At 54.0% G+C, this 139,301-nt stretch overlaps 4 protein-coding genes and 1 pseudogene across 5 annotated transcripts; 3 read left to right on the forward strand and 2 right to left on the reverse strand.

Moving 5' to 3' along the window:
* Window positions 1-3,143: 3,143 nt before the first annotated feature.
* TXNRD2 (thioredoxin reductase 2) lies at window positions 3,144-41,247 on the forward strand. Its single transcript, XM_016204360.2, has 17 exons — window positions 3,144-3,255; window positions 4,794-4,850; window positions 5,190-5,334; window positions 5,955-6,029; window positions 7,730-7,808; window positions 8,114-8,176; window positions 11,778-11,848; window positions 19,493-19,512; window positions 20,316-20,407; window positions 22,444-22,618; window positions 32,919-33,055; window positions 34,969-35,064; window positions 35,546-35,638; window positions 37,262-37,333; window positions 37,504-37,601; window positions 39,729-39,937; window positions 40,946-41,247. Exons 3-16 carry the CDS (start codon window positions 5,249-5,251, stop codon window positions 39,856-39,858), a joined length of 1,287 nt encoding a protein of 428 aa, XP_016059846.2. The 5' UTR covers window positions 3,144-3,255; window positions 4,794-4,850; window positions 5,190-5,248; the 3' UTR covers window positions 39,859-39,937; window positions 40,946-41,247.
* A 9,336-nt stretch (window positions 41,248-50,583) lies between these two features.
* On the forward strand, window positions 50,584-56,713 carry RTL10 (retrotransposon Gag like 10). The gene is given in 5 exon segments (XM_087828721.1): window positions 50,584-50,674; window positions 53,030-53,296; window positions 53,298-53,628; window positions 53,631-54,077; window positions 54,080-56,713. Coding segments are annotated over 4 exon segments (1,209 nt in total). The 5' UTR covers window positions 50,584-50,674; window positions 53,030-53,062; the 3' UTR covers window positions 54,277-56,713.
* On the forward strand, window positions 50,597-106,230 carry GNB1L (G protein subunit beta 1 like). The gene is made up of 7 exons (XM_016204359.2): window positions 50,597-50,674; window positions 76,338-76,483; window positions 76,977-77,102; window positions 80,827-80,989; window positions 85,280-85,378; window positions 89,736-89,951; window positions 104,998-106,230. Exons 2-7 carry the CDS (start codon window positions 76,359-76,361, stop codon window positions 105,247-105,249), a joined length of 981 nt encoding a protein of 326 aa, XP_016059845.1. The 5' UTR covers window positions 50,597-50,674; window positions 76,338-76,358; the 3' UTR covers window positions 105,250-106,230.
* On the reverse strand, window positions 98,559-99,422 carry LOC107530564 (KATNB1-like protein 1 pseudogene; annotated as a pseudogene).
* Window positions 106,231-120,005: 13,775 nt separating the features above from the next.
* TBX1 (T-box transcription factor 1) lies at window positions 120,006-127,739 on the reverse strand. 2 transcript variants are annotated; one of them, XM_087828705.1, is made up of 8 exons: window positions 127,135-127,739; window positions 125,525-125,900; window positions 123,451-123,552; window positions 122,439-122,610; window positions 121,768-121,923; window positions 121,074-121,141; window positions 120,888-120,988; window positions 120,006-120,546 (listed from the first exon to the last, which is right to left on the reverse strand). In XM_087828705.1, the coding sequence occupies exons 1-8, from the start codon at window positions 127,316-127,318 to the stop codon at window positions 120,071-120,073; spliced, it is 1,635 nt and encodes a 544-aa protein (XP_087684831.1). In that variant the 5' UTR covers window positions 127,319-127,739; the 3' UTR covers window positions 120,006-120,070. The 2 variants fall into 2 exon arrangements, with proteins under 2 accessions (XP_087684831.1, XP_087684833.1); XM_087828707.1 differs by lacking the exon at window positions 127,135-127,739 and having other exon boundaries at window positions 120,007-120,546; window positions 125,525-125,997.
* Between the last annotated feature and the right edge of the window lie 11,562 nt (window positions 127,740-139,301).

Consider the following 139,301-nt stretch of genomic DNA (forward strand, 5'->3'; position numbering starts at 1 on the left):
TCCCGCGGCGGTGTCCCCGCGTGCAGCCGCGTCAGCGGGGCCCCGGAGCCCTCCAGCTTCCAGCCACCCCGAGACCCCTTTCCAGCGGGAAGCAGCTGGGTGACCATTCCTTGTGCTCGCTCCCCCACCCCCAGCCCGGTAGTAACTAGAGTCCCGAGGACGAGCGCGGCTCACGTCCTGAGGTTGCCGGGGGCCGTGCCCTGCACACCCATCGCCCCCCTCCACCTCCGGCCACCCCGTCCCCAAGGCCCTAGTGGCCTTACACCAAGTCCTCAGGACAACACATTCGGGGGTCAGTGAGGAACCCCAGGGCGCCGACAGCTGAGCACCGCTGCCCGCCGCGCTCTGCAGGTGCCCTGGCGCGCAGGAGAGGACACAGGGCTCATCCTCCTAGTGCCACGGGGGACACTGACCAAACCGGGCGCGACTCGCATAGCCGCAGGCGCGGGAGCGCCATCGGTCCGGCGGGGCGGCCCTCCGAGGGTTGGAGCGAGTGTTGGGGGCCTGAGCAAGGACAGGCGGGGGCAGTGGGAAGAGGAGAGGTCCGGCCCCTGGCCAGCGGAGGACCGGAGACCAGGGCAGATCTCTGTAGGGTGCCGCCTTGGCAAACCCAGCGGAGCCCAGGATAAGATCTGTGAACAGGAGTTGCCGTGTCCAGGGTCGTCAGGCCTGGGTAACCCCTTGGCCATGGGGCCGAGTCTTTAGTTTTCAGTTGGGCAGGAGGCGATGCCCCCAGGATTCTGCCTCCCAGGGCTGTGGCGAAGAGCAGACACGGCCAACCCCCAACAAGGACACCCGATGGGATTTTAAACCACCTTCATCTCAGCCTTGCAGCTTCCTCTCTGAGAGCAGAAAGATGCTGCCCGCTCTGTCCCAAGCTTGGGGGGGGGGGGGGGGGCTGATGCGGCCCCTGAACAGGAACCAGCACGACAGTGCTGCCGGTGTCACCCGTCCCCTAACACTTGCTGCCAGGGTCTCCCCAAGGTAGCCGGCATACGCTTGGGCCACTTCCTCTCCCAGCGTGCTGTTCGCTCAGCCTTGCCACAGTTGCTGGGCTCCTGTGCCAGGCACTGTGTTCAAACAGGAGCAGAAAAAGAAAGGACAGTGGGCTAAGAACACAAAGGCCAGACAGACCTTTCTGGGCTAGCCCTGCCTGCCTGCCCGGCCTGGCTGAGGTGGGGAAGGCGAGGCTGTGAGGTGCCTCCAGGTAACCCTGTGGAGTAGCTCCCACCTCGCCCATCCTGGGGTCCTTCAGTGTCCTCTCTCCCCAGCAGGCAACCTAAGCCTTCCCACGAGTTTAAAGGCAGATTTCCTACACTTACAGAAAGCTCCACTGCTGGCTCTTCCAAGTGGTTATCAGTCCCAGAGGGCCCCTGGGTGTGCACAGTGAGTGGGGAGAGCAAACCGCTAAAGATAAGCCCATAATCTACATGACCAGCTGCTCTCCTGCCCTCTGCCTGGTAGCTGGTTGGGTGGGGAGGGAGGCACTGGGCTGGGCTTAGGGGCAGGGAGACTCAGTAGGCTACTCTTGCCTGCTGTGGCGGCAAGAAGGACAGGCTCCTGCAATGGAAGGTAGGGGTGTTCTCCTGGGCAAAGCCTCCGCCGGTTGCTCCCGCAGGCAGCCGGAGAGATCGGGCCCTGCCCAGCAGGCTTGTGCTCCTCATCTGGCGTGGCCGTAGCTTTTCTCAAACAGCAGTTGGTTCTTGGTTCTCTGGGCTCATATCGAAGCCATCAGAGTAACTGACAGCAGTTTAAGGCCTCTTCGGGGTCTTTGAGTTGAATTTGGAATTGGGTCCACTTTGGACTGGCTGCTTGAACTGAGTTATGGCTCCATTAGGTCTGTAAGTACATGTACATGCATCTCAGGTGCCCTTGGATGACTCCTGCGGGAGGGAACCTGGATGAGCCCTGCTGTGTGGTGGGCACAGCTGAGTGTCCTCATGGGCAAGCTGCCTACATGGACTGAGTGCCTGGACACAGCTCTGGGTGGCTGCTCCCCAGGCTTCCTCAACTGCAACCCAGGGCCTCCTCTAGGCTTGAGCTCCAGTGTCCCTGTAGGAGCATAGGCCCCGAACCCCAGCCTGTGGGCTGTCTACTGAGCCGAGGTCCCTGAGGGGCATGGGACTCTGGGCATTTTCTCCACAGCCAGGAAGGTTGAGGTAGCTGCAAAAACAACTGCACTGTTCTCACTGACAGGCCCAGACTCTGATGCTGGTGTGGGGATGGCTCGTTGGCCTTGAATGGCAGACCCAGGACCCTTGACTTTGCCTGAGAACAGCGGCCAACTCCAGACACCCTGGCAGTAGTCTGCGCCCTCCCTTCCGCTCCGTGGACTGATAATTTTCTATTATTTCTTCCTTCCTCCACAGGAAGCAGGCCTGTGTCTGCGCTGGGTATCCCCAACTGGGGCCCTGGGTTAGAGCTCTCCCAGGCTGGCCATACCTAAGGGCACACCTGCCCTCTCTTCCTCCATGTCTTCTTTTCGGCTGTCTCTTGACTGCCTTGCAGAAGAGACACAGATGATGCTTTCTGCAGGGCAGCAAAGATTTGAGCAGACCTCTGTGCCAGTTGCGAGAGTGGAGAATGCAGGCTGCCTACTTCTGAGGCGACATCACAGTGAGCCCCAAAGGCGTTTCAGGGAGGAACTCAGGGCCCCACAGCTCTTACTGTTGTTCAGAGTAGGTTCCCTCTAGAGTCCGTGTGTACCAGGCACTCGGAGAGGCCTGGCTGTGCTACCAGATGCAGGAACAGCTCTTAATTGTCCCTCACTTATAACAAGGTAACCTTCACAACAGAAAGACAGGTGGGTGCAAGAAAAACCTTTGCATCCTGTCTGGCTCAGAACCTTGGGTGACTTTGGAATTCAGAACAGTCCTGCCAGTTAAATTTCCTTCTTGAATGGTGGTGGTGGGAGTTGCAAACACAATTGCACATCTCCCTATCTCTCCTGGCACAGTGTAGTCTCGAGACTTGTGCAGATGCTAGCCCAGTTGCTGCCTTCTGCTCCATGTGTATGCACCACATCCCAGCCGTCACAGGGTGGGGTCTTTCATCCAATGAAACAGATCCTTTGCCAGTTTTAACCGGATGGGGCTGCTTGTCCTTTGGAAATTGTGTGTCACCTTCTGGGATTGGTGCCCCAGGCTTGTCCTACCCTTCCTTCTTACGGTTTATCCCTTACCCCAGCAGGGCGGCAGCAGTACGATCTCCTGGTGATCGGTGGGGGATCCGGCGGGCTGGCCTGTGCCAAGGAAGGTACGTGTCCTGTGTCCCGCTAGTGTCACCAAGTTTTCAGGGTCCCCTGGAATGGGTGTTGTCCTCAGGGCTGGGTGGGGATGTGCCCTGAGAGGCCATGAGCAGAATGCATTGTCTCCGCAACTGGCCTCCAGGGCCTTATCACCCTGCCAGGATCACCCCTGCAGTCTTGTCACTGTGCCCTGCTCCCCACTGCACCCCAGTTGTCTGTGCAGCACACATCAGTCAGGTTGGAACCCCAAGTCTGAGCCTGCCATCCTTGGTGCCAGCCCCAGGCCTCATAGGATCTCCCTCCACCCATGGGATATGTCTTCCACCACCCACGGCCTCCCTCAGACCATCCGTGCCTCCTGCCTCTTTGCTGTTTTGCAAATGCTTCCCTAGGTCCCTCTGGCCCTGTGCCTCGCCCTGGCGGTTGCCCTGCCTTCCCTGCTCTTCACCTGCCCCGTTAGCTGTGGCCCTCATTCACCTCCCTTCAGTCTTTGTTGCTGAGCTGGCTCTACTCAGAATTGTCCCCCTCCTGCACGTCCAGTTCCCATCACTGGCTCCGCTGTCCTTGTTCTTAGCCACGCCCGGCTAGGCTTTGCCTTCATTTTTTAAAGATACTTTCTCTGAGTATAGAATTTGAGGTAGACAGTTTTTTTCCTTTAGTACTCTAAAGATGTTGTCTCCTGTCTTCTCCCTTGTATTGTTTCTGATGAGAAATCTCCCTCCATCTTTATCTTTGTTGCTCTGTAGTGTGTCTTTTTTCTCTGTGTGTTTTTTTTTTTTTTTAGGATTTTTTTTCCTTTTCATTGGTTTGGAGCAATGTAATAATGGTATGCCTTGGTGTAGCTGTTAATTGTTTTTCTGCTAGAATTCATTGAACTTCTTGGATCTGTGGATTTATAGCTTTCATCAAACTGTGAGAATTTTTTTTATATAGGTTTTTTAAAGAATTAAATTTATTGGGGTGACATTGGTTAAAAAGATCATATAGGTTTCAAACGTACATTTCTGTATATTGCATTGCATGCCCATCGAGCCGTGAGACTTTTTAACCATTACTTCTTCAGAGCTTTGGTGTCTTCACTCTGAGAGCGAGGTAGCAAAGGCCCCCCTGGGGTCCCTGATGGGAGTAGACTGAGGCAGTGGATGGAGGCCCCCTGTGGTGTCTGGTGGGATGGAGAGGAGGAAGCAAGTCCACTGGGAGGGCCTGGCAAATCTGGGGCCTCTCCTGGGGAGTGGCACTCTTTCGATGCCTCCTAGCAGGCTTGAGGTGGGTGCTGGGCTCAGGTGGGCACTGGGCTTGTGCTGAGTGTCTAGGCCTGGAACCAGGTAGGGTAGGAGGCAAGGGAGAGCTGGTCCCAGAAGATTGTTTCCACCTGTGGACAGCACAGCTGGGTGGCAGCAGGCAGGGGGAGACACAGGTGCAGAGCTGGCGGGTGCCACTCGCCCTGGTCCTTTCCCACCCTCTTCTGGATCACATAGGCCCCTGGGATCCCCAGCCCCAAAGAAGCTCCCCGGTTGTGCCCACCTGCCCTCTCTTGTCATTCTAGCCGCTCAGCTGGGAAAGAAGGTGGCCGTGGTTGACTACGTGGAGCCTTCCCCACGAGGTAGGCAGCCCCTAACTGGAGCCGTGTGTCCTGGGGAAGAGGGTAGGGGAGGGCAGTTCATGGTACAGAGGGCAGCTGAGCCCAGAACCAGTCACCCCTGCCTTCCAGAGTCTCCAGAGAGTGTCCTGTTTCTCCTGTGAGCTGCCATTACTTTAAAGTTCCTTGCTCTTAAAAATGACTCTGAACACAATTATACAGAGCAGATTAGTAGGGCTGGGTCACCCAGGCCATGTTTGAGTTACAAACCACAACCTAAAGGAATTCTAAACTGTAGAAGAACAGGAAAGCCTTTGGAGTCTCCTGAATATAAATCTAAATGTGCTTTTCTCAACATACCAGGCACCAGGTGGGGCCTTGGTGGCACCTGTGTGAATGTCGGTTGCATCCCCAAGAAGCTGATGCACCACGCAGCGCTGCTGAGGGGCATGATCCGAGATGCCCCCCACTATGGCTGGGAGGTGCCCCAGCAGATCCCACATGACTGGTGAGGAACCTGGCTGTTCCCTGTGCTTTTCTTCTACCCATGGAGGAGGCAGAGGCTTATTCATCTGTTAACCCTTGGGGGAGCGTGCTGTCCCAAGGGGGCTTCTCACCTGGGGCAGCCCTGGGCCTCAGACATTTGGCAATGTCTAGAGACATTTTTGGTTATCACCACAGGGGTGGGGGAGGTGTGTGCTGCTACATCTACTGGGTGGCACCCTGGGATGCTGCTAAAGGTCCTACAGTGCTCAGGACACTCCCACAGAGGACAACCTGACCCTAAGGCCAGTGGCTTGGGGTGGGAGCCTTTTTAGTTTAGCAGCGGTGGGTGGTCCACTCAGAGCCATGCACAGGCAGGCCCCTTCGTGGTTCTCAGGTGACCTGGACGCAGGGCTGCTGCTGTGTCCTGACCACTGTGGACCAAAGCCCTGTTTCCTATGAGTCCAAAAGTCCACAGCCCCAAACCTGGGACTGGTGATGGCCATGGGGAGGGATACCATGTTTTACCATTTTTAGAAATACCTTTCAATTCTTGATGTTTCTGTTAACACACTATTTGCATCTAGCAGTCTGTTTGGGACTCCACAGATGCCACTCAAAACTTTCTGTTTTGTGCAATAACAGGAGGAAAATGGCAGAGGCTGTTCAAAACTACGTGAAGTCCCTGAACTGGGGGCACCGGGTCCAGCTGCAGGAAAGGTACTGAAGCTTCACCCCATCCCCTGGCCTCCTCTGGGTCATTTCAGACCTTGACAAGCCCTTACTCATGGGAGGCTCAGCAGCAATAAGATGAGAAGTCCCTGCTCATAGGGTGGAAGGTGCAGATAAGCAGCTGACAGGCACTTGCCCTGGGCATGGAGGCTACTCTGCGGGGTGGCACCAACAGAGCCCAAAGCAACAATGGGTGAGGGGGATGTGAGTGGAATGACCAGAGCGGGGCCATATCAGGGAGCAGATGTGCTTAGGGCTGAGAGCACGTGGGCCAGACATGGGGGTGTGGCATGGACCATCCAACTGGATGGTCTCTTCCTCGGATGGTCTCTCCTGCGAGGGTGGACCACCTATGTGTAAGGAGCCAAGTGAGCCCAGCCTAGCTGGTGCAAACAACTGCGAACCCCACTCCTCACCTCTCACCTCCCAGCCCCACACCTCACACCCTCTATACTGTGAACGTCACACTTTGTTGCACACTCTGGCCCCCTGGGCATGGTGAAGGGGCCCGGCGTTGTGTGCTAGAGCAAATGTCTGACACGATCACTCTCGCCTGAGACCACCAGGCCCCGTTAGCCCTTTGGGATCCCCAGCCCAGATGCTGACACTTCCTCCCTCTGAAGCCTCCTTCTGTCCTTAGGGGAGAGGTGCCTGAAACTGTACTTGGGTCATGGAGGATACAGTGCTCCCTCAGAGGTCTGGTGGCCCTCACTGGAGCATCCCTAGCTTGGTCCAGAGGGATCTTCCTGGGCTGTGCAGTAGGCAGCTGTTTTGTGCCCTCTAACCTAAGAAAGCTGAGCCAAGATGCTGCTACCCTGGCTTTCCCAGTGGTCCCCCAGGGAGTCAAGCCACATCGTGTCATTTCTTCTCCGAGTGGGACTCCAGTGGAGTTTTCTGGAGACACCAGGCTCTGCCATTTGTTCTGTCTGACCTCAGATGGGCACCAAACAGGCCAGACACTGGGCTGGCTCTAGAGCCATCCACAGAGGGGGGCTGGTGTGGAATTGTGTGTCTGTGTCCTGCAGCTGTTAATGGGTTGTGGAGTGAGTGAGGATTCCTGTAGGAGCTTCAGGTGGGACATGGAGGCACAGGGCTTGGCACTGGGGGGAATGCAAGGGCAAGGTGGCAGTGAGGGCTTACCAAAGCATCGCCTTTGTGATTAGAAAGGGTGAGTTGCTTCTGCACACACTGCTCCCCACCACCCTTGTGCTCTCATCACACCCATTCTCCTGGCCTCACTGTCCCCTAAAAGTTGGGAGTGATGCCTATCTTCTGGGCACCCTCTCTGCCAGCAGGAAATTGGTGGCTGGGATGTTTTGGGGTAACTGGGTGCACATGGGGACCTCTTCCTGGTGGAATGTGCCTAAGCGACAAAGACTGATCCCAGGGGAGGCCCGGACACTTCTGTCATGACACACCAGGGCTGTGCTTGGGCTCTAAGGACTGCGCTGACCTGGCTTCCATCCCTGCCTGGCAACTGTGGCCACCAGGTCCCAGGGAATCCCCTGGGGAGATGGCAAGCTGCCCCTCCTCTGCTCACCTCTTCCCCACCTGAACTGTGGGTGGAGGATGGTGAACTGTGGGCCCGCGCTCACATTTTACCAGCCTGCACAGTGCTCCCTGTTTCATCCCATAGGCAATGCTGAATTTGTATGGGAAATATTGGAAAATTCTATTTATTTTTGCAGAAAAGTCACGTACTTTAATATGAAGGCCAGCTTTGTTAATGAGCACGTGGTTCGCGGTGTCACAAAAGGTGGGAAAGAGGTGAGTCCTGACCCATCCTCGGACCTTGGTGCTCTTCTCAGTAGCAAGTGCTGCTGAGTTGAGGAGACAGATTCCTCTGAGGCTGCTTGTAATTCTTTATGAGGGATGAAACGGATCATGGACGAGTCACATGCCAGCTGCATGGGCGACGGGCGACAGGGTGGGTGATGAGCTGCTGACCACAGGGTCAGAGGTTTTAATTAGAATCGTGGGTCTCTGCCCTGGGGTACCTGCTGGCATCAAGTCCTCTGCGTCGGTGACCACAGTGTACCTGTTTGACTCTGGCTTTCTTGGTTTCTTCTCAGACTCTACTTTCGGCTGAGCACATTGTCATCGCTACTGGAGGGCGACCAAGGTACCCCATGCACGTGAGTGTCCTCAGAACACAGCCTTCCCCTGCTCCCTGGCCACGTTCATGGTCTCTGGGCTTACGTGACACACTGTTGGCTACACTCATGCTTCCTGCACCAGCAGCATTCCCCTCTCTCCCCATCTCTCTTCCTCTTCTTTAAAAAAAAAATGTTATGTGCTCACTATTGTTACTTTCTATTTCTCAATTCTCTTTCGAATCCCCTCGGCTGGATTGGGTCCCCGGGGCCCCCGCACCGCTGAGCCCTAAGGGCCGTTCTCAACCCTCTCTTCAGCGGGCTCCTGTTACACCACAGAGCTGCTCTCCTTTTATCTCAGCGCCACTCATCCTGTCCCCTTTGTTGATCCCTCCTTTCCTCTTCAGCCTCAAAACATTGGAACATCCAGGACTTAAGCCTTTTGCTTCCTCCTGCAAACCCCAATCTTTTTTTTTAATTGACATAAAATTCACATGCCATAAAATACACCCTTTTGAAGGGTACAGTTCAATGGGTGTTTCACAGAGTTGTGCAGACATCACCACCACTTAATTCAGGACATTTCCAGCACCCCAGCATGCGTCCCTGTACCCCTTAGAGTCGCTCTCCACTCCCTGCTTCCCCAGCGCCTGGCTGCCGCTGGTCTGCTTTCGGTCTCTGTGGACTTACCTGTTCTGGACATTTCACAGAAATAGAATCACACACGATGTGGCCTTTGTGCACTTAGCATGTCTTCAGGGTTTGTTCATGGTGTAGCACGTATCAGAACTTCATTTCTTTTATGACTGAATAATATTGCATTGTATGTGTGTGCCACGTTTTGTTCATACCCTTGTCCGTTGATGGGCATTTGGGTTGTTTACACTTTTAGCTCTTAAAAATAATGCTGCTGTGAAAACCTGTGTAGGAGTTTTTCTGGGGACTTAAGTTTTCACTTCTCTTGAGTATATAGTATACCTAGGATGGAGTTGCTGGGTCAAATATTAACTCTGTGTTTAACCTCCTGAGGAACTTCCAGACTGTTTCCCAAAGCAGCTGCACCATTTTATATCATACTCCTACCAGCGTGTACAAAAGTCATACTTTGTTTCTTTGCCTGTTTCATCATTTTTTGTTGACAACAGAACTTTTCAAATTAAATAATGTGTTAACTCTGGAAATCAGTCTCTCTCCGCAGTAGGATTTTGTTTATTGCCGTTGGGTGACTTTTCTGAACTGATTTTGTAAAGTCTTTGTTCTTTGTTGTGTGAGGCCTCTGAATCCTCTGCTCACTTAGCATAGTGGTCAGCTAATGACTGGACAGAGGCTTCTTTATACACCTGGAACCAAGGAATCTCCCCTCCTTGCTGAGGGCCCGGTGGGCGTTGTGAGGCAAACCTTCAGCCCTGAGCCAGGCAGGAGAGGCTCTGCCTTAGCTCTCACTTCCTGCCAGTGCAGAGCCCGAGCTCAGCCAGAGGGGAGAGCTCGGTGCCAGTTCAGGCCTTTCCCGGGTGCGTGCACAGCCCGGTGCCTACGCCTGGCTGTCCAGATCCCAGGAACATGTTGGAGGTTTTCAGAGCCCCTGTGGACATCTCATTCCTCAGCTTTTCCTTTTCCGCTTTTGGTTAGTGTGTTGTTTGCGTCAACTGTTATCCATCACTTCAGGCAGCCGTGATGTTCAGTCATTGGGCAAATCCTCCCCAGGGACAGGCTTTCAGCACTGGGCGAGTTCAGACGAGGTCAGAGGAAGACAAGCCTATCGAGAGGGGTCTTTCAGGAAACCACCAGCAAGGTCAACCAATGACTGCTCTTTGGGAAGGAGCTTTGAACAGGCTCCAGCTCCGTTCTGCTCTCTCCTGACTGTCATTTTTCAAGGCTGCCACTGAGCTGGGGGATGGGACCTAGAGTAAGTTAAAACTCCACGAAACCTACCATTCATACCAGGTTTCAGCCATTTCTCTTGTTTTAATGTTCCCTGTGTTGCCACAAGCCTTCAGTTAATTTCCAGAGCTGTGAAAAAGTTGAGTCCAATAGTTTTTGCTAGCTCTTTTGCTGTTTCTATGGAGGGGTGAACTTTGGGAGGTCCTCAGTCCACACCATTTTTGCTGAAGTCACCTCTTGGCCCAGTCTCACCCGTGGGGGCTTCCCTGTCCTCTCCCACCCCCCATGAGGAAGGTGGAGCTGAGGAAACGTCCCCAGGTGGGGGGATGGGAAGCAGGAGAGTACAGGGGGTGTTGGCTGAGGCTACATCCTCAAAGGTCTCCCAGAGTCCCCAGGAAATGGGCGTTGCAAGCCCTGAGTCTCCGCATGGGCCGCAGCAAAGTGCACAGGCCCACAGGGCCCACAGACCTGGAAGCCACTCCTGCCTCCTAGTTAGGCCCAAGTGGAGCACAGATGGAAGAACAGGACTGATTCTGTTTCTTCTCAGATGCCTAAACCCCGAGCCTCCAGTTTCTGTTTCGCACTTTTCTCTGACGAGGAAAAAGCATACCTCCCACCAGTCCTCAGAGACCACTGGGCCTTCCTTCTGCTGCCAGGCCAGCAAGAGCAGCCTCCAGAGGGGACCGGGCAGCTTGTGCACGGGGATGGCCCTTGGGCAGGCTGCATGGCTTTGTAGGATGACAGGGCGCTGTTGTCCAAGATAGCTATAGCAGCGAGGGGCAAAGTGGGTGACTATCAGTGACCCTCACCTAGTCTAAAGCTCCTGAAGGCCACAGTCAGCTCCCAGGAGCCAGGCAGCGATCTCAGCTCTTTTGAGGCACTGGGCAGAACCTCATACATACCCATGCCAGGGTGTCCATACTGGCCTGGCTCCACTCTGCCGGACCTGGGCTGGGCAGCTGCTGATGTCTCCGTTCACCGCGAGGGAGATGAGGCAGGAGCTGCCAGTCCTAGTGCTGACTCTTCTCTCTGACACTTCACCCAGGATGACCCTACTGCCCACCTCCCTGGGTGCCTGCCAAGACTTGCTTGTGTTTCAGTCCCTTTGATTTTCAGACCTTTTGGTTTTCCTTCAGCAAACCCAAGAAATCCCTGACTTTATTTTTTTTGCCAATTGGAATCATAAACTGTTTGAAATCCATTTCCTCTCCACCAGTACATCTTACTCTCACCGGCCTCTGAGAGAGCACTCGCCCTGATGTCCCCACCTGCTTGACAGCCCCTCACCAGGCCCCGCTGGGACACGGGATGATCTGTATAATTCCTGGGCATGGGCCCACCTGTGCTTCCCCTTGAGGGTGTCTGGTTGCATCCAGCCTTCAGCCTGGTGCCCTTGGAGATGGCTTGCCCTCCCACCCCCTGCTAGATCCCCTCCGCCATAGCTCTGGGTCTGGATGAAGGTTGGGGTCCTGGAGAGCAGAGAAGAAGGAGCTGCTGGCTGTGCCCTGGCACCCTGGTCACCGTGCATAGCCAAGGAGAGCTCGGTGCTGTTATGCCGGCCAGATGGCACACAGAGTTAGACATAGACAGGCCCCCTGTCCCTAGAGGCCACAACCTGAAGAAAAGTCTGTGGAGCAGGGAAGTGTACCCACAAGTGGGCTGGGGTGGTTCTGGTTGTGTTGTTTCTATAAAATGGGCATCCCCTTTGAGGAAGTGTTCAGGCCCAGTGACACGTCTCACATTGGTCCTCTTTTCTGGATAGATTGAAGGCGCCATGGAACACGGAATTACAAGTGATGACATCTTCTGGCTGAAGGAGTCCCCTGGGAAAACGTAAGACCTGATACGTGCCTGAGTGGGGGTCCCCTTTGTTCATCTTCATAAACGTCGGGGCTGTGTAGGATACTGTGTGGTCCTCTCTCCGAGTGCATTCTTTCCCATCTACCTGAGAGGAGAGAAAGCCCATTATTTGTGTCCCTGAGAGGGGTTGTTGACTCATCCTGTGACTATCTTAGAACTGATGGCACATGTGTCACAAAGTGAATCGCACATTTTTTGTCTAGGGCAATGATTTTCAAACAGGGTTCCCTGGATCCTCAGGGTTCTAGTGGGTCCTGTCAGAGACATCAGAGAGAGGGTTATTCAAGGAGGCAGAGAGGTTCAGGTCATCAGGAAAAGCTGTCACCTCCTCTGGCCTCAGTCAAACTTTCTTGCTTTCACCTGGTTTGCACCTTGGACATCCCAGAGATCTAGCAAGGAAGGTTCCAGAGGCCTCAGAAGCCAGACAGCTCCTGCCTGTGGGTTTTGGAGGGGACTTCATGCTCACAGGGACCAGAAAGACCACCAGAGGGCAGCAGAGGTTTAGTTGTGAGCAGCACTGGGCTGCCTTGGGACCTGCGTACAGAAAATACCGATGGAAAAGTGTGTCCAGAGGTGGACAGGCATGTGTGCACAAGTATACATGTGGGCAGTGTGTATGTGTCTGTTGTGTGCATGGAGAGTGTGTGCATGTCACACACTCTGCTCACTGTTATCATTTCCTGTTCATGAAGCAGTTTTGTTCAGGGCTGAGGCTGGATTCCCTTGAATAGATATATTGTAGTTTATTTTATCTTTCCACCATTCACAAGAATCTCAATAGTTTCTCTTTTTCATTGTTATAAAATGTTGCAATGGAAACCTTTGGTGTTTTTCACTGTTATAAATATTACAATGGAAACCCTTGATGTGCATACGTATACCTGTCAGGGTGTTTTCTCAAGTAGAAACCCCAGGTTCAGGGCAGGTGCCCTTCACACCTTCACACTTCCGCTAACATGCTCCCTCCTGGCGGGCTGCACCCTGTTACATGTGCATTTCTGCCTCCTGTCCCCCTTCTACTCACAATAAGGCATAAAATGGAAAGGATCCTTTCTTGCCCCCTCAGGTGAGCGCCATTTGCTTCTGCCCAAGGCATGTCTGGGTCCTTCCCAGCATCTGCGCTCAAGCTCATGCAGGTTTGTGTCCCTCTGTCCATCACCTCCCCCCAGCCTCCTAGACTGTGGTTTGTCTTTTGACTTGGAGATAGTTTTTCATGCAGAAGTTTTTAATATTTATGTTGTCACAGTTACCATTTTTTTCTCTTTATGCATAATTTCTGGGTTTCTGTTCTTCTGTCTTTGACTATCCAGTAGGTTTTATTTGTGTTTGCTGTTATTAGTTATCTTTTTATATATTTATTGGCCGTTTAAAATTGAGTGTCTGTATGTGAGTTTATGTGTGAGTGTGTGTGCGCGCGCACGTGCAAATTGTCAGCTTAGTCCTTGGCCTGCTTTCTTTCTGGTTTTTCTTTTTCTTCTCTTATCTCTTATCTTCCAGCTGGTTTGCATATTAGGACTGTGATCCCATGTCGTTTATGTTGCAGACTTTCTCAGCTTGTCATGTCTTTTAACTTGTGCAATGTACAAATGTTTTTTTTAATGTAACTTAGATCTCTTTTTACACTTAATGGGTTTTAGATTTATTGCATGTTCTGGAAGACCTGCCCCACCCCCAAGATTATTTTTAAAAAAAGCTCCAGTGTTTTCCTTTAGGGTTTCCACCCTTCAGATTTGCCTTTGTGTCCTGGGGTGTTTGCAATTCATCTGTGGTGTGGTGAGGTCGAGGCCAAGCTGCTGCAGTCCAGCGACACTGACTGCTCAGCCCCTCAACCAGTCTGAAAGCTCCATCCTGAAGTTGAGTCCCTGTCCTGCTCTGGCTCTCAACTCCGGTTTTCTGTGCCACTGGCGGGAGTGCCTGGCATTGTCTTCAGACAGGGCTAGGGAGGGAGGCCTGGCTGCAGTGGGTACTGGTGGCACTCAGCGAGGTGGCCCTGGCTTGCGCTGCTCCTCTGTGGCTGTGTGCTGGAGGCTGTGGCCCATTCCGCCAGGAAGACACAGCCCCAGATACTTTGGTCAGGAAAGAAACTGTAGTGTTTATTTTCTTCAGAAAAAAAAAAATTAGGAGATTTTTTTTTAAACAAGCTCTTTCGTTTAGAAGGAATCTAGGTATGTTATTGTTTAAGAAAAAAAGTGTTTGCAATGTATCAGTCACCCGTTTCGTTCTGAGCATGATTTATGTGAGGAAATGGTTTTTTTAAAAAATTAAGCTGGAGATATATCCCTGTACGATGCTTCTGTGAAAATGCAGCTTTTGTCCGGTGCTGTTAATGCAAGTTGTAACAGTGTGATATGGGAGTCAGTGTTTACATGTTACATTCCTCCGTGCAGTCAAAATAAGCCCGCAGGGTCTACAGTAGCATTTCTGTATTTTATCAGCTTGGGCTGGGGCTGAGGGGGAGGCCTCTGCTCACACTTGGAGGGGCTGTTTCTGCCAGATTTATTTGCCTTATAAATATTCCCCGTGTTTATTTTAACTCGCCTTTAAAATGGAGCTGAAATTAATATGGACCTGAGGGCTGCCCCCTGGCCCCAAGTGCCTCCTGTCAACCGGGCGGGACGTTTCTACTTGGCCCCATCAAGGAGGCCAGGCTGGTGGCCAAGGGTGCCCAGTGTGCCTGGTCTCCTACAGCGGGTGCTGTGTCCCAGCTCCCCCAAGGCCTGTTGGTAGCTTCAGGTGGGCACACCCAGTCCCAGGTTTCTCATGGGTTCTGCAGCATATACAGGCCTCTCCCTCTTCCTCTCTCCCCGTGATGGGGCCCGGGCAGCAGCTGGGACCTTCTTCCAGGGAGTGTCTTCATTGAGCACAATAACCAGTAGCTTCAGATCTGGCAAGTGGAGCCCACAGTGGGGCCTGCGGCTTCTGCCTCCTGAGTTTGCTCCACGCCACCTTCGCTATTCTTTGGACCCCACAGTGGCATCCTGGCCTCCTGGGCATGTGAGGAGACCCCTTTCCTTCCTTGCTGGTGTCCAGGTCTGAGGAGCCCAGGGCTAGACAGATGGCGGGGTGGGGGGTGGGGTGGCCAAGCCTGAGCCCAGTCGGTGGAAAGCAGAATCAACACCCTCACTACGCAGCTGGGTACCTGCCTTGGGACCCCTGGAGGTGACGCGGTATGTGTAGAGGACTCCTGATGTGCTGCGCGAGTTCCCGAATTTGTGACCAGGACCTTCTGAGGCCAGGCGGGGCCCGGGCCAGCACGTGCGGGGCCAAGGCAGGACTACACAGTTGGCGTCTTCAGCTTTGCCACCTGAACGCCGGCTTCGAGTCCAGCCTGTTTGCCTTTTCCATCAGTCTGTTTATTTTTCTGTGGAAACCCAGGGCAAGTTGCAGACGAGTGGGTGATTCTGGAGCAAGGACAGGGTCCTCTGGGCTGGCAGGAGTTCCTTGGTAAGGAAGGGGCAGGGGAATAATGGCCCCTTTGGGAAGCTGTCTGCCACCATGGAGGAAATGGGGGCCCAGAGGGGGTGTACAGCCCTACATAAGGGGGCTCAGAGGTGGCACTCAAGCCCTGCACCACCCAGCCTTTCAGCTAGGCAGCCCCCGGGCAGGTGGAGCAAGTGTGGAAGGGGAGAAAGGCGGCCCACTCCCCACAGCTCCTGAAAGGAGGCAGACACTGGTGTTTCTAGATCCAAGTGCCCCAGAGGCAGCCTGGCTCCACCTCAATCCCACAGCCCCGTGATGTTTGCTTGCTCACGTGGAGGGCCACCTCCCCTTTGAGGCCTGCTGGCCCCAGGCAGCCTGGTAGGGCTTGGGCCCAGCCACCCAACCCTCTGGTTTGTGTCTGCTGCAACTGTTCAGGTGCCTTAAGGGTGGGGAATCAAGGTCACTGGACTCTAGACTCCCTTGGCTCCCTGGCCCAGGGGGCTGACTCCCGGACTTGAGGTCAGCTCTCTGCAGACCTGGGCTCTGAGCTAGAGCTCTGGGCTGACTTCAGTGTCAGAACTTTCTCTGATGGCAAAGAGGACCTGAATGAGACTGGAGACACCTAGGGGCGGCTCTTCTCACACGTTGGACCTACCAGGCAACAGAGTTGCCATGTCCAGATAAGAACCAGGCCGCTTTTGTCCCCACTGCCCACTCGGGCGGCCTCGGTCTCCTTGAGGGTCTGCAGAGTGAGGAGCTGGCTGACCTGCCCTGCAGCTGCCCCGCCTGCTTGCCAGCCGGGACCGTGCACTGTCCTGCGGCTGCTCCACAGCCTGCCCTCTCTGTCCGTGGGCCCCAGGGAGAGCGAAGCCGGGAGCGGTTTGTAACTTGGGCTGATCTTGTGCTGCCTGCCGGAGGTGGTCGTGGAAGGAGCTTTGTTTGATTCTTGTTGAGTCCAGGAGCTGATTGGGTACTGGAATCATTTTGCTCCCTTCCCGCAAGCAAGAGAGAGAATGTAAGTTTTACTTTTTGAAGAACCACAGCCGTCAATTTAGGAAAAGTCACTGCTGCTTAATTTTTTCATTTTCTGCCTAACTTCCATATTCATTTAGTGTGACATCCTTATGTCCAGCAAAAGGGAGCTTAGCCAACAGCCTGGACCTGGCTACCATTTTGTAAAGCACCGCTGACCATCTCCCGGAGCGTGTCCCTGGGACTAAGACGTGTAGGGCTGAGGAAGACACCTCCTTGAGGTGGCACCCGTTATGGGGCCAGAATGTAGAGGCTCTGTCCTGGTCGAAGTGGGCCTAGCAACAGGCTCTGAGGGTAGGATGGGGCTGGCCCACACAGGGGAGGAGGCCTTGGGTCCCCACCCCCTGCACTGCCTCCCTGGGGCCCGTTTGGCATTTCCTGCGCTGGCAGGACTGCCAAGGGGCCAGGTGCCTGCCATGAGGCCCTCACTTTGTGGGTATTCCCCTTGGGGAGCAGATCAGGGGCCTTCAAACTCGAGAGGCAGGTGGAGAGCTCTTTAAGCCAGGGCTTCATGGGTTTGAATTAAGGCTTTTGTTTCTGTTTCCTTCCCCCATTCAGATTTTGAACAAGAAAGCCTGCCCTGTGATTAGGCTAATCCTACTGTAGTTATACATTCGTGTAAAATGTTTGCAGACCGAAAAGCACGGAGTAGAACTGCCCAGAACACATGGAAAACTGAATCGGGCTCCAAGTGCAGGCGGTGACTTCTGGCGTGGGCTGATCCCTAGCCTTGGCCTCCCACTGCAGTGATAGGCAAGTTTCCAGCCCTCAGAATCCCAAACAAACTCGTCCTCTGACTTCTGCTGGTAGCACTGCTGTCCTCCTGTGGCTGGCCAGGGCCTGAGTCGGTCACTGTGACTTGGCACCAGTCCCAGCCCATCATTCCCAGGCCCCCATCCAGGCTGAGGGTCTCCTCAGTGGCCAGTGGAAGCAGATCTGCAGTTTCACACTTACCAATAAAATCAAAATGGTGCCCCTGCCTTCTGGCACTCTCCCCACTCACGACCTGGAGGCACTGGTGTCTGTCTCCACTTTTCCTGCAGCATGTTCTTACTATAGTCCATCTACCATTAGTACCTGCCGGGATTAAAGCTGACATTGGGCTTATCCATCCTTACATCACCTCCTCTTGTTCAAAGGCTGAAGGAGTTCTCTGGCTCAGCTCTTGGATCCTTCGTTCTTCAAAGAATGATCATTATTTGATAAATTTGGGGCCGGGCTGGAGTGAAAACCAAGACGGTTGGTTGATAATCCTGCCTCATGAAGGCAAGAAGAGGCCCAGAGTTGCCCTCGATATACCTGGGATGCCTGCTTTTGTTTGTGAGATTTCAGCTGCACACATTTCTTAAGGACACCCCCTTAGGAGAGGCCTGGCTGGTGCCTCCCTCCTCCCAAACATACCCTCTGTCAGCGACTCAAAGCTGGTGGCCTGGGGTTGGGGCACCCATGACTTTGAGATGGGAGTGGGAGGCCCAGGGCACTGAGGAGTCTCTGTGGTAGGAGCTGGGGATTCGGCATTTGCCTGCCCTATCTCCCCATCCAGCTCCCTGTCTGCATAGTGCAGGGGGGTGGGGAGGTGTGTGGGGGCTGCAGAAACAATGTTCTTGCCCAAATGGCGGCGTTACATACAGCAATGTGGCATGAGGGCCTGGAGCTGTTCTGTAGGCCATGGGCTGTGGACAGTCCACTCCGCAGGATGGCCCACTTTTACAGAGACAGGAAGGCTCGTAGACAAGCAGGGACAGGCTGGTTGGAGGACAGAGGTGTTGCCCTGGTGCCTGCACAGCACGCCTCGCCAGGAGGCGGTCAGCCCGCACCGTTGCTGCCCCCGGAATCGGAGCAAAGGGCATTCGCTGTGTGTTCAGCATTGATGCTCTAACCCAACTTTGTTCCTGCATTTGGGGCGGGATAGTCAAAGTAGCTAAAATGTGTTTGTATCATAATCTCATATCTTAAAGAAAGGCTTATACCTTTCACCATATACATCAAGTCCAAAAAAAGGTAGGTTTTATAATTTTGAAAATGTACCTATGCATAGACATATATGTGATACAGGTGCATGAGTCACCCTTGGCTTCCTCATGTACTGAGCATGCTGCGGTCAACCCAGGCGTGACTCCATGGCTCTGTCCCCAGCTCCTGAGAGGAAGCCATGCACCAGTTGCTTCTCACAGGGCACCTGCGGGAGTGTTCCATGGGATACGCCACTTCTTGAAATGGAATTATATCATTAGTACCTGCCGGGATTAGAGCTGACATTGGGCTTATCCATCCTTACATCACCTCCTCTTGTTCAAAGGCTGAAGGAGTGATCTGACAAGCCCACCCACACATCGCCTCCCAGGCTGGGAGTTTTCATTCTGCGTTCGGTTCCGTGCATATATGCATGTGTGTGCATGCGTGCAAGTGTGTATGTGTGTGCATGCAGAGCGAGGAGCTGAATTACAGGAGAGGCTTTATACTACTGTGGCAGATATTTTAAATGATTCTGCTGGGTCCCAGTGTCCTGTGTCTGCCCCTCCTCCCAGGTACCCTCTTCCTTGCTCAGAGGAGCTGGCTTTCCAGGCCCTGGGCCTGTGTGTGTAGGGGCTGGACAGGCAGGTGTCAGCACTTCCAGCCTGGCCTTTCATGGTCCAAGAGTGTTCTGCCCATAGGTGATGCTTTCTAGGAGCCCCCACCCCACCGTCTGTTGCCCTCCCCATTCTGAAAAGCATCTTTGTCCCCACCCTGGCTGCAGGTCCAGAGAGACCCCAAGGCAGAACTGACCTTAGGACAGAAGGAAAACCCTTCTGCTTCCTCTTAACAGCTTTTCCCAACATGTCTGTGGAACCCATGTCAGCCCCATTTCCAGGGCCTTTCATAGGACATGTGCTGTTTTGTCACTGGCCACTCACATCCTTCACCACCAGGCAATTTTCTGATTCAATGACACTGTTTGTCATGTTGTATTTCACAGCTGCAGCCTCTGGGAAGTAGGTTTTGTACCTTGGGACAAACTATTTGAACAGTCAGCCCCAGCTGACTCATCAGCAGTGACACATCAGCTGACTGAAGGGCCCTGTCCCCACGGCAGAGCCCCCACTGGGAACAGCTGCTTGTGTGTGATGGTGGGCCACATGTGAGACTCACTGCTGTTCTTTTTCTCTGTGTTCATTCCTCTAACAGGTTGGTGGTTGGAGCAAGCTGTATCCTTTGATAGCATGCAGGTGACAAAGGTCCTTGCCTATAGTCTGGAGAGTGGACACTCAGTGCCCAGAGCCCCTCCCCTGCTGCTCTCCCTCTGTCCGGGAGTACACCCTGCTGCCTGGAAACAGGCACTTACAGGGCCACTCAGACTGGATGACCTGCACTCAGGGGACAATTTTAGGCTGACCTTTGAGGCTAGGGCTTCCTGGAGGCTTTTCCTGAGCCGCACACGGAGGCAGCTCAGACAGCTGGGCCAGCTGGACACAGCCGTGAGGCAGGTGACCCTCCCTTGAGAGCAGCCCCACTCACTCAGGCCGGTGCCTTTAGAGGGAGCAGTAGACCCGGAGAGGGTCAGGAGAGGAGCTGCGGGAGGACCTGGGGTCAGGAGGGGGGACATTCAAGGAAAGATGAAAGTGCTGGGACTGCTAGCAGAGAGCATGGGCCAGAAGCTGCTGCCATGTCTTTCACGGAGGGAGTGCTTCCTTTCCATCACCACTTGGACCCCACACAGTGGGCCTGATCCTAGACGGAGGCTGAGATGAAACTCCAGGGAGTCTGGACAGATGCCCCATGGAGGCAGAAGCTACCTGGCCCATGGGTGCTGGAAGGAGCCCCTGCCTCGTCCCGGACGTGCGTTTGAGAGCTAGGGTTAGGGGGTTCTCTGCGGCTGGTGGTGGGAGCCTCCTTTGGGCTAGCTGGGGACTGGTGGGAAGTGGGCTGTTGGCGTAGGGCCCTGGGGATCTTGCCACTTGGCACGATGTCCTGATCAGCTAGTTAGCGTTCCTTAGCTTGCCTCTGGCAGATGTGGCCCTGGAGTGTGCTGGCTTCCTCACTGGGCTTGGGCTGCACACCACTGTCATGATGCGCAGCATCCCTCTGCGGGGCTTCGACCAGGTAACGCCTGTGGGCCCGGCCCCCACCCTGTGACTCTGCTCTCCCCGGTCTGTGGCACCTTTCCTCCACAAGCTGCCCCAGCCCGGGCAGGTGCAGGTGTGGGCTGGGAGCGTCTCTGTCGTTAGAAACTGGTCCTTGAGTTGAATGAGGAGGTTGTTCATAAAACATAAAACACCTGCCGGAGGGTGGAAGCACGGCTGCCACGGGGAGCGCGTGGCGGCTCCGGGCACCCAGGCCAGCCTCTCAGACCTCAGTCATTCCACCAGTAAGTGGCAGGTGCATGTCAGCAGAAGTGCTTCCCCACCTCCTTGCGGAGCTCCTCTGGGGACCGGTGGGAGTGCCGCCTCAGCAAGGGTAGCACCAGGCAAAGAAGCAGGTGGCAGACGGACAAGGCCCTGGGTGGCCACCTCGAAAGACGGCAGCTCCTGGCCGTAGTGCTAGCCACCTGCCGTAGACTGGAAGATGTAACCTGCGAGCCAGGATGAGCACTTGGGTCCCCAGTGGGTGGGCCGCCCACCCTGAGTACTGGAGCATCGGGGTAGCCTCTGAGGCCCCATCACGCCACGTGCCCTGTGCAGGGGCGGCGCCCGCCCAGCGCACGGTGAGCCTGTTGTGGTCCGCTCCTGACTGCTGTGTGGCAGGAGCCCAGAGGGCCACCTCACCAAGTCTGCACTGTGCGCGTTGTCCTCATACCCGTCTGGGATGCAGACACCCATGCTGACGGCAGACACACCCATGTGACCAGTATTGAGTTTTTTTAACTAAAAATTCTCCAAGGAAAGGTCACCTGTTAAAATCCAAGTCTGGAATTCTTGTTAAGATGTCAAACCCTCCATGCCCCCCAAAAGAAGATAGATGCCGCCCATCACACAGTCCCTCTGGCCTTCAGTCCATCCTCTGCTCCTGGGCCTGCCCCTCCCTGCCCAGGTGACACAGAGACTTACCCCTCCGTGCTGTGCCCGCCGTGTGCTGTTTGCCCTTCAGCTCTCACACTCGTCTGTCGTGTCACTCAGCAGCAGAGGCCCTGAGTGCCTGCCCTGGGGACACAGCATCCAGGACAGGCCTCTGAGCCCCAAGGCCAGGTGACCAAGGCCGTGTCTCAGGAAGAGGGATGTGCAGACCCGGTGGCCAGCCTAGGGACAGTGGACTGGCCCTGTCGCTCGAGGGCCCAGCAATTCCCCTTCAGACTGTGACAGGGATGTCCAGGCCTCTCTGGAGTCCAGAGGGATCTAGGAGGGACAGGCAGCCTACCTACCTGTTCCTGTGACCGGGTGACAACCCCAGACAGGCAGGGCTTCTCCTGGTGTACCGGTCCCTTCTGAGCAGACGACAGAGGATTTAAACAGTAACTTTTTCTCCTGAAAAAAGACACTGTGGCTGACTGTGTCTTTGCGACAAGCCCCACAATGGCTCCAGGTCCGCCATCTGCTGCCTGGGAGTGCAAAGTCTCCTGGGCTAGGAGGAAGGAGCCATGTCTACAGATGACCCACCCCACAGCAACACCCACTACTCCTGCGTTTCTAGTTGGGGGACAGAGGTGCCCACCTACTGTCCCAGCTCCCCAGTGGCAGAGTTGCCGACCATACTCATTGGGGGTGGGGTGGGGAGCTGAGCACCATTTAATGGTTCAGGCAGAGCAGAGCCCCCAGGAGAAAGGGGTGCTTCTCTGTCATTACTTTTGGTGAAGACAGGTAATTAGCATCTGAAGAAGAGCTCAAAAGTCAAGTGCATCCTAACTGAAGGGCTCAGGGTTCTCAGATTTGGAGCTGGGGGGTGGGGTAATAAGGTGCCAGATGCTCTCCTGGCTCTTCTCTCAGCTCCACAGAGAACAGGGGAGACCCAGAGGTGGGGGCGGTCTGCATGGGGCCATGTAGAAGAAGGGGAGCACTGAACCCTCTTCTTTGAACAGTCCCCTTTTGCCCCCACCTCGGGGCCTTTTCAAGGAGGCAGGCGGCCAGGTCCTCTCTTCCCAGTAATCAGTAGCGACATTTTCATTGCCACCTGGTTCTCACAGCATGTCCTCTTGTGCTTCGCAGCAAATGTCATCCTTGGTCACGGACTACATGGCTTCTCATGGAACCCAGTTTCTGAGGGGCTGCACCCCCTTGAGAGTGAGGAGGCTCCTGGACAATCAGCTTCAGGTCACCTGGAAGGACCTCGCCTCTGGCAAGGAGGACATGGACACTTTCAACACCGTCCTGTGGGCCATAGGTAAGGGTGTGCAGGCCATACATGCACATGCATGAGTGCGCACACGTGGAGAGCGGTGGCACCACTTCCCATTCCCTGCCTCCAGGGGCTCCCCTCATCCTGTTGGCTCTTAGGTGGGTTGGCCACTATACAGTGCACCTCTCGGGTCATTATGAAGACTTGTGGGATTGCTTCTGGTACTTCCCAGTGGGTGCTTTGAGCTCTGCAGGCCATCACATGCTAGGAGGGGTCATTTTACTAGCCTTTCCAGAAGTCACACTGCAGATTTCCAGAGACAGCATCCAGTGGTAGGGCAGAGACTTCAGGCCTTTTCCAGCCAGGTGTGGGCTGTGTTCTCACCCTCCAGTCCTCTGAGAGGCCTGGGAACAGCTTTTGGAGGAGGCGGAGGCTGGGCAAGTGTGGCTGTGCAGAACTAGCCCATTACCCAATTTGCAGGACACACTGCCTTCCAGGCTGGGCCCCCCTGAGGAAAAGGGTGGAGAGTGTGGATGTCGGGGTGGCGGGGGGGAGATCCTTGGCAGGGCCTGGACCTGGGCTGGGCTGAGGGAGGGGGCTTTGAGGAAAGGCCCGGAGCTGGATGGGAGAACAGGGCTCCCAGACATGGTGCCATCAGGAGCCTGATTTCTGCTGGGACACATCTGCTGTGGCTTCCAGGGTTAGAGTGTTGTCTTCCTAATCACCCGTCAACTTGCATGTTTAAAGTTGGAGCAACTGAGGTGTCTCTCGTTCATGATATTTTCAGTTTGAGGGGTTTTCTCTTCCTGGTCAGTTGTCCCTCTTCTGTGAGCCTAGGCTCAGAATCCATGTGGCTAACAGAATTGTCATGGGGCTCCGTGTCCGTGAAGCGCATGGTTACCGAGCACGCAGAGGGGCTGTCACTCAGATGGGCTGTCCTGTCAGTGTTTGCCAAGACCTGGTCGCTAGGTTCTGGTGCTCCCTGAGGTGGGGCTCCTGGGAGGAGCAGGGCTGCATCACAGAGCAATGCATTTCTGAAAAGCCTATTTCCCCTGAGTTGCTCAGAATGATTGGAAATCACAAGGTGAACTGAACTCCAGAAGAGTCAGAGCTTTTCACTTCTGTCTGGTCAACACAAGCAGATTTGAAGAAGGGAAAAGATCTAAAAAGCCCCGGAGTGAATTTATGAATTTAGTGCCTCTTCGTTAAAATTCAATAAGTCACCAAAGGAATATTCTTGATCAAATTGTAAAAGTAAATTTTAAGTAGGTTTGCTCTGATAAACACTGAAAAATTGTGTAACTGTTCAGACTCAGAAATGTAAATTGACATTTAATATCTTAAACTCTGTTCTAAACCGGGAGGTGGCATGTTTCTCCCTCCCATTTTCACCCCAGCACTACTCCTTCACCTTCTGCTGTCTCCCTGTGCCCCCCATATCCCTGGTCTCCACCTTTGCACCAAGGTGCAAGCCTGCACCCAGAGCTACCTGCTGGGGCCATGCTGATGGCAGCAGCTCAGAGGGCAAGGGGCTGTGCCCTCGGCAAGCTTCAGGGCCCCCTAGCTCCCAGACAGGGCCTGGTGGCTGGCAAGCCAGGCCCCCCAACACGCATGCCTGCCCTCCCCCACCAGGAGGCCATTTTATTTTTTGTATTTTCAAAAAGAGCATCCCCAGACAGTCTGCCCGGTGTGATTGATGCTGGGGGTGTAAGCTTTTCACAGCCCTTGGCCTTTGACCTTGCTTCCCCAGGCGGCGCTGCGGTGGCGGCGGTTTCTGGCACGCCTTCTGGGGCTGCACGGGCATGTGCTGACTGTGCTGCTCGCTCCCGGGCCAGGTTTTGTAAACATCAGGAGTCACTTCCCAGTTTAACAACTGGGAATGTTTTCTGATGGTTTACCCTGTAAGCCTTTAACCAGGCACTATTTCTACTTGCAATAAAGGATGATCCAATCCAGGAGGTTAAAATAAAATGCCCTGGGGGCCACACGGCTGGGGCCACACGGCTGGGGCAACAGAGCTCTCAGACCGGACATCCCGCCCAGCCGTGAGGTGGGCTTTCACATCAGCTAAAAACAGAAGAGGGAAGGACGCCCCTCGTGCCCATCCACACACGCTGAGGGCTGCAAGGAGCTCCCGTGGGGCTGAGCACTGGCCTAGCCCAGATGTCCGTGTGCCTGATGCCTGGCCACAGCCGGTGAGGACAGTGGACGTAGGGATGGCAAAGTCAGCCTGCAGTCTGGAAGCCAAGGAGGACTCTGAGCCTCTTCCTCCGAGCAGCCTTGATCTCCACGTGGTGGATTAAACACATTAGCAGTTAAAGCAGTTAATTGCTGTGCAGGGGGCCCTCTCATTGTTTGTCTCTGAATCACCCACCCACACCAGGTGTCTCAGATAATAGACTGGGAACTCGCAGCGAGGAGGATTTCCTGTCTGCAGATGTGCCGATTACAGTGCTGAGTGAAGACAGTCAGCCTGCGCTGCCGGCTCGAATTCGCCCTGCACAGTTAACCAGTTGTGGCCTGAATCCCTGGCTGTCTGGGGGAGTAGGAGCAGGACGAGTGTCAGGAGTGGACATTTCCGAGCATAAATGCTTCTAGGCTGGTGGTCGGCTTTAGTTTAGCTTAGATTTTGTTTTAAAGTGCGGACAAAAGGCGTTTGGATAGCAGCCTGGAAAATCAAGAGCTGAAACCCCCCTGCCCCCAACATCTCCAGCCTCTCGGGAAGGTTCTCTGTCCCCAACTCGAGGGAAAGATGAAGGCTTTGGCGCATTTATCCCTGGGCTATGGGCGTTCTGGCCACTGTTGGAACAGCCCAGATGGCTATGTTCCCAGCGTCCATAGTGCTGGGAGGGCTGTTCCCGACTTGTCTCAGGAGCACCCAGGTCTCCTGGGTGAGACCTGGGGGAATCAGCCAGTGAAGCCGTTTCTTTTTCTCAGGCTTTATCTCAGCAGAAGAGCTGTTGTCGTCCCCCTATGTGTACCACCCATGGTTAGGTCACTTCTGAGCCCCTAAGATGATATAAAAGGAGCCAGCAGGCCTTGGCTCTCAGGCACTGGAGGCCCAGCATTCTAGCTTCCATCCAACCACCATACTGAGGCCCCCACCACGAGCCACTCTGAGTATAGCCCACCCACACAGAATGTGTGCTTGGATCACGGCCAGAGACACAGGTGGTGCCTGGGGAGCCCATGATGGGGGCCCACCACACCCAGGGAGGGGAGCACGTCTGTCCAGGATGGACTGCAGCCTGGGCTCCTCTCTGCCCCAAGGACTTCGTGTTCTGGTGTACATGCTAGCCATCCTTGCTCAACTGTGTTTATCTGCTGGTTCTCCCACACCACAGTCACGGCTCACGAAAGTCGCTGAGGAATGTCCCCCACCTGAGCTGTGCCAGGCAGCGGGAGAGGGGGCAGGAGGCAAACAAAAACTGATCCACAAGTCTGGGGATTCCTAGGTGGGAGTCCTTTGAGTCCAGCGAAAAGGAAGAGGCAATCCAGGGCCCTGGCTCCTCCTAAAGGCCACAGATGTTGGGAAGGAGCTTGTGGGCTGACCGTGGATGCGACCTGGTTGGGAGAAACCCTCGTCCAAGACCTGTTCTCCGGGACCGCATCTTGCTGTGGCTATAGGAAAGCATATGTGTGGTTGTCTTCTTCTTGGTGGGGATTCTGCGTGGCCTTGCTGTGACAGGTCACATACAGAAGACTGCTTTGTGAGAGATACCTCCATTCACCCAGTGCTCACCCCTTCCCTTCTCTCAAGGTGGAGCAGCTGGCCTTGAAGAATGCACTACCCTAATATTCTAATGCCTTTTTATGTTAGTGCAAAGGAAAAGTTTGTAATTACTGACATCAAAAGAGACTCAGATCTGCTTGTGCCTGTGGTTTGTTTTTGGAGGAAAAGAAGACATTTAAGGAGCTCATGCCTATAGGCACCTTTCACAGGCCCAGGGAAGTGGCCACAACCTTCCTTACCACACCTGTGGACCCTAGGCAGTGCACCACTGCTCCCGAGGTCGCACCATTGACTCAGTGACCTTCACTTCCCTCAGCTCCAGCTTGCAGTCGGTCTAACCCATGGCAGAAGCCGGGGAGGGGCAGCGGGAAAACAGCACCCTGTGCTCCCAGTCTGGCCTCATGCCCTCTGCTTGGGGTGACCCACACAGCCAGGGATGGAGAGCTGTGCCAGGCCTGCAAGCCAGCTCCTTCTTGTTTCCAGGGTCGCTTCACTCCCCACAGCCATCAGACCCAGCCGGCCTGCCTCAGTGCTCACAGAGATCAAGTCAGGTCTTTTTACCAAGTCAAATCCAGGATTTATGGTTAGAACTCAGTAGAAACCAATTAGGAAAAAAGAAAAACATCTCTTTGTGAAAGCTCTTCTAGAGATAAATGGGCACTGTGTGTACATATTAATGTACACTGTCTAAATTCTGCAAGTATCACTCGGAGCAGCCAACCAGTGGGAAAATTATATCTATAATTGTTAAAACTAATTGCTACCTTCCATGGAGCACGTACCTTCCTGGGGGTCCCATGCATCAGGCTATAGCTGAGCCTGAGCTGGAGATTCCATTGAGTCCAGGGGCTGACTATAGGGCTAATGGGACTTCTTTTATACGATGGCGGTGCTTTCACACAGGTATAAACAGGAAAGATCCATGTGCGCCCCAAGGGTTAGGCTTACCCCACTTGTCCAAGGAGCCTTCTAGGTGAGAGATTCCCTCATGATGGCCTAGGAGGGCCTGATGGGTGCTGATGGCCACAGCAAGCAGCCCACCTCAGATCACACTAAGGTCTAGGGTCTCACTCATTCATTCAACAGATGTTGAACCCTGCCTGGGACATTGAGACCAGCAGGATAGCTGCTCTCCTCTGTCCCCAGCTGGCTTGCAGCTGTAGAGAGTGCCTGGGATTCACTGAGAAGGAGCCATATGAGAAAATAAAAGAAACCCTTTTCTGTTATTACCGTTTTCCCTTAAGTCTCAGGGATGACAAGACGCATATAATACATTTTTGAAAAGTAAGTCTCTGAGAATCCAGCTATAGCTTCCAAAGGAGTAAGTACCCTTTTGTGCCTGGTCCAAGGTGCTGCACAGGTCTGGCCTGGTGGGAGTGGCCAGCTCTGGGGGGGTCCACATGCCCCTCGGGAGGGTCGCCCGGGGGCCCCTCCATGAGCCTGTGTGTGAAGTTGCTGCTGGGCTCTCGCCCACACCGCCCTGTCCAGCCTCCTGGACTCCCAGCACTGAGCTTCCAGCTGCTTCCTTTAAATCCTGGCTGCGGATGTCTGATCACAGCCCTCATTCACCCTGTCATACTCCTGCTGGCACTTAAATCTTACCTCGTTACACGGATTGCCCTTCACTCGTCAGAACATGTGCTCCAGACAGGCGTGAAATTGGGGGGAATGCCCGTCCTCCCATAATGGATGAAAGAGGCACGTGAACCTGCTTGTGCCCGGTTATCTGCATCCCTGTGCCCGGCAGAGCAGGTAGTAATTGACCATTGGCTGCCGTCTGGGGATTTTCAGACTTCAGCCTTCTCCAGCTGGCTGCGTAAATGTGGTGGCCAATGAGAAGCAGCAGCGGGTGGGGCCATCAGAGGAGGACTGGCCTGGTCCCATTGTGCCAAGAACACCTGGGCTGAATACGGATTCTGCCACCACTTCAGGGCCCTGGAGTGTCCTGAGTGGTGGGCGCTGGGAAGGAGGGACTCTGGCCAACAGACAAGGCTGGGCCTGGTGAGGAAGGCAGCTCCAAGGGCAGAGAGAGAGGTGTGTGGGCCCATTCACACATTTATGCAGATGGTTGCAGCCTTTGACGAGGAAGGGAGAACATCTGTTTGTACCTAGAATTTTAATGTTCTGTTGTTTGCTGTAACAGTGGCAGAGTGTCATACGTGTATTCTCTAAGAAGCTCTTACAGGGCAAGAAAGTTATGAAAATGTCTATAAATGAAAGAGAAAAGACAGGAACTGACAAATCACAAGAGGAAACAGAGTTAATCAATGCATAGCCCAAAAATAATTTTACTAGTAAAGATCAGCCCTGAGAGAGCGCTGAGCCCCCACCCCCTTTGGGAAGGAGCAGAGCCTAAGAAGGAGCTATGGGGACTGCCCTCTGCCCTGCTCTGCGCACAGGAAGCCCCAAGGAAGTAAACTGACTTGTGAACAAACCGCCATCTCCATCCCGGTGGTGTCCAGGGAGCAGAGACTTGGGAGCCTCCAGAAGTCCCACCAGAGGAGCCATTCAGTGACACTAGGTGGACCCAAACCGGGTGCCAAGAGTAGGCCAAAGGGGGAGAGATTCTGCAGGGCTTGGAGTGGGCGACCTGCCGTACTGGGGCAAGGAAGGTGCTGTGTGTGACACGCAGGGTGACCGGATGGGTGTACAATGGGGCCTCCCCTCCCCCAAATTGGCTTAGGAGTAGTACCTTTATTTATTTTTTTAATCCTTACCCAAGGACATGCTTACTGATTTTAGAGAGAGGTGAAGAGAGAGAGAGAAGCAGGGAGACAAACGTCGATGTGAGAGAGGAACATGGATCAGCCGCCCTTCTGTGTGCGCCCTGACCGGGCAGGGCCTGCAGCCTAGGTTATGTTGCCCTGACCGGAACCCGCAGCCTTTCAGAGCCACCCGGCCAGGGCAGGACCTTTTTCTTTTGCATAAGATAAGAGGAAAATGGCCAAGGAGATGACTTGGTACACTTGCCTGCATCTTGCTTTGTGCCATTTATGTACGGCCTGGGCCTGGGCCAGGCATTGTCCATGTGGCAGAGCTGCCCTGCTTATGTGGCCAGCCACTGGGCTCCACCACACCCATTCTCCCCCCTCCTCTGGGTCCCCGGGGGTCCTAAAAATTCTGGCTTCAAAATGGACTATAGAGGCCACCTAATTCATGCACTTGTTACTGTCTTATGTTACTACTTTTAAACTTATCTATACAGTAGTCCCCCCTTATGTGTGGTTGCACCTTCCGCTGTTTCAGTTACCCACTAACTGCGGTCCGAAAATATTAAGCAGGAAATCCCAGAAACAAGCACTGCCTACGCTTTAAAATGTGTGCTGTTCTGAGTAGAGGGATGAAATCTTGCATGATCCCACTCCATCTGGCCCCGGGATGCAAATCATCCCTTTGTCCAGCATCTCCACACTGTAGCTGCTCCCACCTTTTTGTCACTTACTAGCCATCTCAGTTATCAGATCAACTGCCGAGGAATCACAGTGCTTGTTTCCAAGTTACTCCTATTTTACTTAATAGTGGCTGCACAGCACAAGAGTAGTAATGCTGGCAAAGAAAAGCCATTAAATGAAAAGGTATATATATGTGACAGTGATTTTCAACCGACATGCCACAAGAATTTTTAAAACATGCAATACCTGACCATTTAGTCAGTGGCCCTTACCTCTTATCCCTTAGATTGTCAAATAAAAAAATGACAACAGCCAACACAACAATGGCCGTCTGGATCAAAATCATATCTATTTTTTTGGTCAGATTGGCAAAAAATATATTTTTTGGTATGTCACAGAATTTTAGTAATTAGTTTATATATGCCATGAGATGGAAAAGGTTGAAGGTCGCTGCTGTATAAGAAAAAATAAAGTACATACAGGGTTCAGTACGATCCACGGTTTCAAGCATCCACTGGGGGGCTCGGAATGTAGCACCTCCGTGGATAAGGGGTGAATACTGTATTTTCTTCAGGACCTCAGGTGTGGTTTGGCCGGCACCTGCAAGGTGTGTAGTTCCCATGGTTCCCAGGAGGTGCAAGAGGAAACGCTCTTGGCCTCCTGACTGGCCAGGCAGGAGCGCAGGAGAGGGTTCGGGTACAGCATGGTCGGCATCAGGGCAGGTTGGTCTGGGGCACCAGCTTCCCTCAGACACTCCAGCCCCGGCCCGGAGCAATCAGCAGGACGTGGTGGGCCTGGTGAGCTGCTGCGTGCTGTGTTCCCAGAATTGGGGGTCTGGGGAGGAACCAGAGGGCTGAGCCCTGAGCCCTCTGCCTGCAGGGACCCTCAGCCCACCCAGCAGACCCCCTCCAGTCCTGCCCACAGCACTCAGCTCCTTCCTCACTGAGGCATGACATATTCCAGCCCCTTTCCAAATCCATGAAGCCTCCTGGGTGCCCCCTGGGTCCAAAAGACCAATCTCCCTTACTCAGGAGTCGGGCCTGGGCCCCCAGGCCATCTTGTCCAGGGCGGGACACTGACTAGGGTGGCATGTCCCACTCTGCATTTTCACAGGTCTCCATTCATACGACTCTAGTGCTGTCGGAAGGCGGGAACCTTGGAGCCTCTTGTGGCCTATGTCTGGTCTGATTGGCGATGGGTGCCAGCCTGCCCGGCACCCGATTCCTGTGGCTAAGCAGAGTGAAGAGGCTGGAGCCGGCTCCCCACGAACTTGAGAAGCATGGCTTAGCCGAGTCTCTGTTTTGACTTCCCGCTCTAAGGAGAGCAGCTGGAGACTAGGTTTCCCTTTCACACAACTTGGTCTTCCAGATGTTCAGATTGGCACCACCCGCTCTTGTGTGTCTGAACCGCTGTGAGTTGTGGGAACTGTGCCTTAGAAATCATTAATTTTTGTCGTTAGGGGATCACCCTGAGCCTCTGGGGGCCATGAGGCTGCCTGCTCCTCTCCTAGGGTCTGGCAGGAAGAGCTGCCTTTTTCACTTTCCGGCTCAGTGAGGCCACCTCTACTAGATTAGGGAGAAAGGGATTGTGCTGGCAGCTCGGCTGGGGTGATGCCCAAGGCTGCAGCATGTGGAGCCTGGCAGGGAGCAGCTGCGCCCACACCCCCGGCACCACTGTCCCCTGTCCCTCCTGGCCTTTGTACCCAAGAGCAAGATCAGCTGAGCTGACCGCACCAAGGGTGGGTGTGGTGTGCTCTGCCCCTCAGCCCAGGTCTTCTCTCAACTTTGGGGGTCTCAAAGCTGGGGTTCTTTGCTGGGCAGGTCATGGCACACAAAAGAGGGGGAACTGAGGGCCTGCAGCATGGGGCTGCCGCAAGAACTGGCCTCTAGCCGCACAGAGGGTGTTGTGGGGCCTGTGCTGAGACCCTGAGCAGCTCGTGAATTCTCTCTGCTTGCCCTGGGTTGGCTCCCCTCCCTGTGGCACCTGAGGATGCACAACCACAGCCTGTCCACTGAGTCTGGTGGCAGGAGAGAAGCACAAACCCACCATGAAGTGCTGTCCTGCCCCCAGTACGAGCCTTCAGGAGGAGCATGGGGAGCCCTGGAGTCACAGAGAGAGTGGAAGCGAGGGAACCCCATCCCAGGAAGGGCCACATGGGGACTCACAAGGATGTCAGCTCACCTGAGGCCCATAAGTGGGCTCTACGGAGACAAGACACCCTCAGTGGAAAATACATGCATAGGACAGCTTCTGTGAGGGGCCTGGGTGTGTATAGTCCATCTCTTCCCCTTGGGGTGCAATGTCTTTTAACAAGTGCATGGCCCTGTCACATCATGTCTGTGGCTGCTCTGCCATGTCACAAGGCACCTAGGCCTGGAGTGGCTATGCCAGGATCCTGGCCCCTTCACTGGGGAGAAGTTTAGTAATCACAGTCTCAATGGATGCACATCACTCTCAGGTCATCACTTCTTCTAGACCTTTCTATGATCAGAACCAGGAACTTTATATATAGATATAGATGATATAGATATAGACATAGAGATATAGATATATATGTAGGTATATAGATAGATGTAGGTCTATATATAAAGAAATGAATTTCCGATTCAAATTTAACATTACGAGGTTTTTAATGGTTTTGTTTGACACGTAAGATCTGTTTGTAGCTTTATTGTTAGGACATAACTTCTGAGGATATTCAGTTAAAATGTTGGTTCTTATAGCTCTTCAACAAATTATTTTTCATTGCTCTGTTAACAACTTCATACACGATCGGGCACCTTTGTTTCAGGTTATTTACAGGTCATAGGGACTTTTACCCATTTTTTATTTGATTTTATTTTTTAATGTGTAAACCATATACATGATTAAGGAAACAAAATTTTATCATAGGATGTGTTTAGATTGTCCTATTCCCGTCTCTGCCCCCCCCCCCCATTTTCTCCCTTTCTGAGGCTCACTGTTTCTGTTAGTCCCGCCTCATCCTTTCATTGATTCTTTGTGCAAATGTAGGGGTGTGTGTGTGTGTGTGTATAGGTGTGTGCTTATAGGTGTGTGCTTGACACCGTGGAGGCCAGGAGTCCCTCAACAGTTTTTGTGTTTGATGTTTTACCAGTTCTAAAGTGGATATTCTGAGAAGTGCTTCAAGTAAACTAAGAGATCCTGGGAAAAACTGCTGAAGAAAAACTGCAGTAAATAAACCACTCTTTATTTCCTTCAGGTCGAGTTCCAGAAACCAGAAGTCTGAACTTGGAGAAAGCAGGAGTAAACACCAACCCTGAGAGTCAGAAGATCCTGGTTGATGCCCGGGAAGCCACCTCCGTCCCCCACATCTATGCCATCGGAGACACAGCAGAGGTATGGCTGGTGTCCGATGTCTGACCCCCAACCCTGGCCAGGCCTTGGGGACACACATGGCTGACAGAAGCTCTGGGACAAGTCCCAGGTGCTGTTAGACTTGAGTTCTGGGAAGAATTGGGCGTCACCCTCTGGTCCCTCCAATGCTCTTCCTTGCTGTGGAAGGCAGGTGGGGAAGGCTTGAAAATGGCTTCGGGCACAGTTAGTAGATTCCTGTCGTGAACGTCCCCTGCATCAGCTCTGAGGGAATGGCAGCTGTCCACTGTAGTGCCAGTCTGAACTCCCTGCAGGTGGGCAGAGGTGCAGGGCCCTAGAAATGCTGCCTCTGGACACAGACTTGGGGCCATGTTGGCCCCAGAGCACTAGATCTGACCTCCTTGCCTCAGTTTATGCTCTGATCTCTGGACAGGTCAGTACTCTCCCTGGGGAGCCAGTATCTTAAGGTGAGCAGCTCCCTGGGTGGGGCATCCTAGAGCTGAGAGGGCACAGGTGGCAGTTGTCACTAATGCCATGGGACCATCCTTCCTTCAGCATCACCTTCCAGCCTCTGCTGTGGTCGTGCTATTTGGGGGGCTTTGGGAGAGCTTGGACACATGGAGGCAGGCCAGGGCAAGGGTACGTGCAAGGGTACATGCAAAGGGCCTGCCCTTTGTCCCTGAAGGGCCAGTCTTCCCATCTGGCATGGGTCTTTGAAGACAGCACAGCTGGGGCGTGCTGTCAGAGCTCTGGTCAGTTCTCCTCCGGGTCATCTTTGACTATCTAGTCAGCCTGTTGCTGTGGACGGAAGTGAGTGGCTTTACATGTCAAGTGTCTCGTGGACCTGGCCTTCATAGCTGGGCAGCGCCCTTGCTCAGTGTGGTCTCCAGTGGCCTGGACATGGCATTCTCTGGTGGTGGCCATCCTGTGAGCTGTGCCCTAGGATAGCATCATGGTCTTGGGAGAGAGCCCAATTTGAATGAGATGTGCTCTCTCCACACCCCAGGAGCTGAGTGAGTTGGAGTTCCATCAGCTGCAGGGCTCATGGTAACTGCAGAAACCATAATATTTTAAACCATGTGGCCAGGAACATACGGCACACACAAAAGCATTATTTATTCAAACATTAAATTTGCTTACTTGGAAAGGTCATTCTGAGCAGCCACAAGAGTGAACGCCCCAATGGTCCGGGTATGGGGAGCCATTGTTTAGTGCAATATTGTGCGCGTGCGCCTGGAGGTTTCCACACCTAGCCTGGCTTGATGGAATGCACGGCCTGCTCTCCTGAGTTATCTCTGTGGATCTCCATTCATTTCTGGAATGTCAAACAACATCTGCATTTCCTGCTGCTGCAGAGGTGATTGGCAGCCTGTCCCAGGCCTACCCGTGCAGGAACGCTGGGGGTTGTGCCCCCCAGGAGGACACACACTGGGACAGAGGGGGCCCCAGCAGAGTGGCATTTTGATTTGGGATTTGTAATGGGCTGTGATGAGCTGTGTGTCAGGAGCACGCAGAATGCTTCCAGGGCCCGGTTTAGCCTGCATCCTGGATAATGTAAGTGGTTGAACGGCAGCAGGATCTCTTTTGAGCTTTGTCGTGGGGTCAGCTCTCCAAGGTCACTGACACGAGGAAGGGGTTCAGATAGAAACCATGGGGAGTGTGGGTACTGTGGTGGACTCATTGCTCACTGCTCTGCTGGGGAAGGGAGTCATCACCACAGGCGTCCCCCAGAGCAGGACAGAGGGAGTGAAGAGAGAACCACACGCTCGCCCAGGGCTCTGGCACTGCTGCCTCACTGCAGAGACCCAGCAGCAAACAGCGTGTGGGGATTTCTGAAAGGGAGAAACCTCACTAGGAAGGTGGTGGGTGATGGGGAGACTGCACAGACTCCCTTAGAAGGCATGCCAAACTAAGCCCGCACTCCTGTTTCCTGTCAGGGGCGCCCGGAGCTGACGCCCACAGCAATCATGGCAGGGAAGCTTCTGGCCCAGCGGCTCTGCGGCCAGTCCTCACACCTGATGGACTATGACAATGTGAGTGCTCACTGCTTGTCACAAGGTTGGGGAAGGCTGCGGCTGGCCCTGGGGTGTGGGGGTATGTGTGCCTCTTTGTATGTGGGGGTGCACATATGCGCATATCTGTGTGTGTGCGCATCTAGGTGTGTTGTGTGTGCACGCACATCTGTACATGCGTGCAGGTGTGCGTGCATATGTCTGTGCATTTTTGTGCATGTCTGTACATATGTGCATGCATATGGATGTATGTGTACACATCCGCATGTGCATGTGTGTGGGTACATCAGCGTGTGTGCATGTTTGTGCACGTGTATGTCTGTGTGGGTGCATACATACATGTGTGTGAGGTTTAGCTCTGTGGGTAGGGCCCAGGAATAAGTGAGTGAGTCTACCCACTGTCTTGAGGCCTGCCAGCCAGCATATTTGGGGACTTGGCCCAAGTGAGAATCTTCAGCCTTGAGTCCCCGGGGGTGTGCCTGACTCAGAGCCTGCTTTCCAGGTCCCCACGACTGTCTTCACCCCGCTAGAATATGGCTGTGTGGGGCTGTCAGAGGAGGAGGCTGTGGCACGCCATGGAGAGGAGCATGTGGAGGTAAATCAGGGCCCTGAAGAGAAGGGGCTGCCACAACATGACACCTAAATGGCACACATGCCCCCTGACACCCACTTCTTGACAAAGGCCCAGCAGGCAAACAGGAGTGCTAGCTTCCCTGTGTCCCAGGTCCTGCACCTTGGCAGGGCAGGAACAGCATGGGGCATGGGGACCCGGAACAATGGCTGTGATGCTGTGATGTGGCTGGAAGGGACATGTGAGAGGGTGGACTCAGAAACCAGGCAGCCTTTGGGGTGTGGCCCACCTCACAGGGCACATGTCTCCCTAGACCTGGAAAGGCTCCTCTTGCTCTGACTCTGCTCCCCTTGTCCCCTATTCCCCTGCCCCAACCTGGCCCCGCCCCCAGGTACCTCAGCTCCCTGTGACTCCCCACCTCCCCTATGCTTCCTGCAGTCTGCGACCCCTCACTCCACCCAGCCCCATGCCAGCGTCTGCCTCTGCTCCTCTTCTGAGATCCTCCCAGTCCCCGCAGGTCCCCTGGCAGCCCAGACTTGGGCTCTCATCCCAGAGGTAGGGTGTTTTCCCAGACAAGGTTGATTCTGGGGTCTGCACTGGCAGGCCAGCTGTGGCCTGGGGGTGGCCATAGACCATGCCCCTGGCAGCCTGGCAGGATGTGGGGAGGCCTTGGATGCTGGATGCCTTCAGCATGGCTTCTTCTTACTGCTGCAGCAGCCTGATTAGAAACCAGACCCCATGTGGCCACCACAGCAGGGCTTGGTACCCTTTGGGAATGAGTCACTGGACTCCAGGGCCTGCCCCTTGCCCCAGCGCCCCAGTCCCCTCCATCAGCGGGCTGGGCCTGACGGGCCAGCCTTCCCTCAGCACTTTATTTGCTATTTTTGTTTGATTCATCACAAGTACACTGGGACATATGTTCATGGCATTTTATAATGTTGTTTTATGTTTCACAATGTTGAATGGCCAAATACCCTTTGTTTGTTTTTTTTACAATTCTGTCTTAGTTAGAACAATATTCTCTGAAGCTCCATTAATTAATAATGGCTGTGCAACACATGTGAGGGCCCTGCTCATTTTTTACCCAGCCGCAGCCCTGAACACGCTGTCGGTCCCTTCTCGGGTGCTGAAAGCCTTTGTCCGACAGCTCCGGTGTGGGCTGGGGGCCGCCCTGCGCCTGCCCCCTCCTCCCTGCTCAAGTGAGAGCCCACCAAGCACCAGGGTGCCTGAGGGAGGCCAGATGGCCACCCGCTAACCCACTCCTGTCTCCCACTGCCTCAGTCAGCTCGGCCACTCTGCAGCGTCCACCGGATCTGCACTCCATGTCCTGTGCTGAGCCTTGGGCTCAGTGACCAGTCACAGTGGGTAGCACTAACCCAGCTCCTGCTCTGCTGCTCTGGTTCATGGGGTCTCGGCCTAGACAGGGGAGGTTCTGTCTTGCAGGGTGGCTCTGGCCGTGGCTGCCTGTACATGGGAGAGAGGGGTGCTCTTCAAGGCCAGCCAAGCCATGTCCTGGCCCCAGACCACAACCAAGTGGGAGATTCCGGGTCTCTGCTGTGTTCAAACAGCCAGTCAGAGCTGGAAAATGCTCAGGGGGCTTGATTGGCTGCAGCCCCTGACTCCAGGAATCGCTATCTTGTCGCCCAGGTTTATCACGCCTATTATAAACCACTGGAGTTCACAGTGGCTGAACGGGATGCATCCCAGTGTTACCTAAAGGTGAGTGTCCTCATGGGCCTGGATTGGGGCATGCCAGGGGCTGAGAGGGAAAGAGTGGGTCCCAGGGGGTGGGGGACACCCACATGGCGACACATGCCCCGGGGGGTGGGCCACATGCAGCCCCAGGGTCCCACCTCGAGCTAGGTGGCAGCAGACAATGTGGCTTTCAGATGGTGTGCCTGCGGGAGTCCCCGCAGCTGGTGCTGGGCCTGCACTTCCTCGGCCCCAACGCAGGTGAAGTTACTCAAGGATTCGCTCTGGGGATCAAGTAAGTCCCAAGGAATGTCGGCCGTTACGCGATGCTCAGACTCGTGTCCCTCTGAATGTTGGCAGCACTACAGTGGAACGTCCGCTGCGTTGACGTTGCTTTCATGTAGTGTTGCCTGTGTTTTCAGCAGACTGTCTCCTCAGATGGGGCAGGTTCAGCCAGACAAGAGGCAGCTTTCTTCTCGAGCCAAACCCTGTTAAGCCAGCCACACCGAGTGTCTCTCTATGGCCAGGCCCCCTGGGGGGCAAGGGGAGAGCCTCATGTCCCTGGGTGGCCCTGGGGGGGGGGTGTCACTCTTTGGGTCTTTTCTACTCAGAATGAGCAGGGTTGGGGCCCTTGTTCATGGAGCCCAGCACCAGGCAGTCATGAACAAGGTCTCAGCCTCAAGTGTACTGTGAGATCCAGCACCCCCAGGCAGGCATTGGTCTTCTGGAGCCCCAGCCGTTACCTGGGTCTTGGGCACAGGCTGTGCATTGTGGGGCCCAGGGCTGCCTGGAACCTTTGCTGATGGAGGCTCTGGGTGTAAGTGGGTTGTCCAGGGCAGTGAGGAGGTTGGGCAGCTGGGTGTGGGGCTGTCAGAGGCCAGAGGGTGGGGTGAAGCAGACGGGAGGGGCTTAACTCATAGAGGAGGATGGGTGTGCCTCCTGGATCCCCGCATGTGCTTGGGGTGTGTGGAGGTGGGAGGTCTGAGGACAGGGCAGGTTCAAGGAGCAGGGTCGATACCTAGGAAGGCTGGTGATGGAGGGGCTGCAAAGGCTGAGGGTCTAGTCCAGATGTCTTGGGGCACCAAAGCCTCCCACATGGGCTTCATGGGCCTTCATGTGGGGCGCCCTGTCACAGGGCAGCGAGCCTCAGGCCCCACCATTACCCTCCTAGCCCTTCACACAACGTCCAGGTGATCACTGGGTTGTGGGGTCAGGTTCTCCCTGGAGGGGATGGGGAGCTGGGCCTTGGAGGAGAGGAGAGTAGGCAGGGCTGGGTCCAGGGCTGGACTAACATCCTTGGAACATGTGTCTGTGGTCCTTAATCACGGGATTCATGTTGCCCCCCATTCTGTCCGAGTGACCATTGGAAGGAAGCCCATGAGCCCGGTACAAGGCTCTGCTGAGTCTTGTCAGAGCCCATTATGGGGAGGGCAGTCAGGAGAACAGCTTAGGGTGACCCCTGGGACCTGGCCCACTGACCTGTGTGTGAGTGCTGGCAGGCCCAGCTGTCTGTGGCTCCAGCCTAGGAGATCTCTGTGGCAGTTGGGACAGGGAGAGCCATGGCTCTCCCACAAAGCCATCTCCTCCATCCATACTCTGGCATGCTGATACTTTTGCCAGGACTGTCACTCAGCTGGAAAAATTTCTGGAGAGACTCTTTAAAATGCGGCAGCCTTTTTAAGTAATGCAACTGCAAAAGGCTGATTTCTTTAATATGCAAGGAAATGCTGAAGGTTTGAGCAAGTCAGTGGAGTGATGAGAGTGAAGTTTCAGTCGGGAAGGCCTTCTGTCCACATTTGAAATGAACACACTAGTTCATGGTGGGACTCCTCCCACCAAGTAGGTATTCCAGCACGCCTGCACACACTTAAGAAGAGCTGTGTGATGGGAGCGCCCACACCGCAACATGCCAAGGAGTGAACAGTGCATGGGGAGTGGTTGTTGCTGAGCATGGAGGAGGCACATGTGTGACAAGTGCCGGGTGCCAAGCAGAAGAGCGGGCTGGGAGGGGAAGCTGGGCAGGTGCAGGCTGTGGTAATAAAAAGTAGGCTCAGGCAGGGTGAGCAAGTGAGCCCCACAGAAGGACCAGCTGGAGCCACAGCCCACGTAGAGCTGTGTCTGGTTTGCTGGGAGCAGCAGGAAGCCAGGCTGGAGCAAGAGAGGAGCGGTTAGGTGGGAGGCGAGCTTGAGGTGGGGCTGCTTGACCACTGCAGGCATTTTCTTGGAGACAGATGGGGTGGTCCAACAGGTATTGGCAGGTGTTTTTGGCTGCTGGTTAGAGGAAAGAGGGTAGGGGTCAGGGTTGGGAGGTGGTAAGAAGGCCGAGACTTCCTTGGCACGCCTGTGTGCCACCTTCCCAGGGACAGGGTAACATGAACATGTCCCCCTACACTGCCTCATTCCCCCCTCCCCCTGCGTGTAGGTGTGGGGCCTCCTATGCGCAGGTGATGCAGACGGTGGGCATTCACCCCACTTGTGCCGAGGAGGTGACCAAACTGCGTATCTCTAAGAGATCGAGCCTGGATCCCACTGTGACTGGCTGCTGAGGTTAAGCCGCCATCCCTGCCAAGCCCAGGGCGCACAGCACACCTGCTGCCCCCACAGCCAGGCTCCTCGGAGCTTCGGACCCAGGTACGTGTGAGGCAGTCTCCGTGTAAGGACAGAGCAGTGACGGGAGGAGGGAGGGGGCCACTGTGAACTGCTCTCCAGGTGTGTGGCAGGCTGTACCGGCTGCGCCGCCTCACAGGGGAGCCCTGGGCCCAGGCCATAGTAGCCAAAGAAACAGGGTTGGAAAAGGAGACCACTGACGGCCTGACCCTTTCCAGGGTTCCCCCAGACCCTGGCTTGGCTGCCGCTGTTCCCACATGCAGGAAGTGCCTTTAGGCCGGGTGCACACCCATCTCAGGTGGCCTGTCCTAGGTGGGATGCTGGGCGTGGAAAGTGTCCCCCAGGCTGAGCTCAGAGGGTGGCTGGGGGGAGGAGTGGGCCTCCCTCTCCTGTTTTGCTCCGTGTGGAGCTGCGCCAGCTCATTTCCCTCTCGCCCAGAAGGTGGAGACGCTGCCCTGTGCACAGCTGGCTCCGTTAGCGCTCCGCAAAGCCAGGCTGGGCTGGCGGCGGCCGGAAGCCTCTGGCTACGTTGTTGATCCCAACCTTCTTCTGAGGAGGAAGACATTAGCGAGACCCTCCCTGCCCCCTGCCAAAGGGCTGCCTGTGGTCAGGGCCTTTCATCTCTCAGTCCGAGCATCCTCCAGCCTAAGCGGGAAGGGCCGAGCAGTGGCCAAGGGTCCCATGGGCAGTAGGCTCAGAGCCTCTCCTGGGCACTCTGGGCACCTGCTCCACTATGGTCCCCCGGCCAGGGCTGCTTTGATACAGACAAACACAGGGCATCCTGAGGAAACTCTTATCTGGGTGTCACACCGACAAGAGCTATTTTGTTAAGAGCCTGCCATAAATTTTTATCATCGCCAAGTACTTTCCACAGTACAGTGCTCCCGCTGACTCATCCACCTGGGGAGAGCACTCTGCAGGGCTTGTTTCTCATCTGCCCTGAGAGGGTCCCTGTGTATGGGCACGAGAGACACGGCCAGGCATATGCAGGGGCGGTGTGGCCACCTCATGCTGACCCCCCATCTTTGGCAGGACACTGGAAGCCAAACCCAGGCGACCCTCACCTCTGCCTGGAGAGCCCCAGCCTGGAGAGCTCCTGAGGTAGCTGGCGTGGGCGGCGTGTCTGGATGGACTGCCTGTGTGCCCTGCAGGGATGGCTCCTGGGGGATGTCAGCCCCCACACCTGCACTGTCCACCCCTCCTGCCTGGGCCAGCCCTGTTAGGCCCCCGATGCCAGATGATGACGACCTGCGCAGAAACCCACCCTGTGGGCTGCCCACGTCCGAGACCCCCTGGTGTTTCTGGAGTGCAAATAAAGAGGGTGTTTTCCTGAAGTGTGCCTGTGCTGTCCCTGATATGCCCCCAGGATGGCCTGACCACCCAGCCTGTGACCTCCCCATCACCTGCCTCCAAGTCATTCTGTGATGGGAGCTGGGTAGAATCTCTGCATTCCCAGCATCAGTGCCTCGGAAGATTCCCGACCCTTCTTCCCCACACAGATCTCAGGGAATCCCTCCAGGGACCCTCTGTGCACCTCACAGGTGTTCTGAGCTCTCTGCAGGTGCTCAGGAGGGGCAGGAAACCTCTGGCTTTGTTCTAGAACATCCTGCCAGCAGTGTGACCCAGCAACAGGAGTGGGCAGGGGTGTTAGAGGTTTTCTGTCCCCTGAATGTCAGGCACCTCATTACGTTTTCATGGTGGCCTCCAAGTCAGCTTGTCTGCTGTGTTCAGGCTAATCCTGCACATTGAGGCTTGATGGTGCCTGTCAGTCACCCCAGAGAGATATGCTGACAGCGCCGGGCAAGGCCTGGCATTGTGCTGGGGCTTTAGTGGCGGTTAATCTCATGTCTTTCCTAAGAAAACATCACTTAGTCTGCCGGCCCGGGAGCCTTGGATGGGACCCTGCTTGTCAGCAAACAAAGGAATGTCTTTGCACCTTAATGGGCCTACGGGAGCCTCAGACTCTGTGTGAAGCGTGTGCAGGAGCTCTCAGACGCCCAATTAAGATGCCAAGTGCTGGGCTGGGCCGGGCCCTCTCGACAAGTGCAGCACGAGATCAGCCGTGTCCCATTTAACGCACGGCTGGCGGCGCGCCCCATCCTGGATCCTGCTCACGGCCTCCTCTCCATTGGGAGGAGGTATGCCCCGGCTTGGAGGCAAAGGCGAGGCCTGCAGGGGTCAGCTAACACTTGGGCTGCCAGGGGAGCAGGAGAGCCCCTCCTAGGCAGGGGCTTTCAGACTCCTAGAGCTGGATCTGCCTCTGCCTTGGGGCAAATGAGGAAGCCGAAATGGCCTTGTTGCTTTTTGTGATGATGGAAATGATACTGCCTGAGTGGGAGCCCTCAGTGCACACTGGGCACCTCTCTAGGGTGAGGGTCAGGGTCACCCATCACAGGCAGCCAGAGTGCTGTCCACATGTGCCCGCTCCTACAACCCCCCAGTGGTTTCTCTGCATGCCCCTTTCTGCAGTACAGACCTTGCCCCAGCACCTGCAGTGTGTGTAATGCCCACTTTCTGTGCTGTGTCTGGCCTGTGCCATCACCTAGGAGAGAACAAAGCATTCATGGTTCTGGGCACTGCCAGCCTCACCGTCGAGTCCTGCAGGTGCTCAGGACAGCTCTTGGGACATGCTGCCTGTGTGGGCCTGCAGCTCCACAGCACCCATCCCAGAGCCCCTGGCCCGCTGGCTCCCCAGCATGGGGGCTCACACCTTCCCGGCAGAGGGTGGGCAGGGGCCTGCCCAGCTCATGAGCAGTGGCTGTTCCAATTGAAAGCCTGCTACAAAGGGCCTGGCCTCGGCCACTGCCACCACCCAAGCCACGTTTGAGCCACATGCTGTCAGTATGCAATTGCCGGCCAAGGTGCCCACATGTACCCATTGTTCTGTGGGGCCTGGGGACCAGATTCCGGGGTCCCAGTTGGTCAGGGTGTTCCGACAGCTGCTTCACTCAGGTCAGGGCCCACTCTGCACATGGGTCTCAAGTCTAAATAAGAGCGTGGGTGGCAGGACAGCACTGAGCCACAGGGTCATCTGTCTTGCAGGCTGCCTGGCTCCAGGCTCACTGCATGGCCTGAGGCCCCTCTCTAGGCCAACCCCTACCCTGTCCCCTCCTTCCAGGGATTGAGGGAGGGGCTAGAGCGTCACAGGCCAGGTGCTCTCCACCTGGCCTGAGGGCCGCCTTCCCGCCGCCTTTGCATGTTTTTATGGTGCAATGAAAATATGATTTTAATTCCTCAGATTGTTTGGTGTAACCTACAATTACCCTCGGCGACGTCCTGCACACTTCTGCTCATGGCTCAGATTGCACAACGACATGGGAGGGAGAGGGGCTGCTGCTCAGGGGCCAAGCCACCCCCTTCGGGCCTCACCCTTAGCCCTGAAGCTGGGCAAGTCACCCACTAGCTGGCCACCACTCCTCTTCCTTTTCTAGCCCACTGAGATGCTGTCCCCTAAGGTCCCAAGGCCCCTAGGGAGGCAGGCACGCAGAGGGGGGGAAACAAGCAGTTATTGAGGGCTGGTTGGAGGACGAAACTGGTGCGGCAAGGGGAGGTGGGCCTTGGCTGAGGCGGGGATCTAGGACTGTTGGCAGGGGGCAGAAGTGAGCATCAGCTCACAGGAGGTGGCCAAGATGCCCAGGCTGCAGTCCCCCTCCAAACCCTCTGCAGGCTGTTGGTGTCTTCCCAGCATCTCACAACCCTGACAAGACTCCCAGCCTTTCTGGCAGTAGCAGGGAACACCCGCCCCCACGCATGCTTCAGCCATGCTTTAACACGGCGGGGGAGGCTTGGCTGAGAGAGTGACCACCTTGCTGAGCCAGAGGTCCTGGCAGGCAGAGTTGCCTCCTGAGAAACAGGTTGGCATCAGGCGGTGCCTGTGGCTTCAGGTTAGGGCTTGCCCCTGAGGACCCTGGGGTGGTTTGTCCCGCAGTGTCTGAGCCACACACCTCACTCGCCTCGCCCAGGCAGCAGCTTGGAGGCACAGGCAGTGCCCTGGGCCCCAGCCCACTCCCCAGCCTGACGAAGGCCTGAGCCCCTCACCTACCACTCCACTCTGGGTGCAGAGCTGCCAGGAGCTGCTGCCGTGCGAGTGACCCAGGACCCTGCAAGAGGGGTGCCCTGAGTCAGCCAGACAGGGCATGTGCCATCTTGAGAGACCCATGACTTCCAGACCACATCACTGAGCCCTCCAGGCCCTATTCAAGCTCCAGGTGCTCGGGACACCCAGTGAGGGGGCTGATTGCATGGCCTCAGTGCCCTGTGCTCACATCACTCCCTGGAAGTGCACACATTGGTGTCTGGCTCTTACATGTACATCAGGGTCCAGGCCAGGGCTCTCTGGGGTGGGCCACCAGGAGCCACTCCTGCCTCCCCGAGTTGTTCACAGCCAGCGGGCTGAGCCTCCCAGGTTTCCTCTGGAAGCCACTTCCCCTCCCTTCCCACCCCAGGGACCCCCACCAGGCAGAGGCAGAGCTGAGTGACTTCAGGAGCGATGCCCTAGGGAGGGGGCAGGGTAGACAGGGGTTTGGGCCCATTTTACAGATGCTGCTTCTTGCCCACATGCACGTGACCATGGGATGGCCGGGGCCCCAGCCTTCAGACCCGGGTGTAACGTCTGCGGGACAGGACAGTCCCATGCACTCCTCTGCAGACCTGCTCTGCCCTGTGCCCACTCCTCCCCCATCTGCCGCCCCAGCTTCCAGCAGTCTCTCGGGTTTCTGGTCCTGCCACTGAGGGCTCCAGGAGTCCTGCACATCCTGGTCTCCCGCCAAGCACCTGTGCCAGCAAGGGCAGCGAAGAGGTCACCAAGTGGGCCCCATGGGGCCCAGAAAAGCATCTTAGAGCTGAGCTCACCTAATCCCAGCCCCAACATGCTATGGTACTCGGGTTTCCCTAATCCCGAAACCCAAACCAGGGCCCAGCAGCCTTCCCAGCGCCATCTGAGCGGGCAGCAAGAAGACCCCCTCCCGTGTGCCTGTTGTGTTTAGAGCTGACCCCCACCAGGACAGGACAGGGAATTGGGCACCCACAGACCCAACCCTGACGAGCCCAGGTGAGCTCAGAAAACAGCTGAGCCCTCGGCTGCCTGGCTGGTCCAGGCAGGAAATTCAAAGCCATTGGCAACAACAGAACTGCCAGGCAAGACAGGCCCACCTCAAGCCTGCTGAGGTCCTGGCCTCTAGGGTTTCATGGGACAGTGATCTGGCCATGAAATTAAGCTTTTTTCCCCCTAATAAAATCGGGATCTTTTTGGCTTATAACTGATGATCAAATAACACCAAATGCTTGGGAATAAAGTGGAACCATAAAGAAGAGACCGTGTGACCTTGTTATGTAACAGCTGGGCATCAGGAGCCAGCTGGGCCCAGCTCCCTGCCCTGACCACTGACCACTGACCCAGCCAAGGCTTCCAGGGGACTGGGCACCGGGCATATGTATGTGAGCACTCCAGCACGGGGCACCCCAGGCTCCCTCTCTATAGTTGTATTAGCAAGGAACACAGGCCATGTGCAGTGAGAACAGTTAATGGCACCTAGTGGCCTTTATCATCTTTGAAGAATTTTTATACCCATAATTTCCCCAGAGCAGACGTAATTAGCTCCTGAACTGCCAGGGTCAAGATAGAATCACAGAAAGTCCATGCTGTAGGAGAAGGCAAAACTGCAATAGATCCACCCTAACAAATATAAAACCAAGCCTACAAAAATGCAAAAAGAAAGGCCTGCTAAAAGAGAGTCAGTGCACTTTAGAAGAAAACAGAATCCAAAGCCTCTACAAGTGCCATTCACAATGTCCAGAGTGCAATAAAAATTACTAGACATGTGAGGAACATGAAAATGTAATTCCTAACCAAGAAAAAAAAAGCACTTAATAGAAACCAGCCCCAGATGATGCAGATGTTGGAATTAAAGTTTAAAACAGCTATTATAAATATGTTTAAGTGCTCAAAGGAAAAAGTGGCCATCTGAATAAACAGAAGGAATTTAAGCCGAGAAATGGAAACTAAAAGAGAACCAAGTGAAAATCCTCGAGTCAAAGAATACAACAAATGAAAAGGTAACTGGATGGCCCTGGCCGGTGTGGCTCAATGGTTAGAGCATTGGTCCGTGCACCAAAGGGTCATGGGTTCAATTCCCAGTCAAAGGCGTGTACTTGGTTTGCAGGTTTAAGCCCTGGCCCCAGTCGGGGCATGTGAGGGAGGCAACCCATCGATGTGTCCCTCTCACCTGGATGTTTCTCTCCCTCTCTCTTCCTCTCTCTCCCTCCCTCCCTTCCACTCTCTCTAAATCAGTGGAAGAAATATCCTCAGGTGAGGATTTACAACAACAAAAACACACACAAAGATGTTACAGGAAAAGACAATAACAAACCAATATCCCTTAAGTACGTAGATCAAGGTCCTTAACAAAATGTGAGTGCTGGAACCTAGCAATACATGCAAAGAATTCATTATGGCCTGGTGGGGTTTATCCCAGGAATGCAAGCGATTTTACATTCAACATTCAATCCTTGTAATTTGTCACATTAACAGAATGAAAAAAAAATTGTGATCATAGCAAAGATGGAGTAAAAGCATTTGACCAAATTCAACACCCATTTATGAAAAAACAAAACTTCTGCAAACTAGGACTCAAAGGAAACTCCCTCAACCTAATAAAAAGGCATCTATGAAAAACATTGACAGTTAACACCAGACTTAATAGTGAAAGATCAAAGACTTACTTGTACACTAAAAATTACAGAACATCACTGAAAGAAATTAAAGAAGTCTTAAATAAAAGGAGAGTCAACCCATACTCGTGTGTTGGAAGATAATATTGTTAAAATATCCATACTGTATAAAGTAATACACAGATTAAATGCAATCCCTGTGAAAGACCCAACAGTGGGTCCCCCCTCCCCCTAAAAAGAAAAAAAACTCATTCTAAAATTCATATGGCATCTCAAGGGACCTCAGTAGCTAAAACAATCTGGGGAAAACAAACAAACAAAAAAAGTTGGAGGACTCACACCTCCTGATTTCAAAACTTATTATGAAGTTGCAGTAATCATGAATGTCTGACATAAAGGTAGACGCGGAGACCAATGGAATAAAATAGAGATTCCAGCAAAAAACCTTTGCATATATTGTCAATTGATTTTTGACAAGGATGCCAAGACCATTCAATGGGAAAAGGACAGTCTTTTCTACAAATGGTACTGGGAAAACTGTATATCCTCATACAAAAGAATGAAGTTGGACCATTCCCTTACACCAAGTTTTAAAAAACACATACCTTAAAATAGATCAAAGACCTAAATGTAAGAGTTAAAACTATAAAACCCTTAGAAGAACACAAGGGAAAATCTCCACAATATTGGATTTGGCAATGATTTCTTAGATATGACACCAAAACAACAAAAGAAAAAATGGGTAATGCTACTTTATCAAAATTAAAAAGTTTTGTGCATCAAAGAAAACTATCAAGAGAGTATAAAAAGATAACTAAGATAACTCACAAGATGAGAAAAATATTTGCAAATCATATATCTGATAAGAGGTTAATAATCAAAATATACAAAAAACTACAAATCAGCAACAACAAAACAACTCAATTTAAAAATGGGCAAAGACTTGAATAGACTTTTCTTCAAAGAAAACATACGAAGGCCAACAAGAACATGAAAAGATGCTGAATATCACTAGTCACAGGGAAATGCAAATCAAAACCAAGAGATACCACTTCACACCCATCAGGATGGCTATTATCAGAAAAGCAGAAGAGTCCTGGCTGGTGTGGCTTAGTTGGTTGGGTGTTGTCCTGTGCACCAAAAGGTTGCCAGTTTGATTTCTGGTCAGGGCACATGCCTGGGTTGCTGGCTCCCGGGGCACACAGAAGGCAGCTGATTGATGTTTTGCTCTCAATTCAATGTTTCTCTCTCTCCCTTTCCTTTCCCCTCTTTCTAAAAATCAATTTTAAAAATCTTTAAAAAAAACACACAAAACAGCAAATGATTGTGAGGATGTGGAGAAATGAGAAACTTTGTGCATTGCTGGTGGGAATGAAAATAGTTCAGCTGCTGTGGAAAATTTTGGCAGTTCCTCAAAAAGTTAAATGCAGGTACTCAAACAGGTATTTGTACACCCACGTTCATAACAGCATTAGTCACAGTAGCCAAAAGATGGAAGCAACCCAAGTGTCCATTAACAGATAAGTGGATAAACAAAATGCAGTATGTACACATAATGGAATATTATTCAGCCTTAAACAAAATTCTGATAGGTGCTACAACATGGATGAACCTTTAAAACTATTCTATCCCTGGGCCATGTGGCTCACTTGGTTGGAGCATCGTCCTATACACTGAAAGGTCATGGGTTGGATTCCTGGTTAGGGCACATACGTAGGTTGCAGGTTCAATTCCCAGTTGCTGCACATATGAGAGGCAACCAATCAATGTTTCTCTCTCACATCGATGGTTCTCTCTCTCTCTCTCTCTCTCAAGTCAGTAAACATATCTTTGGGTGAGGATTAGAAAACACACAGTTATTCTAAGTGAAATGACAATGTGTGATTCCACTTATACAAGGTACCTAGAATAGGCAAATTAATATAGACAAAGTAGAATAGAGGTTACCAGGGACCAGAGAAAGGGGTGGTGGTCAGGAGTCAGTGTTCAATGGGGACAGAATTTCCGTTTGGGGTATTGAAAGTTCTGGAGCTGGATAGTGGTGAAGGGCTGCACACAATGTGAATGTAATTAGTCCCACTGAACTGTATATCTACAAACGGTTAAAATGTTGAATACTATGTTATGTATATTTTACCACAATTAAAAATATACAGGGTGTCCCCCCCAAAATATGTATATAACTTTAACAGCTGATAGGTCAATTTTGAAAATGAAATGTATTTTAATAAACACTGCCTTTATAATTATTCAAAGTGTGTATATACATTTTTGGGGGGCACCCTATGTATATACTTAGATGGCCTGAATGGAAAAAAAGCAATTTGGACCAAAACAGTCCTTTTCTGATGGCCTGGCCCAGTTGGGTTAGTCTTTTACACAAGCCTGCTGATGGGCCCTGAGTTGGCCTTAGCTGCCTAGTGCCTGAGGTAAGCCTAGCCGTCGGGAACTCCCCCTCTCCTTTGAGGCAGGAAGTTTAAATTATCAGGTCAATTAGGAAAGATACAACCGAAAAATACAAGTTTCATTCACGCTTCAAGGAGGCGTTTCCTGGCCGGGTGCCACTTTTATTATTTTTGGCGGAGGCTGCTGAAAGCCCCGCAGACCCCGGTGAAGGTACAATGTGATCTTTGATTTTCGTTTCAAAGATCAAAGAGAGTGAGTTTGGGTGTAAATGCAGATAACATTTCAGAGATCCTTTCATGAAAGGAGTCACTAGACCAGGGCAGAAAGGGAGCTGGTGTGTTACGTGTGTTCGCCTTGAGAAAAATAATTTTCCAGTGAATTCGGCTGTCCATGGCCCCAGTGACTCCTGGCCTGCATCCAGGTCCTTGGCCCAGGGGACATCAGGTCCTTGGGCTGGGGGCTAGCACCTTCTCCCACCTCTTGTCTAGGCTCCGTGAGGGCGCGGGAGGAGACATGGGGCAGTGCACGTGCGGAGCCCCCAATCTCATCCTTCGCTGGTTTTTCCAACGTCCCTGGGTGCGGACTGGGCACCCTACTCCCGGGCTGCAGGCTTGGCCTTGGCAGCCTGCCCTCCCTGTCCCCCCGGGGTCCAGCCTCGGCTGGGGTAGAGCAGCACAAGCCCACTGATGAGAAACCGCGGGCCCCGCCCGCCAGCACGCAGGCGGGGGTCCCTGGGGCCCGCGCTGCCCAGCCCTCTCGCCCCGCCCTGGAGGTACGCAGAAGCGGGCCCTTTAAACACGCGGCGCTGGATGGTGAGAGGCTTTCGGAGGAGCGCTGGGCCCCTCTACGCCCAAGCCCCCCTGATCCCGCGGCCCCCAGTGCCCCGCTGACTCGAGGCAGGAGCCGCGGACGCGGTGGCATCAGCGCCTGCATCTCTGCGGCTGCCAGGTGGGCGCGCGGCGCCTCCCGGTAGCTACTCAGTCCTCAGCCCCCGGGAGCAGCCCGCCCGCGTAGCTCCGCCCACGCCGGCCCCCTGTGCGCGCGGCCCCGTGTGCTCTCGTGGCAGCCGGCGCGGCTCCGGGCTGAGCGCGATCCCGTCAGCCCCCGCGCCGCGCTGCCGCGCTGGCAGGGCCTGGGAGCGTCTGCGCGGCCGCGGCCGCAGCCCCGGGGCGCACGGCGCAGGCGCGGCCCGGTTGGGCGCCGGCGTAGGGAGGGCCTAGAGCCGGAGCGGCGACGTACGGGAGGCCGTGCGCACGCAGGGGGTGTGGCTGCGCAACGCGGGGCAGCCCTGCGCTCCTCGCTGCTCCGAGTTGGTGTCGCTCTCTTCGGCTCGAGGGTCAGTGGGGCGGCGAGAACCGGGGCGACCGGCGGTGGGATTCCGCCCTCCGTCCCTTCCCGAATCCCCGTCCGCGGAGTCCCCGGTCTGGGTCCCCGCTGTCCTTCTGGCCAGCGGGCCTCAGTTTGTCAGTCCGCGCCGGGGCTGAGGGGGCCGTCTGGAATCATTTTCCGGTGGTTCCCGCCGTCTTCGTCCCCAGAAGTAGCCCCCACCTCGCCTCACGGCGGGCCGATCTTGTTTTCCGCTTTCTAGGTGACACTTGGACTCTCGCCCTTGGAGGGAGACGCGTCCGCAAGGTCTCTGGGTGCAGATTCGTGGACTCTGTTCGTGGGCGCCTGGCGTAGCCGTAGGTGGGTCGGATTCCTGTTGCGGTGAAGCTTGTGAGCTCACATTCCCGCGGTGTCCTGCATGGTGGTTGCGGGAGGGGTGGTGCAGTGGTCTGCCCTGAAGTGGAGGCACTTGCTAGGGGGCTTCGGGCAAGTTATTCTACTCCTGGGGCCCCGGGGTCTCCTCGGAGTAGAGAACGTTCCAGTGTTTCAGGTGCTGGCTCTGACTTTGTGGAGGCAACTGCGCGTGAGCCGCGGTACTAGCTCCTTGATAGAGCACTGTCCAGTCCAGGAGAAGGGCCCAAATTCCTCCGTGCCGGGCAGGGTGGGGAGAGGAATGAGAGAGACCAACAGGTTGATAGTCGCGAGAGAGCCAAGGTTCTTTCACCAGTCAGGCCCAGGCTTAGGAAGGTTCAGGCTTAGGCAGGGCTGGCTCTTTGGCACAGAGAAGCGTTCTTCCTGAGGCAGTGGGCACACAGGAATAATGATGAGTTGGGAGGGTGACAGCTAGGACTCTGAGTGGGGTTGGGAGATCCGAACTGGGAGAAAGGGAGGGCAGAGACCTGGGTAGTGCATTGGCTTCTGGGTGTGGGATGTGGTCTTGGTGGGTGACCTGGCACCTAACCTCAGATTGGTGATAGGAGCTGCCATGTGGTTATTGCTTTTCAGAGCTCAGTGAGGGACTGAACTGGACTCTGAGGGTACTGTATTTATGAGCTGCTCCTTGGGCCTCTGCTGCTGGCAGGCCCTAGCATATTCTTTCCTTGTATTAGGATGAAAAGGGCTTTTATGTGGAAGACCACCCCCAGAGTAGGGGGTATATCTAAGAGCTTCTGTAATGCTTGGGTGGCAGAGGTAGGTGCTGGTGACCCTGGCAACTTTGAATGCTGCAGGTAACCCTGGGAGGTTCTGGGCAGAAAGACCAACAGAGCTGTGCCTTCCTGCAGAAACTCACTCTGATGGGGCAGGTGTGTGTGTGTGTATGTGTGTGTAGATAAATGCATAAGAAACTGCACATGAAGGTGCCCCTAGGTGTGAGTTGATGCAGCCCTGGTATATGAGTGGAGGGGTTGTTGGAGAAAGTGCACAAGGAGGAGTGAAGCAGAGAGTTCTATAGAGGCCATGGGTATATCTCCCTTTGCAGAGAGATTGGGGATGTGACTACCATTGGCCTAGGCAGTGTGAGAACCTTGGGGGAGGGCTCTCTGCACTGGAAAAGAACTGTGCCTGCTGGTAGTTACAGCTTCCTTTCCCCCTTCAGGGCCCTTTGGACTACTCAGGGTTGATGATCACTGCTCTCCAGGCCCTTTGCAGGTGTAACTTTGGGGAGTTGAGAGAAGATGCAGCAAGTGGGATTAAACTTGAGGTATCAGATGCTGGGCTTTTGACAGGGAAGGGAGTGCAGGGAGGTGGTATTTGGAGTCAGGGTGGCATTGCCTGTAGGTTGTACTCTGAGTGATGAAGTGAGTCTGGAAAGCGTGGGGGTAAGGCTAGAGACAAAGAGAATAGCAAGGCCCTGGGCTTCTGTCATACACACAGGTAGCATCTACCGTGCTCCTGATGTTGTAATGTAAAAGAATCTTATTACCATCTGTGCCATAAATTAGTGTTAGTGTTTGAGGCAGCCAGAAGACTCCTTCTAAGTAGACTGTAAAGTATAGTTCATAATTGGTGTGGTGAAGTTGACAGTTAAGTGTTTGGTCTCTAGAGCCAGGTTCAGCTGCCTCTGCCACTTACTGGTTGGTGTGTGGCTGCAGACAAGTGACTTCACTCAACACTCTGCCTTGGGGACCATAATAGTACCAACCTTATGAGAGGGTCAGTGTTTGGTGTGGATGGAGCACTCAGTAAAAGGTTGCTACTGTCATTCTCCTGAAATTCCCTGATAGCCAGGCTGTTCAAGGAAGCCCAGGGGGTTCTGATCTGGCCCCCTTTTCCTTCTCCTGGTACTGACAGCATCTGCCATCACATCTTGCCCTTGAAATGTCACAGGTGGCATTTGCCCGCCTTCTTGGACCTCTCAGGCCAGCCTCCCAGGCCCTCCTTCCATTCAGAGCTCCTAGTGGGTTCCCTCAGGTTTGCCTGCTTGTTGCCACCTCCTGCAGCCCAATGGTGATGGTTGGGCCTAGTTTCTGCTCTTCTCCACCTTGTTTTTGGACAGATTGCCTTAGATGGTGACCTGCGTCTGACAATCCCATGAGCTCTTCTCAGCTCTCCTGAGGCCGCAGCTGTCAGCTCCCCTGACCCTTAGCATTTGCCTGGAACTCCTGGGGTTTGCCACTCCCCTCTCTAGCCCATCTCTGACCTGTTGTGTCCTGAGTATCGCTTCTGACCACCCTCCCTTCCTGTGCCATCTCTTCCTTCTCCCCTTCTTTCTAGTAGTTGGTGCAGGAGCCTCCCTCCACTCCCAGCATGTCTGGTGGCCAGCGCCAGCATAAGGGTTCTCGCTATTCCATCCGGGCTGCAGCCATTTATGCCAACGCACACCCTTGGCAAGAGATCGACTGGGCCTCTCCTGGTTCTGCATTTGCCCTGCTAGTGGATCCCTGGATTGAGCAGCCCTGCTATGGGGACCCTGTGTGCGTGTGCATGACCATGGAGCAGAAGAGCACAGTGAGCGGTGAGGCTGTAGAAAGGGGGCCCCTGCACCATTTGCATGCCTGACCCATGACCCCTGAGGGTGAACTTCCACTGGGTGCCAGGCTCAGACCCAGGCACCTTTGATGGCTCCTCATGGCTGCTGGACTGCATTTTGGCCCAGCTGGGTGATTACATGTCTTTCCAATTTGAGCACTACCAGGACAGCCTCAGCCACGTCTGTGAGATCCTTGGATGCCTGACAAGCTGAGCTCAGGCATGCGCAGCCCCCTACCTCAACGGGGACCTACCCCTGCCTGATGATTATGAGCTCTTTTGTCAGGATCTTGAGGGGTTTATTCAAGAGCCAAACAGTTTTGCTGTGTACCATGTTGCAGTGCCCTACCCCTTGCCCCTGCCTCGAGCCAGCCACCAGTGGCCCTGCAGCTGCCTATGGTGAGGCAGTATTTAGCTAGGTTCTCGGACGTCCTGGCACTCAATATGGGCGCCACCCCCAGGCCTGTCCCAGCCACCCCTGCTGTTTCTAATTTTGACTCTACATTAAAAAATGCTCTGCCTGAGCAGCAGTTGACCAAGGAGAGCAGCCCTGGGCCCGCTGAGCCCCTTGCCTTGTCCAATTCTGCATGCAGCACTAATCCTGTTCTGGTGCGGCCAGCCTCCTCCCAGCCAAGGGAGGTGGCCCCATAATCATCAGGCAGGTGGCCCAAACCTATCCTTGTACTTTCATAATCTGCTAACCCCCCTGCCCAGAAACCAGATCCAACTCACCCAGGGGGTCCAGAACCCCAGAAGACAGAGGACGTTTCTGAGGCAGAGGGAGACCAGGAGGCATCTTAGGTGGCCCACAGGGGGCAGTGGACACCCCAGAGACCCCAGGAGAGCCACCATTTTCTCCTACTCTCCACCCTGCAACCCTGGATTCTGAACAGGGCCCAGGCAGGTGCAGCAGTGCCCCTCGAGATGAAGTGGCCTGTGTAGCTAAGGAGCCCCACAGCCCCCCGTCAGGACCAAGTGCCATTGCCAGGTGACTCTAGACAAGGTGCTGCCAGGTGCTGCGCTGTCCATTTGCCCCATTGCTGGGCAGGAGGTGTGCTTGTTTGGACTCCGCCTTGTCTGAGCACAAACAGCCCACTTCGTTCTTCTCCTTCCCCCTCCACAGCAGACTGTTGGCCTCTGCCCTCTGCTTCTTGTTCTGACTATCCAGTGGCCCAGAGACTGCTTCCTGCTGGGCTCTCTGCAGCATCCCCACACCTGCCTTGGGAGTGCTGTCTCACCTGGGCTTGTTCCCACTGGTTGGGCAGAGTTCTGTAGATCAGTCCCCATCAGATATTTGCATCGTCTTTGTAAACCCTACCCACTGATGCACACACAGAACCCCCTTCAGTGCTGGCCTCAACTGGACTGAGTCTGCTATGCCAGTCTTGTTTGGATCTGGTCCCCTGTTTGGATAGGCCACCCCCCATCTCGGCTTCCTGTGGCCTGTCCTCTGGGCTGGAATTTAAGGAAGGTTGCATGGAGGAAGTGGCCACTTTCATTGTTGAGTGTGAGTCAGATGGTATCTTGGTAGAGAAAGATGCTTTTCTGTGGGTTTAGCAGCAGCCCTGGTCAGCTGGGAAGGCTCAGATACAGGAAGGTAGGATGTAAGCCACCTTTCAGTCTCAGCTCTTTCAAGCATTTTCTCCTTCTGTATGTCAACATTCTAGTCACCTGGTTTTCTTGAATTTTTCTGTCTTCAGTGCCTTTGCCCCTGCTGCCCTTCCACTCTCTGCTTTTCAACAGTCATTGCCTTTTTGCCCACTCTTGCACATTGCTGATTCAGCACTGAAACTCCAACACTGTACATGATTTGTATATCTGGGTAGAGTGTGAGCCTCTAGGGCAGGGGCTCCATCTTAGCTTGTGTCCTGGTACACAATCAGTGCCCATTAAATGTGTTTTGGATCCATGGCTGAACCTGTGGTGTGGTGGCTGCCGACAAGCAGAGTCTTTGTTCCATTGGCAGGAGCACTGTGCCCTTTCTGTAAGGAACAGAGAGGCTAGGCCTCAGCCACAAGCACCCCAGGTCAGTGTTGCACGTGTGGTTGGGAGCTTTGAGGATTGGAAGGTCTGGTTGAGGAGTTGGGCTGAATGGGTGAGAGTGGGAGGCCTGACAGGTGGAGTGTGGGCTTGAAAACTGACTTAGGAGAGCAGAGGTGAAGTGAGGAGCAGGCAGCAGACCTGAGTTGTGAGGCCTCAGGGGGACAGAAGATTGGAATGAAGAAAGACCTGTTCTGCACAGGGACGGCTTTTCTAATAACGAGAACTGAGCTGGGAAACTCCCCCGAGCCAAATTTAACATAGGACTGGTACAGTGCACCTACTCAGGGGAGTGGTTAGGCAAGAATTTCAAGCCCCTTTCAGTTTTACAATTGTGTAAACAAAACAAAAGAACACCTTCCTGGAAAGTAGGGAGAAGAAATAAATGGAAATGGGAAATGCAACTAAAACTAGTTATTTTAGGAAAAACTGTAATAAGCAAATATCTGATAAAAAATTTTAAGTACATTGTTGGGATTATTTTATTTAGTAACTGTCACTTAAAAAGGCTCTGGGTTCAGATGGTTTTATGTGTGAGTTATTTTAAGGTATGGATATGTTGTAAGTAAAATAGTTGCAAATCTTGGAAATAGGCAAAACAAGCAAGCTGACAAAAGAAGTCATGTGCAGTCTGATTCTGATCAGATGCGGAAAATCCTGAATGTTCTAGCCAGCCCCGGTGCTTCTGCGTGGGGTAACACTACTGCCCCTCCATGCTGTTGCTCAGTTCCAGGCACTTCTTTTACAGCACAGGTCTGACTGCTCCCACCTCCCTCAGTCAGCTGTGCCTGGGCCGCCTGTGGATCTGGTGTGGTTGGTAAGAATCAGAAGGGCCCTCATTTGGGCTGGCAAGACAGCTCTGGCAGTAGAACCTAGAGCTGCTTTCTGGGGGGATGGCCCAGTTGACACCCCTGCTATGTTGGTGGCCTCTGCATAGGCTGCCTTTCCTGCCACCATTTAGTGGATCTGGAGTGAATTCCTTCAGCTCAAGATTGCCATTTTCCCTTCTGACCCCCTGTCCTATTGGGGCTTTTCCTTCCTCAGGCCCCAGACAGCTCCTGTGGGCTTGGGTTACAATCTGACATACCTCTCCTGAGGGCCATCTCTGCCAAGGCAGGTCCAAGGGGATTTAGGGAGAGGCCAGATGACCTGCTTTTTAATTTGGAGAATAGGTCTTATTGTGGTTGGGCTGTTGGCAGGAAAGGAAAGGAGAAGAGGACAGACCTCATTGGTGATGGCAAAGGTACCTGTTCTGGGCGGCATCAGGAGAGGATGGGAGGGCTTTGGCTTGGCTTGCCACATGGGCAATGTGTATGGTGTTGCAAAGTGACAGCTTTCCTCTGGTGCTGAGCCCTGCCTTTGGGAAGATGCAGTGGCCCAGCTGCTTTGCCACTGGTGGGTTGGGGAGGGGCGGGCAGGAACACAGGGTCAGGAGAGGAGGCCCTGCTGTGCTTGGTGGGAAGAGTGCCCTTTGAGCATTCACCACTCCTGGCTCTCCACACAGGTGGGCGACCCCAAGGAGGGTGCTCCTAAAAGCTGCAAGGTCTAGCAGGTTTGCAGATGTGCTTAGGAACAGACTGACAGACTGAGGTGCTGGGGCATGCCTTCTAGATGATCATGTCTGTCCCTCCCTTTGAAAATACCTGCAGATTTTATTTCCTAAAGATAGGACACAGTGGGCACTATGGGAGGGTTTTTCAAGTATCTGTCTCCAAGGAAAATTCTAACACCGGAAGTACTGAGGAAAGGGTCCCATGAGATACTGAACATTTTATTTTATAAAGCTGCAATAATGAAGGTGCTTGGAAATTGGTGTGGACAGATGAACAGAAAAGAATAGAGAACTTTGGAATAAAGCCAAATAAATAAGGAATTTAGTTCATACTAGAGGTGTTTCAAATTAATGGGGGTAAAATGGATCATTCACTAAAAGGAGTTGGAACAACTGGTTAGCCATCTGGAAAATAGTAAAACCGGATACCTTTCTCTTTATACCAGCCTATACTCCAGATGAATTACAGATTTCAACATTTTAAAAAGTCATTAAAGTAGCATAAGATGAATTTTTTTTCCAGTCTGTGATTCCAGGATTTACTTTAAAAGTTTTAGATACCGAGAGTTTCCAAAGGCATGGAGAAACAGACCTTTTTATGCAGTTGGTTGGAGAATCAAATACTACGATTTGCCCACATTTCTAGGCACGCAGATGCTGACCACTTGCCTGCATACAGTTGGTCATTGCTCCTTCCTCAGTGTGGGCTTCAGAGCATGGACTTGAGCTTGGTTACACCTTACCTGTTACACTTGGGAGCTGACAATCCTTGGTGTCACCTGACCTCTGTGAGCTGTTATAATAGTTTATCTGCACAGGGGGTGGGAGGGTCGAATGAGGTAAAAGAGTGAGGTAAATAGAGCTGTTATCTGTTATATCAGTCTGGATGTGCCAGATTGTGCTGCAGTAACAGACTTGTAGCATCTCAGCCACCCATCTGTCACAGATCAACTGGGCCACCCTCTGCCCTTTTTAGTCCCTTAGGGACTCATGCCAACAGGAGCCCCACTGGATATGTTTTTCTACAACCACAGAAGGAGAGGAAAGACCCCAGCGAACCACAAGTGATATGTGTCTCTCCCCTTCTGTTACCGTTGTTGTGGCCAGAGAAGCCACACCTGAGTTTGGATGGATGCATCTAATTCTCCTGCGGGTGGGGTGGCACCCTCAGCCTTGAGAAGAGCAAGCATCCACTCAGCAGGACTCTTCAGAGTGCAGCCATCGAGGCAGTGGGTGGCGGGCTGCATTGATGCCCGGGAAAGATGCCCATGTGCCTTTGCTACAGCTGCATGGCTTAAAACAACAGAAATGGTTTTTTCCCCACAGTTCTGGAGGCTAGAGGTCCAATATCAAGGTATCTGCTAGGGTGGTTTCTCCTGAGGCCTCTCTCCCTGGCTTGTGATGGCTGACTTCTCTTTACATGGTTGTCCTTCCGTGCCTTTCTATGTCCTGATCTCTTCTTTTGAGGACACCGGTCATATTATTAGGATCCACCCACATGACCTAATTTAACCTTAATTACCTCTTTAAAGGCCTTATCTCCAAGTAGTCACATTCTGGGGTGCTGGGGGTTAGAACTCTGAATTTTGTGGGGGACACAATTTAGACCATAAAACTACCCCAGATGGATTTCTTTGTTTTAATTTTTGGAATTTTGGGCAGTGCTGTCATGAGAACCCTTCTGGGTGTTACTGAATGCCCATGTGCAGAGCCCCGCTAGGCCCCTGTAGCAGGAAGTAAGTGTCTAGTTGTTCCATATGCAGGACTCTTACCTTTTTTTTAAATTGTTGACAGTATTAAAGATGTCTCCCATTTTCTCCCTTTTTGCCTCCCTCCACCTACCCCTCACCTCACCCTAGGCCTTCCCCATGCTATTATCTGTGCCTATGGGTTATGCATATATGCATACATGTTCTTTGGTTAATCTCTTCCTGTCCCCTCCCTCCCCACCCCCACTGAGATATGTTATTCTTTCTCATGCATCTATTTTGTTCATTAGGCTCCACATATAAGTGAGATCACGTGATACTTGTCTTTCTCTGCCTGGCTTATTTCACTCAGCATATTCTCCAGGTCCACCTATGCTGTCTCAAAGGGTAAGAGCTCCTTTTTTATAGCTATGTAGTATTCCATTGTGTGAATGTCCCACAGCTGTTTTATCCACTCATCTACTGATTATTTTTTTAATCCTCACCCAGGGATATGTCTATTGATTTGAGAGAGAGAGAAACATCCATGTGAGAGAGAAACATTGATGGGTTGCTTCCTGTACGTGCTCCATCCAGGGATCAAAGCTGCATCCTTTTTTTGGTGCACAGGGTGACGCTCCAACCAGCTGAGCCATCTGGCCAGGGCAGGACTCTTACTTCTTAGTTAAGAAATATTTTCCTACATGAGGGTCGGAAACATTACACTATATTCCCAAGTCTTAATGCTTTGCCTTTTACATTGACTGGAATCTGTAATGCCGTGGTGTGCAGAGGGGCCTGCTGTCGGCATCGGAGAGCCTGAGAAGAGTGGTTTCTCCACCCACCTGTGCTGACCGTGTAATAGGAGTGGGAAATAAACATTGAATGTGTGAAGCTGCTGAGTTTGGGGGCTTGTGTTTTCCGCAGCATGACCTATTCTATCCTGATAGAGGACCCCATTTCACCTTTCCCACGGGGCAGGTGACTGTCAGCCTCCAGTGCTGGATGCCATGCTGGCTAAACCTGTCCATGGGGCCATCTCTCATACATGTGTGGCTCCAGCCCACGTTAATGATCTAGTTTCTTCATTATCTGGTAGAGAAACATCCTCCCTTATTCTTCAAGTTGTCTTGGCTGTTTTTTAAAACACGTTTTATTACAACACAGAAGTGGAGAGGATGGTACAGTGGACTGCATTGTGCCCGTCTCCTAGCTTCAGCTGTGGTCAGTCCTCACCCTAGGAGCTCTTTGTTGGTGGACTGCTGGGCTGAGCATGCTCTCTGGGACACCAGGAGTCCTGAGCTCACTTTATTTCTCTTTGGGCAGTGATGTCCTCACCTGCAAGTGGATGACATGATCTTTGTTACAGAGGCATTGAGGGTGGGCCTGGGAGGAGTCTCTGGCCTTCAGGGTGCCCTTGGCAGCCCGTTCCTTCTCTCCTGGCCTCAGGGTTACACAGCCAGGGCTGGGACCTGTGGGTGATGGGTGCTTATCCACTTGCCAGGTGCTTCTGTCCATTGGCAGGACCATCAGATGGTAGAGAAGGATGTACCTGGGCTCTTTCCACCTGTAGTCTGCACAGGGACACCTGCTGGCTGCTGGGAATGCCACATCTTGTGCTCCCTGCGGTTCCAAGTGCATGGCATCATCATTCACCTTGACACTTCATGCCATAGTCAAGGCTTCCTAAAGGCTGTAGGTGGAGGTGGGTGGCCTGGGAGGGCCTGCAGGATGGAGGATCCAGGAGGCGTGTTGGTTGGGTACTTTATCCAATGTGCTGTCCCCTGGGGCACCACAGCCTCCCACCACCAAGACCCTGTTTCCTCCCCTGAAAATTGGCACACAAATGGGAGCCTTGGGTGATGGCAGCCAGGAGGGTGACCCAGGGCCAGTGCAGTTCTGCCCCTGTGCACCCGCCTACTCCAGGTACACACTTATTGCCCACTTCAGCTTCCTGGTCCCTGACATCATTCCCTGTACTCCCAGCAAGTTGCTGAATTCGTCTCACTCTGGCCCCCTGTAAGTCAGAACTTTGCCTCGCATGTGCCTGGAAAGTGGCAGGCTCCTCAGGGCTGCAGTCACTGTCCCTGACCCTTCTCTCCCTCTGACTTCCACCAAACACTGCTGGCAGCCCTTAGTGTGAGTGCATGTGTGGGTGTGTGCCCCTAGACACGTGTGTGCACAGACCTGCAGCCCATTGTGAACATGCCATGCATTTGTAGGCATGTTATTTGCATGTCTGGTAGATCGCTGGGAGACTCCCCCAGTCGAGATGGCCTCTGTTACAGGAGCAACCACTAGGATCCCTGTCAGAAAGTGCATCACCACCACCATGGTTAGGGACCCCCATCTCCAAGTGGGATTGGGTTCCCAGGAGCTGCCTTGGCACCAGCCTGGGGTTGGGGATCAGCCCCCTTTCCATGTCCTAGGTGAGTGTTGTCTGGGTGTTGTCATCAGCACTGGGCAGCTGGCTGCTATGGACCAGACCTCCTGGCAGAAGTGGGTCCCGGAGGCTGGCACTGGCATGCAGGGATGGTCACACTTGTAAAACAAGCTTTTCCATGTGTTCACCAGGGACAGAAAGACTAGTGACCCGTTGCTGGCCAGGTTCCCACCATGCCCGTAAGTGCTTGGGGGCAGGTTGGCAAAAAATGCCCCTAGGTCAGGCTTCCTTCCTGCCATCTTACTGGGCTCCTTGGACCTGCTCCTGGGGGTAACGGATGTCCTCAGCTGCAGCTTGAGACGCCTGTTCATGGAGAGGCCCTGCCCGCCCATCCTGCCTGCCCTTGCAGCCCAGCGGCCCCTCACCCTGGCATTTCCTTCCTTTCAGCCCTGTCCCGAGGAGAAGTCTGAGACTTTCGGTCTCAGCACCCACAGCTGTGGGAAGCCCTTGCTGGCTGTGAACAGACTGGTCATTCATACCTCATACCTCCAGCCTCAAGGCTGTAAGGCATCACCATGCCTTTATCTCCCAAAGTCTCCTCCTGCTGTCCCAGCCCTCCTGACCCTGCCAGTACATTGGCTGTGATGTGGCAGGAGAGAAGAACAGGCTGAGGTGGGCTGGTGGGCTCACCTCTGCGGGGGCACCACAACACCATGTGGACCTCGACTTCAGCAGAGGATCCTGGTCCTCGGAGACTTGGCTATAACTTGGCCTCTGTCACACTCTCCCCAAAACACAGCAGGGCTCATCTGGAAAGGGGTGCTTTTACACCTGGTGGAGTGAGTTTCCACTCACTGTGGGGCAAAGCCCAACTCATTGCAGGCCAAGAGCCCCCCTAGGCTTTCACACGAATCCCTGGAAGCCAGCCGCAAGGGGCCTGGGACACTGCCCCCAGGGAGGCAAGGTCAGTGTCTGCCCTTGCCTGAGACAGCCTGTTTTGCTGGAGGTGGAGGCTGAGATTTGCAAGAGCATAAGTTCTAAGTTATGGAGCAATGACTTGCTTTTCTTGGATGGAAAGAGAGGCTTCAGGCCAAGGACAGAGGTGGGTGGCTCTCTAACCCCAGGTCCATCACGGAAACCTATGTCTACGGTTGTCCCCTGAGTTCTACTTTGGGGACTCACTGGCTCATAGGGAGATGCCCTACTTGCAGGGGTGTCTGGGCAGTACAGGAGGCTCAGAGGGGGGCTCCTGGCAGTAGGGCTCGGATGTTTTCCCTGTGCACTCTCGCAGCAGGACCTTGCCCAATCGTAGGCCCAGCTCCATCAGTCAAGGCCAAAGCCACTGCCTGCTGTTCCTGGGACACATGTGCCAGAGGCAGGCAGGCCTGGGTCTAGCCTCAGATCCTCTAAGGAAAGGGCTGTTGGGGATGTGCCTGTCACCCCCCCCACACACACACATACACACAGTTAAATCAGTCACCTGGGAAGTTGGGAATGGCTGTGGTTGGGGTGTGCACTTGCTGCCATGGGAGAGGCGAGTGTAAGGATGGTGCTGGCCTCACTTCCCACTGGGCTCTGAGGCCGGAGGTGTGCAGGGCTGGGCTGCCTGTGGCACAGCCTCCCTCCCTCCCTCCCTCCTTCCCTCTCTCCCTCCCTCCCTCTGGGGCAGGGTTGGCCAGGCGGCATCCCGGAACCCTCCCCAGGATCTGCATCTTTGAAGCCATGGATACTGACAGAGGATTCAATGAATCCAAGGTCGCCAGCCGGGTGTTGACAGATGCCCGGCCATGATACTATTTCTGATTTAATAACCGAATGGGAGGCTGGCCCTTGGTAATAATTAGGGCTAATTACTGAGGAGGTGTTGACAGACGGGCTGAGAGGAAACAAACTACCTTTATCCCGGGGCTTAGAGTCAGATTACCAGCCCGTGCTATCTGCCCCTCAGAAAGTAGACGCTTCAATCACTCACCAAGGCTTCAAAGGGGCAAGGGCCCTGACAATGCGCGGGGTTTGGAAAGGAGCTATGAAGTGCGCCTTTGACTTCAACTCACCAACGGAGCCCCATTCCAGAAATGGTTTCTTTGTGAAGTTTGAGTTACCCTGGGCAAAGCTGCCTCCGATCTCCGGCAGGCTGGGGCCCTGGCTGGCCCGCCCATCTGCCCAGGTCCTTCCGTGTGTTTTCCTTGACCTGGGAGTGTGTCCAGTTCTTTATATGGCTGTGAGCTGCAGGTAAGGGGATCAGACCATATTATCTCAGCAGGCTGTTCCTTCCCTTGCCTCATCTGGACACAGCTTTTCTGTAGCCTTCAGGGGCAAGTCTGATCTCTGCAGGGGGCCTGATTTATGGTAGGACCGCCCCTTGGGGCCCAGGTGTCACTCATGGAGCTGCCCCACCCCCAACTTGGTCAGTGAGCCAACGTGGACAGGATACTGACCCACAGGAGTCTCAGCGACTGAGAGGTGAATGGTTGTCCTAAGTCACAGATGTGTTGTATGTGAGCCTGATGACTCCCCTGGATCTCCCTGGATCTCAAAGATGGCATGGGGGCTGTGGTCAGACCTCCATGTCCTGATGTGAAGCAGCAGCCCTGGGCAGTTTCCCAGCGTCTTGGCCTGGACCACAGGCCGTTGCATCTGTGATGCAGCTTTGAGAGGCCAGCTGGGAGAATGAAGTCCCTGGCTAAAGCCGTCACAGCTGAATGCAGGGGCCCGTTCTGGGATTCTGGGCTTCGCTATGGTCTGTCCTTGTCAGGAATGCTGGGGGCCAGTGAAGCCTCCCTGAGGACCAGCCTGTACAGAGAATGTCTTTCAGGTTCCTTTTGTGGCCTGGGAGGTGCAGAAGGAGTGAGCCTCTGTTCCTCTGGCCTAGAGGACCAGCCGATTCAGAATTTTCCCACTAGAAAGGTTGTGCTACTTCAACGAGAATGGGTAGGTTGGGCTGGTGGAGAGCACTGTTGTTAGATGAGTTCTTCCTTTCCCTGGCATGCGCTCTACTTCTAGAAGCAATGATGATGATGATGGTAAAGGTCACCCACTAATTTGCTTAACTGAATACTGACTACCTGGTATTGGGGACACTATTGATGAATTTAAATCTATTTATATTAAGGCAAAAAATAGAATGGTATTTTAACCTTTAAAAGATGGCAGATAAATAGAGATAAATAAATAAAGAGAGATAAATAAATAAAGAGAGATAAATAGTCCTGACATCATTACGCACTCCAACCATCATCATAGAAGGAGCGAGAAATAACTCAAATGAAGTGGGAACGAACCCACTCCTTGCCGGGAACTAAAGTTCCCTTTCGTCCGATAAAGGTTAAACAGGAGAAGTACTTAAAAATTGGCATTGAATCTGCTTAAAGTCACCTTGAGTAGAATTAGAAATTGGCCCTAAATCCGAAAGAATCTAAGCAGGAAACTGGGTTTTTATAATATGTTAGTGGTAAATTAAATATCATTACCTATAGCGTGAGGAAAAAATAGCACAAAAATATTGTGTAATGTATTTTATTTGAATAAAAGCCCCCCAGAAAATGGCCAAGAGAGCAGTGTGTCACCTTGTATACAGGCGTGTGCCTGAGCCCTGTTCCCCTTTATTGGCATATTAGCACGGTACAGTTGTCATGGTGATGAAGCAACATAGATGCATTGTTACTGAATCAAGTGCATACTTTATTCAGATTTCCTGAGTTTTTACCTAATGTCCTTTTTCTGTTCCAAAATCCCATCCAGGACACCACATTGTATTTAGTCATTCTGTCTCCTTAGTCCCCTCTGAACTGTCCCAGTTTCTTAGGCTCTCCTTGTGTTTGTGGCCTTCACAGTTTTGAGGAGTATTGGTCAGGTCTTTTGTGGGCTGTCCCTCAGCTGGGGTTTGTCACGCCTTTTTCTCATGATTAGACAGGGGTTGTGGGTTTCTGGGAGCCAGACCTCAAAGATAAGTGCCACCTCATCACATCATATCACTGGTACATGCTGTCATCATGACATCACTGTGTATAGGCTTTTGTTTGCTCATAAGTTTTCACTTCTCTAGAATTAATATATAGGGGTAGGATTGTTGTGCAATATGCTGCATGTGTATTTCATTTTCTAAGAAACAGCCCCACTGTTTTCCAGAATGCTTGTACCATTTCGCATTTTCACCAACAGTGTATGGGAATTCCAGTTGCTCCGTGTCCCAGTTAGCACTGGGTTTTGTCAGCTCTGTTTTCCTTTGCTTTTGGCCATTCTAGGAGTGCGTGGTCCTCAGTTCCATTTCATCTAGGTTGTAGGCCTGTGTTCGCTGAGTTGCTTATAGTATTTCATTATCATCCTTTCAGTGTTTGTGGGTTCTGTAGTGATAACCCTTCTTTCATTATTACACTTTGTTTCTTCTCTCTTTGGCTGTCAGTCTAACTGATTTCTCAATTTCATTGATCCCTTTGAAGAACCAGCCTCTGGCTTTGTTGATTTTCTCTGTGGTATTGTTCCCTGTTTCATTTCTGCTCAGCCTTATTCCCTCCCTTTGGCCTGCTTTGGGCTTATTTTGCTCTTCTAGTTCCTGAAGGTGGAAGCTAGGTCATAGTTTTCAACCTTCCTCTTTCCTAATGTAGCATTTAATGCTATAACCTTTTCTCTGAATCCTACAAGTTTTGATATTTTATTTTTTATTCAGGTCAAAATATTTTCTAATTTCTCTCAGGACTTCCTCTTTGACCCATTTAAAATAACCCATTGGTTACTTAAAAGTACGTTGCTCATTTTCCAAGTATTTGGAGATTTTCCAGTTATCTTTCTGTTACTGATTGATTTCCAGAGAGCATATTTTTTATGCTTTTGTGATTCTTTTTAATTTTTAAAGGTTTGTTTTATGATCCAGGACATGGCCTATCTTGATGAATGTTTCATGTGCTTTTCTGTTGGGTGGAGTGTTTTCTTAATGTCACCTAGGTCAAGTAGATAGTATTAGTCAAGGCTCCTGTGTGACTTTCTGGCCACTTGCTCAATTGATTACTAAGGAGTAATTTAAGTCTCCAGCTATAATTATGTATTTGTTTATTTCTGTTTCCAGTTCCATCAATTTTATGAATTAAATGAATGCATATTTAGGACTTTTCTGTCTTCTTGATGAATTGATGCCTTCTATTTTTATATATCCTTCTATCCTTGATAATACTCCTTGTTCAGAAGTCTACTTTGTCTGATATTAATATACCCACTCCAACTTTCTTTTATTGTTTGTATACCTCTTTCATCTTTTTACTGGGTTTCTTCTAGGTAACTTATAGTTGTTGTTTTTTAATAGCTTATAATTGTGGGGTCTTATAATTAACATGTTGAGAGCATTTACATTTATTGTAATCATTGATATGGTTCTATTTTGACTTATTTTATTTTCTCTGTGTCCTCTGATTTTTTGTTCTTCTACCCCCTCTTTTCTGCCTTCTTTTGGATTATTTGGATATTTTAAATAGTCTGTTTAAATTTTTCTATTGGCCTTGTGGTTATACCTTTTTCTATTACATATTATGTTTTTTAACGTTTGCTCTAGGGATCACAGTGTACACACTTAGCCTTTAACAGTCTTTTTAGGGTTAATTTTTTTTTCATTTCAAGTAAAATATAGAAGCCTTACAACCATATGGATCCCCTTACTTTTCCTCCTTCATGTTATGGCTGATACATTGAAAAACCTACCAGTGTTATAATTTAACAATTTTACATGTTCACTTAAGAGGTGAAAACTTGTATTTTATATTTGCCCAGATATTTACCATTTCTCTCACTCTACTGTCTTAAAGTTTCCACATTTCTTTCTGATTATCATTTCTTTTGAGCTGTGGATTTCCTTTAGAATATCTTTTGGAGCACATCTGCTGGCAAGAAATTCTCTTAGGTTTTCTTCATCTGAGAAGATCTTTATTTTGCCTTCATTCCCCAAGGATCCTATGCTGGATATAGAGTTCTTTCTTTCTTTAAAGGTGTTCTGCTGTCTTCTGGCTTCCACAGTTTTTGATGAGAAATCCACACTCATTCAAATTATTATTTTCTTATGTATAATGTGTTGTTACTGTCAAGATGTTTTTTTATTATTTTCAGCAATTTAATGTGGTTTTATCCTGCTTATGATTCATTTGAGTTCTTGAATCTCTAAATTTTTCTTTTCCCAAATTTGTGAAATTTCAGGCATTATTCAAGTAATTTTTGTACTCCAGTCTCTTTCTCTTCTTCTCAGACTCCAATAACATGAATGTTAGACCTTTTACTGTTACTCCACAGGTCCCTGATTCTCTAATAATTTATTGCAATCTTTTTCTTTTTGATCTTATATTAGATAATTTCCTTTTCTTTTAATCCTCACCCGAGGACATGCTGAGAGAGGGAGGGAGGGAAGGAGAGAGGGAGGGAGAAACATTGATGTGAGAGAGAAACATTGATCAGTTGCCTTCCATATGTGCCCTGACCAGGAATCAAACCGACAGCCTTTCATTGCACAGGACAGGGCTCGGCCAACTGAGCCACCCTGGCTGGGCTAGATAATTTCTACTGATCAGTCTTCATGTTCATCAACTCTTTCGTTTGTCATATCCCATTCCATTATTAAGTTTTTTAGTTTCAGGTATTGTATTATTCAGTTCTGAAATTTCCTTTAAAAAAATTCTTATATCTTTGCTGAGAACTTTCCTTCCATTAAGTTCAAGGTATTTACCTTTGCTTCATAGAGCATAATCATAAAAGCTGTTTTAAAATCCTTATCTGCTAATTCCAGCATCTGAATCATCTTGAGGTTGGCATCTGTAAGTTGTTTTTTTCGCTTTGAGAATTGGTGTCGTTTTCTGGTTCTTGGAACGTTGCATAATTTTGTATTGTATCCTAGACATATCCTGGACTGAGTATTATGTTGGGTCCTTTGGAGAATGTTGGGTTTTGTGTTAGCAGGCAGTCAACCCAGTTAGCTTTGCATCACAAGTTCTGTCTCGCCCTCCGTGGGCTATGGTTTTAATCTCATTTCAATTTTCAAAGCTTTTGAGATGCTGCTTTGGGTCTCTCCCACACATCAGCCACTTGGGGGTCTGTCTGAGACTTGGGTAGTGGTTTAAATCTTAGTCCACATCTTAAAGCTGGTGCTGCTTTGGGCCTGTCCCAGGCATATGCAGCTCAGGAATGAGCCTGGGACTTTTGTGGGTTCCCTCATAGAATTAAGGGACCTTTTTCTTTATCTCTCTCCTCTGTGCAGTTCTCCCCCCCCCCACTTCATCCTGCAGGGTCCCCTTCCCTTGGTTACTCCGGCCAGAAAGACAGGAGTGTCCCACAGAGCCACTGTTTCCACTCAGCTCCCTGTCGAGGGCACCAAGAGGGAAGAGAAAAGCAAACCATCAGAGATTTCCTCTCACATTCTGTAGACTTTTTCTCTGTACAGAAATTAGGGGTTTCCTTCTAAGTTCTAGCCACTGCTGGCTTATGACCATGCATCCTGGGCCTACCCTCAGCGCAATGCTACAGGACATAAAATAAAAACAGGAAAGTCTCCCAGTACAGGTCACTTCTCCAAGTTTTTGCCTCCTCCAAAAAATCTCACTGCTGCTGTTCGTATTTCAGGCTTTTCAGGTAATTGCTTTCTTATATTTTGTCCAGAGTTTTTAGTTGCATCAGCCAGAGAGAGGCTGTAGTGAGCTTACTTGATCCTGGCCAGAACCAGAAGCCTTTCAATGTAGTTTAATTTACATTTCTTCATGAGTGTGGTTCAGCATCTCTTCATATATTTAAGGACCATTTTCATATCTTTTTTGGTGAATTGTCTGTTTATGTCTTTATCCCATTTTTCTTTTGGGCTGTTAGTCTTTCTTTCCTTAATTTTGAAGAGTTCTATATATTTTTATAGATACTAGACTTTTATCTCTTTTGACATGCAAAAGTTTAAACATTTGTTATTAAGTGTTTATTTTCATAGGTGACATTGTAAATGGGATTTTCTTTTAACAGGCTATTGTTTGTGTATGGAAGCTTGAGCTCATTTAAAAAAATAAATTATTTATTTTATTTATTTTTCCATTATAGTTTATAATCAATATTATTTTGTATTAGTTTCAGCTGTACAACATAGTGGCTAGACAATCATGTACTTTACAAAGTATTCCCCCTGGTATTTCATGTAGCCACCTGGCATAATACAGTTATTACAATATTATTGACTATATTTCCTATGCCATACTTTATATCCCTGTTACTATTTTGTAACTATCATTTTGTACTTCTTTTAATCCCTTTACCTTTTCCACCTAGCCCTCCAAGCCCCCTACCCTCTGGAAACTGTCAGTCTGTTATCTGTATCTGTGAGTATTTCAAGCTTGTTTGTTCATTTATTTTGTTCTTTAGATTCTACATATAAATGAAATCATATGGTATTTGTCTTTCTCTGACTGACTTATTTCACGTAGCATAAGTCCATGCTGTCACAAATGGTAAGATTTCATTCTTTTTTATGACTGAGTAATATTCCACTGTATATATGTACCACAGCTTTTTTATCCACTTGTCTATTGATGGGCACTTGGGTAGCCTCCATATCTTGGCTGTTGTAAATAATGCTGCAATGAACATAGGGGTGCATAGCATATATGTTTTTCAATTGGTGTACTGAGTTTCTTTAGCTAAATGCCCAGAAGTAGAATTGCTGGGTCATAAGATAGTTCCATTTTTAATTTTTTGAGGACCTTCCATACCAGTTTTCATAGTGACTGCACCAATCTGCAATCCCACCAACAGTGCATGAGGGTTCCCTTTTTACCTCACCCTCACCAACACTTGTTGTTTGTTGATTTATTGATGGCAGCCATTCTGACAGGTGTGAGCTGATATCTCATTGTGGTTTTAATTTACATTTCTCTGATGATTAGTGACATTGAGCATCTTTTCATATGTCTGTTGGCCATTTGTATGTCCGGTTTGGAGAAGTGTCTATTCAGATCCTCTTTCTGAAGTCTTTTTGTTTTATTTCCTGCTACCATACGAAAATTTTTAAATATTTGAATCTGATTTATCATTGATCATCTAGGGCTCTCATGTATACCATCATGTCATCTGGAAAATTGTTTAAATTCTTCTTTTCCAATTCATATGCCTCTAATTGATTTTTCTTTGTTAGTTGCATTGGCTTAAACCTCCAGTACAATGTTGAGTAGTAGACAATGGGTATTCTCATCTTAGTGGAAATGCCTCCAATATTTCTTCATAAAGTAATGTGTTGGTTTTAGAAATAAGGAGGGTTTGTGTGTGTATTTTCCATCATTTTTATGAAACCCATCAGTTTCTGTTTGCTTAACTAGGTAAAAAATGAGTATTGAATGTTGTCAAAGGCTTTTCAGCATCATTGGAGGTGATTATATAACTTTTCTCTATAGATCTATTTATATGGTATATGACATTAATAGATTTCCTAATTGAACCAACAGGATAAATTCCACATGGTCATCATGTGTTATTTTTTAAATTTGATGTTGTATTTTGTTTGCTAATATTTTATTTACTATTTTTGGTGATATTCATAAGTGATATTGGTCTCTACTTTTCTTCTGATCAAAGCTTTAATATCTCCTGAATTATGATATGTAGTGCTTTACATGTCATTTTTTAAAATTTGTGTTTGAAGTATTTTCCCTTTCACCTAAAATTCATTTAATAAATATGGTTTAAAAATTTTAGTTGGTTTTTCTTTTGTTAATTTCTGGTTTAATTGCACTATCGTCATAGGATATTGTTTATTATATTTCTTATTTATGGAACTAACTGATGTTTTCTTTGTGACACCCAATATACAGTCAGTTTTTACAGATATTCATGTGCAGTTGGAAGAAGGTGTAGTCTCTTATCAGAGTATAAAGTTCCATCGAGATCCATAATATCTTTCCTGTTGAGTCTTCTCTCTCCTTACTTATTCTTGTCTACTAGATCTGACTAGTACTAAGAGCCATTAGTGAGTTTTTCTGACTCTTTGCATCTCCTGTAGCTTTGCTTTATAAAGTCAGTATCTCTGTTCTTTAGTATGTAGATATTCATAAGTGTTATATATTCATTGTGACTTTCAGCTTTTAGTGTTAGAAAGTGTCTGGCGTTGTCAAATCTAATGCTTTTGGGCTAGAATTCAATTTTGTTCATATCAGTATTTCAATCTCTGCTTTATTATTGTTTCTGTTTGCCTAATATAACTGTCTATCTCTAATTTTTGGCTTTTGGAATCACTTTAACATTTTGTTTCTTATTGACTTTTATATTCTGAATGAGTCCTTTATCAGATATGTTTTTGTGAATATTTTCTGCCTGTCTGTAGCCTCGTTTTTGTTATTGTCATTTTGTAGCCTGGTTTTTACTTCTTTGATGTCTCTTGATGAGAATTGTGATTTTGAGCTTCATCCATAAGAGACTGGAGTTTATTCATTTTCAGTTTTGTGGAATATCCTGTTGTATGAATGAACCAAATTTATCCTGTTCTGCAAATGATTGTCTTTTGGGTTGTTTCTAGTTTCTTAAATTACTATTATGCACAATACTGCTATTCTGGTACAAATCTCTTTGTGTACCTGTGTGAGAATTTCTTTAGGGTGTTTATCGAAGAGCGGGGGTTACTTAGTCATAAGGTGTGCAAAATAGCCCCAGGTTGTTTTCCAAACTGATTGTGTTAGTTGGTGCTCCCTCTAGCATGGTAGGAGAGTCCAGTTGTCCCACATCTTGGTCAACATTTGACAGACTGTTTAATTTTTTACTAACTTGCTGGAAGTGTAATTATGTCACATGGTGGTTTTGACAGGCATTTCTAAGATTGTTAATTAGGTTAAACATCTTTTCATATGTTTATTAGCCACTTATGTTTCGTGTGAAATACCTATTCAAGTCTTTTGCCCATTTTTCTTTTCGGTGGTTTTTGTTTTTGTTTTATGGTATTGACGTGTGTGTTCTTTATCTATTCTGATCTAGTATGGGTTTGTCTTCCTCCCCCTCCCCTAGTGTGTTTTTATATTTCTAAACCTACAGAAAAGTTGCAAGTATAGTATATAATGAATACCTCTGTATCTGTCACCTGTGATTACCAAATGTATGTAGAAATAAAGAAAATCTTTCTCTGAAACATTTGTAGCAGATTGCAGACATCATGGCATTTCACCTCAAAAATACTGTAGCCTAGGAATAAGGACATTCTTCTATATAAAATACCATTATCTTTCCCAAGAAGAATTCCATGTTATCTGCAGTCCATATTCAGATTTCCTCAGTTGGCCCAAACAGTTTCTCCGTAGGTTCCCCCTTTTTGATCCAAGACCTAATCAAGTTTCCCAAGCTGCATTTGGTTGTGATGCCTCCTAAGTCTCTTAATTTAGAAGAGTTGCCCTGCTTTTTGCTGTTGTTGTTTTTCTTGACTATGACCTTTTGATAAGTCTGAGCTAGTTGTCTAGTCCCATAATCTGGATGTGTCTGCTTGTTTCTCGCACATTGTTGGCACAGATGTACGAGAATGGCGCCATGTCTTCTTGCATCACCTCAGGAGATCAGTAATGTCAGTTTGTTTACTATTGGCAGTGCCAGTTTTGATCAGATGGTGAAGGTGGTGACAGCCAGATATCTCCATTGTAAAGGAGTCTTTTCCTTCTGTGATTAGTAAATAATCAGTAGAGTAATACCTTGGTACTATGCAAATCACCTGTTTCCCAACAATCTTTACACGCAGTTGGGTCTTTTTTCAGATCTGATTGGTGATTTTTCTAGTCTCTTGCTCTCTATTTATAGTTTTAGTTCCCTGTTTTTCTTTAAAACCATTAAGCATTACTGTTTTAAATGTATCTGAATGCTTTGCTCTGGGGGTCTAGTTCTGCTTCCTGTTGCATTACCCTTCCCAAGGAAATGAAGAAGAATTCCATGTTGCCAATTCATGGTGCCATGTTTCCTTGCTTGTTCTTATGAGTTTTGACTATAAGCCTGCATTTTGTAGGGCTTTGAATTCACTGAGGCCTGAGTTAAAGGTGGCCTCCTTCTGAGAGACTTCACAGACTGAAGGGTTGAGGACCTCCCAAGGTGGTGTGAATTAGGGCTGAAACCTGAGGACTGGCTTTGTTCTGGCGCCTCTGGGTGTGCCTTTAGTTCTGGTTCAGTCTAACACTGACTATATGGCCCTGTGGGGTCTCATCTTTATGGGGGTGCTTCTTTGACATTGCCAACCTTGGGAGGCCCCTTTTGTCTTTCATGGTGCCAGAGGCCTTGAGAGCAGGAACTCCAGGTCACTGGTACAACAAATGCCCTTAGGGCAGGAGCCAGCTGCAGGCTCCACAGACCTCATTAGGTTTCACTTTTACTTAGTGTTTGGCCTCTGAAGGTTCCAGACTTTTTGCAAATCAACTTAGTGATGTATTAAAAATTTTGTTTTTTTATTTTATCAGCATTTGAATTTTTTTTTTGCGGGGAGGGCCAGTCGGGACATTCATCCTGCGAGAAAGTGGTGCCTCCCTAGTCTGTGCTGACTGTGGAATGCTCAGGTGCCCCAAGGACCTGCTGGAGGTGGGTCCGTGCCCTTGTCTGCCACTCATTCAGGGGTGGGGTTCCTGCTTGAGCTAATTCCAGAATCCCATCCTGCCTGTCCTTGCTCTCTCACGCACACACAGCCAGTAAGGCAGGACCCAGTGGGCTGGGGCATTGCCCAGCATCTCTGGGTGGTGGCTCCTCCACTTTGGCTCACTTCTGGTGCTCTTCTTGATTTCTAGGCTTCTTAGCGAAACAGTGTACCTATTGCAACCAAAGGGAAGGGCTCCTTGACTGAGTATAGGGCAGGTGCCCAGGGCAGTCCTTCAACCTATTGGTGGATCAGACTGTGGGGTACACAGAGGTGTGAACCCCCAGTTGCCCAAGACTGTCAAGTAGGGACCTGTGGTCTCTGGGCACCGGCCCCTCCTCTAGCCCTGCCTCCTCTGCCTCTTAAATTGCATGGGTTCCAGCTGCTGAGGCAGCCCCGTGGCGGTGGCAGGTTTTCACCAACACCTGCTTGTTTGGGTACATGCTCCTGCCTCTGTGGCTGCTGGGCTGCCCAAGGCGTGTGGCCTTAGTGGGAAGATGAGTGCTGGGTGCAGCCTTAACTGCCCACCGCTCCCCACGCCTGGGGAAAGGCTCGGGTCCCCTCTGCTGGGGATAATTCTGCCAGGCTGCTACTGCTGAGGGGACACAAGGGGACGCTATCGTCGTCCATTTATGGGTGAGGGCCTGCAGGGCTTTTGGGGGCATTTGTAGCATCAGTTGGAAAGGCTGTCAGAGTTGTGCAAATTGTGTCAGATTGTGTTTCTTTTTAATTTTTAAAAGAATGTGTCTCGCTTTGACATCTTGAAGAGCAGGCAGAATCCGAAGTTGTGCTCGGTGGATTAAGTTTCATGTTCCTGTGCCCTCCGGGAGGAAGAGACAAGTGATAGGACAGGGAAAGGAGGCGGCAGCAGCCATATCGCACATCGGCCTTGCGCAAGGGGCTGTGGCCTCCGCTCGGGGCAGCTGCTGCCAGGGGAGATAGGATAATATGATTATTTGCAATTAGATTAATAAAGAATAATTAGATGTCATAAATCAAGTAATCATAGGATATTGTCATGGGAAAAATATGTAGCTAGAATTAATTAGTTTTCAAATAAAGCATTTATTTTAATTGCTTGAAATGATGGAGCCCTTAATTGCCGATGCATCATTTTGGCCTGAGCATTTTGGTTGTTGTAACAACGTGACGGGTTTGTTCCCGCACTCCTGGGGAAACAATAGAGGAGAACTTGATTTCATCACCTCAGAGTGAGCCTTGTGCTGGTGAGGTTCTGGAAACTCCTCTCAGGCCCCAGGCAGGTGGCAAGTGTGGGCTGGGCTAAAGCTGGCACTGCATGTGTATGTGTGTATGCATGTGCCTGTGGGTTCCAGTAAGTGTGTGCATGTGTAAGTGTACATATGTGTGTGTGAGTGCATGTGCATGTGTACCGAGGATGAACATGCTGGGGGTGTGCATGTCAGGACTGCACAGTGGGAGCCCCGCAAAGGTGGCCTGTTGGACTCTGTGGCTTGGACTGAGTGGTGGGGCCCCCCATCCTGAACTGGGACTTTTCTTCTGGATTGAGGGGCTTTAGCAGGGGCTGCATTCTTGGGTTTCTCCAAATCTGGAGCCCAGCAACCTTGTGCCCGTCGCCGACCAGCTCTTCTTTGGGGGTAGGCACCTCACAGGCAAGCAGTAATTTCTGATGCCAGTCTGTCCAAGGGTGGCCACTGCCGGGTTTGCAGCCCTGGCCTGGCTGCATCTCTAGGTGGCTTACCTGTCCCATGCCAGAGCAGAGGTCATGGGTCGTGGAGCATTATGGGGTTGGGTACCTCTGCTCCCAGAGGGAGGCTGTTCTTGTGTTTGAGAAGAATCAGCTGGCCTTTAGCCAAAGGTGGGAAAAACTGAGAGAGAGAAGGAGAGAGAGCGAGAGAGAGCAGCCACCCCTGCACTGTTGAGTCCCTGCTGCCTGTGGGACTGAGGTGGCATGAGAGGACATAGGCTTCCAGGGACTGTAGGATTGAGTGATAGGGGTAGGCTAGGTGGGGACCCTAGGCGGAGTCTCCTTTGGGGTGATGGGTGGGCCCCAACAGGCCTTAAACACAGGACCAGCAATATGAGGAAGGGTCTCTCATCTGTGATAACAGCCCTCCTGGGGAGTGATAGGGTGATTCAGGCCCCTGCCCCTTGCCCACACACTGCTGCGCCAGTTTCAGCCCCTCCTGGCAGCGTACAGGCCTGAGCCTCAGGAGCCGAGGGCAGCTCAGTAGACCTTTCCTTCCCCAGGAGTAAAGGGTGCTGCCTCCTTGAAGGATGGAGTGACAATCAGCACTTGTGCGTTTTCAGGCCCAGGACCCAGCAGGCAGCATTTGCAGCGCATACAAGGAAGAGGTTCCACTCCATCTTCTGGTCCTGCTCACTCTTTGGCACCCAGGGCTCTCCCTCGCACACTCTGAATTTGCTGGGAGGGCCAGTTGGGGTGGGCTCCCTGAGGGAGAAACTGGAGTGAGGCCTGGACAGAAGGCAGGACTCAGCCAGGCCTGGAGTCAGGCTGACCCCTGCACAGCCTGGGCGAAGAGGGCCTGCCCCAGCCTGAGTGGGCTGCCGCAGTGCTCAGTGGGAGCCAGGGAGCCAGAGGTGTAGCTGGCATTCCTGAAGACCAGCGGAGGGTTCTGTGCCGCGCAAGTGCGGCCAAAGGAGGGTATGGCACTGATGTGCCCGTGTTGGGACTCGGGTAGTCCTGCTTGTGTGCAGAGGCCATAGGCAGATGGAAGAGGGGTGGGCAGCATCCAGGAAGGCCTCCTGCTACCTTTCTGAAGGGGGACAAGCGGGTCACTTACATGCCCTCTCTTGGTCCCCAGGTGGCTGCACCCCTGCCCAGTATGGCAGCTCTGCCATCCCTACCCCCAGACCCCCAGTTTGTCCTCCGAGGTGCCCAGTCGGCGGTGCACGCGCTACATTTCTGTGGAGGAGCCCAGGAGCAGGGGCACCCGCTTCTCCTCTCAGGGTGAGTAGCTGCCGCTGACCTGCCCCCAGGGCCTAGCCCAGGGCGAAATTTGGGGGGAGCTCGCAATGAACCTGGCACTCATCTGGGGGTCCTACAGAGGTCTCAGACTGCCTGTCACCTGGGCACACTTTTAGAGCTTACTCAATATGCTGTCCCCTTGGGCCTCACCCCTTGGGAGAGGCAGGAACACACGCCCATTCTGTTACAGGTGCCACCCAGTTTGCACTGTCAACGGAAGTCCTCCCTCCCTCTGCTGAGAAGCAGCTCTACCTAAGGGGCTCTTAGAGGCTCCCAAGGGCACCCTTGGAAGAGCATGTGACACCTTTACCCATTGTTCACATTTAGGGCTCTCACCTCAACTAAAAACTCAGGCAGCTGGAACACCTGGTCCACCAGTGTCATAGCCTCCAGACCAGCCCCATGGAACATGCTGGGTGTGTCCACCCTCCTCTGATACCTCCTCCTGACCCTGACCCTGCACTTGTCTGAACAGGTCCCTGAATGGGCTGGTGCACATCTGGAGCTTGCAAACACGGAGGGCGATCGCCACCCTGGACGGGCACAGGGGTCAGTGTGTGATCTGGCTGCAGACATTGTCCCAGGGACACCAGCTCCTCAGGTATGTCTCAGTGGCAGTCCCAAAGGAGTACGGTCCCAAAGGAGCCAAGGTGTGGTCTTCAGTGGGGGCTAGGAGTTCTCTGGTTGAGACCCTCCTGGTCTCCCCTAGCCACTTGGGCTGCCTCACCCCCAAAAGCAGAATAGGGTGTGACCCCTGCTCTTAGTCCATCCTGAGGCAGTGCATCTGGGTTGTGCTGAGTGCCGTCCCAGTGGGTGCTCACTAAGAAGGGCCTAATGAATGTATAAGATGGCTCTGTCCATAGCCCCTTGCTGCCTGTGGCCTGAGCAGAGCCTGCCTGGCCTGCACAGCTCCCCAGTAGTGGGAGCTGGGGTCCTGAGGCTGAGCTTGAGGCCTCTCATTGGAGGAGCCTACTGCAGGCCTTGGAGCCGTGGTGTCCCAACACCACTCTGCCAGGTGACCTTCCTGGCTATGCATATACCTTCCCCACAAGTTGGCGAAGACTGATCACCAGGGCAGCACATGGAGCATGAGCCTAAAGATTACCAGGCTGGTCAGAGAAATGCTCCACAACCTGGTATGGCTCTCCAGGGGCACTGGGAGCACCACACAGGTGCCAATGTCTATAGCACTCAGGACTGCCCAGCAAGGGCTCAGCAGGAAATGGCAGCCACACTCCTGGTGGAGGAGAGTGCATTTGCCAAGGCTGTGGCAGGCCCAGCCTGGGAGTATCACCAGAGGCCATGAGGAGCTAGAGGCTGGGCAGCAGAGTGGGGAGTGGTTCTGTTCCGGCACTGCCCCCCAGCCTTGTGGGGGTGACAGGCTGGGGACTCCAGGCAGGGTGTGGGCCAGGAGGCAACAGGAAGGGGCAGGTGGGTGAGATAGCAAGTTGGAAGGGACTTCTCTACTTCCCATGGGGAGAGGGAGGGACAGGGAAGGGCACAGACCAGGAGGTGTGCAGGGAGCTGGCTACCTGCCTGGTTGCCAGAGCTGGCCATTGCCCTGGGTCATACTGATGTCTGGCACTGTTCAGGGATTGCCACTCCAGCCCAGGAATCCACCAAATCAGAGTGCTGTTCTCTTGGATGTTCTCTGCCCCAACTCCAGGACTGGCTTATTCTCCTGCTCTGGACTTAGAGCCTTGACATCATCTGTGTGTGCACTGTGGAGCCGGTCCCCAGAGGATGAGGCCTGCTGGGACACCACTGGTCTGCAAAGCATTTTTATGCCAGACTCATGCAGCTCCCACCACCCTGGAAGTGACTCAAATGTGACTGAGTGACCAGAGGTGTCCTGGAAAGCTGTGGCCCTGGATGTGTGTGTTGGTAGAGTACTTGCAGGCCTCCTGAAGGGGCTGGCCCAGAGCTCCGTGCCAGGCTAGCCCACTTGCTGTCTGCCCACACTTGGTACACAGGGCCTCACAGTTTTGGTCTTTCCCTGATAATAGAGTAGGTGTCATGTCTCAATACCCAAATAAGTCACTTGTACCAGGAGCTGCCATATATAAATGTCCCTGCATAATTTTCAGCTGAGGTGTAGGCCCTACTGGGCCTCCTGTTCCTCCGAGGCCCAGGCACCTTGCGTGTCCTCTGGGAACCCCTGGCATGAGTGAGTGCTCGGGTTCCTGACACCCTCTTCTGAGGCTTCAGTCCACGGAGATCTGGGCCAACACGGTGCAGGGTGGAAAGCTCCTGGTGTAACCTATGAGGGGATGTTGGGTGGCAGCCCTCCTTCCAGTCATGATGGCACTGCAGAGGCTCCTCTCCAGGCAGGGGGCCTGAGGGTGAGAAGGGCTGCAGAGCAGACTGTGCAGGTGCTTGGAATGCCCAGGTGCGTTTACGTTGCACTAGAGGCTGTGCACCCAGCTGTGTTTAGAAGCCAAGTGTCTCCAAAGTGGCTCTTGAGGGAGGAAAGTGAGCTTTCATGTCAAGGAGAGTCTGGAGGATAGAAAGTGAGGAGCCAGGAGCCCTGGCCTTCGCCGTGCTGTACACGGGGCTTCAGGAAGCCCCGGGGCAGCTCCACAGACACCCCAGCCCCATCTACAGGCTCGAGGACACACCTGGGCTCGCGACAGCTGGCTGGGTGGGTATGTGTCCTGCCTTTTTCATTGTGAGGTGTAACAATCTTGCAGAAAAGTGCACAGAACAAGTTTGCAGACTGCTGTATTATCACAGAGTGGACACCTGTGTAACCACTCGCAGCAGGAAGCCGAGCACTGCCAGCCCTGCTCTCTGCCCTGTCCCCGGGAGGCAGCCTCTCATGCCTTGCTTGTGTTTACCATCTGAACGTGCATCTCCAAAAGGCAAAGACTCACCCTGGCCAGTTTGGGTCAGTGGTTAGAGTGTCAGACTGGGGACTGAAGGGTCCCAGTTTGATTCCAGCAAAGGGCGTGTGCCTCTGTTGCAAGCCTGATCCCCGGCCCTGGTGTAGGCGCGGGCAGGAGGCAGCCAATCGATGTGTCTCTCACATATCAGTATTTCTCTCTCTCCCTTCCATTCTCTCTGAAAAACTATGGAAAGGGTATCCCCAGGTAAGGATTGGAAAAAAAAATTAAAAGGCAAAGGCTCATTTTGTCTGTTTTTTTTCCCCGTGACTTAAAAAAGTGGAGTCATAAGAACAGCTTCTTGTGTGTCTGACTTTTTCCCTCGGCTCTGTCTTTGTGAGATCCACCGAGGCGCGTGCTGCTGCAGCTCACTGTGCAGGCTTCTCTGGGTGGTGTCCCTGGAAGTGTGTACCCAGATGACATATGCTACTGTGGGTGGAGATCTGAGTTGTCCACTTGGGCCTGCTGTGGGTAAGGTGGAAGAAGGCTCTCGGCTAGGCCTCCTGGTGCCAGACGCACACGTGTCTGCAGGGCGGATCCCGTGCCCACAGGTAGAACGTTCTGTTCGCGCACATTGGGCTGCTCGGGAGCACCAGGCTGCACTCATCCCAGTGCAGCAAGCGCTCCCAGCCCCCCATTGCCACCTGGGGCCAAGGAGCTTCTGGGCATGGCTATCCCTGTGTGAGAGTCATCAGGGGTGATGGGCATCAGGCCAGGAGAGAATGTGTACAGTGTTAGCAATTAGGGGACGGGTGAAGGAGGTATGGGAGGTCTTCCTCCTGTTCTCACAACTGTTCTGTGAATTTGAAACAAATTCAAAATAAAAAGCTACTTAAAAACAGGCCAGTCCTTTGCTTACAGCACGACTGCCGTCTTGACTGTGAGGCAGATGCCCTCCGTGTGCGAGCATGTCTCTCTTGTATTGGGCTCTGGTTCGTCCTTGTGTCAAGGACACTGCCACGTCTGTCTCTCTCGCATCTATCTGTGCAGTCAGCCTGTTCCTGAGGAGTGTGGTGTGGTTCTTAGCCCTCCAAACGTTCCAGCGTTTTAACATCAGCCCGGCGGGTTCTCCAGAGGAGTGGAGATTTGGACAGGGCCTGAGCTGCTGTCGGTCAGCCTGGGGAAAGCAGTCATCTGCGCAGCACTCGCGTTCGCAGCATGGGTGGAGGCCTCCGTCTGCAGTGATCCTGGGATGCCCATCAGAGTGTTCGGGACTGGGTGTCATGGACACGGGCTCACATGTGAATGCCAGGGCTGAGAAGACTTCCTCGGCTGAGGTGCCCCAGCCTGATGACCTGGAGCTAGCCGCGGCCTCTCTGGAAAATGGCCCCTGCCTTCCTTTGGCCTCCGGTTGGCCACAGCATGCTGACATTTGTCCAGGTGGGATGTGCAGACCTCTCATCTGGGAGGCTCATGGACTGTCTCTATTCTTGGTTTTGGCAGTCAGGGCCGAGACCTGAAGATGTGCCTATGGGACCTGGCGGAGGGCAGAAACGCTGTTGTGGACTCCGTGGGCCTGGAGAGCGTGGGCTTCTGCAAGGGCTCCATCCTGGCCATGGGTCAGGAGCGCTGGATGCTGGCTGTGCCCGGGAGAGGCAGCGATGAGGTGAGCACTGGCCCACACAACCCCTCACTCATGAGTCACCGGAGGCTGTTTCCCCTCCATGGGCACTCTCATCCTTAGCACCTGGTTGCAGGAACACTATGCTCTGCAAGGACCCCAGGGGACTGTGGGGCAGGTCCAGGTCTTTCTGCTGGATCGTAGCTCCAGGGCCCTCAGATGGGCCTTCACCTGGTCTCCTGTGAGATGGCCCTTATGGTGAGAGTCAGGAAGGAGGCCCAGAGGGGTGACTGGTGTCTCTGGGAGGACCGGGCACCCAGCACGGTGCAAATGGACGAGTGGAGTGTCAAGGCCTGAGGCCATCAGTATTGGAGGAGAGATCGCCAGACAGATCCACAAGGACTTAGGAGCAGGCACTTGTACAGGGAAGTCCCCAGCAGACCAGCAGGAGACAGTGGAAGACAGACCAAGGCCCTAGTGAAGTTGAACTAGGTCTGGGAGCCAGGGCAGCAGGGGAGGGGTAGCCTTCTGGGAAGCAGAACTGGACCCTGGTGCGACAGACCACGGGTAGGGCTGGGGCCTAGAGGGTAAGGGCTCACACTGGGTGGCGATCGCAGTATGGAGAGACACAAGTGAGCAGGGGAGCGTCAGGATGGAGCTGGAGAGTGGGGTGGGTGTGACAGCCTCAGAGGTCGCCGTCAGATGGTGCTTATGCCAGAGTGGCCAACAATGGTTGGTGGTGGCAAGGACAGGTCAGGCTGCACAGTGGTGTCCATAGCCCAGAGACAGAAGAGGAAGAATCCCCCAATGGAAGCAGTGCCCAGCATGTGGGGCAGATTTTGGAAAGCCTGGGAGAGGCGGAGGGTGTGGCTGGAGGCACCAGTTCTTGGGGGAGCTGAAGGGAAATGGGAGAAGAAACCCATGAGCAGTGATTGGATGGCCTGGAGAGTGTGGGGTCCCGCTGCGGGTCGGGGTGGGTGGTGGGCAGGGAGGGGGTAACCTGCCTACCGCCCACTCCTGCGTTCTCGCAGAGTCTGCACGGCAGGCAGCGCCGGGCAGGGACCTGAGGCCTATGCACATGGGGAGGTTTGGCCCCCGCCCAAGAAGAGCCGTTTGTCTTAAAGCAGGTTCAGTTCATAAATAATGAGATAGGAACAGGCATTTATTTGTTCATGATTGCATTTAAATCACCAATTAGGAGCTACATATACTTTTCTTGCCAATTTGCCAAAAACCTGTTAAAACTTTTATTAATGGGAAAGGAGAGAGGTGCGCTTCCTCCAGGAGGGCAGGAGCCGGGCAGCCCAGCCTTCCTCCTGTGCCGCACACGCAGAGACCGGCCTGCGGGCCCAGCCAGCTCTCCCACCAAGGCCAGGGGGCTGGGTGCTGTCTTCCACCTCTGCCACCCCAGGACTTCAGACTGGTCTTGTCCCTCCTCCTACCATCACCCTCTGCCCCACAACTCCTCTCCCAGGCCTCATTGCTCAGACCACTTATGCCTTCTGCTCGAGGCTGTCTTAACTGACCTCCTGGCTTCCATCTCTGGCAGCATCTGTGTTTTTCAGGAGCAGCCAGTCCAGGGACCTCGCACATCCTGGGAAAATGGTTATTTTCCATGCTCCCACCTGGAATCTGCCTGGACTAGGCCCTGGAAAAGCATTGCTGGCCTGTGCCCAGACAATGCCGGGGGAGGACATGCTCCTGCCCCACTTGGCTGTCTGGGTGGCCACGCTTGCTCAAACCAACATTTTTCCTTCTGGAAATAAAAGTTGCAGTTGAGTGCCAGGTGGAAAGCTCTCCAGTGTCTGCAGGAAGCTCTGAGCACAGGCTACTGTGCCTGCCCTGGTTCCTGGGCCACTGCTCCTTGCTCTCCCTCTCCCTCACTCCTTTCCCCTCACTCCCTCCCGCAGCGCCTAGCTCAGGCCATGGGTCTGCCCTGTCCCCTGAAGACCTTCTCCTCACAACCAGAGAAAACTGGCTGGGTGACTCACCCCCTTGTTTTTGTGACCTTCCTCACTGCCCACCAGAGGGATCTTCCTGAGCCCAAAGACCAGAATGGGGCATCCCTCATTGACCCGTGGGCCTGTGTGCCCGGCCATCCAGGGTGCAGACCTGTGCAGACTGTGTCCAGCGACATCGGCTTCCTCAGACTTCCCTCTCCCTGTGGCTTCTCCTTCCCCCTCCGGCCACTCGGCACCTTGAAACCAGCCTGTCCTCCTGATATGGTGACAAAAGGAACGGATCTCATTTTAAGAAATCTGAATAATTCAGGAAATAGAACAGTGCACAGGAAAGGAAATAAAGTGTCCTGCCGCAGCTTGGTCTGTGTCTTTCCAGACCATCCCCTCCCGGCACAGCTGTGGGCCGACTCGCTTGGACTCTGAGGGGACCCTACCACTCGGCCACAGCCTGCTGCTTTGCACCTGTACAGGGTCGAGGTGCCCGAGGCGTGGGGACTGAGAAGAGCATCTCCCTGCCTTAGGTGAGCGGTCCTGGCTGGATGCTTTACCTGCCTCCGTTGTCGGCAACAGTTCTCGGGGGATGAGCCTGTGCCTAGTTGATGTCACTCACTACAGAGAACAGAAGGCTCCGAGAGCCCTCTCTCCTTTCGGTGTGGGTTTCTTTTTTCCACTGTGTCTTGGTTGTCACACATTGTCTTATATTTCTTTTCATTTTGCTAGAGCTTCTCCTCAAGCATCTTGACTGTTCCAGGGTCCCTTTTTTGACCACCTTTTATGTCATGCAGTAACACGGTTCATGTCACTTTGATTCTTTTCTGTCTCCTTCGTGGGCAGTGAGGGCCGATCCACCTGTGTAGATGCTGTCCCGATGGTGATGGGGAGCCTGTGTGCTTGTATGTCTGCATGTGTGAGTGGGTGTGTGTTTGTGTGCATGCGTGTGTATGCACACTGTGCACATCTGGCAGGGACCCCAGGACTCAGCCTTCCTAGCAGTGCTGGTGCTGGGATGCTTTGCAGGTTTCTGTTGAGAGCCCTGCCCAGAGCTCACCCACACACCCAGCCCAAGCATAGAGACAGACATGGGGCATGTTGCAGGGCCTCGAACCCGAGAGGACCAGACCATGAGGCCAGCTTTCCACCCTGCCTACAGCTGCCCTCGGGCATGGCACCCAGCACACGTGTGGCAGAACTGGAACTCAGACCTGGGGTTTAACTCTGGGGCTCAGGCCCATTCTGTGTGTGTTAGTGAGAGCTCAGCCATACTTGTACAACTCAAGTTCACTCCTAGTTCTCCCCGATGGGGGTTCTGTGTTCTGGGTATCAGGCAGTAGGCCAGCTGTCCCCTCAACGTCCTCAACTCCTCTGGAACTCAGACTCATTGTCTGCAAACCAGAGAGTGCCTCCATGTCGGTGAGGGGTGACATGCGGCTCCACAGGGGCTGCACGCTGTTGCTGTGACATTGGTGGAGGTGCTCTCGCCAGTGGATGGGGAGCTAAGGGCTGGCAGAACCCCCCACCATGGAGCAGTGGACCTGCATCTCATAGGATCCCCTCTCTTCTTCCAAGCCCTGCAGGAGTGGCACCCTTGTCCCTGCATGGCAGATGAGGGAGCTGAGGCATAAGGGATGCAGATGACTGGGAGCCCAGTTCCAGTCTGTGGGGCCCCTGAGTTTGCTCCTTGTGCCTGCTCCTAGTGGCTTTGTCTGTCCGCTGCTGAGGATGTGAGGCAGAGCCTGGCCCAACTTGGTGGACAGGCCCGAGTGTGAGCTGTCTGTGCCAGGCAGTGAGGCACATCTGCCAGTCTAGTTCAGGTGACACAATACAGCCACAACACCCAGGGTAGAGGCATGGAACACTGGCGACAGCCAGGCTCTAAGCAGAGCTTCCCATGTTGTATGTTATGGTTATTTCCTAGGTTGGGTGAAGGGTCCCCAAGTGATCCCTGTGCAAGTCTTTGTACCATTTGGTATGCTGAGAGTGCAGAGTCGTTCACATGTAAAACCCATGGCAGGAAAGGGAAGCAGGCAGAGGTCGGGAGAATGGGCGAGCCAAGGAAGTGCTTAGTGAGCCAGGCCTCCTGCTCAGCAAGGAGGTAAAATTGGGGAGAGGCTGGAGGCAGCAGCTGGGCAAGAATGCTACTTAGAGGGACATGCCGGTCACTCTGGAATGACGCCATGCACGTTGTTTCACCAGGCTTGTAGCACTCGAGCCCACGAACCTGTGCGGCCTAATTAGGAGGCTGGGCTCCCAGGTTCCTACTGGGAGCAGACAGAAACTCGCAGCAGTCTTAGCTAATCGCCTTAAAAGTCTCTTGTTTGTATAGAACAGACTCGACTTGGCGCCGGCCCAAATCAACTTGTTTTCTTACTGTCAGATTCAGATTCTGGAGATGCCATCCAAGACGTCAGTGTGCACCCTGAAGCCAGAGGCAGATGCCAAGCCAGGCATGCCCATGTGCCTGGAGCTGTGGCAGGTAAGGCCCAGTGCACGCCAGCCACGCCCTGCCAGCCACGCCCGCCGGGCTGTGAATCATGGCCCATTCAGGATTTTGTTTGTCGGCAAACCAACAGGGCAATTAGCCCCCTGGGAGAACATGTGCACCCGCTTCCACAGCAGCCTGTCCCTGGCATCCCCTGCCACCCTCCAGCTGCTTCAAGGGATGCTCCTGCAAACTGCCCCAGGGCAGGCCTGGCTTCTGCTATTCTCTGCAGGCTGGGCTGGGGGAAAGGGGCACCCCACACACAGTGCAGTGAAGGGGGACAGCTGGGTTAGCTGAGCTGGCCCCCTCCCAGGGAAGGACTCTTCTCTCCTGTCCTCGGCCTACTCACCTTTACCAGAGGCCCTAGCTCTCCTTGAGGCTCAGCTCTCAGTCCCCCAGAGGTCAACACTGGCTCACAGTATGTGTACCCACTCCTTGGGTCTCTCATGTTTGGGACAGCAAAGCAAATGGTGTGGTGTGTTCACTTAGAAAGAATCCCGGGCAGTGTCTTGGCCGTTGCAGAAACTGGTAAGCAGGTCACTGACCAGTGTCCATCTCAGGAGTGCTGCTCAAAGGTCATTTTCTCCTCTGTTCAGTTTACCAGCACCTTCTGAGGGCCGCCCCGTACCGGTCTGGGATCAGGAGCAGGTGATTCCGGCCTTGTGCCTCAGTGATTGTTTGAGCTCTTTCCTAAAAGTTAGACCAGCCCTGGCCGGTCTGGCTTAGTGGTTAGAGCATCGGCCTGCAGACTGAAGCGTCCCGGGTTCGATTCTGGCGGGCTTGATCCCTCGCCCTGGTCCGGGCACGTGCAGGAGGCAACCAGTCGGTGTGTCTCTCTCACATGGATGTTTCTCTCTCTCTCTCTTCTACTCTCTCTGAAAAAGCAATGGAAACACTATCCTCGGGTAAGGATAAAAAAAAAAAAGTTAGACCAGATGGGCTCAGGCAGTTTGGAGATGTTTATATGACCAACAGGGTTCATGGGGACAGGCATCCCCAGAGACCCTGCCCCAAGCCTTTGCCCCTCTAAGGACCAGAAAGCTCCCCTCCTGTTGTTCCTTAAGCGGTAACTTTCCCGTTGGAATGTGGGGTCTCTGTGTCGCTGCTGCTGCAGTGGCTCAGAGAAGCCCGTGGGGTGAGGAGGTGAGGCTCCGAGGCTCACCTGGGTGACGAAGCTCCTGGCGCCAGCAGGCTTGTGGCAGACGTTTGGTGGGAAATACCCTGGAGGCCAAGCCGCTGTCGGTGAGGTGTGGTGCTCACAGGCCCCGGGGCAGGACGTCAGGGGCTACATCCGCTCATACTCCACTCCCTGGAAACGCTGTCATTGCGTAATCATGTAAAAATTCCAGCAGAAAAATGTGTAGAAATGTGATGTACAAACTTGTTAAGGTAATTAATATAGTTGACAGAAGAACAAATCGCGTTTTTGTTAGTTGATATGGATCCAACACAAAAGGAAAGCCTATGTTAATCTTAAATGTCCCTTTTTTCTCTCCAAACTTGAAGGTCCAGGTTACAGTTTATTGACCTGAGTGTGGCAGAGTGGCCTGAAGTGGCGTTTTTTTCTGAAGCTTTCAGATTAGTTTTGATTTGTTCCTCAGGGAGTCTGACCTGGGATGATGATTATCACATAAACGTCAGGATCAGAACCAAGCCTCAGGCAGTTATTCACACCAGTCTCCAGAGCTATGGGCCCCACCCGAGTTGGGGGCTCCCCACAGGACCTCAATGTGCTGCATGTGGGGCCTGCCTGCTGGGGTCCCTCCGAGTCAGCACAGAGCAAATCCTCGTAGTAACTCCAGGTCCTCACCCCATGGAGGCCAGCCTGGCACTATGGGTATAGCCACCAAAGGCCTGTGGCCATAGGAGCACTGTCCTACCTGCGGTCTGTCACTGAGGGGGCCATAGGCACCCAGCATGTTAGGAGAGGCCTTCAGTGCAGGTGGGAAGTAGAGGCCAGGGGTCAGCATTTGGGCTCCCTTGGCAACTGCTGGGTGAGTCCCTGCAGGCCAGTCTGGCTCCTGCTCTGGCTTCCCTGGGTCAGTAGTTGTAGCCCCTGAACTAGTTGAGGTGCTCAGAACCCAGAGGCCACAGGCATCATCATGGGCGTGGGCTATGGAGACTGACCAGAAAAAACTGTCAGCAATGTCAGGAGCCCTGGACATGGGGAAAATGTGCCCAAGCGGGGCAGGAGGCAGGCTGGCCAAAGCAGCATGGACGGTGACACATCAGAGCACTGTCCCAAAGGGAACAGACTCAAGTGGGCCCCAGATGAGTCCCTCACAGCTGGCCACCATGGTGGGGTCGAGCAGGTGTGGTCTCAGGGTTGGTATGAGTTCCTGGTTGGGGTTCAGTGTGCCCAGGCTGTTCTCACCTGGCCCTTACCCTGCCTCAGGTCTAGATATGGTCACTCATGGGGGAGGCCCTGTCTAGAGAGGCATAGCTGTCTTTAAGCAGCTGCCCGAGCTGAGGGCCAGACCATTTCTTAAAGCACTCTGTACTTCAGAAACAAGTGGTATAAGTAATTTTATACCAAAGGAACCAAAATGGAGCTCTTCCCTGTTATAAAACTACAGGGGAAGCACACAAACACTGTCAGGGATTCTGTTGGGAAGCCTGTACCTCAGCTCCTCCCAGCCTCCGCTCCTCAGTGGTGGAAGTCACCAGGCACTGGGCACAAGCAGGTAGGGGGCACTGTGCGGCCCCTCGGGGATCAGAGGCAGGGAGCGGGGTGGAGCAGTCAGCTTGCAGGACCCCAGGGAGGGGCACAGGATGCCACAGGCCCCCTCCCAGGAGCTCCACTCACTTCCTTAGACTCTTCCTTTCTGTTTTTATTTGTGTGAACACATTATCACAGAAGAAATGATTGTACGAGCATTTTCAGGGATAAGCGGGAAGTGTCCACCAGCCCAGCTCTGGTCTGGAAGAGTATGCTGTGGCTGTATATAGTTCTCAGTGGTTGTGTCCCTTGTCCCCTGGCAAGGGGACATCTCCTCCAGATCAAAGAGCGGGTCTGCGTCAGGCTCCCCCTGGCTGCCATCACACTGGGCCCCCGTGACATACGCTACACTTACCACAGCCTCTGTTTTCCTTCTGATGCACGGAGAGAGGTCTGCTTCCTGGGCTGAGGATGTGATGTCTACTCATATATACCCTTGTCCTCCGGTTAAACCAGGTCACCTGCCTGGACAAGGGAGGCTTTTTTCTGGGCACTCAGGAACACTGTCAAGAGGTGCTCTGTGCTGTATGTACAGCATCTGGGCGCAGAACCCCTCAGTGGGCACAAGTGCCCACACAGCGCATTAACGGGAGCTTCAGCAGGTGGGCGAGGAGGGCCTCTGTGATGCTGTGAGCCCACATCCAGGGAGACCCAGGTGCTCTGCTCAGTGCCAGCCTTGCCTGCCAGCAGGTGACCCAGAAGGCAGTCTCACCGACCAGCCCTCCGGGCCCCCATTCTCACCATTGACCATCCAGGGGCTGACGGCCAGGCCGGGTCAGAGCTCAGTGGAGGGGATGTGCTCAGCTATTTCTCACACTCAGGTGAGGCCAACCCCAGGCAGCTCAGTGGGGACATGCTGAGACAGGTAAAGAGCACGAGGCATCGGCCGGAGTGTGCTGTTTGTCCTGGAGGCAACCTGGGCACCTGTCCTGGAGGCGTTTCCTGTTGGTAGTGTCTGGGGACTGGGCACCAAGCATGGTGTCGCCACTCTCGGTGCCATGGTGACTTGGAATCCTGCAGTGCTCTTCTGGAGTTGATACAGAGGCTAGATAAACGAGGCGTCAGCCCAGGGTGCGGGCCCTCTGACCTGTGCCCTCATTTATCACAATAGCTCAGCGCTGCGGCGGCTCACCCTGCCCAGGGATTGGGGGGGCTTCCGCAGCGACGTTGACAAAGCACAGAAAGTTCATTTTTCATTGACAAAGAGCTCACAATTTTCTTTGGTTGCTGGTTGTAGACAGGTGACTGGCCCCACCAAGTGTGGTTGAGAGCCTCGGGCCTGCAGAAAGGAGCCAGCAGCCCCCTATGATCCTGGCTGGACATGGGCTGGTGAGCAGCGGCATGGCAGTGTTAGGTGGGGGCATGCTAGGCTGCCCCGGACGCTGTGCCCTCCAGTCCCAGTCCCTGGGGTGCCCCAACACCAGCACACGCAGGTCCTGTATTAATGGTATCAGCCATCAAGGGGATGTGCAGAGCCTCTGAACTGTTATTGCTGAGTGAAGAACATGGGAACAGCTCCCTGGCTGGGCTACCCCCAGGGCCAGCTGGAGAGACAACCCATTTCTAGAGTCCCCTGTCCCCCAAAACGCACCAGGACCCTTCAGGAGCTGACTGCTGTGCTGTTCCCCGCAGGCTGACTCCAGCCCCCACCCGCTCCTCCTGGCCGGCTATGAGGATGGATCAGTGGCCCTGTGGGATGTCTCTGAGCGGAAGGTGTGCAGTCGAATCGCCTGCCACACAGAGCCCGTCATGGGCCTTGACTTTGACTCCCAGAAGGCCAGGGGCGTCTCAGGCTCTGCGGAGAAGGCGCTGGCTGTCTGGAGCCTGGATGAGCAGCAGGCCCTGCAGGTCAGTGCGCCAGACCCGAGGTGTCATTTATCCTGCTCTGCACTAACAGTCTGATAGGCTGAAACAATATTTAGGCATGAAGAGGAGTTGTTGCAGATCGCCGGCTAATTAATCACTCTGAGGCGGGGTGCAGGCGGGCCTGTCTGTGGGGCCAGCGCAGGAAGAAGGGGGCGTGGGCGTTTGTGAACCGTTCACATGGTTTGGGTTTCTCTCAGACCCTGGGTTAATAGCAGTCACGTCTTGTCCATCTAGAGAAAAGGCATGTAGAGTCCAGGAGTAAGTACGCCAGCCCATTTGCAAAAACTCAGAGGAATTTGGTCAGTAAGGAACTGATTAATCAAAAAACAAAAATAGCCCAATGTGGAGAAATCCACGGAGTCACGCCCCAGTGGCGGTCTGCAAGCAGGCCCCAGGGAGGCTGTTCCTCACGGGCAGCGGGGAAGGGATGTGAGGCCTCAGGGTAGAGTGGGGCGATGCTGAAAACCTTCCCCTAATGTCCCAGTAAACTTTATAATGTCCCAGTGGACTTTTCCATCTAGCATGCTTTGCGGAGCACGTGGGGGCAACTTCTGGGCCTGGGCCTGGTGCTCAGCATGGGTTGGCCTAGCCTACTTGCTCAGTCCTATTTGGGATGGGAGGGATGGAGATTGGCGGTGGGGAGTCTCCTATCCAGGCCTCACTCTGATGCAGGTCCCAGGGGGCTGCAGGCTATGAGGGATGAGATGCTGCTGGGCATGTCCTGTACCTCTCAGCCCCCAGAGGGTCACATAGGTGCACACTGGCTTCTGGGGATGGGTGGGGAGCCCACATTAGCCAGGGAGTCTTGGAAGGCTAAGACTTGACCACAGCCAGCAAGTAGAAGCTCCTTGGAAAGGCAGCTCTGTGAACCCAGCTCTGGGGAAGCAGGACTCCAGGGGTTGCAAGTAGAAGCAGCAGCAGCCTAGCTCCTGACCTCACCTGGGCTCTCATCACTGGAGTGCTGGAGGATAGGTCCTGGGGCTACCTCCTCTGCTGGGCTGTGTGGTCCAGGCTTCCCACCATAGACAGAAGGCTGAAGAAGAGGTGTCTCGGGGCCTCTCTCCAGGTAGGGAAGCCTTGCCAGCAGCCTACCAAGCCTGCCTCACTTTTGCACAGACCAGACCCCACAGCCAGGGGAAGAGGCCCTGTGGGGGGCACTACTGGGCCCCTGAGGCACATGGATGGGGTGAGATGGGCCCCAGGTGAAAATCAGAATATACTGTGGTACCCAGCAGGCATCACCATGCTCTGGCTGCAACCTGGGGGTGTGGCATTGCCACCAGGTCATTCCCAAGAGGAACAGAAGGACAGCAGGGGGGGTAGGAGGGCGTGCCCAAGAGAGCAGTGACATAAAGATCTGAGGACAGGCACTGAGGTTGGGTAGACTGAGACTGGGAGGTGCCCTTTCATGTTACAGCTAAAGGGGCCACTGGCATCCCAAAAAGAATAGTCCTGTTGGAACTTCTTTGGCATCACCTCTCCCAGTGTCCAACCATCCCTCCATCCTTCTGTCAACCCAGGGAGCCCAAGGAGGCTCCGAAGGAAGAGGGGTCAGATAGGCCTCCATTGGGGCCAGGCCAGGCAGTGGGGGCTGAGCTTCTCATGTCTTCATCCAGGAGAAAGGCTCTTGTGGACCTGCTGGGGGTGGGAGTGAAAGGTCATCTTTAGAAGCTGGAGTGGAGCCGTTCTGGTGCTGTGTCTTCACGTGCTGGGTCCTCAGCAGCAGAGTCAGCCCTGCTGGGTGCCAGTCCTCCCCACCTCCATGGGTGCCAGGGTTCTCCTTCATACCCTTCCGTCCTGCTCCTCAAGCCCCATAGAGACCCACTCACTGGAGTCCAGTACTCCACCCCACTGTGCCTTGAACTTCATCAGCCTGACTTCTCAAAGAGCTGAAGACTGGGGTGGCTTCCCTAAGAACCCTGCCCAGGCTGCAGCACTCCCAGGTGCCAGGAATGGGCCCTCCTGCCGACCTGGCTCAGATCTGCCTGGTCTCTCCTGGCTCCTTCGGAAAACAGCTGCTGGAACTTAAGACTTAAATTTATGGGGCATGTTCCAGTCCAGAGATGAACTTTTACTCTACTGATGAATTGAAAAGTTAAAGCAGAGGGTATTATTAATGAATTGGAAAGTTATAGCAGAAGGGGAGCAGGCTCTGCAGAATGAGAGTGGTTGGTGGGATGGCAGTGCCTCGGCCCGGCCTCGCTCAGCAGGAGAGGGCTCCTCCTGCTGAGCATGGCCACCTCACCCAAAGACAACTGGGCATCACCTTCAAAGTTGGTTCAGCCCAGAAGCCCTGGAGACTTTCGGACTGTGCAGTGCAGGCCTCTGAGGAGGAAGCATCTGGAGGCCTCATCATCCACGGGCATCCTTGCCCCGGCTGCCCTCGGTGTGCTGTGCCCAGCCCTGCAGCGAGCTGCCCACCGGCCCACAAGCCACGTGGGCACAGATGTGCCTCACCTCTCGGCCTGCTGCTGAAGTCTCTAATGAGCCCAAATCAATCTCTCCCAGGCGGGCGCTGGGCGCGGAGACGCAGATGAGGTTTCCCGCAGCAGAGCGTGGGTAATGGGAACCAGATGGCGGCCGCGCTGCGTGCACATTCCTGGCACCTGAGGTCATGCGCAGTGAGAGCCACTGGTGGCCAGGGATCCTTCCCCAAGGGGCCTGGTTCAGGACAGGTTTGGCCAGGGGCTAGGGTGGTGGCTAGGAGCTCTCAGTTACCCCTGTCAGGATACTGCGGCCTTGAGGGCATGCTGCGAAGCTGGCTGCTCACCTGCCTCCCCGAGGTGGCTTTCCAGACTGCCACCAGGAGCTTGGGCCTCAGCTGTCCTCAGACACAGGTGGTGCACAGACCTGCTCCTTCCTCCCACACTTGGGGCAGGGCCCACGGCCTTGAAGCAGGGGCTGATTTACGGCCAGCAATATTTTTAGGCCTTTAAATAATAATGAGGCCCCCCCACCCCAGCCAGCCAGGACTGGGAAGCAGACTAACACTCTCCCCCCTCACTGTGCCTGAGGCTGGCCAGGTGTCCCTGCTGCATGGCCACTGCCCTCCCTCTCCACAGCCTTTTGGGGGGCTTCTCTCTAAAGTGTTGGCATCAGGACATGTGGGGCAGGTTCGGGGGAACCCTGACTTTATAACTAGAGAAAAGAGAACTATGGGCACAACCCAGCCTATTGCACACATCTCAGGAACACAGAATGGGGGTCTGGCCATGTTCATGTGAACACTCCTGATAGGACTCCTCTTCCTTAGGAACATGAGCCCCAGCACAGGGACGGGGCTCTTCCTGTTCAGGTCCCCGTGAGACTTCCATTGCCTCTTTTCATTGCCTGCCAGAGAGCCGGCCTGTGCTGTAGGCTCCTGCCTCGCTGCTGCTGTATTTCCAGGTGGAGCTGCAAGGGCGGCAGGTGGGGTGAGTCTCGTAGCTGACCCCTGGGCAGCACTGGGTATCTCAGCCCGTCCCGGGTGGCACAGCCGCTGTGGAGGTGTGAGAAAGCTAGCTGGCTCAGGAACAAAGTTCATAGGAGAGGAGAGGATGGGGGACATGCCAGGCTGGTGTGGCTCAGCAGATGAGCAGCAACCTAGGATCCAGGAGATCACGGTTCGATTCCCGGTCAGAGCACATGCCCGGGTCGAGGGCTTGATCCCAGTTGGCGTGCAGAAGGCAGCCGATCAATGACTCATCATTGATGTTTCTCTCTCTCTCTCGCCCTCTCCCTTCCTCCTCTCCCTTCCTCTCTCTGAAATCAATAAAGATGTATTTAAAAAAAAAAAAGGGATGGGGGACAGCGATGGTCAGTTTCTCATGCGTGTTCCAACGGCCAGTGCTCTGTCCGTGCGCGTTGCGAGGGGCTTGGGCAGATGCACGGCGCCGCAAGCGGGTAAACGTGTGGAGTTGGCCTCCTCGCTCTGCACAGCGGTGCCGCCCCATGGCCCTGCTCCAGCGTGTGCCCGTCTTGGCAGCCGGTGTGTGGCGCCGGGGGCGCAGGGCATGCTGAGTGGAAGCAGGAGCCACCGCAAGCGTCCTGGACATGCTGCTGGTTGGACGGGGAGAGCTGCGTTTGCTGTGTGGTTTGGCAGATTCTCATTGTCAGGTTAGGTTCTCTTCACTCTTGGCGGGGAAAGAATCTGGATCATGAGATGTTGCTGGGACGTCAGGCTCGTGGCTCTTCTCAAATCTGTTAATTTAGTGAATTCTGTTGTTCGATTTTTAATAACATTAAAACAATTGTATAGTGCTAAAATACCCCGCTACATAGCATGTCCTCTGAGGGGCCTGGTTGTTTCAGGGTCGTCTATCAGTAGACTGAGCTGGAGCCCCTCTTGCGTCACCTCACACTGCTTATTGTATCGGTGTGTCCTTCTCCACGGATCTCAGGACACATGACAGGGGTCTGTTTCTTGAGTGGCTGTGGGCCAGTCCTTGCCTGTACCTGTGGGGCAGCGTGTTCTCTGTAGGGAAGGTCTGATTTCATTCTGGGACTACTTTACATGTCCTGATTTTTTTTGGTTAGTTTTATTTTTCTAGGAGTTTGTCTGTAGGCATAAAAATCTTGAAGGTATTTTCATATTGACTTTTTTGTCGTTTGTAACGATGGCGTGCATTTCCGGCGTGTTTGCAGATCAGTTGGTCTGTGTGGATCTGTCCCCCTTCTACCCCAGCACTTCTGCTCTGCTCTCTGCCTGCCGCCCTCCCGCGCTCCCTGGGCTGCTCCGTTGCTGACTCGAGCTGAGTGCGTGACGCACTCGTTCCCGGCCTCCCTTTCGCACAGCAGCTGAAGTCTGCGTCCCACATTGTACGATGTCGCCGTCTTCATCACCACTCACTCTGGGCGGACCTGATTTTTATTTGTTCTCTGACTGCTGAGCTGATTAGAGTGTTTTTATGTTTCCAAATGTTGGATTCCCCCCCCCCCCGGTTATTTTTTTATTTTTCAATTTCTAACTTAATTCCATTGTGGTCGGCGAAGAAGGTCTGAATGATATCAGCTCTTTGAAATGTGGAGGCCAGTCCAGTTTCATAAGTGTTCCACATGTGCTTGAAAAGGGGGTGCTCCTCACGGCTAGACGCACGGCTGTACCTGGGCACGCATCCCCTGTGCCTGTGACCCGGGGGTCCCGCGAGGGGTCAGGCGGAACCTCGCTGCCGCACATCTTGCCAGTGTTTCCCGCATCCTGTGCATTTTTGCTTTCTGCATTTCGAAGCTGGTTTATGAACACAGAACGCTGATCTGCCTGGGGAACTGGGCCTTTTCTTTAGTCCCCATAATCATCTCTGGAAAGGATTTTTGCCTAAAAGCCAATTGCGCCAACTGTTAACATGGCTCAGGCCAGACTTCTGGTTACTGCGCCCTTTTGTAGCTTTTATCTTTTCACTCCCTCGCCTCCACCTTCCTTGGGTTGTAGCTGTCTCCGCGCAGAGCCCGTTTCGCACCCAGGCTGCGACTCCTCGTTCCTGTTTGGTGCTGTGGACGTGGCCGGCGTTTTTGATCTCAGGCCCTCCTTTCCAGAAGCTGAGGGGCCGTCCTCCAGGAACCCTTCAGGGGCCTCTGAGTGTGAGCCCGCACGCTGGTGGTGCCCGCAGCTGCAGGAGCTCCTCTGGGTTCCTGCCGCCCCGCCGGCCTGCGGAGGAGTCGGCCTCCCGTCTAGTCGCCAGCCTCTGCGGGTCTGTCCCACACATTCTGATTTATTGTTTCTTCATTTTTATTCAGTTGAAAATTCTTTCTATTTTCCCTTGTGATTTCTTCTTTGATCCAGTGGTTCCTTAGAAGTATATTATTTAATTTCCAAATATTTGTTGAATTTGTGGATATCTTTAATCTAGTTTAATTCTGCTGTCAGTGGAGGTGCCCTGTACAATGTCAGTATGCAGATATTTATTGAGGCTTGTGTTTCGGCCCAGCACATGGTGTATCTTGGTGAAAGCGCATGTGTTCTGCAGTTGTTGGGCGGAGTGTTCTGTCAGCCCGACTTAGATCGAGGTGCTCGGTAGTGCTGTTCAGGTCTTCAGTACCCTTACCCATCTTTTGTCTGGTTTTCTACCACTTACTGAGTGAGGTCTTACAGTCTCTGAGTGTGTTTGTGGATGTGCCTATTTCTCCCTTCAGTTCTCTCAGTTTTGCTTCATGAAATTTAAAGCTCTGCCATTAGGACTGTAAGCATTTAAGATGGTTACCACATCCCGCTGGATGGTCATTTTATGAAATGTTCTCCATATCTTTTGTAACATCCTTTGTCCTGGTGCAGCTTTGTCTTATACTGTGATATGAGCTTTCTTATGTTTCCTCTTTGACTGATACATCTCTCTTTTACTCTTGACCTGTTTTGACCTCTTTTTATTTAAAAGCATCTTTTGTGGTCTTGCTTTTTTGTCCTTTGCGACAATCTCTGCCTTTTAATTGGGGTATTTAGTCTGTTTGCACTTAATATAATTAGTGATGTGTCTGGCGGTAAGTCTACCATCTTGGTATTTGTTTTCCACCTGTCACTTCTGGTTTTGACTCTCTTTTACTCCTTTCCTGCCTTCTTGTGTATTAATCAAATATTTATTTTTCAGTATTTCATTCCATTTCCTCTCTTGGCTCCTTTACTATACAGCTCTTGTCTACTTGGTATTGTCGCACTGCCCATCATGTGTCACAGCCCTGCACCAGCAGGATTTCATCACCCATCCTCCCACACTTTCTGTTATGCTGGTGTATATTTTACTTTCACAGTCACTATAAACTCCATCTTACAATGTTAATGGTTTTGTGTTAAAACATCAGTTGTTATTTCTTAAAACTTACAGGAAATAAAAAACATAGTATTTTATATTTACTCAACTGCTACCATTTCTGGTGCTCTTCCTGTAGATCTGAGTTTCTATCAGTTTTATTTCCCTTTAGCTGGAAGAACATCCTTTAGCATTTCTTGTAGTGTAGTTCCACTGACAAAAAGCTTTCTAGCTTTTTTTTTTAATCAGAAAAATGTCTTTATTTCACCCTCCTTTTTATTTTATTATTACTTCCTTTTAATCCTTACCCAAGGATACGTTTACTGATTTTAGAGAGGTAGGAAGTGGGAGAGAGAAAGAGAGAGAAACATCGGTGTAAGAGAGGAACATCAATCGGCTGCCTCCCATACGAGCTCCGACCAGGGATCAAAACCCGCAACCTGGGTGCCCTGACTGGGAATCGAGCCACAACCTTTTAGTGTACAGGACAATGCTCTGATCAACTGAGCCACCCGGCCAGGGCTCACCCTCCTTTTTAAAGACTTCTGCCTATAGAGTTTAGGGATGATAGTTTTGTTTTTCTTCTCATACTTGAAGCTGTTGTTCCATTGTCTTCTGGCCTCCATTGTTTCTGATGAGAACTAATCATATCTTACTTCCCACACGTTTTCTGTCTCATTCCATGGCTGCTTTCAAGATTTTCTTTTCATCTGTTGTTGTCAGTAGTTTGACTCTCCTGGGACTTCTGTAAGTTAGACAGTTTGATGTTGTCCCATAGGTTCCTAGGGCTCTGTTCAGTTTTCTTCAATCTTTTCTCTTTCTCTTCTTCAGTTGGATAATACCTATTGATGTGTCTTCTTGTTTACTGATTTTTAAAAAAAGTAATTTTCAATCTGCTGTTGAGCCTATCCTATAAATTTTTCATTTCAGTTTTGATCTTTTAGTTCCACATTTTCTGTTATGGTTCTTTATTATATGTGTGTGTGACTTTTTTTTTAAGAGCAGTTTTAGGCTCACAGCAAAATTGAGAGGGTACAGACATATCCCATATACCCCCTGCCCCACAGCCTTCCCCACTGTCAACATCTCCAACAGAGTTTGTCACAACCTTTGATGGACCTACACTGACACAGCATCGCTCTGAGTTTATACTTTACATTCTATTCACTCTTGGTGTACATTCTGTGGATTTGGACACATGTGTCCACCATTTTGGCATCACACAGTGTATTTTCACTGCCCTAAAAATCATTTGTGCTCCACCTATTCATCCCTCTCTCCCCACTACCCCTGATAACCACTGATCTTTTTACTGTCTCCAAAGTTTTGCCTTTTCCAGAATGTCATATTGTTGGAATCATATAGTACATAGCCTTTTCAGATTGGCTTACTTCACTTAGTAATATCCATTTAAGTTCCCTCCATGTCTTCTCATGGTTTGATAGCTCATTTCTTTTTAGTGCTAAATAATATTTCATTGTCCGTATGTACCACAGTTTATCCATTCACCTACTGAAAATCATTGTGGTTTGTGGTAATAAGCTTTATTTTTTTCACATAGCATAAAGTATATTTTTAGGCAGGATTGCATCAAGATCTAGTAGTTTTAAACAGTGTTACCAAATAACCGTATAAATCCCAACGCAGCAAAAGCAAACGATCTTCATAGCACACTTTCACCTCACTGAAGTTGAAGCTGCTCCTTGCGTATATTTTTCCACTTTGTTAGTGTTTTCATTATGTGGCTTTAATCAAATAAAAAAAGGTTTTGATTTCTTCCACAGTTCACAGTTTTTTGATGAGGCATTTTTTGGAAATCAAATAACTCAGGGATGTTTTGAATAACCAAAGGCTCTTCGGTAGATGAGGTCTCTCAATGCAACTGCAGTAAATACACATGTACATCCTTAGCTGTATTATCAGAAGGAAGATGGGTTTCTTGTTTCCACAATTCACTAATTGTTGTTTTAAAATCTGAATATTTCCATCATTTATAATTTTCATTTTGGGTGATAGTTCTGACCACCACCTTTTTATGACTGCTTAGAGCCAGTTTAAACCAACTATCATATATTCTTAAATTTTGCTTTTAAGTGGTGACTTTACTAGAGACAACAAGTTAACACAGCAGCCAAGTGAGATATATTGTTTCTCTTCCTGTAAACTGTTGGTGAGTACCCCACTCCAAGGTCTTCTATCCTCACCAAGTAAGCTACAAATTCACTTATACTTACTTCCCTTTTTCCAGAAAGTTAAAGCTGTGTTCAATCCAAATTCCTGCTTGTGTCATTGTTTCACGGTCCTGAGAAACCTCAGAAAAAAATAAAAACACTGTGTTTTGATGATGGGCTTTCTGTCTGTGAAGCACCAGAATCACTGGAGTTAAGCAACTGTGTTCGACCCTCGTGGTATAATCTCTCGGGCAGGTGGCCTGCACAAGCCAGTTTATTTCCTTTATTTGCCATGTCCCAGCCCCAGCTTTAGGGGACTGTAACAAGAATTTGGAAAAGGGTGATGAACTTTTCTGTGGTACATCACCTTACGTAGGTTACCTGGGCTAGTCACAGCTTCTCCAGCTGTTCCGTTTACATAAATAGCTAGAAATCTTTAGATTTCTTAACCTCCTTCATGTTCTTATTAGTGAAATTAAAGATCCTTTTTTTAGGAAGATTAGTGGAATGATCCTCAGTATTATTACAAAAGTTTCATTTTTAACATTGTACGTTTCAGGTGTCATAATCTTTTGAATACCAGGCACCTCAGCCTGGCCCAGGCGCTAGTGAAACTGCGCCCGGAAGCCCAGAGAGTCCCTTGGCTCCTGGGTGAACCCCACTCAGGGCCATTCACATGCAGTTGTCTGCAACTTATTTTAATAGAAAAATAAATCAGTTCCTCTTCCCCTGGGGACAAATGTGATGGGTGTGTTAATTTCATTAACTATAATGCAGCCAACAAGAAAAATGAATAAAATCAGCTTTATGCAGCTTAAACACTGACATTTGAAACAAATCATTATTGCATTAGCTGTCACACTGGTAACTCTAGAATCTAAGCGAAAATGTATTATGGATGTTTTTATAAACCTTTGCAAATACACTGATAAAATAATTTATAATCATTTGAAAACATGGCTGGGTCCTGGTGAATATTTTCTCTCCTCTAAATAAGGGTCCCCTGTTATCTCCTGCACGTTTTACACCCCTGTGCCATCCCCAGCCCTACCCCCTCATCTTTCAGGGTGGAGACAATGAAGGCTCACTTTAAACAAACCTGATGAGCATGGGGTCGCTCTTTCATTCTGGCCTGACCCTGCTCCTGAGGTGGAAGATTTGGTGCAGTGACAGAGTCGTGTGAAATACGCATCCGGTCAGAGGGGACCCCAGAGGCTGGTGCTGCCAAGCCCTGAGTGCACCCAGCCTCCCCTCTGTCTCCTCAAGTGGGAGGAGGGCTTCATTGACGTGTAGGGCCACCTTTGCTCTGCTCAGGAAGCCAGAGAGCCAGGGACCTGGAACACGTGCTTTCTGAGATGCAGTGAAGATTCTGCAAAATAAACCTGGTTAGGAAGTTCACCAGACTGGCGCTCCTTCTCAGTGCATAACGCTTCCAGGGGGCATGTGAGTCTTCAGTTGTACTCTGTCTGACCATCTGTCTCTTGGTTCTGAGATGCGCTGTGCAGAGACCTGCGTCGCGCTACTGAAGCCCCTGCAGGGTGGCAGCTGCTAGCTCTTCCCCAGCCTGGAGCTGGAGAGGGAACCCTTTGGCCTGAGCCTGGCAGCTGAAGGCAAGCTGGAGACAGGCCTCGACTCCGTATTCCTGGGGCAGGCACTAGGCAGGGGGTCTTCATGGAGGCAGGGGCACAGCAGCTGAGGGGGGGAGCGGGCCATGACACCCCTGTACCTTGCTCCTGTGTCTGCCCCGCATTAGCCCAGGGTGGCTTTGCAGGAGCCACATGATGCTGCTGAGCAGAGGCAGGACCCCCCAACCCCCTCCCCCTCCCAGGTGCATAGTGTCCTAAGGCCAGGAGCATCTTTTCATGTGCTTATTTGCCCTCTGTGTATCTTCTTTGGTGAGGTGTTAAGGTCTATTAAGGTCTTTGACCCATTTTTTAATGAGGTTGTTTGTTTTCTTATTGCTCAGTTTTAAGAGTTGTTTGTATATTTTGGATAACACCATCCTTTATCACATGTGTCTTATGCAAATATTTTCTCTCAGTCTGTGGCTTATCTTTTCATTCTCTTGACAGTGTCTTTCACAGAGCAGAAAATTGTAATGAAATTCAGCTTACCAAGTCTTCCCTTCATGGATTATGCCTTTGGTGTATCTAAAACCTTATCGCCAAACCCAAGATTACCTAGATTTTCTCCTATGTTGTCTTCTAGGAGTTCTATAGTTTTGTATTTTGTATTTGGGTCTGTGATTCATTTTGAAAGAATTTTTATGAAGGGTGTAGGGTCTGTGTGCAGATTCATTTTTTTGCGTGTAGATGTCTAGTTGTTGCAGCACCATTTGTTGAAAAAGACGATCTTTTCTCCATTGTATTACCTTTGCTCCTTTGTCAAAGATCAATTGGCCACATTTATATGGGTCTACTTCTGAGCTTCTCTTCTGTCCCATTGACCTATTTGTCTTTTCTTTCACCAATATGACATTGTCTGATTGCTGTAGCTTTATAGTAAGTCCTAGAGTCAGGTGGCATCAGTCTTCCAACTTTATTTTCTTTTTTCGTATTGTGTTGCCTATTTTAAGTTGGCTCTTTTTTTTATAATTTTCATTTCCCTGGTAATAGTTTCTATCTGTTCACTCATCAAGATAGTTCTTTTGTAATTAATTTAATGCATTTCCTTTCTTTTTTTCTTTTTTTCTTTTTTTCTTTTTTTACATATTTAAATAGCTGCTTTAAAGTCTTTGTCTGATATGTTCAACATCTGTGCCGTTCTGGGTCAATTTCTATTAACTACTTTTTTCCCCCTTGACTCTGTGTCATAATGTATTTCTGCTTCTCTGCATGTCTAATAATGTTTTGTTTGTGTGCTGGACAGTGTAAATAAAATGTGTTAGAGACTCTGATTCTATTATTTTGCTTTGGAGAGTGTTCACTTTTGTTCTCGCAGGCAGTTCAGTTACTTGTGTAGGTTTGGCCTGGTGCTCTGTTAGGGCAGGTCTGTGGAGAGCCTGGGTCATTCCAGGCTCCTCTAATGTGGTGGGACCAACTTCCAGACTCGTAGGGCCTGGTTTCCAGCTTCGTCACAGTAGGCCTGGAGTGGGCCCTGCCCGAAGGTGTAATCCTCATTCCTGAAGCCAGGCCATGTGGCATCTCAGTGAGTATTAGGTTGTCACGTAGTCTTTGCACTCAGGCCCGGCTGGACATGAGTTCACCGTTGGTCTCGTGTCTGTTCTGTTTAACCCTGTAGCAGCCACTGTCTGGTAGACCGGGTGTGGTGCCCTGAGCAGGCACAGCCCAGCCTCACACAGAAGCCATGGGACACACACGGCACTGAGCCCCTGCACCAGCTCCCTCTGTGCCACTGCCATGCCCTCGGGTTCAGCTGCTCTCGCTGCCCCACACCCTGACCCCTGACCCCTGCCTCCTCGGCTCCCATAGCGCTGGGCGCCACCTGGACTCGTGGCGGGGTCATTTCCCTGGGCAGAGAGCTGCTGGGGCATTTGGGAGTTTTATCCATCAGCTGCCCTTCCCTCCTGCTGTCCAGCGCCGGGACACGGTTGCTTAGCATATTTTGTCCACTTTGATGGTTGTTTACAGCAAGAGGACTGGCCTGGTACCAGTTACTCCATCAGAGCCACTTTCCTATTCTTGCCTCATGAATGATAGGATTGTTTATTTGTTGAACAGATATTCATAATTCTTTACTGTGAATTGTGCCCTTTATCATTGTTAAGTATGGTATATAGTCTGACTCAATGCTTTTGGCTTTGAATTCAGTCTTTCCTAAGATTGGACCCCTATTTCTCTTGTCTGCAGTTTCCTGGTATATCTTTGCCAATCGCTCTTTTGTCGTCTCTCTTCTACATACCACAGATTTGGATTTAACTTTGGGTTCTAATCATGAATCTGTTTTTATTCCTTTACGGAGAAGCACAAGGGCAAATACTAGGAAACAGGTACCTAATGTCTATGGTTCGGGGAGGGGGGGGCAGGGAAGAGGAAATAATGTTTTGTCATTGTTTATAGTGTGGTATCAGATAATCTCAAATATGAGGTTGACTATTGTATCTTTTCCCCAAATGACAAAAGATGAGAAAATCAGTGAACTTAACATCCTGTCTCTCTCGCTACCCTCCCATATTCCTGTTAGTTACATAACCGGTTCTATAGTCATAATCCCCATATTGTTTTAGACCTAATCCTACAGGTAAGTAGATTCCATGTTCCCTGCCAGGCCATTTGCTGTAGTTCTCCAATTCTCTCTTAGGAGACTGGGGTTAATCTCCTAGTCCTTCAAGAAGAGCTTATGGGAGCATATTCTTTGAGTTCTTACATGTTCAAAATTGCTTGTCTATTGTTTTTATACTTGAGCGGCAGTTTGGCTGGATATAAAATTCTTGGGCCATGCCTCCCTTCACAGCCTTTGCAGGCATCACTGTGCTGTCTGCTGGCACAGACATGGCTGTGGGACATTCTGAGGACAGCCTAAACCCTGCTCTCATAAACCAACTCGCTCTGCTTGCCTGACTACCGAAGGGACTTCTTTAGCCATTACGTCCAATGATTTTGCTGGACATATCTTAACACTGACTATTCTATAACCTTTCTTTGGACTTGGATCACAAGACTTCAATTTCTAGAAATTAAAATTGATTTTCTAAATCAGTGAATGCTACAGCATCTCTGCCTGTCTTCCATGTCTATTTTCTGTCCAGTCCATTGTAGCTCTTTGTTTACCTTTCATTGTGCTCACTTGGTGCCATTCCTGCTTTCACTGTCTTGTTACCAGTCTCCAAGTCTCCATCTGCTGTTTCCAGTTCCCCTTCATTTCTCTGAGTTTTCCTTCCACCTCTTCCTGTGCTCCACCAATTCAAGTTTCCTCCTCTGTTTTGCTGCTTTGGGTTTTATAGATGTAACTGCTTCATGAAGTTTTGTTTGTTAATTTATGGCTAAAATGCTTGTTGACAATTTCCATTTGCTTCCCAGGAATGTTGCCATTTGTTTTTCCACATTTCTTTCCTTCTTTTTCATGTGTTATCTTTGTAGAAATGGGTGATTCTCAACTGAGGTGGCGGTGGCCCCATTGGGAGGTGAATTAGGAGGAAAAGGGGTGCTGGTGAGGGACAGCAAGGTGACTTCTGGGTGGTGAGAGCTCGTGACGCACAGGGCTAGGCCGAACACAGCAGCAGTGGAAGGAAGTGGCCATTTGGGTTGTCACAATGATGGCAAGGTGCCTGTCAGTTAGCTTGTGGGGAAAGAGATACCAGATGCCCTGCAGTGCACTACACAGTCCTGTGTGACCAAGAGCAGCGTGACCAGGGGCAGCTCTGGTTGCAGGAGGCACCTGTCAGGGAGGGGTCATCACCTAGCGCTGAGCCGTATGGGGCGCTCAGCCCCAGAGAGGTGTCAGCCCTGCACATGAACGGGATGTGCCTGTGCAACTCCATGATTTGTGCCAACATCTGCCTTCGGGGACCCAGGCCGGGGACTGAGGCTTTTCCCGTAGCCTTAGTCATGCCCTGAAGCTAATCTTGCAACCTGCATTCAGTGTTGTCTTCCACTCTTCTTACCCACATGCTCTTGGCGGCCTTCAACCCTTCTCGCGTTTTGAGGTTTCCCTTAACCTCAGTTTTCCTGAAGATGGAGCGAGCATTTTTGTGCTCCTGGTGCTTTGGGTGGGTGTGAGGTTTCTCCAGAGGGAGAAATGTTAACTTTATGTTGCTGTCAAGCTGGAAATGTTGCCGCACACCTAGATGCTGGGGCGCAGTGTATTTCTGGTCAGGGGCCCCAGGATCCAGCGCACTGAGGTTTTCTGAGGGCCTGGTGGGAGGGATTCAGAGCAGCCCTTTAATTCCCAGCAGCCCTCATGCGGGGGTTCTGTGCACGGGTGCAGCTCAGTGGGGCTGCAGGGGCTCTCTGCGGGAAGGGCCTGAAGTCCTCCATCATAATCCGGGTTTGGCTAAGGGCAGGGGCAGGCCTGCTCCCGGCTCCCAGGAGGAAGGGGGTAAGTTTGCGGGAGTGTGCACTGTCATAGCAGCCCACATTTCCGTCCTGTTCCAGCTGCTGGACGGGGGTGTTCGTGGGTGGGCGCCTCTGTGACAGGTCTAAGAGCCACCTAACAGCTCTCGCTGCCACTCTAATCTTGTAGGTGTGCAGAACTCATGAACTCACCAATCCTGGGATCTCTGATGTCAAGATCCGGCCCGACCGAAAGATCTTGGCCACCGCGGGCTGGGACCATCGCGTGCGCGTGTTTCACTGGCGGACGATGAAGCCGCTGGCTGTGCTGGCCTTCCACAGCGCTACCGTGCACTGCGTGGCCTTCGCTGCGGACGGCCTGCTGGCCGCGGGGTCCAAGGATCATCGCATTAGCGTCTGGTCGCTCTACACACGCTCGTGACTTGCCCACCCCCTGTTCTGGACCCACAGAGGACAGAGAGGTGGCGCCCATGCTTAGGCCAGACCCAGGCATGTGGAAACCATGCCTCAGGACCCCCAGGACAGCACGTCGCCGGTTCTCCTCCTTCAGTTACAAGAAGGGCTTAGTCTGTGGAGCCCTCGCTTTTTGCACGAGGCTTGTTTCCTTTTGTGAAGAACAGCATCTGTACGGCAGTGACTCTGCAGTTTGCAGTAACTGGGCCAGACGTCTGGGCGTGTGTAGCCCGGGTGAGAAGCCAGACTGGGGGTGCTTTACAGTAAACTCAAAGTTGCAAACCTGCAGGCTCGATGTATGAATTCTCCCAGGCAAACCCTCCTGTTTCCCCTCAGGGTCAGAGCCGAGTCATCCTTAGACCCTCCACTGGGCTGAGTGGCCAGCCCCCACCCAACAGGGGACACGAGTGTGGCTCCTCACCCCAAGGACAGCCAGGAGTCCTGACACAGTGCTGAGGCCAGGGTGGTAGAAGGAAGTGACTGACTCCTAAGGCAGCGAGGCAGCAGGAGTGCTGAGGGCAGCCAAGGCAGCGGGGCAGAGAAGCCATGGTTTGGGTCCAGGCAGACAGCGTTAGTGGGAGGAAGGGCCGCCCCAAAGGAATGAGACCAAGAACGGCAGAGGGCCATGTCTAGGGCGACTGGGACAGAAAGCACAGCAGCACGTATGAGACAGGCCAGGCCCCTGGCAACCCAGGCACAGTCATAGCCGGCACCGCACTCCCAGGGCAGTTGGGAATTAGCAGCCAAACCAGGCAGTGCACCCGGTCTCCTCCCAGGCGTGGCCAAGCCCCATCACCAGGGCGTCTTCTCTCTCTCTTTTTTTTTAAACTTAACAATACTTTATTTGAAATGCAGAATTTAAAAATCAGCTAATGTATCTGGTTTAAATGTTGTGAAATGTTGTGAGCATTATGAACATTTGTGGAAATATATGCAATATTTACAAGAATGGCATATATATATTAATCTAATACTAAACCGCTGGCAGAGTATAAAGGTGCAGCTACAGCCAAACCTGTGACTGGGTAGAGAGATAATGTGCTGCAGCTGGTGGTGAGGGCATCTTCTCTTAAAGCTGGATCATTGATAGGGAAGAAATAGGGTCCTTAACATTGGGATGGGGCCCTGGCTGGTTTGCCTGGTGGTTAGAGCATCAGCCCGTGGACTGAAGGGCCCCAGATTTGATTCCAGCCAAGGGCATGTACCTCGGTTGCAGGCTTGATCCCCAGCCCTGGTCGGGGTCAGGGCGCCTGTGGGAGGCAACCAGTCGATGTGTCTCTGTCATATCGATGTTTCTTTCTCTCCCTTCTACTCTCTCTGAAAAACAATGGAAAAATATCCAGATTAAAAAAAAAAAATTGGGATGGGGGCTGTGGGCAGATCCTGGCAAAGTCCGGGCCCTCAACCCCTTTGCTCCTCTGGCTTCTTTGCCAGAAAAGCCCCTCTGGGCCCTGCTTGAGGAGGTCAGCTCCCCCTTTACAAGGACCTAGAATGGCCTCCCCATAGGCAGGGGCCTGTGGGACACTCAGGATCCTCAGCCCCACCCTGCTTTGCTTATAACTAGACTCAGGTCCCAGCAGGCCCCCAAGGGTGAGGTACAAAGTGTGACCCGTGAGGAGGTGGCTATGCTCCAAAAGAGCTGCACGGTCCTCCCAGCATATGCAGGCAGAAATCTGGAGAACACGTGTGGGATCCAGGTGGCAGGAATATGAGCTGCATCAGGCCAAATCCATTGAAACAGGTCCACAGCAGAGGGTCTGGACTCGCTGCCGCAGCTCGAGGAATTAGCAGGGCCTCCAAGGTCTTGTTGGTAGTTTGAAACATGGACCACAAGGCAGGTACACTAAGTAGGAGCCGCCCAGGGTACCGCAGAGGGGGGACCTGAGAGCTTGCGGAGATTAGGGTGTTCTAGGCAACTTACCACGTGCGACCTGCTCACCCACCTCAGAGGGTCCAGGGGACACCCGTCCCCACGACTGTGAGGAATACGTCTATGAGGGGCCTGGCAGCCTTGAAGAGTGCTGCAGTCGCTTTTCTGCACAGGTCAGAAACTACAGTGGCAGCTGCTGCCACAGAGCAGGGATCTGTAAATGCAGTGGGTCCCTAGGGCGGCAGGGCCTACTAGTGGCACTGAATTGCTAAACACAGGGTGGGTATGGTTGTCATCGTGGCTGGTGGGGTCACAGCCCCAGTCAGAAGTCTGACTCGTAGAGCGCCGGCACGGGCTGGTGATCGTGGGCCCTGGAAATGGAATTGAGGGCCAGCCTGCTGAGCTCTGACTTGGTCTGCTGCACGGAGGTGTTGTGGATCTAGGAAACGAACATCTGACCTGGGCCACCAAACGGAGGCCTGGCGCCTCAATCACAGGCTCAGCCCCCTTGAGGAAAGACGCCACTATAGTGCCGACAGTAGGTACTGCCGATCATCCCCAGCCTCCCCCAGGGGCCTACGGCCACTCCCCAGGAACTGAGCACTATCCCCGGAAGGCAGCCCTGATCCTGAGTTCATGGGTCTCCCATGCGGGCCCGTTGGACAGAGGTGCAGCCAGGTGTCCTCCAGCACCTGAGGGAGGGACCACATGGGCCCCTGAATGTCCTGTAGCCGTGTCGCCGGGATGTTGGGGGATGCATCCAGAGGGATTTGCACATCAGGAATGTCGGTCAGGAGTAGCTGGGCTGCAGCAATCTGAACCTCAGGGTGCGCTGTGCTCTGGGTGTTCCTCATAGGGAGCTGCCAGGTCAGAGATGACGGAGGGTGGCCTCGCCACGCCGCAGCCTGGCCCTGGCTCCCACAGGAGGCCACGCGCTGGGCAGCAGCCTTAGTCTGTGAGGCCACCTCAGAACACACGTCATCTGCCTCGTCTCTGCAGGAGGCACCACCACTCACACGGCCAAAGGCAGCAGGGTGCCAGGTGGTGGATGGTCATTTCAGAAGGTGAACCTCTGCTGGTCCTGCCCATGGCCAGCCTCATGAGTCTCGTACACACCTCCCTGACCTCCAGAGTGGTGACTGTCCTTTGGCAGAATCACTGTATTTACAGGAATAGCCAAGAAGGTGTGTTACAGACAAAGAGACAGGACGCCACAGGTCAGCACGAGCTGCTTCCAGATGCTGAGGGCAGCTGTGCATGTTGACCGCCAGCATTCTACGCCCAGAGGTGGCAAAGAGGAGGTGCTGGCGACGCAGACCCCATGTCCGTACCTGGCCTTCACCTTCATGTCGAAGGCACAAGCAGAAGCCTGCAGAGCATCGTGGGCAGCTGACTTGAGCTGGTAAGCAGTGTCCCGGGGACATCTGGTGGCCGAATCTCGGTGTATGGGGACCAAGTCAGGCTGTGACAGCCCCCCTGGGCTCTCTGCCTGATGTGGCCTCCATGCATAGCGGGGCCTCGTACTGGGCCTGGGTGGATAAGGTAGCAGGTTCCTCAGCCTCCGAGGCTTAATGGATGGCTGAGAATGTTGTTTACTCAGCTGAGCCGCTTAGAACAGCAGTGACACCAACTGTACTAGAAATACTGGTGTCCGAAGCAGTGAGGCCTCCAGGTCGTCCTCTGGGTTCCTCCTCTGTACCCACTGTGGGACCCACAGCTTTGCACAGCATGGCATCTACATCAACTGGACCTGGGGCATCCGCAAAGCCAAACAAACCTCGCACACCATGAGCAGTGGGCCCTGTTCCAGACACCCAGACTGGGGAAGGTGCTTCATGTTTGCAAAGCTTCAGATTATCCTTGTCATGTCCCCGGGCTGAGTCCTTCCTCAAACCTGACCTAGTGCTTGGAGCTGGCTGAACTTCGGGACCCAGGTGTGCAGGGGCCCTGCCATCTGCCAGCAGCTGTGTGACCCTGTGGCGGAAGGGCTTTAGCCGGTTGCCCTAAACACCCAGGGTGGGCTGCAGAGTGGGACAGGTGCTGTCCCTGAGTCTCTCACACATGGGACAGGTGCTCTGCCAGGAGGAGCCTCAGAGTAGCTCCAAGTTTGCTCCTCGCCAGGAGGCCGAGGGTGCTCTCTCAGTTAGTCCCTTTGACATTAACTTTGGGCTCTCTTCGTTCTGGAGATGGCGTCTTTATTTCCTTTACACGAATGTTCACAGCAGCTTTATTCAAAACTAGAAACAACCAAAATGTCTATTGGCAGGTGAATGGAGATGCAGACTGTGGTCCGTGCATACTATGGAGTTCTGCCAGCCGCCAAGAGGCTCCTGGCCAGACCCTGTGGGTCGGGGGTGGGCAGTCCGCTGAGGCCACCGCAGGCCAGAAAGCTCAGCACAGCCCGGTCTGCCCCAGGCCCTTTGGGGTGCCTGCCTGGGGGGGGTTACATGAGGCGCCCCGGGGCACCGCCCTGGCAGAAGCTGATGTGGACACGGCCTCATGATACTTTGAGTAGCTCCGTGGGGCTCAGGCGGACGACGGGAGACCTCACACTCCACGGCAAAGTTTTCTCCAGTCCCCATTTTTCCACGATACAAAAGGCCTGCTTTTCCTTGAAGATGTTTCCACAGACCCTGTGTCAGTCAATAAACCTGTCCTCGGCAGCCCAGTTGCCAGCACTGTTCCTCAACGTTAGAAGAGAGAGCAGGGCTCAGGCCAGGCCTCCAGCCTCCACCTCAGGCCGTGTGGGAAGCCCCACTCCTGGTAACATACCCAGAGGCTGGCAACGCCAATGCATTTGCTGACAGGTGGTGTCTGCCTGTCCCCATGGGTGGCTCGGGGCTGGGCCGAGGGCTGGAAGGCAGTGGCATCCAGCTATGTCTGGCCCACATGCCTTTGTGTCAGATGTTTTCAGCAGGATCCTCCCTGGACCCAGCACACCCAGCCACGTCTGTCTGTGGCATCCAGGTGGCTTGCAAAATCAGCCCCATGATTGTCCCTCTGATTCCAAAGTGCATTTTATGGCTACTTTAGCTCTTAACTGAGCAACCTTCTTTGGGACTTAAATTTAAGCACTATTTCATTCAGGAGTCATTTTAGTTTTACAGTCCACGGTGGCTACACCGGGGTGATTCTGTGCCACGCACAGTGACACTGCTTCCCCAGTAAGCCACTTCCTGAGAGCAGGCAGGACCTGGGAGAAGGCAGCTGCACAGAGGCACCAAGTGGAGGAAACAGCTGGGGCGGAGTCCCACGTTTCCCCGGGACGAGCATGAAGGGGCATGTTGGGCAGGCATCGCTCGGCATGTGTCCTTGGGAGCCCTTGCACCCTTAGCAAGACGGGTCCAACCAACCCATCAGCCGAGAGACCGAGTTCGTTCACCTGTCCCTCGCAGGATCTTCATTAACATCCTTTACATCATGGGGAGGCTGCTCACAACCAGAACAAACGTATATGGGCATAGCGGTAGATGTTTCTCGTATGCGGTTCCAGCTCTGGTCAGTGTGTCCTGCGGTCCTGTCCTTCCTGCAGTGTGGGCGCAGTGTGCACAGTGTGGCCGGGGTCTCTGCTCGGGGTCTTACAGGCTGCGGTCAGGTGTCAGCAGCGTGGGCACCTCTTCCAGCCCTCCTGGTTGTTGGCAGAACCCAGAGCCCTGTGTTGTAGTACGGAGGCCCTCGGCTCCTGGAGGCTGCCCAGCCTCTTCATGGCCAGCAGGAGTGGCCGTGGGGTGTTCCACGGGGTGACTTTCATGGCCCAGTGTGGGGTCTGACGTTCTGCCACAAGTTAAAGCATCCCTGGTCGCTGCCTCCAGTGCAGGGCAAGGGGCCCTTCTGATCAACAGGGCAGCCAGGGCTGCAGCGGGTGCCCCCTCCAGGCTGCTTCCTCTGGAAGGCAGGCAGCTGGGCAGGGAGATGCGAGGGCCCGTAGGCCTTGGCCAGCGGCGCAGGCTGGTAAGTGGCCCAACGTGTGCACCTAGCGAGAGTGCAGCAGAGGAACCTGCTGCCGGCCCTCTTCCAGCCCAATGGCCTCCCTACCAGGTGGGTCCCACGGTTATGCCCCCCAGCAGGTGTGCAGCACTTACCAGCATCCCACTGCCAGTCGGGTTCCTCTCAGGCAAGCAGGAGGCTGAAGACGGCAGACCAGGTAGCGACCAGGGACACAGCCCGAGGTCTTCAGCATTCACCCCCTTTTCTTGTGCTTCCTGAGTTTCACAGATGGGATAATATCAGAAAGCCAAGTGCTCTGGAAATGCGCAAACCCGCCTGCCCGTGGTGGTGGGTGAGCGGGGAGCTGGATGCTGGGATGCCCCGAGGACGGGCCTCTCAGGGTGCAGCAGCCGGGAGCCCTCGCTGCGCTGGCTCGGCAGGCTGGCTTTGTGCTGACGTGCGGTGCGTGTCTTTACACTCCTGAGTGAGTGTTCAATCAGGTGTTTCCCACCTGTGTCTCTGCCAAGAAGCCACAGAACACCCTCTGCACAAAAGGACTGTTTGCACAAAGAAAAAACATTCCTTCAGGGGGTTCTTTAGAAACGCTTGATATTCAACTAGCTATAACTGCATGGGAAAGCCTGGTCTTAAAGACAAGCTGGCACAGACGAAGACCTTGCATCTGAGTTTACTGTGCACCTGTGCTTCGGTGCAGACAGGCCGCCTCCCCATCCTGCAGCCCTCCATCCAGCCTGCGCCCCCTCTCCCGCACATCTCCACCTCTGCTCTGGTTTTCATATGTGTTGGGGCCAGCTCAGCCCTGCCTCGACTCTGCTTCCCCAGGCCAGGGAGCAGCGGCACGGCCCTCACCAGCTTGTCCAGGAGGCCCATTAGGAGCCAGGGAGGAAGGAAGCACCTGGCCGGATGGAGCTGAGCAAGATGCAGAGGGTGAGGCGACTGCAGCTGAACAGGGCAGACACACATCTGACCCACCCAGACAGATGCCCACCAAAAGAAGTTCCATAACCATGCTTAGGGAATCCATGCCGAAAAGCATCCGAGTGGAAGATACAACCGCATACCTTACCAGCAGGGCTCAACCGAAAAAATTTAGTAAGTGCTCAGGGCTTGCACCCAACTTGGGCTCTGAGGCTCTTGGAACAGATCAAGAAAGTACACCCTGCATGTCGTAACAGCCACACTTGTGCCATGGTGCCCGGGACCTTGGACCCGCGGAGCAAAAAGTACTCACTGTCTGGCCCTTCACAGGGCAAGTGTGTTGGCCCTGCCTTAAAGGGTAGCTGCTTCCCGGGCACGGGTAGATGTGGGGAATCACTGCTGCCACAAAGCCAGGATGTGTTCAGAGGTGCCAGAAGCAGCACTGAGGGTCAAGGGGCCTCCCACACGGGCCTGGGACACATGAGGCATCAGGATGACAGTCACTGTGGTCAGTTCCAACAGGTGAGACTCTAATAATCCAAGAATTCTCACTGACACATAAGAAAAGTTACCAAAAAGCATACCAGGGAAGTATTGTAATAAGGCCAAGTGTGCCTGGAGACTGCTATGGTCTGAATGTTTGTGTCCCCCCAATCCATCCCAGGTAATGGTGTTAAGAGGTGGGGACTTGAGGAGATGCTTAGGTCATGAGGGTGGAGCCCTCAAGAATGGGATTAGTGCCCTTATAAAAGAAATTCCAGAGCAATTCCTTACTCTTCCCACCATCTGGGGACACAGCCATCTATGAGCTAGAAAGCAGGCCCTCACCCAACACTGAATCAGCCTTGAACTGGGACCTCCAGCCTCCAGAACCGCGAGAAGTGAATCTCTGTTGTTTATAAGCCACCAATCTGGTATTTTCTTATAGCAGCCAGAACAGACTGAGACAAGATGCTTACATTTTTTATTGGTTAATTTATTTTTTAATTTTATTTTTTATTGAGGTAACGTTGATTTATAACATTATATAAGTTTCAGGTGTGCAGCATTATAATCGACATCTGAATGTACTACATCATGCCCCCCACCAAAGCCTAGTTTCCATCTGTCACCATACAATTGAGCCCCTTCACCCATTGCACTCTCCTTGTCTTTTAAAGATGTGGAATGGTAAGTAATCCAGTCGTTCACTCCCACCCTGTTGTAGTTACCTATTGCTGCATTAATAACCAGCCCAAACTTAGCCTCTGCACACACAGAGCCCATGGGTCAGGAAATCTGGAGGGTCCCCGAGAGGGTGGGGCCCAGGGAGTACCATCGATGCAGCCACTCTGTGTGGCTTCTCAGCATTGCGATCGCAGGGGAGCCAGGCTTCTTATGTGGGGCTCCAAGAGCTCATCCATGGAGCCCGGTGGGAGCCCAGAGCCTTCTTTGCCTGGCGCTGTATCAGAGAGGGGACACAGACCCCTCTCATGATGGAGAAAGGTCAAGGCGTTTGCAGCCTGTACAAATGAGGCTCATCCTGTGTCTCTCTGCATCACAAGAAAGGGCGAGCACAGACATCTGAGACTCCAGGACTGGGGGGAAGGAGCGAGGGGCAGGGACTGTGCACCCCGTCTTCCTGCCATTAGCAGGTGGGAGTGTCTGGCTGCCCACCCCTCCAGCCATGCGCATGACAACCCCCCCTCAGTGCTGCTGGATATGATAAAATGCTCACAGGGAAGGTGGCTCATCCCCACACACCAGGGTCATATCTCTAAATAACAGGACGGTGGGTCAGGACCTCCCATCCTCATGAAACCTAGTGAATCCCTCATCTCAGGGAGAGAAGCCAAGGGTCAGAAACTGAAAATAAATGTGAAAGAGGGGGCTATAGTTAAGAGTTCCTCACTCTGTAGGAAAGTTTTTTTTATAAAGAGAGGCTCAGTCTGAGGCCGGGACGGGCCAGCCTCACTCAATGGTGGCCCCCAGGCTCTCCTGTGCCTGGCCCAGAGCTGAGTTTCCAACGACCTGGTCGGCAGGTGGAGCCCTGTGGGTGCTGAGGACTCACCTAGGAATGAAGAACAATCTAGGGAGAACCTAAAAACAGTGCTTTTACAACCATCTTTAGCGATTCTCATGCTGTGTGTCTTTCCTAAGATGTTAAGACATTTCTAGAACTGACGTTAGGCTTGCCATTTTTGCTGAATATTTAGAAATGTTTTTGATAAATTTGCAACCAATGTTTAAATATCAGGGAAATTTTACTTTGTTATATAGCCATAAATTTTGATTTATCAGCTAAGTTGGGGTGGGACTAAGTAGAGAATTATTTATTACACAACATACAATTTATTAATCTTGAGAATCCATTGAGTAATTGGCTTTTTTGTGTGTGGAAATTTCAACCACAGACCAAAATGAAGGGGAAACAACTATCCCCGTGTAGCAAGCCCCCAGCTTCCACATTAGATACCCCAGGCCCTAAGTGTTAAAAAGTCCACACTGACGCACTGGCTGGTGTGGCTCAGTAGGCTGAGTGCCGTCCCGTGCACCGAAAGGTCGCTGGTTCGATTCCCGGTCAAGGGCACCTGCCTGGGTTGCAGCTTCGCTCCCCACCCCTGGTCGGGGCGCATTTGGGAAGCAACCAGTTGATGTGTCTTTCACATTGATCTCTCTCTCTCTCCTTTCTCTCTCCACCTCCCTCCCTCCTTTCCACTCTCTCTGAAAAGCAATGGAAAAAATATCCTCATATGAGGATTTAAAAAAAAAAAAAAAGTCATCCTGGGGAAGAATCTAGAAAACACCTTCTGGAATAAAGGATAGGACCTGAGGCGAGGGTGACACTGAGGGGCGAGGAAGGGACATAGAAGATGGAGTCTGTGCTTCAGCCTGGAGGGCAGGGCCGAGGTCGGCCGAAGCTTGGGGACTGGGGCCCGAGGAGCCCGGTCCTGATGTGCAAGGTCTCCCAGGGGGAGATGTCAGCACCCAGGGTCGCTCTGGGCTCCGGGGCTCCGCACACACACATAAGTACGTGACTCAAGGGATGACCAAGTTCCTCCAGTCTGGGCCCCATCAACTCTAAGGGGCACCATGCTGCTCGAGCCCCCAAGAAAAAGGCCTCTGGTTACACTGCGAGCCCCTTGGACAGAGGCGTGTCCCGGCTTCAGGGAGCTGAGATGGGAGGAACTCTAGCCTCAGAGTCCCCAACACAGCTGGCACACCCTCGTGTGTCCCTAACCGAGGTGTGCGGGGCAGGAGCAGCCCTGGTGAGCCCAGGGTGGGGGGAAGCGGGTGGCAGGCGCTGGAAGGAGAAGATTAAGTGCTTACTTTGTGCAATTGAAAACTGATAGATAAAGTATCTCTACAATGCCATTCCTCTTTATAATTAAGAAGATAATTTAATTACTGCTATTAAAACCTAAGCTTCTCCCCCACGTGAGCTGCTTTTAACAAAATACCTCTGGTTCTGCTGTCTCCCACACGCAGACCTGGCGGCAGTTAAATAGACGCCGAGACTCCAGAGCTTCATCTCGTGAGCCATCTGGTTTGAAGTAGTGCGACAAGCAGGAAAGGGAATCGAATCAAAGGCACGGCTGTGTATTTTTTTTAAATACAGAAAATGTGTGAGATAGACCAGGAGACAACCCCTTCCTCCCCTCTCAGGGCTGGGTGCCACCACCAGGCTGCAGGGCCACGTCCCCCACCTGCTCCCTGGCTGGACACAGGGTGGCTTTGAGGGATGAGGGCGGGCGGGCGGGTGTATGTGGGGTCAGGATGGGCAGACACATAAGATGCCCGCTTCCCTGCCCAGGAAGGGGTCAGCACCACAGCATTAAGGGGAAACTGAGGCACTGACCCACGGGACCAGTGAGCATGCTCTCCCTCGCACCCAGCTCCACGTTGGGCTGCACCCCTACCTCCCCTGGAATCATCCCCTTGGTCCTAGAAGCTGCTCGCCCCCACCTCTCCGTCCGCCTGCACACGGCCCTGCTGGCTCTGCCCTCGGCAGCTGTGGCCCCGGGAATTCTCCGGTGCGCGGGCGCTTTGATCTGTAGCGCACCTGGAGATCAGTGCCTCACGTTCATCCAGCCACAGTCATATGGGTCCCACACTCTGTGGACTTCCCCAGCCAGAGGGAAGGGGGGCTGGAGCTCCCCGGGGTGGAGACTGGAGCCCTACAACCACTAGGCCCCCCTCCCTCTGCAACTCCAGGCCTCAGGCTCCCCTCATTCCCAGGCCAAATTTCAGTGCATGGCCTCTGCACCCCAAATGCTTCCCAGGAGGAGACTGTAACCACCCCCTCCAAAATGCTTGCCAAGAGACCCACGTCCACATCTGCGGCGCCACACAGCTCCCCGGCGCACGTTTCCGGTGCTTTCTCTTTGTGCCTACAAAGGCGTGCCGCATCACCAGCTGCAGCACGAGGGAGGGTCCTAGCCCAGAGCATCTTCGAACCAGCCATGAGGCTGTGGACAAGGCTGTGTCCCGTAGGGTTATTAGAGCTCCCACACCTTGGCTTTTGTGACACTTAGGTGAGAGGAGGTGGCAGCCATGGGCTTCCGGGAGCCTGGAACTTGGTGAGTCCTCCAAAAACTCCAGTCGTTTATGTTGGGACATCCTAACCAGCAGGGCAGTGTCCCAAGCCTTCCTGGGAGCTGGAATGGTTGTCACAGACAGAAGCTCTGGGCTGGTGCTCTGAAAACAAGGAGCTGGCTGGAGGGGGTCATCCCACCACACCCCAGGGTCCTTGGGTTCCCTAGACCCCTCACGTGGGACCCAGAAGGATGAAGGGGGGAGTGGACAGAACCACCTCTCCTCTGCTTAGTCAGGGGTTCACCTATTTTGCACACTGGGCTTCTATAGTCTTTTGAAGGACTTCAAGGGTTAAGGAGTCCCTGGACCAGAAGATCTCTGAGGTCCTTTCCAGTCCAAACTCTTGTCTTCCCAAGTCCTGGCAGCTGGACCCCTGGAGACAGGCGAGGGGCCTCTGGGTCAACTGGGGACCCAGAGGTAGGTGCTGTGGGGCATCCAACAACTTGGGGTGAGCAGGCTGGATAGGACCCCAAGCCCTGCACAGCACGGTGGCTCATAGAAAGGGCAGGCCAGGCAGGCGTGTTTTCAGAGGAACCCAAAGTGAGGGAAACAGAAATGAGAAGATGGTCACAGAAAGGAAGCTACTGTGACAGAAGTTTCACAAAAAGTCAAGGTCTTTCCAGAGGCAGATGCCCACAGTTGCATCAGCCCCACACGGCAGCAGCCAAACAGAGCCTGCAACTGGAGCACTCACCAACCACTCATTTCAGGAATGAACGACCAAGAGATGGCCCTAGTGTCCTTCTAAAATCGGAGCCCCCAGTAGAAGCTGGGTAACCCGAGTTATCCCTTCCTTCGCCGCCCCATCCCAGGATACATGGCAGGATGACAGCACAGCAGGGCGAGGTGGTGTATGGCCCGCACACAGCAGGGCTGCCCGGAGGAGCCAGCCCTACCTGGGACGCTGAGCATTAAAAGCATCCATCCTAAAACAACCAGGTGCCCTTCACAGGAGACTGGACACTGGTCAGCACTGAAAACTGCCAAGTGAGCCACAGCGTGGGTCAGCCTCTCGACACACCGTAAAGCAGGAGCAGACGGCTCAGGCACCCCCCTGCACCATCCCTTTCATGAGAAGTTCTTAGTTTGGCAAGCTCATCTATGGGGTAGAGGAGAGAAAACCATGCCTTTGGGGGCTGTTCTCCAGTGCAGGGCGGGCCCTTGTTTGTAGTGTCCAGCACTTGGAACGTAGCCTGTGAGGAATCCAATGTTTAATTTTATTCTATTCTCATTATTAAAATGCAAGTGGCCCCCTATGGCTAGTGGCCACGGTGTTGGCCAGCAGTGTGACTCTCCATCTTGAGTGGTTTATGATTGTGGGAGGGGTTCATAAGCTCAAGGAAGGCAAACTGCACATCCAAGGCCATGTGCAGGCTGCATCCTCTCACCTGCAAACACCTGGCACCATCATTAGTTTGGAGGGACACGTCTCCTCACTTTAGCTTTGAAAAAAAGCAAAACAGAGATCTCTCCGACTGAGGTTCTCACCCCCTGCCCACCCCCGTGGTCTGTGTGTAGAAAGTGTGCAGAAAGGGAGGCCTGAGAATCACAGTGGGCCCTGGAGGGACACCCAGCACCCTTAGGGGACACTGGCTCTGCAGAGCCAACCATAGCCCATCGCCCCTGCAGGCCTCCCAGTGCAAGGAAGGATGTGGGTGCATTGGTAGTGCAAATTCGAAACAGGCTACCCCCAGAGAGACATCTGCACGGGGGGGGGGGGGGGGGGGTGTTGGATGGGTATCCATAGGATGGTGTCCAGAGCTTTCCTTAGGAGTGCATCCCTGAAGCTGTGTCCACGGAGCCTGCTGGCCACTTGGGCAGATGCTGTAAGAGTCTTCACGCCCTGACACTAGATGCCCCTGGAGGCTTTGGGGGGCCCTGGCTCCACAGCTCACCCTTCAGCAGCCTTGTTCACCTGCTCCCTTCCTAGACCCGCCTCATGGCACCAGTTCCTGCCAACCCATTTCTAAGCCCTCTGTCACTTCACACCCTCAGGGCACACACATCTGGGAAGAAAGCATCCAGTCCAGGGCAGACATCCGGAAATGCCTGGCCATGCCCTGGAGAGGTGGAATCAGGCAGCCCATTGCCATGTGGCAGCGGCTGCCACAAACACTGGGACAGAACCTCAACCACTTGCATTTCCCGTTCATCTTGTGTCCAAGTTAGTAGCCTTGACGTTGACTGGCTGTCAGCTTTTCCTGCCTGGACTCAGGAAGGGAGGGATCAAAGGGTTCCTCTGGCCCATCCCTGGTGTTGAGTTAATGGGGAGAGGTCCCTCACCACCTGGCCTGGGAAAAATGCTTCACAGACAGGTTTCAAGATGACTCATGACCACTGTCATTGTGCCCCCTGTCCAGGTCACTCCGTGGGGACACTCACAGTGAATAGAGTCAATAAACAGGGGAAACGCAGGCCGGGGCTAGGGCCGAACAGGGGAAATGCTAGGAGAGCAGAACTGCCTGTTTTTGTCTTTTCTTGACCAGAGTCAGGGCTTCTCTCCGTTTCCAATCCCCAGTGACAGTGCTCTGTCACTACCGTCATTCCCAGCTTGCCAGGAAAAGCAAGCAGCACGGCATAGGTCCTGAAAACAGGACCCGGGGCCTGGATCCAAGTCCTAGAAGAGGGATAACTGGGCAAGTGAGGAATTTAAGTAAAAAGGCCAGATGCACACCTGGGCCTGGGCGGAGCCCTGGTACCCGCAGCCTGGGGGCGGTTGTTGCGAAGCTGCTAGGTCCACGTGGGAAAGGGGCGCTGGGGCAGGGTCTGGAAAAGCCCGGAGGGGACCGTGAGAGCACCGGCCAACCCACACCCCCGCCCCGGCCGCCCGCCGAGGGGGCGGGGAGAGCACGGGGAGAGGCGTGGCTGGGCAGAGGCGCTGGAAGGGGGCCCGGAGGGTCTACACTGCACCCCCCACCCCACCCCCACCCCCACCCCGCTACGCCCAAGGCCGGGCCTGCGGCCTGCGGGGACTGGGGCTGGGCAGATGCTTCAGTCCCCGAGTCCAACGGAGCCGCTGTCCCCGAGATCCCCCGCGCGATCTAACCATTCGCGAATAAATGCACAGGCAGGCAGCTTCCAAAAGAGGCAAAACCGTTTATCAAGTCGCCGACGGCGCGATATCTACAGTATCTACAAATATCTACACGTATCTACACCGCCTGCAGACAGGGCTCTCGGGTCTACACTGCAACTGCGGGCCGGGCCGGGCCGGGGCGACGCGGTCTCCCCGAGAACAATAAATATCACTTCCTTCCGCGCTGACCGGGCGCTTTGGCACTGGCGGCGCGGCCCGCGGCCCTCGGGGCTGGGGGGAGGGGCCGCGGCGGCGCCGGGGCCGGGCACCGGGTCTTCCGACAGCGCTTGGGCGGAGGGCGGAGAAGCCGCGGCTGCGAGGCTGGAGAAGCGGGGCACCCGCGGGGCCCGGGGCTGGGGCGCGTTCCCTGCGGCCTCGGGGCTGCCGGGCCCGCGGGCCGCGTTATCTGGGGCAGTAGTCGTAGGAGCCCGGCGGCGCGGCCCCTGCCGAGTACATGTTGGCGGCGGCGGCGGCGGCGGCCGCGGCGGCGGCGGCGGCGGCCGGGCTCACCGGGTGGTGGTGCGAGTGTGCGTGCGCGTGGTAGCCGTGGCCGCGCAGGCCCGGCAGCGGGTAGGGCGCCGGCCGGCTCTTGGCCCCGAGATAGTGGTCGTAGGCGGCAGCCGGGTACTTGTAGGGGTGGTGGTGCAGCGGCTCCGACGCGCCGGGAGCCTCCAGGCGCAGCTCGGGGTGCGGAGGGCTGGGCCGGCCGCCGGGCGCGCCGGGCAGCGGAACGAGGCCGCCGGCGCCGCCCGCCCCGGGCAACGCGGGGCTCAGCACGCGCGCCAGCAGCGGCGGCGGCGGCGGCGGGGGCGCCGGGTCCCCGAGCACGGCCGGCCCGCCCGCGTCGCGCTCGAATTCTCGCCGGGCTTCGGCCGCGTCTGCGAGAAGGGCCGACGGGTGAGCGCAGGGCCCGAACCGCCGAGGGGACCGGCGGCGAGCCCCGCCGGCAGGAGGGGGCGCTAGGCCGCCCGCCCTTCTCAGCGAACCAGCCCGAGACCCCGGCCCTCCCCGGAAGCCCGCGCCCCTCCGCGGGCCGCAGGGCGAGGCTCAGCCGTCGGGCCGGGCGGGCGAGTGCGCGCTTGCCCGCCGCCACGGCCGTTGTGCAAGCGGCGGGAAGGCCGCGAGCGCCCCTGAGGCGGAGGCGAGGCCGGGCGCAGCCGCCTCCCGGGGGCGGGGCGCGCGCGGGGCCGCGGCCCAAATCCCACGACCCCGGCCCTACCTTTCTCCGCGCCATTGGGCTGCGTGGGGGAGGCCACCGGGTTCCGCGAGCGCGCAAAGGCGGTCATGAGCGGCAGCGCGCCGGGCCGGTGGTTACGGGGCCTGTCGGAGGGAGGGAGGCGGTGGGTCAGGGGGCGCCCTGAGCAGGCGCCCGGCGGCGCTCGCCGTCTCCTCGGAGGACACTCACCAGTCTTCGGGGTCGCAGTCTCGGAAGCCTTTGGCGAAGGGGTTGCTGGCGATCTTGAGCTGCGTGATCTGCGGGGGAGAGGGCACTGGGCAAGCGGCTCGAGTCCCAGCGCTGGGGCCCCGCGGGCCTCAGCGGGGAGATGGGGAGCGTTCAGAGGGGCGCCTCCAGGAAGGGCTCCCCTCGTCTCCGCGGACTCGACCCGGCCCGCAGCCGCCCCTCCCCCATGGAGGTTGTGCCTCTCTCCTGCGAGGGATGTCTGCGGAGCCTCCTTTCTTGGGAACGAACCCCTTTGGTGGCCCGAAGGGGTTGAGATGGAGACCCTAGGCCCCTGGCTGGGATGGGAATGTGGTCACCTCCACCCCCACCCCGCAGCGGAGAAGAGCGAAGGGGCGCCCTAGGAATCTGGGTAAACCTCAGATCAGGCCCCTGATGGGGAGTTTCCGGAATGGTTTGGAAAACAAACTTTCAGGCCACATTGACAGTTGCTGCTTGAAAGGTCAACCTGATAGGAGGCTGGGACGTCCTGCAGCAGAGGGGAGGGGGCTGCTTGAGGCCCTCGGGGGGGTAGGGCTGCTTGCTGGTTTCGTTCCACTGGGGCCCACAACTTGCAGGTCCAAACCTTGTTCCCCAGGCAGGGACTAAAAATTTCACCCCATCCCAGAAGCGTTGAAGGTGGCGGTCCTCAGGGCCTCACCCTATGGTTCTGGTAGGCAGTGACGGCAGTGAAGCGCGTCTCCTCGAACACGAAGGTTTTGAAGTTCTCCTCGGCATATTTCTCACTATCTTTGCGCGGGTCCACGTAGACCACATGGAAGCGGGGCTGGTATCTGTGCATGGAGTTGAGAATAATCTGGAAGACAAGGTGGCGAGGCAGGAGCTAGGAAATTAGCCGAGGTCTGGATGGGCAGCGAACGTCCCAGAGAACTTGGCCAAAACCCTTATCTCCCAAAATGAGGCCTGGCCACAGGGCCCAAGCTGGCGCTATGACCGACTGGGGACCACCGAGAAAAACGCTCCTCCAAGTGGCAAAAGATCGAGGCGTAGATTCTCTTTCCTTACGTCCTCAAGAACTACTGCGACCCACATCACCGGCCTGGATTCCTAAAAGCCTCTTGCACCTACTTCCACACACCGCCCCATCCTTTCCGGTTAAAAATCTCCAGCAAAAGATCAGGAACCCTCTCCCAGGCGCCTGAGGTCCACCAGGCCCTGTGAGCCTCTGGCTGGAGGGGCGGCACTGCAGCCCATCCCTAATCCAAACCCCAAGATCCAAGCTCTGCCTCTGGCTCTGGTCAGCAGGGACTCCGGAGGGCCTGCAGGGGTGTGGGGGAACAGGGTGGTAGCCTGGGGAAGGAGGTCGCTCACGTGGCCGTTGTCATCCAGCAGGTTGTTGGTCAGTTTGAGCTTGTCAAAGGACACAATCTGCTTCATCCACTGTGCACCCTTGGCAGGCGAGTCAGGGTGGTAGTGTACTCGGCCTGGAGTGGCAGGGTCTGCCTTCCCGGCCACCAGCCAGGAGGAGCTGTGGAACGCGTACCTGGGACGGCACCGGAGCATGGGTTACATCATGTGGGGGCGAACCGAGAGGGCTTTGCCGAGTGAATCCCGAAAGTGCCTCTGATGAGTTTCCCCATCGGTGAAATCGAGGCTTCAGCTGCCACACGGGCTGGGAACTTTTCCGAGAGGGATTGTAGAGAAAACGGAAAACTCCCTCTTGTCCCCAATACACAAGACAGCAGGAATCCGAGCACGGAGGAGGGAGGCGGGAGGCTGAGCTCCCAGTGCCACATTTCGCTGCACCCGGGTCTGCCTCTCCCGGCTTCCCTACTCGCCTCTAGTGTCACCCGCTCAGTGGGAGCTCGGATTTGGTCACGCAGGCTGCCTGGGGCACAGGGCAAATCACGTTCTCTTTATTAATTGCTGTTAATTGTCTGGGCAGCTAAGGCCCGCCCTGCATAATCTCTCCAACCTTTCCTGCCCTGCTCTGGAACCCGGCATTCCCTGGGGATGGAGGAAGGGGACAAGGTGCCCACGTTCAACTCTTGGGAGGAGACAGGAAGAAAAGAAGAGCTGTGCGCGCTGGGGCTACCCCCTTCCCTTCTCTTCCGTGGGAGCTGCCTTGGGCCTAAAGCTGGTGGGGAGGTAATCAGCCTGTAAGACCTCCTAAGGGGAGTTCTGGAAAGCCTCTGTGGGTGGGGTTTTTTTTAGTTTGGGGTCCAACATGGTGGGGAGGGAACAGGACATGAAAGCTGGTGGGGAAGCTGGCACAGGTGCCTGGGACCACCCAGTTACCAATGTCGTAAGTGCACCCAAGGCATCACCGGGCAGGGACTCATGGCTTCCCAGGGCACCCTCTCAGGTCCTGCTGGGTGCTCACCGGTAGCGCTTGTCGTCCACGGGCACAAAGTCCATGAGGAGCATGTAGTCAGCCATGGGGTCCATGCCAAAGAGCTTCACTTGGAAGGTGGGGAACATGCGCCTGGGGACAGGACAGCAAGGAAGCAGGTCACCTTAGATGGAGAAGGGCAGGGTTGATCCACCTTAACCAGCCAGGGGAAGGACAGCCTCCCTGCGACTGCTGCGTTTGTTTTGGCGGCCTGGTCCCTCCATCTCATCTCCCCTCACTTAGCTGCTCTAACCCGACCAGGCCCCTGCCCAGCCAGGACAAGAAGAGCAGCAGGGCGGCTCCCAGCCCCTCTTTTTTAAACACAAAAATGGCTAACTTTGCACTGGAACTGAACCTCCACGCCCCAACCTCAGCCAATTGCTTCTGTCACCCTTGTCTGTGTAGACCCAGCCTAGCAATTGCCGAGCTAGCCTCAGCTGGCAACACCCCAGCAGCAGGATCCTGTCCCAGCCCTCAACAGAGCCACCCCTGCTCGATCTAAGCTCCCGGCTCAAACAAAGTGAAACCGGGGTATTCCGTGTGATTCCGAGGAGTCCTGGTTGCCCTTTCCGCTGGGTCTAAGGCCATTCCCCAATCCTTCAGCGAAGCCAAGGCCTTGGAGCCCACAGCCCTGACTGTGACCCAGCTCTCAGGCCCTGCCTCCTGCCCAGTGCTGGAGTTTCCCTACCTTCCTTGGGAACACATGCAAGTCCCCACTCCCCCGACTCCCACCATAACCCCAAGACACAGCTACTCAGGGTGGACTTGGCTTGTGCCCTCATGGTCCCTAACTCTCACTCCCCTGGACTCCAATTTGATGACCAGATCAGGCTCTTGAAAGGCCATTATGCCACTCCAGGATGGGCCACTGGCTGCAGGACAGCCCTGTCCCAATGGGCAACAGTGCCAGCCACTGCACCCTGGAGCATAGCACTAGGCCTGCCCCCCCCCCCCCCCAGTCCTTCCTACAGCTTTCCCTCACTCCCTGTGGACGGTAGACAGAAAACAGATGGCACAGAGCTGGCCCTCCTGGACTGGCCTGTCACCACCACCACCCCACCACCCCACCTCTGCAGTCTGGAGGGTACTGCAGAATGCTGGCTCCTGGGGTGAAGCCTGGCTGGTGCCTAGACCCTTGCCGGGCTGGCCTGGACCAGAGGCTGAGGCACAGTCCTCAGTGGGGGGCATGGGACCAGGACGGCAAGGAGAGCCTGGAGAAGACCAGTGAGCTGGAGCGGAGCGAGGGCCCCAGGCTTCCCAGGGAGGACGGCCTCAGCAAGGAAACAGAAACCACCAGAAGGCTCTGCAAACAGGCCCTGAGCTCCCTTTGGCCAGGCGGACGCAGAGCTGGTGTCTCTGTGTGTACATTAGACACAGCCCGGCACTCGCCTTTGTCTGTTGGTCAAATCCGTTGCATCGAAAAACTCGTTCCCCTTCTTCTCTCTGGGCCCTTACAACAAATACAGGCCAATTGGAAGACGGCGGGCCCCAGCGGCACACCAGGCCCACAATCACCCGGAATTTAGGCCTAAGAAAACTGGGTGGCCACCTCCACGGAACAGAACATACCGTTTGAGAGTCTTAATTGTCCCCTAAATTCTTCCCGACAATTGCCCAGCTGCCCCGTCTTCAGCTGGGATAGACTAAGCTAGGAAACCAAAGACCGAGTTTCCTTTGAGATGCGATCCACTGGGAGCGGGCTGGTGGCGAGGCCCCTCAGAGGCGGCTGCCTTTCCCCCCAAGCCCCGCGAGCCCCGAGCCGGTCCCTTCCCGGCGGCGCCCCGTCCTGGGGCTGCTGGTCGGGCGGCAGGTCCGCGGGTTTCTCTCCGCCGCCTGCCCGGCCTCCGCAGCCGTACCCTCCGCGGCCCGGCGCGCCAGGCGGTTGTCGCTGGAGCCGGGACTCGAAGAGCGAAGGAGCTGGCCCGCGCCGAGGGGGACCCGCAGGTGGCCAGGCCGAGCCCCCCACCCCGCTTCTCATTCTCCCGCGCGCGGGTCCGGCCAAAGCCCGCTGCCCGAGACCGGCGCCACGTGGGGAGGGTCGCAGCGGGGAGAGGGGCGCCCTGACCTGCCAGCCTTGGTGACGATCATCTCCGTGCCCAGCTGATTGAACTCGTCCCACAGAGCCTTCATCTCCAGCTGCACGCTCACGCTGGCCACCTTCGCGTTCTTCTTGACCGGCGCCTTGGAGGCGGCCGCGCAACTGGCCCCGGGGCCCTCGGGCTCGGCGGCGGCGCTGGTGGCGGCCCCGGCAGCCGGCGCGAACGGGTAGGCGTGCGGCGGCGGCGGGCCCGGGGCGCCCGGGGCGGCGGCGGCGGCGCACGGGTCGTAGCGCGGCGGCGGCGGCGGCGGCTCGCGCGGGCCGTAAGGGTCCGCGCCCGGCGACGCGGCGCCCGGGAAGCCCCCGGCGGCCCCCAGGCTGCTCAGGCTGCTGGCCGTGAAGGCTGCAACGTCGCAGAAGTGCGAGAGCTGCGTGAGCCACGGGCTGGACACGGCGGAGATCATGACCCGCGGGCCGCCGCCGCCGCCGCCGCCGAGGTGAGCGCTACCCCGCGCCCCGGGCCGAGTGGCGGGCGCCGCTCCGCGCCCGGGGCCGCGCCGCCCCACACCGCGGGCCGGCCCCGAAGAGGCGCCCCGCCCCGCCCCGCCCCGCGCTCCCCACCCCCCCGCCGAGACAATGCCTCCTTCCCCTCCCCTTCCCGCGCCCCTCCTCCGCCCCTTCCCCCTCCCAGGCCCCCAGCCCGCCCGCCGCGGCTGCTCGCCGGGGCCCCCCGACCGCCCGGACCGGCTCCCCGGAGCGCCCGGCCGCCCGCCGCCCGCGCCCCGCCGCCCTCCCGGGCTGCACTCCTCCTGCTCGGTCCAGGCTCTCCTTCCAGCTTATTTTTTTACCTTTGTCTCCCTCCTAGAAGGGCTGCCTCCTATCCGTCCGTCCCTTCTCCACTATCTCTTTCGGTTCTTTATTTCTGTTTGCGTTCCTGCCTCTCCCTCTCCCCTGTCAGGTCCCGCGCTTTTCTTTCCCCTTTAGTTTTCAGCGCGCTCTCTGCGCAGCCTGCCTTTCCCTCGCTTCTGTGACTTTGTTACTCATTGTTTTTTCCTCTTAAAAAAAAATAAAAATAAAACCTGAAGTTTTTCTTTTTTTTTTTTAATGACTGTCTTACACCCCCCTTCCCTTCCTTCTTTTTGTTCCTGCCTTCGATCGATCTCCTCCTCTTTCCCCTCTCCCCCACCCTCCTGTCGGGTTTTCTGCGCCTCCTGCCCTTTCTCAGTTTCTTCTCGGCCCGGCTGCCTCGCCTCTTTCGCTCGCCCCTCTCCCATGTTCCCTGACGCACACTCTCCCCTGTGCCACTTCCATCGCGCCTCTGAGCCCAGGGCTACTCCCCCCGCTGCCTTCCCCTGGTCCTGCCCGGCCTCCGCTGGCCCTCTTCTGGGCCTGTGCCTAGCTGCGTGCAGGTCTCTACAGATGACCCCCGGGCTGGAGGGTGCGCGCGCTTTGGGCAGGATGCCTGCCCTTCCTCTGCCCCGGAGTGGGAGCTGGAAGCCTGGAGCCCACCCTGCCGGAGCTCCCCTAGTCCCCACCCCGTGCCCCAGCCCTGCCGACCCTCTTCGCTGGGCTCCCCGCGGCGGCAGGGGCTGGGGATCTGGAGGGCGGGTCCGTGTAGACGCAGCGGGAAGGCTCACCTTCCATGTCTCTGGTGACGGTGCTGAAGTGCATCCCTGCCGGGGATTCCAGCAGCCGGTGAAGCTTCGCCCGGTTGGAGGACCCGGGGCCCAGGCGAGCGGTACGCTCTGCGGCCTCTGCTGCAACCAGAGAGGCGATGCTGAACGCGCTGGCCCGGGGAGACAGCGGGCTCCGCGCGTCCATAGGCGCCCGGCGGCCTGGCCGGCGCCGCCTCCGACTGCGTGCACCCAGCCGCACCGAGGCCGGCCCAGCCCACGGGAACCGGGGGCGGGAGCCTGCGGTGCCACTCACAGCCGTTAGCCCGGACCCAGGGGATTATGGCGTCACGGCCCCCCACTCTGGGCCAGTGGCAGGCGAGGGGCCCAGACGGGTGGGGCGCCCTGAGAGCTCAGGGCCCTTCTGCTTTTCAAGCTCCTGGCCCCTCGCCGCTGCTCCCGGGGACCTCCATGACCACTGCCCCTTGAACATCCCACTGCTCCCGCTGAGGCCGAGGTCCCCTCTGTCAGCGTCTACAGCCCCAGAAGGAAGGTGATTATCCCGGGAGCGCTCAGCCCCATCCCAAGGCAGTGGGGCACTGATGAAGCACCCAGGGGCCTCCTGGGCCCGGCCCGGCCCCTGCCCTCAGCCCCTCCTGCCGCCTCCTCCCTGGCTGCCCCTGCACCTGGGTAAGGAGAGGGCAGTACAGGCTCCAGCACGGCCTCGGCGAAGCAGGACAGAGCCCAGGCCAGCAAATGCCCCTTCGATTGACTGTTGTGGCTGGGACCCCAAAGAGGGACACCGCCCAGGCTGTTCAGCCGGGGAGTCCAGGCGTCACGCGCAAACGCGCGCACCACCCGCCTCTGGCCAGGACGCTTATACATCCGGAGGGTGGGCAGTGCCCGCTCCTCTGACCTCCCTGCGCACCGGCCAGGCGCAGGGAGGGCCGGGGGCGGGGCCTGGACTGGCCAAGGGAGCTGAGGACACGTCTGGGAGCTCTGGCCTCCCAGTTCGGTGGTGCGCTGCCCCTCGCTGCCACTCACTCCGCAGTCAGCCTGCTCGCCTGGGGCAGTTAGGCCAGACAGACGGAGGCAAGGCCTGCCTGAGGCCTCAAGGCCTTTAGGCCCAGGCATCCGGGATGAAAAAGCCTGACTTAGTCTGTGCCTTCCCCTACCCACTGCCTCTGCGGCCTCCTCTGACCATATCAGGCATCCATGGCCTTCCTGTCCAGTGTCTCCCCAGCAAGATGTCAAGCCTCCCTGCCTCCCAGGAGCCTCTCTGGCCCTGCACTGAGGCTCTGGCAGTCAGGGCCTCCTTTCCAAGGCCTCTCCTCCTGCAACCACATAATTTGCCTGTGCTTGTCTGGATGGGGGTAGGGGGTAGGTAGCCTCCCTCAGGGTTTTTACAATCCTGGGGCCTCAGACCTTAGGCTGCCGGGGGTGCTGGCTGGGAGGCAGGGAAAGCCCAGGAACTGGGGACCAGGGATTAGGCTCCAGTGGGAAGCAACTGGCTCTGGGGCCTGAGGTCCAGGAAAGAGTGTGAAGCCAGAGTGCAGTGGGTGAGCATGTGGGTAGTGCTGTGTGACTGGGGGTGTGCTGTGTGTGACCTCATGCTCACTGAGCCCCTTCCTGCCCCCCCCCCAGGCTTTATGGACTGTGGAGGGAAAGGGTAGCTGATGCCAGGGAATGTCCCCAGCTCTGAGTGGTTATTCAGGGCTGTGACAGTGACAGTGACCTGTGGGACCCAGGGAAAGGTCCAAGGAGGAGTGTAATATGGGGACTAGTCAGGTTTCTCTGTCCCTCCTTGATGAGCAGGACCCCAGGAGGAGCTATTCCCGATGGAGGTACGAGTCCAGCTGGGAGAGGGCATCAGTGGAGGCAGGTCGTGGTAGTGTTACAGGAGGTGTGCCCAGAGCTGCCGGTTTGCACCCAGAGATGTTCAGTACCGTGTCACCGTGTTACCGGGGGTGTATTTTGCTGGTAGCTGCACCCACCCACAGTTCATGCGTGGGTCCCCGTGTGGGGGCTCAGTGGGGTGAGCTTCTGCATGTAGTCGTGCATTATCTGGGATGCACGTTATCCCAGCATGTGGGGTGCCAGTGGTTGTGTCCTACTAACCTGGGGGAGTCTTCATTGTGTATCTGGGTGAACACCTGAAGGCAGTGACCAGATGGGTCCCAGAGTGACACCAATACTAAGAAGGGAGAAGTGAAAGTGAAAAACCCTGGGGCTTCCTGGAGACTCGGGGTCAGCCTCCTGGGGCACTGTCCTAAGGTCCCTGACCCTCCCCGGCAGAGGTGGTGGAGGGGAGAGGAGGTCCTCCCGGGCCTTCATTAACCCCTTCCTGCTCGAGCTGGGACCTGCGGGCCGGCCGTTTTGTCAAAAGCTCCAGAGCAGAGAGAATTCTTCATGGTTCACCACAGGGCTCTGGGAAGAGGTGAGAGGCACCGCCCGGGCTGCTCCGTTTGCTGAGCAACTCGCTGCACCCGCTGCCGATGCTGCCCCGCGCGGCTGCCTCACCCCCGACCCCCGATGCTCCACGCGCGGGCCCTCCCGGAGCCTTCGACTCGCACGAGCCCAAGGCGGCCCGAACGCGAGGCCGCCCGAGCCTCCCAGTCCACGGCAAGCCGCTGCTCCACCGCCCGCCGGGCTGCGCTCCGCTCGGGGCCGCACCGCCCTCCCGCCCCGCCGCGCTCGCCCGCCCCGCAAACCGCCCGAGCTCCTAGCCGCTCGCGCCGCCCGCCCCTGGCGCAGGCCGCAGCCGGAGAGAACGCGCCCGCGAGCGGCCCCGCGCCCCGCACACTCCGTCCCGCGCGCGCCGGCCGTGCGGCTGCCCTCACCTGGACGGGCCGCGGCTCCCTTCCGCCTCGCTCCCCCTGCTGGCCGCGCCTCCATAGCCCCGAGGGAGGCGGCCTGGCTCGCGGGGGCCCGGAGGGCAGAGCACGGCAGGGGGTCGCGAGCCGCGGGGCTGGCGTCCTTGGAGCGCGCGGTCGCGGCCCGAGCCGCTCAGCCGGTCCCTCCGCCTGGGACGAAGAGCGAACACCAGGCCCGCATTTCGCCGCGCCGGCTGGCCGCGAGGTGGGTGCTATGAGACCATTTTACAGGCCCTAAAACCGAGGCTCGGCTTTGTCTGGCAGCCGGTCGCACAGGGTGGGGACCAGAGGTCTGGCGGTCGGCAGGAGGCCGCGGGGGCGGGCTGGGGCTGGGGCGCCTCCCCGGCAGGGACAGGGCCGCGGCCTCTGCTTCTCCCTGCGCAGGGTCCCATGTGGGGCCCAGCACTGCCCCGGGGCCTCGCGTGCCTCGGCTCACTCACTGCCGCCTTCCCCCAGCATCTTCGGAGGTTCGCCTGAAACAAGCCCGACTTCCAGCCCTATTTCGGATGTTTTCTCCCCAGCGCGAAGGAGGCGGCCCCTGGAGAGCTTTAGTTGACTCGCTGCCCGCCCAGCTCCGCCTCCCCCAGCGCAAGTGGCTGCCCCCGAGGGAGCCATCAAGACAGGCACCCTCACATTCTTTTGGAGGGGACCCCTCTCCTCACTCTCTGTCCGTTGTAAAGGGACGTCCACAAAGCCGTGTCCACCGCTCAGAATCCACTCCGGCTTCTTTGTTCCCAGCCTTGGAAGGACCTGCGCTCCTGCTCCCATGTGCATCTCTGGCAGGCAAGAAGCCCACCGATCCTTGCCCTTAAGCGCTTCTCCAGACAAGGTACACGCCAACCACACGCCCAGCGCGTCTTGGGCCACCGGGGGCAAAAGCACACGGAGATGGATCTGTGCGGGCAGCCCACGGGATGTGAGTTTGTGGTGCACTGGGGACCCCCCTCTGCTAGGAATCAGAATGGAGAGGAGTAAAACTGGGTTTCCTCACCCAGGGTTCAGACAGAGAGGGGCTGGGCTTCACTTGACCTTATTAATTCGTTTCAGGATTGATTAGCTGGGGGCTGCCTAGACTTGGCCTCAGGGGTCTCACAGGGAGACCCCGCACCAAGAGCAGCCAGTATCCTGTCAGCGACTCCTCCCCTGCCCTGGGCCCTGGGCCTTTGGGGGTCCCATTCTCAGCGGGGCAGTGGCAGAGACAGGAGGGGAGCCACCTTCGCTGGAGCCGGGAGAGGCAGAGCGCTTGGCAGCTCAGTTCTCCCTTCCCGGCTCGGTCCCCACCTCTCCGATTCCAAGCGCCTCTTGCAGGACCCTGGCCCCTTCTTCCTCCATTCAACGACTGTGTTTGGCCCGCGGCGCCGATGAGCTTGGCTTTCTGGGTGGCCACCGTGGGCGTGGATGGGCGGGTGGAGGCCGCTGTGCTTCCTATTCTCGGAGCCGCTGTGCTGTGACCTCCCTCCCATCGGTCCCCAGCCACAGAGCGGTGAGAATACCCGCAACTCGCTGGGGGCACTGTTAGCACGGGGTCTGCGTCAAAGCCGGAATCGGATTCGAACCTTCCTCCTGCACTCTGCATGTGCACAGTTGGTGCTGGCGGAAGCACCGGTTGCGTTCACACAGTGGGTGCTTTGTCAGGATTGGAGACCTTCGGAGCTTGCCGCATGGCCAGGGCTGGGGCCACAACAGGGGCGTGGGGCAGAAGCAGTTTTCCTGCACACACACCGCCCCCTGCACACATCGTGGGTTCTTGGGACACTTTCCTGTAGAGATGGAGAAGGCAGCACCAGCTTGGGGAGAGCAGCGGCTCCGTTGGCTCCTAACTGCCCCTGGCCCTTCCCTATGGGTGCCCCAGTAGTCCCTGCCAGCCCGCCCCCTCCCTCAGGCTTCCTCCTTGGTGTTGGGCCCTTACACAAACCTCTGATAGGGGAAGGCGGTCTATGGCTGGCCCTGAGCTCTGTGGGGTGTGACAGACAGAAGGCAAAGCCCCGCCTGGGGGTCCCAAGTGCATAGTAGGGTCCACATGAGGGAGACTCAGGCTCCATGGAGATGCCCAAGTGAGCCTGGGCAGACGAACCCAGTGGAATTCTTGAAAAGATTCAGGAGTTAGAAACAGCCTGGTGTGTACACTCTGGTGGCTTGGAGAGGGTGGAATGGGAGTGAGCTGAGCCTTGGCCAAGGAGGAGCTGGACCCCTCACCTCTCTCATGGCATCATCTGAGACTCTTCCTGGACCCCAGCACCACCTGCCTCCTGGTCCCAGGACAGGGACATCTCAGAGTGCTAGTTGGGGGACTAATGAAAACAGGATGAACAACGAGGAAAACTGAGACGCTGAGTAGGGCAGACACTGAAGGGAGTGAGTGGGAGAAGGCAGGACAGAGAGGCACACACCCCTGTGACACCAGACTTTCCACAGCTAGGAGGGGATGGGCCAGGGTTCCTAGAGCCGTGCACAGCTGGGTTGAAGCCTCCTGTCTGCCACCTCCCTCACTGTGGGCTCTGTCTTCTGGGCCCAGTGCTCAGGAGTTCAGATGGGGGGAGATGGTGAGAGGGATGGCCAGGCAGGATGGAGATGTCATCTAGGCCTGGGTAATAGCACCCCCTGCCCCCCTGCTGGGCATCAGGGCCCCCTGCAGGCTGGAAGTTCCCACAACTCCAGAACAAACAAACAAACAGATAGACTGGTGCACAGCCCGGTCCTGGGCCCCTCTCCGATTTCTGGGCCTGTTGACTTAGCTGCCCACTTGGCGGGAGGATCCAGCCACATGGGGAGCTGGCTGTCCATATACCTGTCCATCTACTGGCCACACTAGCCTTTCTACCCCAGGTGCTCTCAGGCAGAGGTGGGGATCAGAGACCCAGGTGACCTAGATTTAGGCTGCGTACTGGGGGATCTGAGGAAACCTGCCCCCTTGCTTCCCCTTTGTGGCTAGGGCAAGGGGAGCCACACTTTCCAGGGAAAGGGACAGACCCTAAAAGCCCCCAGAGTGTGTTAGCTGAGGGTGAGTGGCCACAAGATGGACACCTGCAGGTTCCTCTGGCCAGTAGCCAGACCCTGGCTGGGTACCAGTACCCACCCATCACACACTCACATGGTACTCACAGCACTGCACACACACCCATGAACATGGGCATAACTGGACATGTGTGCACACAGCACACATATATGAACACAGCCACAGCTGAGTGCTCACATGCATGTGAGCACACCATACACACATGTGATCTGGGGCAGGCACATGCACACACTGTTCATATATAGACACCAACGTGGGCCAGAGTGCACATATTGCACGTGCAAAACATTTACATGGACATGCACGCGTGTGCAGGTGTATTCCTCACAGTGACCAATGGAGTAGGTCTTCAATGTCAGCGACGCTCATTTCAGTAACTAAAGTGGACCTTGGATTTACCTGACTTGGATGAGGTCTGTGTGGAGCCTCTGGTACCACATGATGAACAAAGAATAAAATTTCACTTCACTCATATCGGGTCATTTCGTAAAGGCGACACACTCAGATGATGCCCCAAGCGGTAGGTCTGATCACCAGGATGATGCCCTGGACTTTGGGTACAGGAAGAATCTCCCATAAGAGGGCCAATCAACAGGGACCCTTCTGGGTGGAGTCACCTGGAAGGTCACTCTCCATGCTCAGGCTCAGCCCTGAATCAGGCTGGGTGGGTAAGATGAACTTTGGGAAGCTCTGAGAAGTAAGAAGCTGGGGGCAGGGCCAGAGGAGATGAAGAATGACAGCTAAGCCAGTGACATCAGCACCTTTGCAAACAGGTCCTAGAGAGGGTGTTTTCCCTATAATCATTGGATGTAGTGTGTCTCCCCTTAAAGACACTCAGTGCATTTAAGGTAATTGAATAGGCTCCTGCTGGTTTGGCTCAGTGGTTAGAGTGTCCGCCCGTGGACTGAAGGGTTCTGGGTTCGATTCTGGTAAAGGGCATGCACTTCAGTTGTAGGGTCAATCCCTGGCCCTGGTCAGGGCATGTGCAGGAGGCAAGCAATAGATGTGTCTCTCTCACATCGATGTTTCTCTCTCTCTCTCTCCCACTCTTTCTGAAAAGCAACGGAAAAAATATCCTTGGGTAAGGACTCAAAAATAATAACTGAATGTATCAGTTTTGGAACTTTCATTAAATGCTTGATAAGTAAGTAGATGTAAGTTGCCCACATATTCACTGTGACAGTCAAGTGTGACTATCTGGAGAAACTTGGTGGGGGGAGACGTGATCCAAGTGCAAGTGGAGGGTTGGCTCTCTGACTGTGCCCTTTGCCATCCACTCTTCTTCCTGGCAGAGCCCCCAGGGCTGCTGGATGGTTATCCCAAGACCACACCCAGATGCTGTGCCTCACACCCAGAGTCTGTGCCCACTGCCCTCAGCAGGCTCACCTTTCAATCCCTCTCTACCTGCTGACTTGGGCTGCAGGCAGGAGGCAGGTAAACTGTCCAGCCTGGGGGACATTGTCCAAGTAGTGGGGATGCTCTGTCATGATACAGTCAGTGTGAAGGCAGAATGGCCTGATGAACAAGGCTCCAGAATGGGGGGCCCCTCTGCTGAGGGACCAGCACTCCATGGGCAGATGGGAGACTGAGGCCTGGGGAAACTAATAGAGACTAATGAGGACTTCCATCCCTAATAGGTCTTCCAGCCCTGCCTGGCCTCCAGCTTTCCTGGGGAAGGAGCTGCTGGGAAGGTGGAGATAACATTTCAGAGGAGAATGTGACTCATTCAGGCAGATCTGTCTCCTTGTCCCCATGGCCCTTCAGAGCAAGGCAAAACCAGGGCTAGTAGTGTGGCCCAGTCATCAGGAGCTGGGGCCAGGCGTGTGAGCCTCGCCCTGCAATGCTGTGTGTCCAGGGACACAGTTTGGCCTCTCTAAGACTCAGTGTTTTTGTCTAAGAAATGGGGAGAATGCTAGAGGCCCCACAGTGTGGATCAAATGAGCTCGTGTTGGCTCCTGAATGTGGCTCCTTAGCTGATGTTACCATTGCTATTGCACAGGCCTCCTTGGGCCACCCCCCAGTCCATCTGGTCCCCCAGGGCTATGGTGGGCAGCTGTTGCCTCTGTGCTTCTATGGGGCCTCCAGACCTGGCCTGGGGTTCAGGGAGGGGAGTTCCTGGCTGTGCCCCCAGAAAGTCCAGCCAGGCATGCTCTGCCTGACTTCCTCGCCCAGCCCAGGTCCCACACTCAGCCTCGGTTCCCCATGTCCATGAGCACGGCCCCGCCCCACCCCAGTCAGACAAATCCCTTCCCTCCGCTGAGGCTCTGCTGAACCAGGTTGGAATTTCTCAAAAGCAAACAAATAGGCGAGCTCAGAGTTGTGGTTTTCAGAGCTCAGATTCCTCGGTCTGTCTGAGCTGCACCAGGCCCCGCTGGCTGCCCACGGCAGGCTGGATGGAGCACAGGACTAAGCCCTCAGGACAGGGTCCCTGAAGCACCAGGCTGCCCCAGTTCCTTCTGCTGCCCAGAAAGGATGCCTGACCTGAAGTGGAAGGACCAGACGTCACCAACAGCTGGTGACAGTGGTCTGCTTAGGCGCAGCAAGTAGGGCTGGTGGAACAGGGTAGGTGAGGAGCAGAGGGGCCTGAGCTCAGAGGACCAAGAGGCCATCTGAGCAGGTGGTAATGTTGTCTAGGTTCAGGGGCAGGGCCGTGGAGGCCGTATGGGAACGTGGGTGGAGAGGCACGAGGCAGGAGGGCACCTCGAGGGGCCCACAGGGCTAGGAGGGAGGGCGGGGGTGAGGGAGGGCCCAGAGGGGGCTCTCGCCAGGTGGTCTTAATCTCCTCAGTGAAATAGGAGTCCTGGGGGCGGGTGGGGGAGGTGGGAGCTTGAGACAGCTGCCGGGAGGGGATGGCCTGACAGCCCTGAGGCCCTGGTGGAGCCCCTGCCGCTGGGCCCATTCTCTGGTCAGCCCCTGGATGGGTCCCTGGGCCGAGAGACTGGGAGCCGGTTCTTCCACCCACCCCTCCCCCTGGGCCTCTTCTGCCTTCATGGCTGAGAGGGTCTGGCCTACATCTGTGTGTAGGGGGTGGCCTGGCCCTCCCTGCTGTCTAAGTAGCCATCAGTGACTGGGTGGGACAGGGGCTGGGTTAGTTTTCCTCTATTGAAGCCCCCCTCTTGGGTCCCCACTAACCCACCAAGCTATCCCTGGCTCTGAGGTAATGCCAGTGAGGGGCAGGGAGGAGGAGTGAGGGGCCCCTGGCCAGGCCTGGACCCTCAGCTTCCTTCCAGAGCCAAGCTCTGGGACCAGAGGACAGAGGGAAGGGTCTGATGAATCTCCCCACCCCCACCATGCCTTGTTCTTTTCCTCTACCCACCAAGGGGCTTCCAGAGATGGGGAAACTGAGGCCAGAGGTGGGTGAAGTTATCCTTGGCTGCCAGTCATCTGGGACAGGAGGAGGCATGGGCAGCATGGAGGCACCAGCTGCCCCATCCTGCTAAGTGGATACTTGGCACCAGCCATGGGGGGGCAGACAGACAGACAGATGGATTCAAGCTTTCACTGGTGCCCCAAAGCCAACCCAGCCCCTCCCCCCAGGGTGTTTGCCAGGACCGAATGCACTCAGGCCTGCCCCATGCTAGACAGGCTGTAGGCCAGCACCTGGCTGTCTCAGGCCTTGCTGGGAACAGCCAGGACCTGAGGCCAATGCAAGTGCCTGAGGTGCCCACTGGAGAAACTGAGGCAGCCCCCTGACAAAGCCAATGTGGAGCAGGGGCTTCCCTGGGCCTGCGGGTCCAGCCTGGCTCACCTTTCAACTCCATGCAGGCCCCTCTCCGAATAGCCTGCCTGCCTGCCTGGGTCCTGGCTCCCATCTGGGCCCCTGGCCATGAGTCCCCTCCTTCCTGGCTCCGTGCCATGGTTCCGCCCCCACCAACAATTAAATCCATCTCAGGACTGCACCCTCTGGACCTGCTGGGCCCTTTGCTCTGCTTTGCTGTTTCTGCCTGTTCCTTGAGCCTGTGGGTATAAGTGGCAAAGCAGGACCAAGCCGTCTGGGTGAATGGCTTCAAAGATCCACTAGTAGGTGGCACATCAGTGGGGCTAAGCTATCCCTCAAGAGCTGGACCCACGCTGGGACTCGGGAAGTCAGCCCTCCGAGAACCCCTTCAACTCAGCCCCCAGATAGCTCCCTCTCATGGCTTCAGATATCACTATTCCCCTAAGCACCTCCCACCCGTCCCCACACATTTGAGGAAGGATGACCATTGGTAATTCTCACCTTAGAGGGGATTTTGGCAGATTCACTCCTAACATCCGCTAAAAACAGCCAGAGTCTTACTTCAGGGGAGAGTACCTTTCCATCTGAGAAGGTAGAATGGGTCAGTACCCTTCAGATGTCCGCAGAGCTGTCCTGGGGCAGAGGAAACAGCATGGGTCTAAAGGCAGAAAGATCTGGAAGGGGATTGTTGCTCCCAGATGAAAAGCTATGCAATTGTCAGGGCTGCCTGGGAGATAAGCAAAGGGGTGGCCATGGGGAAGGGAGGAGGGCGGTGGGGATGGTGTAGGCCATAGGGGGACACTGAGCCATAGGCACTGAATCTGAAGGGCATTTTCCTGACTCCAGCTTTGAGCTCTGTCTTTACTTCCTGGGGATGAGGCCCCGTCTATACTCAGCATGAGTGTTCTCTACCGGGCGTCTGCCCTGGAGCAGGGGCCCAATGCCCCATGGCCTGGAAGCTTTGGACTTCGGGCCTCACTCTCCTTGTCTACAGGCCCAAGCGGGAGTCCAGGCCCTCCTTGGTAGCCCAGGACTGGGGGCAGTGAGGAGTGACTGTGTTATGGATCAGGGGCAAGGGCAGAGGTCCAAGATTGCAGCAGTGAAAGACACTTCCCAGGTCAGCCTCGGGGGTGTTGCTGTGAGAAGTGAGCATGATCGTTGGGTACCTAGCACCGTGTCAGTAAATTATACCTGCTAAGTACATGCTTCACGAAGCAGCAGTGGTCATTGTGTAGGTGCTGAGGATATTGCCCTGGTGTCCGGACACTACCCTCTTGGTATGGCATGTCACCTCCTCCATTCTACATGTGCTGTCTTTCTTAATGTAGCCCCAAGTGTCCCTGGCTCTGATATTGAGGCTGACTGTCTCCAAATAGGTGCCCAGGTCCTTCTAGACCTCCTTCTAGCCCTCTACTCCACACCAGTTTGTTTATGGCTTGGACACACCCCCAGGGTAGCTCCCCACAGCCGCTGTGGACAGCTAGCATCAAGCATCTTAGATTTCTGACAAGGGGACCTCCCACCTGGTGGCAGCTGATACCTGAGCCACCCCACCCAGTGGCAAGGGCCAGGGGTGAGTGACCTGGCTGGAGACAGCTGCTGTGGGAAAATCCCAATGTCACTCACACTGATGCCAGAGGGGAGACTGAGGCACAGAGCAGGGCAAGGCCTCAGGCGCCTACGAGGGGCCTTGCCTGCTACAGTCCTGTCACACCCCAGCCTGGCCCTGCCCTTGGTGCCCTGCACACCTCTGCTGTCCATCCACTAGCCCAGGCAAAAAATGGCCATTTCCTCCAGCCCCCGCCCCAGGGAGCGACACGGAGCTGGCAAAACAAACAGGCCATTCCTCCTGTGGCCGCTGGCTGGTGATGGATGGCCAGAAGGTCTGGCCGTGCTGATGGACGACCGCCCATCATGTGTGGGCCAGGGGCGGGGGGCCCAGGGAGGCCTTGGACACAGGCACAGACACACACTCATGAGCTACGGTGCTGGCCTTGTCCCAAACTGAGACCTTCCTCAGCCAGAGGCCCAAGCAGACGAAGACCTGGGCAAGTCAGTTCCCCCAAGCCTCAGTTTCCCCATCTGTGTGCAATCTAGGCCCCCATCATGGGTGGGAGATAGGCCAACATGACAACATACCTGATGGTGGGATCGTCTGCCCATGTACCCTGTGAGATTTCTACCTGTTGCCCAGATGTCAAGAATCCCCTCCTCAGCCTCTGTGCTCTAGGCCTGGTCGGGCTGAGGTCCTCTGAAGCTTTTCTCAGCAACTGAGTGTGTGCACATGGGCTCAGGCGGTCTCCACAGCCTGGGACCCCCCGCAGAGCCTGAGCTGAGGGCAACTGGTCAGGGAGAAAAGGCCCTGAGCTCAGGGTGGGGTGGGGCAGGCACACCAGGAGGGGGTGAGGCTTGTGGGGCTCCGAGTCTCACAGTCTGGTGGGCCTGGCTGCACTGCACTGCCCCAGAAAACCCCAGGGGTCTTCTGCCCCAGTCAGCCCAGCTACAACCTTAACCAGCCCCTGTCTATTGGGGCCAGGGATTGTCACCTTACTGTACAGATGGGAAAACTGAGGATTGGGGAAGT

The sequence above is a fragment of the Miniopterus natalensis genome, chromosome 20 (genome assembly GCF_054644295.1).
Source record: "Miniopterus natalensis isolate mMinNat1 chromosome 20, mMinNat1.hap1, whole genome shotgun sequence".
NCBI lineage: Eukaryota > Metazoa > Chordata > Mammalia > Chiroptera > Miniopteridae > Miniopterus > Miniopterus natalensis.

What these genes read in the sequence shown, in the direction of transcription:
- GNB1L (XM_016204359.2), top strand. Translation starts at nt 76,359, where the DNA reads ATGGCAGCTCTGCCATCCCTACCCCCAGACCCCCAGTTTGTCCTCCGA. An exon ending in CACCCGCTTCTCCTCTCAGG is followed by an intron (nt 76,484 to 76,976) that starts GTGAGTAGCTGC and finishes TTGTCTGAACAG; the next exon opens with GTCCCTGAATGGGCTGGTGC. An exon ending in TGTGCCTGGAGCTGTGGCAG is followed by an intron (nt 85,379 to 89,735) that starts GTAAGGCCCAGT and finishes TGTTCCCCGCAG; the next exon opens with GCTGACTCCAGCCCCCACCC.
- TBX1 (XM_087828705.1), bottom strand. Translation starts at nt 127,318, where the DNA reads ATGGACGCGCGGAGCCCGCTGTCTCCCCGGGCCAGCGCGTTCAGCATC. An exon ending in CGTCACCAGAGACATGGAAG is followed by an intron (nt 125,901 to 127,134) that starts GTGAGCCTTCCC and finishes GCGACGTTGCAG; the next exon opens with CCTTCACGGCCAGCAGCCTG. An exon ending in GCCCAATGGCGCGGAGAAAG is followed by an intron (nt 120,547 to 120,887) that starts GTAGGGCCGGGG and finishes CCCTTCTCGCAG; the next exon opens with ACGCGGCCGAAGCCCGGCGA.